Source organism: Megascapheus bottae, chromosome 9, assembly GCF_031878675.1.
Source record: "Megascapheus bottae isolate mThoBot1 chromosome 9, mThoBot2.hap1, whole genome shotgun sequence".
In the NCBI taxonomy this organism is placed as follows: Eukaryota; Metazoa; Chordata; class Mammalia; order Rodentia; family Geomyidae; genus Megascapheus; species Megascapheus bottae.
This window is the reverse complement of record NC_143517.1, coordinates 67,604,005-67,725,900: the sequence shown is the minus strand read 5'-3', so window position 1 is coordinate 67,725,900 and position 121,896 is coordinate 67,604,005. Positions and strand designations below refer to the sequence as shown.

At 60.6% G+C, this 121,896-nt stretch overlaps 1 protein-coding gene across 3 annotated transcripts; it reads right to left on the bottom strand.

The window, feature by feature from the left end:
- Positions 1 to 1,260: 1,260 nt before the first annotated feature.
- On the bottom strand, positions 1,261 to 68,003 carry Adgrb1 (adhesion G protein-coupled receptor B1). Of its 3 annotated transcripts, XM_090339483.1 has the most exons (31): positions 67,005 to 68,003; positions 58,609 to 58,770; positions 57,082 to 57,192; positions 56,530 to 56,694; positions 56,224 to 56,388; positions 55,788 to 55,952; positions 55,338 to 55,502; positions 55,086 to 55,187; positions 54,469 to 54,575; positions 54,159 to 54,353; positions 53,782 to 53,850; positions 53,110 to 53,218; positions 48,311 to 48,454; positions 47,800 to 47,875; positions 47,504 to 47,606; positions 46,208 to 46,251; positions 25,290 to 25,431; positions 20,171 to 20,274; positions 19,041 to 19,143; positions 18,223 to 18,373; positions 17,705 to 17,774; positions 16,776 to 16,842; positions 15,334 to 15,419; positions 12,470 to 12,556; positions 9,296 to 9,467; positions 7,306 to 7,401; positions 5,556 to 5,610; positions 3,250 to 3,950; positions 2,541 to 2,576; positions 2,281 to 2,388; positions 1,261 to 2,034 (listed from the first exon to the last, which is right to left on the bottom strand). In XM_090339483.1, the coding sequence occupies exons 1-31, from the start codon at positions 67,792 to 67,794 to the stop codon at positions 1,837 to 1,839; spliced, it is 4,848 nt and encodes a 1,615-aa protein (XP_090195609.1). In that variant the 5' UTR covers positions 67,795 to 68,003; the 3' UTR covers positions 1,261 to 1,836. The 3 variants fall into 3 exon arrangements, with proteins under 3 accessions (XP_090195609.1, XP_090195610.1, XP_090195607.1); XM_090339484.1 differs by lacking the exon at positions 12,470 to 12,556 and having other exon boundaries at positions 5,571 to 5,610; XM_090339481.1 differs by lacking the exons at positions 12,470 to 12,556; positions 55,086 to 55,187; positions 55,338 to 55,502; ... (4 more) ...; positions 58,609 to 58,770; positions 67,005 to 68,003 and having other exon boundaries at positions 54,469 to 54,549.
- Between the last annotated feature and the right edge of the window lie 53,893 nt (positions 68,004 to 121,896).

Genomic DNA, 121,896 nt, shown 5'->3' with positions numbered 1-121,896 from the left:
TACTTCCCGACAGCAGGGCGTGTGTGCCAGACTACGGCTAGGCAGTGAGCCAAAGACGGTCCTTCTGGAGAGCGTGGCCAGGACGGCAAGGCCTTCTGCGGGATGGTCCAGGAGGGCCTGCAGCTGGCCCACATCCCGAGCACAGTGACGCTGGGGCCCAGGGCGGGGTGGGGTGGGGTGACCTTTCCCCGCCAGGCTGGGCAGCTCCCAGCCTCCTCCTCCTACGAGGGGATGACCAGGAAGGAGCCACAGCCACAGCCACCAGGGTGTGGCAGGCACTCAGGGCCTCTGGACAGAACTTGACACGGGCCAGGCACACGTAGGTTTGGGTCCCGTGGTGTTGCACTGTATCCCTCCCACTGACTAGGGTGTGGGGGGGTGCTGGGCTTTCACTGGCCATCTCCGGGACTGTTGTGGACAGGCTGCCCCTGGGGGTGGTCGTGGCTATGTGGATTGTGGGTCTGGTGCCCCTTCTCCCTCAGGCTCAGTCCAGGGCTGGGGGTGAGAACCAGCCGACCCACAGTGAACTCACAGGATGGGAGCCCCTGGCAGAGGGTGTGAACCAGTTAGCACCCCCAGGGCACCCTCTTTCTGCTCACCCTGGCGTTTGTTTTGGATGACACGCTTGGGTGTTGGGGACTCTGCACAACTCTCTCCTCAGGGCTTCGGGAATTAGGACCCAACCCACGGGGTGTGGTGTGGGATCCGCTGTCCCAGGGGTCTCAGGGTGACAGCCCGGCATGCACACACAAATACATGCACACACATACTAACCCATGCACACACATGTGCGCATACAAACGCACATGCTCACAGCATGCACACACACGTAGAAACATGCACAAACACACATGTTCACACACATGTTCACACACACACACACACACACACACACACACACACACACACACACACCTTGTGAACACCTCAGCCGCCCAGCCTCTAATCGCACAGCTCACCCAGCCAGGCTCTTTGAGAAGCTCAGGCTGCCCCCTGCTGGAGGCATGGAGAGAAGCACCAAAAAGCCCTGCCTCCTCCTCCATTTCCTTTCACCATGTCAGATTGGTCTTGGTTTTGTTTTCCAAATAAGTCTGATGGTTGGCACATCCACTGCAGCCTGCTGAGGACGGAGGGAGGTCAGGCTCCAGCACTGAGGACTCCGGGAAAGGACCAGGAGACTTGGGGCCCAGGGCAGAGGGTCTGTCCCTGTGCCTTGGGGAAGGGGCACGACGCCGCAGAGGAAGGCCACACACAGACATCTGGGTTTTTAGTTCTTTTTATTGAAGAAAAGAAAAGGAGAGAAAAAATAGATTCCCCACCCTGCTTCTACCCAGAGCAGGCTTCGTCCTGCCGGGGCCCGGGGCGGATTCTGCCCCTGGGATGGGAGGAGCCCAGGGCCCTGGAAGGGAGGGGGGGGTCTGGCTGCTTCCCGAGGGTAGGGGTGGCTAAAAAACGGAGCCAGGCTGGCAGGCCACAGGCAGTCCTCTGCAGCGGTGGCCGAGGCAGGCACCTACGAAGGCTGGCCCCACGGGGCTGCCTGTGTCCACAGCTGCCCGCCCGCCCGCCCGCCCGCCCGTCTGCCCGTCCGTCCGCTGGGGCTTGCCCAAGGAGGGCAGAGTCCGAGGCACCTTCCAGCCTCTGGACCCCGGTGCCGGCCGGGCCAGGCTGCTCCTGTCCTGCTTCTGGCTCTGGTCCCCGCGCCGTGGCCCTCTGCCTGGCCACCTCCTGCTGCTGGGCGCAGGCCTGGCTGTGGCTGTAGGTGAGTCTGGCCCACCTGGTGGCTGGCGCGGGCAGAGCAGCATCCCTTCTGGCCCGGCTCGGGCCGCCGCCTCCGGCTCAGACCTCGGTCTGGAGGTCAATGATGTCCTGGCCCACCAGTGGGATGGTGGCCCCGGCCTTCTCCCACTCCACACTCCGCAGTTCCAGCGGTGACGGGGGCAGGGGCTCCAGCTCCTTCTTCACCCAGGCGGGCGTCCCGTGTGGCTTCCGGAGGCTCTCCCAGGCCCGCTTGTTGGGGGTCTGCTGCTTTTCTGGCTGCGGTGGTGCAGGCGGGGTGGGGAGGCAGCGTGGACAGGAGAGGCCGAGGAGAGGAGAGGGGGCTCAGAGAGAGGGCTGTGGGGCCTGACTAGGCACTTGGGCTCTGGGTAAGGGCATCTGGGAGGCTGTCTGCTGGCAGCTGCCCCACCCTGGACAAGGAGTGGCAGGGTGACAGGAAGGAGCACTGGGGAAGGGTCACCCCTCATCGACTCCACCCACCTGACCACCCGCCCGCCTGCAGACCTTGCTGTCCTGGCCCAGGGCCTCCTTGTCCTTCTCGGCTGAGTGCTGCAGCTTGCGGTTCAGGTCCTGGAACAGGTCCTGGTGCCGTTTACGTGTGTGCATGATTTTCTGTGGGCAGGGACATGGCCTGAGAAGAGGGGCTGACCCGCCCCTGCCCCCCCCTGCAGCTGCCCCTGGGCCTCAAGCCCCCCCACCTCCGCGCCTGCCCGAGGAGGTTGGGGGCGGACCTCGTGTTCTGGGGAGGTAACCATGGCACCCACCTCGAAGTCCAGCTCTGCATACCGCGACTTTCGCCTCTGTGGGGAGAAGGGTTTGTGTCACAGGTTGAGGCTCCCCCAAACTCCTCCCCTGATAAAGGGAAACCTGGACATGGGCTTGAGAGGCACCAGAGGGCCCCGGCTGCTGTTCCCGGGCACCACCGGGCCTGCTGAGCCTGCCCATGGCATCTCCCCAGGCAGGCCAGTGCCCGTGCCAGGGGTCTATCTGTCTCTCATGTGGGGCCTGCATACCACGCTCCACGGCCAGCCAGAGCATGCCACCCACAGGCAAGGGCCTGCACCTGGGCCATGTGGCAGAGCCCAGCCAGCAAAGAATGTGGGGCATGGCTGTACTGCCAGAAGCCCAGAGCTGGGCCGTGGAGCCATCCTGAGCCAGGGCCTGAGGATTTGGTCCCCGCAGCCTGGTCCCATGTCTTGTGGGCTAAGCAGAGACAGCTTAGCCCACAGCTCTGCTGGCTGTCTAAGTGCACAGCTGCCAGGCTAAGCAACAAAGGCTGAGGCCAGACCCTGGCCAGGACCCCGGCCACAGGCCGAGGCCAGACCCAAGGGCCGCCCGATGCTGGCTGCCTCTCTCCTTGTCACTCTGACCCTCACATCTGCCATGCGCAGGGGTGGCCTGGCTTCCGTCTGCACCCAGTCCCGGCTCCCTTACCTCCCGACCCCTGTCTGTGCCCTGTTCCAGACCCCTCACCTCCAGGGAGCTCACAGACAAGGTGGCGACATTCTCATTCTTGGTTCCAGCCCCAGAGCTGGGTCCTGGGTGGGCGGCTGGCTCTCCTGTGTCCCCCAGGCTGGAGGGCGCTGGCTCCAGGGTGGGTGGTGGGGGCAGGGGCTGCTGGGGGGGTGGGGGTGGTGGGGGTGGGGGTGGCGGGGGCTGGACAGGCGGCACCTCGGGGGGCCCGCTGCCCGGTGGCTCTCTGGAGGGGGGGCTGTGGGTGGGGAAGCCGGCGTCGGGCGCCATGCTTAGGTGGATGAGCCGTGTCTGGGGCATCTGGTCAATGTTGATGCTGTACTTGGGCTCCTCCTTGGGCTTGGGCCGCAGCGTGGCCGTGGCCGTGGGCAGGATCACGTAGCTCGTGTCCAGAGCCTTCTCCTGGGCCCGGCTGAGCTCCGAGTCCAGTTTCTTGAAGATATCCCCGTCGCCGACGAAGGAGGACTTGGGCGCCTTGTCCTTCTTGAGGGTCAGCGAGTGGTGGGGGAAGTCAGGCAGCGGCTGTCCGGGGTAGTGGGGCGAGCCGTGCAGGTGCAGCTTGGAGACGTTGGCTGGCAGGCTGTTGAAGGTGGGCGGCGGCCCCTTGGCCAGCTTCATCTTCTCCTCCTCGGGCAGCGACGGCCGCTTGAGCGTGCCTGTGATGGTGGCCGTGCGGCAGGCTGCTATGTCCTTGTTCAGCACTGAGGGCGGCACACACCGGTGGAGGGGTCAAGGCCGGGCTGCCACGCTGGGTCCCTGCCGAGCTCCCACCCTGACACCCGTCCTGCACCAGGTGCTGGGTCCTCCCTCCAGGAGCTTCTCGGCCTGCCTCCCCTGGGGGCAGGCGGCTGTCCCGCCCTCCCTCCCTCTCCCCCCCCTCCCGCTGGCCTGCGGGTGACACCTACCAGCCCTGCAGGCTGGGCTCTCACAGCCAGCGGAGGGGCCGTCTAGGGGAGGCCCTGCCTGCTCTGAGTGTGGGTTGGAGGGGTGCACAGCTGTCAGGGACACTCAGGTCCTACACCTGGCAAGTTACTCTGCCGGCCAAGAGCCTGTGCCCGGCTCATGCGTGGCTCTGAGGTCCCCCAGTCCCAGACGGTGCTGTCCTCCCCCCAGGTGACCTGGATTCCTGCTACCCCCCCCACACGTGCTTCCTGTGGCCGGCAGAGAGCTGACGCCGCCCAGCCCGGCCGGGTACCAGGCAGGAACTCTGTGTGCTTCCTTCACTCCGTGGCTCCACGTTCTAGAGAGCCGTTCTCGAGCAGCTCCTCTGCCTGGCCCTGAGGCCCACCAGTGACCTTCTTCATCTGGTCAGCAGCTGCCCGCATGGCCTTCCTGCCACCCTGCAGCTCCTCAGCCCACCGCAGGCCCCTGCTCTCCCCCACCCTCGGGATGGCAACACCGGCCTCTGCCTGCCCCTTCCCACGGCCCTCTCCCATTACCCCTGCACCCCGACCCTGAGGGGCACTGGGCCTCAGGTGGTGCACACCCGCAGGCCTGGGCTCCATCTCCTGTCGTGCTCCCCCCCCCCACAGGGGCCCCCGGCACAGCCGCCACACCACCTGCCCGCTCCACACCACTGCCCACTCCACGCAGCACACAGGCTCCAGGCCACTATAAGGAGGGCCCCACGAGGCCCAACGGGACACAGTGGCGGGAAGAGTCCACCCACCCTGAGGTGACCCCCCCAGGCGGCCTCCCCGGACCACCTGAGCACCGCGGAGCTCTGCCTGGGGCCACCCCAGCCCCTTCCTGTGGATGAGATGACCCTTCAGCTCCCCACCCAGCAGACAGGCCAGGGCCTCCTCCCAACGTGGGAGGGAGCAGACACTCCCGGGGCTGACACCTGGGCTTCCCCTAACCCTGCAGCTGAATCCTTTTATTGCTCTTGCTTCCAGGAAGCTCAGTCCTAGCCTAGGACATGGGTAGCCAGTCCTGTCCTCTGCTTTCCTGCAGCTCCCACTGCTGGACTGGCTCTTCCCGTGCTCAGACCAACCATGCAGAAATGAGGTGACAAAGGACATGGGTGTGCGACAGAGAACAGTCTGGAAGTGGGTGCTGGTGGGGTGAGGATCTCTTACACCACTGGCCTGGCCTCCACCCCCACAGGTGAGGAAGGGGAGGGGGAGGGGGAGGGGAGGAGGGGGAAGGGCAGCAGTACCGCAGACCTCCTGCAGCCTCAGGGAGGGGCTTGGGGCCAGGCATGGCCTCGTGACAGATAGCCATGGAATGGGACAGACGACACACATGCAAATGCCCCAGTAAAGAGAAGAAGGGGGTGGGCCAGCCTGGCCACCCCTCGCTCTCACCTGTCAGGTGCTCACCTGATCTACAGGCCAGATCCACGTCCTTCTCAAAGTCAGTCTGCAAGACAGAGACGGTGGGGAGGGTGAGGCCAGGGGCCCTGGCTGAGAGGCTGCCACCTGCAGGGAGGCAGGGCCCCGAAAGTCATGGCCACAGCAGGGTGTGTGTCAGTGTCTGTGCTCACAAACGCGAAGCAGTCCACATGGCTGTGTCCGTGGTCCGCCAGGAAACCACGGTCCTGCCTGCGCATGAGTGCTTGTGAGCATGGACGTGTGTGTCCATGGCCCACCAGGCCACACCCCTGCAGCCACACACGTGCTCTCGAGCGTGCACATGCATGTCCACGGCACACCCAGGCCACTCCCCTGCATTCACATGAGAACTCGTGAGTGTGTATGTGAGTGTTCACGGCCCGCCAGGCCACAGTCTTGCATTCACACACGTGCTCTCAAGCGTGCACATGCGTGTCCACGGCACACCTGGGCCATGACCCTGCATTCCCGTGAGTGCTGTTGAGCAGGCAGGCAGGTGTCCATGGCACACCCAGGAGGCAACACCCCATGCAATCTTATGAGTTCTAGAAAGCCTGTGTGTGGAGGTGTGGGGAGGGGCTCCCGTCGCATTCAGTGTGTGTGTGTGTGTGTGTGTGTGTGTGTGTGTGTGTGTACCTGTGCCTTCGTGGGTCTCTGCACGAAGCGTGCAGGTGTTTCAGCACCTTCACAGGTGTGTCCACATGTGGTTTGCCTTCACAGGCAAGCGTGTGTGGGTTCACTCCATGTGTATGAATGCATGTCTACCTGTGTCTTCACCAGTGAGGGTGTGCAGTGGTCCCGGTGTGTGTAAGCACGCCTTTACAGGCCAGCATCTACGTGTGTGATGTGCATTACAAGATGTGTCCATGTGGCTTACATGTTCACAAGCTCTTGAATATGCCTTTGCATGTACGAGTGAGCTGCATGTATGTGTGCGTGTGTGTAAAACACACAATCCTCTAAGGCCTGTGGAGCAGCTGGTGTCTAGCCGTCCAACTGCAGCAGGGTCACACGGGGCAGCAGTGGGGGGGAAGTGCTCCCCACACTGTGAGCCCATCTAGAGGCCACCTAGAACCTGACCCGAGGGTCCTTCCCTGCAAATGCAGGTGTCAAGCTGTCTGGAAGATCAACAGAGCCTTCCCTGAGATCAGGGGTCAGAGAAGCTGTGTGTCCAAGTGCCAAAATTTCACTCACTGTCCAGTACCCCAATACCTGCTTCCTTCTACACAGAGATGCTGAGGTCCAGGAAAGGGCCTGCGGGGACTCCTCAGAGCAGAGGCCCCAGCCTGGCCTGGCACTGGCTGCCCGGGGGACAGCGGATCAGGGCCAGAACAAGGCCGGGGCGGAGGAGGGCCTGCACCTTCCGCCCTGTGAGCCAGGGCCGAGGCAGGCTGCCAGTGAAGGTGAGGGGAGATCTGGTGAGGAGACGGGACAAGGCTACCCTGGTTTCTGGCTGGACTGCTGGACCCAAGGCTACCAGGCTGTGCTGTGGCAAGTCAAGGCTTTGCCACACACAGGAGTCTGGTGCCAGGGTGACCCCAGGGTGACGAGATGGCACACAGCCAGATATGGACATGACCATACTAGGTCTCCATCTGGCCCAGGGCTTTCACCATAGCTGTAAACCAGGCCCTGGGGGAACACAGAGGCACTGGGAGAGCATGGAGGCCGGGGGTGGGGGGACAGAGGCCCCTGTGGGGGGTGGCAGGGCCCCCAGTCCTACCATGAGCTGGGCGTGGCCATTCTGGAAGGAGCCGCCCGAGTCCCCGTTGCCTTCCTCCTGGCGGTCCACCACTCGGCACTTCACAGCGTCCTGGACCTGGGAGGGTGGAGAGCGCCAGTGGGCCTCGTGGGGGGCAGCGCCCCACACCAGCCACCAGAGGGGCCACACATGGCACTGGGGGAGAAGAGCAGCGACACAGCCTCTTGGAACTCTAGGCCTTCCTTAGCACCCATCAGCCTTCACTGGGTCCCCAGCACGCCTATCCTTATCCCGCACGTCCCTGCGATGGACATGTCCAGCCAGGGGCGGTCACTTCCAGGGGGGCACGTGTGGGCGAGGCCAGCCATGCAGCCAGGATGAGGTGGGCTGGATATCCGGGGTGGTTACGCACACAGGATAAAGGGCACGGGAGCAGCTGCCACCCAGGCTCCAGGGCTGTGGGAGTTGACCGGGTGCTCGTCCCCCCGACAGCAGAATGCAGAGCCTGGGCCTCCAGCCGATTCCCAATTTCCTGGCCACGAGGCTGCACACGAGGTCCATTCATGCAGCCCTGGCTGGGCAGCTGCCCCACGCCTCTCCGTCAAGGTCACTGGACCTGCTGTTCCTGTACTCAAATGCTGAGCCATGCCGTCGAAAAAAGAGAACGGGAATGGCACTCTCTGACTCTCAGAAAAGCTGGGAGCGGCCAAGAAAAATTAACTGTTCCTAGCACAGCAGAGACCTGAGATTCTGCCCTAAATGTGAGCTCACCAGAATCCAAAGTTCTTGGACCTTGGAGTCCAGTGAAGGCCTAAATAGACTGCTGTCCCCCTCCATGCTTCCTAAGATAAGGGAGTCTCTCATCCTGAGGTGGTATCACTGCTCCATCTGTAACTTCAAGGATGTCAACTTGTTTCCTGCCCGCACTTCCCCACTCCAGATTCTAGGTAGGCTCCGTGCTCCTTCTCTGCGCTGCTCACGGTGGTGGGGCTTCCCGGCTCTCTTTATTAGACTTCCCAGCTCAGCATTTACAGGCTCCCACTGCGTCTTTTCTAGGAATCCCTGTCCGGTCTCTACCCAGTGGTGGGAGGGGCCTCCTCTCCCTCAGAGCTCTGGAGTCTGAGTTTCTCAAGCTCCTTCAGTCATCAGGACATTCCTGGTCCTTTTCTGACGGCTTCCCAGTTTTGTTTCATGGAGGCCAGGCAGGGGGCAGGGGGAAGAGCGTGGCCTCAGGATGAAGTGGCAGCAGAAAGCTGTGGGGCCAGACGGCGGCACCGGCTGGTGGGCTCCGAGCCAGCTGCCAGAGGCGGGCCGAGGGCAGTGGTGGCGAGGTCTGGGGCCGGGGTTTCTTCCGGGATGGCAGGGAGTGGGCCCAGAGGTCTGTCTTCCCTGCTCCCCAGTGCCCGGCTGGCTCTATGGCTATCTCCTTCCTTCCAACCCCAGGGGCAGCCCTGTGAGCAGGGTGAGGGCTGTGGCATTGGCACAGTGTGTAGAAGGCCTTGGGAGCCTCGGTTGCTATTCTCGAGGGCAAGAGCCCTGGTCCTGCAGAGAGCCTGGCCACCTCCAGGCACCCAACATCCCTGCCTCCAACAGCTGAGGCCACCTCCTGCATTGTCCCATAGCATTGGGAAGTTCCAGGGAGAAAGGGAGCGAGGACTTCCCCCCCCCCCCCGCCCCTCCACCCCTGGCTGACCTCTAGGGCAGCCACAGCCTCCCGGGGTTCGCAGGTCTCAGGTCCAGACACAGCTCCCGCACCACTACCCTTTACTCCCTCATGACTACTGGCCTTTGGGACCATTTGGTGAGAACCTAATACGACAGCCTCTGAAAAGCTCTGGGAAACGGCAGCGCACCTGCCCTGGGCCTCCTGCTCCACAACCCTCCTCTGTGCGGTGTCCCCAGGCCGAGGCTGGAGGATGGTATTCGGCGAGCCTGACGCGGTCCCGTCTGCGGAGGCCAGCCCCAGCCCCCCGCCCCCGCCCTGGGGACGTGGTGTGGGGTGTCTGCCCACCTCTCGCCGCAAGATGCAATGCACCATCACAATGACGAAGCCCTCCAGAGAGTCAAAGACGGCGAAGAGGATCTGGAAGAGGGCGGAGCGGCGGTCGGTGACGGCCAGCACGGCAGACATCCAGGTGAGTGCCAGCAGGGGCAGCACCACGCAGGAGCTCCACAGGGAGGCCCTGGGGACGGAGGGCATCAGCTGCGGCCCCCGGCGGCTCCTCAGGGCCGGCCCTGCCCCCCACCCTTCCCGAGACCCTCCCTCCGCAGCACCCACGGGCCCCCGAACGCAGGGGCTCAGGGACTCAGGAGGAAGGCCCGAGCCCCAGCAAGGCCGAGGGCAGGCTCGGGTCCCTGACTCTCAGAAGACGGGGATGCAGACTGGAAGGGACGGGATCCTGCGGGCTAGGTGGGCGAGGAGACCTGTTGGCTCCAGTTTCCAGGGGCCCAGGTCCCAAACGGCAGGGCAGATGGCACACTGGCCAGCCCACGGCGAGAAAGCTAGGAACCGGAGGGCAGGAGGGACAGAAAATTGAGGGAAGACAGGACAGACAGTGGACGGGACAGCTGGACAAAGCCAGGGGGCAGAGGAGACTGACACAGACAGAAACATAGAGGACAGGTGTTTCCTCCTCTCTGGGGCCCCATCCCTCCTGAGCCCCAGCCACCTGAGGGTCCGCCCAGGGCTCTCCCACCCTCGCCACGGCTGCACACCCGCTGCCAGTTGGGGCCTTGTGGGACGCAGATGCCCAGGACATGTGCCCGGCCCCGACTCGGCACCATCTCACTCTCAGGGGCCACTTGTGCCGGGGACCATCACCGGCGTGCCCAGGGTTGTCTGTGCCCACTGCCCGGGACCCCATCAGCACCATGCACACACTCTCCTCCTTGCAGGGGTCACCCTGCTGCCTCCCCCAAAGAGGAGGAAGCACAGAGCGGTGCTGGACCAGTCTGTCAGACATCGCCACGCTGGCTTCCGCCTCTTGAGGAGCTGGTATGACAGCCATGGTGCCCGGCTTGTCCTCATCTCTTGACCTAAGCACAGCCAGCCTCCCTGTCCCCTCCCCTTGACCCCAGCTAGCCTGGCTCTGGTCCTTTCCCAATGACCCTGTCCCCATGAGCTGCCTGTCCTAGCTGCAGCATCACCACCTGACATGGCTGCCACTGTCTCCAGGAGAACACGCAGGATGGGTCCCTTGACTCTGCCCAGAAAACGCCTCTTGGGTCCCAGGGACAGCTGTTGGGGGGACACAGCTGGAAGTCTCCCTGGTGGGGCACAGTGGAGGCTTCCAGACAGACCTCACATGGCCCCCATCTAGATAGGGCTGCGTGAGTTCTCAAACACCTCCTCCATGGCTCTCCTCAAACGGAAACCCTTTGTGAGGCCGGAAGCCCAGGCTCCTGGTGGCCAGGCCACCCCTTCAGGCTCCCTGCTCTGAGCTTGGGTGGTGGGGCCTCCTTCACAGCTCTAGGCCCTCTGACACCCAGGGAGGCAGTGGCTGCCAGAGCTGTGACGTGACAGGCACAGGAACTCACGTGCCCAACGCATCACTGTCTTGACTAAAACCCTCTCAGCCTCCATTTCTCCACTGAGTCAGACCCCAGATCCTCCTTCTTTACTTTAAAAGCAGACATTCTGGGGCCAGGAGATTGGCCTAACGGTACAGTGCTTGCCTCGCATGTATGAAGCCCTTGGTTCGATTCCTCAGTACCACATACACAGAAAAAGCCAGAAGTGGTGCTGTGGCTCAAGTGGTAGAATGCTGGCCTTGAGAAACCCAAGGACAGTGCCCAGGCCCTGAGCTCAAGCCCAGAACTGGCAAAAAAAATGTAAATAAATAGAGCAGACCTTCTTTGCGCTATTACCCCGTCCCGGCCTGGGTCTGGTGAGGGAGAAGAGGCCCCTACGTCTTCTCAGCTGACATTTTGACTGTCCTTTTAGCTGCAGCTGGCAGCTAGCCTGTGGGACGGGGGTGCGGGTCTGTAATGACCCCTGAGTGTGTGGCTTCCACAGAGGGCTGTGGGGTGCAGGGCCTTCTGTGCAGGTTGCAGGCAGGCACAGAAAGATCTAGAAAGGCACATCACAGCCCCACATGAAGGGAGCCCAAAGCTACTGGCTCCCTCGGGAATCAGCTGCTGTAGGAGGGCTTAACTTGGGTCCTGGGTCACTGCCCAGAGGGTCCTTCCCCTCTACTTCTCGTTCCTGCAGTGAAACTGCCAGCCCCACACCCCTCCTTCCAGGGGCATAGGGCCTGGCTTCTGGGGAACGTGGGCCCCAGGGACAGCACAATGCTTGCTGGCTTCACACCTGAATCCAGCGGCTCCCACCAGAGACCCCAGAACCCTGCACTCAGGTCGGGGGGCCATGGAAGGGTGAGGAATGGGAGGAGGAATAGGGGGAAGGCATGGAGGGATAAGAATTGGGCACTCAGGCTGGGGGGCAGACCTGGAGGGGGGAGGCACGGAGGAGGAGGAGGAGATGTGGGGCTTGGCTGTCACTCTGACTGGAGGAGGTGGGCCTGAGATTCCCACTGTGTTCACAAAGCCGAGGCCCTCCAGGCAGAGCCCACAATGCCCTTCTGTCCTTCCCTGTTCCCCAGGGACGCCAGCCAGAGCAGTGAACGAGTCCTGGACCCCAAGCCCTTGGCCGTCACCTCTCACACATCTGCCTGCATGGATGTGTGCAAGTAACACTCCTTACATGTGCACACACCATGTCCATACATACACCCTCTGCATCTGCACACATGCTTAAATAAACCTATCCCCTGCTCACACCTGCTCACCCCAGTTCTCATAATACTCCACGCATGTCGTCTAAGAAGCCACTCTCCCGCATGTGCCACACATGCACACAGCAGTCACAAGCTCACACTGCATGCGTGCACACTCAGGCTCACACAGCCCCAGAACACTCTCACAGGCTGGTCCCCACCCACCTGCACACTTGTTGGGGGCGCTCTGGGTGCCGCACACGGCCCTGGGGGATCGCCCAGACGGCACCTCCCAGCCCCACTGTCTCAGCCTGGAGCTCATAAGACAGGGCCTGGGGGCTACCCGCAGACCCCGAGGAGAAGAGCAGAAATGAAAGAAAAGAAAGAAAAACATGACACAGAAACGTGGCTCAGGCGAGAGAGAGGCCGGCGGGGCCCACCCGGGGCCTCTGGGGGCAGTGGGCACTAACATGGCGTTACTGGTGGCATCGGAGGTGACCTCGGCTGCAGGGAGGGCTCCACACTCGGCACAGGAGAGGGGGGGCGCGGGCAGCTGACTGCAAGTGAGACCAAAAGGCTGAAACAAAAGCAAACACGGAAGCAACGGGGCCACAGAAAAGAGCAAACCCATCAGGGCGGCTGCAACTGGAGGCCGGCTGAGGGGACGGCTAGGACGGGAGGGAGTGTGGGCCCGGTGCCCCGGGCTGGAGGCCGGCTGAGGGGACGGCTAGGACGGGAGGGAGTGTGGGCACGGTGCCCCGGGCTGGAGGCCAGGCGGGCAGTCCTGGTTCCGGATGCCCATGCTGGCTGACTACGGCTCTCTCACATGTCCCTGAGCCACAACTCCGGGAGAAGGCCCTGCCACCCCTCCTGCTGAGCCAGGGAAACTGCGCAACCATCCCAGAAGGTGGGGCGCTGGCTGCCAGCCCGGTGCAGGACTCGTCAGAACAGCGGGCAGTGAGCTCCCGCCTGAGACTGACCTGGGCGGCGCCTCCCGCAGGCGTACTGCGCACGCGCATGTGTGATGCACACGTGTGCACGGCCAGCAGGCCAGCCTCTGCGAGGAGAGGGTCCTCAGGTGAGTGACAGCCCACCCTCCACCAGTGAGTCACACGCCCTGAACCTGACTCTGTGGTAAGACAGAAACAGAAAACAGGATGCGTCTCCACGGCCCCTCCAAGTGCAATGCACACACCCCGGCCTGTGGCGTGCTCGGTGGACGCAGACCTCACGGCTTATGCAGCTGCAGTCCGCACGGGATGTGCAGTAAGTGCCAGACACGGAGCACTGCGGCCTCTGGAGTATGTCCAAGATTGTGCAGGGGGTGTGGTGGGTGTGTCAGGGGGCCTGCAGGGTGTGTGTGTGTGGTGGGTGTGTCAGGGGTCCTGTAGTGCATGGTGGGTGTGTCAGGGGGCCTGCAGGGTGTGTGTGTGTGTGTGTGTGTGTGTCAGGAGTCCTGTGGTGTGTGGTGTGTGTGTCAGGGGTCCTGCAGTGTGTATGTGTGTGGTGGGTGTGTCAGGGGTCCTGTGGTGCATGGTGGGTGTGTCAGGGGGCCTGCAGGGTGTGTGTGTGTGTCAGGAGTCCTGTGGTGTGTGGTGGGTGTGTCAGGGGTCCTGCGGTGTGTGTGTAGGTGTGTCAGGGGTCCTGCGGTGTGTGTGTAGGTGTGTCAGGGGTCCTGCAGTGTGTGTAGGTGTGTCAGGGGTCCTGCAGTGTGTGTAGGTGTGTCAGGGGTCCTGCAGTGTGTGTGGGGGGTGTCAGGAGTCCTGTGGTGTGTGGTGGGTGTGTCAGGGGCCTACAGTGTATGTGGGAGGTGTCAGGAGTCCTGTGGTGTGTGTAGGTGTATCAGGGGTCCTGTGGTGTGTGTGGTGGGTGTGTCAGGGGTCCTGCAGTGTGTGTGGTGGGTGTGTCAGGGGTCCTGTGGTGTGTCAGGGCTCCTGCGGTGTGTGTGGTGGGTGTGTCAGGGGTCCTGTGGTGTGTGTAGGTGTGTCAGGGGTCCTGTGGTGTGTGTGTAGGTGTGTCAGGGACCTGCAGTGTGTGTGTGTGAGGGATCCTGTGGTGTGTGGTGAGTGTGTCAGGGGTTCTGTGGTGTGTGTATAGGTGTGTCAGGAGTCCTGTAGTGTGTGTGTGTGTCAGGGGTCCTGCAGTGTGTGTACAGGGGTCCTGTGGTGTGTGTGTAGGTGTGTCAGGGGTCCTGCAGTGTGTGTGTAGGTGTGTCAGGGGCCTGCAGTATGTGTGTGTGTGTGTGAGGGGTCCTGTGGTGTGTGGTGGGTGTGTGAGGGGTCCTGCAGTGTGTGTGGTGGGTGTGTCAGGGGTCCTGTGGTGTGTGGTGGGTGTGTCAGGGGTCCTGCAGTGTGTGTGGTGGGTGTGTCAGGGGTCCTGTGGTGTGTGGTGGGTGTGTCAGGGGTCCTGCAGTGTGTGTGGTGGGTGTGTCAGGGGTCCTGTGGTGTGTGTAGGTGTGTCAGGGGTCCTGCAGTGTGTGGTGGGTGTGTCAGGGGTCCTGCAGTGTGTGTGGTGGGTGTGTCAGGGGCCTACAGTGTGGGGGAGGCCTGCAGAACCTGCTCCATTTTCTGCATCTCAGCCCAGGAGTTATGGGCAGGGAAGCAGTGCCAGGCCCTTAGCCACAGAAACCTCCGCTCAGAGCCCAGAGCCTCCCTGCAGCCCGCCCCCCAGGCTCCCAGGTCAGAACCACGCGACACCAAGGGACAAGTTCTGCTGCCTGTGCTCACTGGGGAGACCAGGAGGAGCCAGGAAGAGACAGAGACGGAGAGACACCAAGGAAGACTGGCACAGAGGGGAAGGCAGGGCTAGGACCCCACGCAGAAACCAGCGGCAGGGCACACAGAGGTGGGCAGGGGAGGGAGAAGACCTGAAGGGCAGGTGGGGCTTCTGCCCAGCCTCCTGCAACCCTCCTGGCCCCCAGGGCCATTCTGTCCTGACACCGTGAGCCCTGCTTCCCCACATGGCTCCCGACTGTCCTCCCTGAGACAAAGGCCCCCACTCGGGACCTGGCTGAGGTGCAAGGTTCTACCTCGGGGCCACACAGAAGCCGTGCGGGGCAGCAGATCCCGGGGAATGGGGGCCCCTGGCCTGAGACTGGAGGGGAGACTGCAAGCAACCCGTGCCACTCGTCCTAGGGACCCCAAGGTTCCCACCCTGCAATGATACAGAGTAACCGAGGCACCGAGGGAGGACGGGGCCTCGGTGGACTCTGCTGAGCCCACAGCCTTGCGGGGCCAGAGGGGGCGCCGGGGCCTGTGCACCTGCAGGGCTCAGTGGGGTGGGTGCTGGGGTTTTCCAGCTTATGGTGTCAAGGCGCCAGGGCAGCCAGGCCTACCCTGCCCGCTCCTTCAGCTTCTTGTCCGTGATGCCATCTTTGGACACGAGCTTGTTGAAGACCAGGATCCCGAGCACCATGTTTACCTGCCGGCAGAGGCGGGGTGAGGGCCCCCTGCACACAGGCCAGCCCAGCCACACCCAGGGCCCGGGAGGTCCCCAAGGCCAAGACCCTCAGTGAGCAAGGGAGTATCCACTCAGCCCTATCCTTCAGGGTCCCCACACGGCCTCACAACCCCCCTCCATCCCCCTCCCCCCTCAGCCTCGCCCCACCGAGACAGGAGCAGGCCCAGTTCCAAACTCTGGGGACCCCATGTCTCTCTCTGGTCATCTGCTGACGCCTCACCTCCAGGCTAGGAGCCCCGGGCTCTCACTACAGAAAGGCTACCTCAAGTACAGTCCCCAGCCTGGCCCCTGGGGCCTGGCTCCCGAGGCCAGGTGGGGAGCCTGGGGCCCCAGAGTCCACACACAGGTCCAGGGGCCTGCGAGCTCAGGTGCAGCCTGGCTGACTAACATAGCTGAGGAGGAGGGGGTGGGCAGTCCTGGCCCCAGCGACGGGCCGGCAGCAGGCTCTGTACCGCCCAGTCAGCTACCCACCCCTTCCAGTCTCTATCCCTTAAACGGCTTCACGCCCTTGGCCAAATACAAGCACTGACAGGTTCTGGTGCCCGGGCCGCTTCCACCGGGCAACTCTGATGACTTAGAGGGGTTCCAGTCCTGGGGTGCCCCACAAATGCTGCCAATTGCCTCCATCCACCACCCCAGGCTGCACCCCCATTCTGTAGGGCCCACCACTCAGGTGCCCAGTGTCCACCACGCCCAGCCTGTGCTGAGCTCCCACTAGAAGGTGTGAGTGTGGGGGGGGGGCGTGGGTAAGAACCAGAGCAGAACCCATTCTTGGCTGGGTCCCCAGCCCTGGGCTGTCTTGTCCTCCGGAGGCGGGGATGGGAGCTGGGCTTGGGCCAGGCAGTGCAGAAGGGGTGATCGGGCAGGCTCCCATCCCTGCCCCTCGCCCGTGGCTGTGTGCTTCTTACCAAACAGACTAGAGAACTCAAGGCCCACGGATGGGCAGGTCTTCCTCCTGCTGCAGACCCCCAGGACAAGCAGCCCCAGCCCCTGCACCCTATACTGGCGGCTGGTAGTGGACGCCTGTGGCTGGACCTAAGCCGAATTGTCCCTTGGCTTCCGTGGTCCATCCGGCCCCGCCCACACCGTGACTCCATCACCAACCAGACCCGCAACGCTCAGTAACTAGGCAGGCTGTGCTCATGAAAAGCCAGTTCCCTGCCCGACCCCAGCTCCCTGCCGTGCAGTCCGAGTGGGGAGCCATACCCCTCCGTGACCACACGCCCCAGGAGGCCAAGCCCCCACCGCGGTCCCCACCACAGTGGCCCAGAGGAGGGTGCATTAGGGGCAAGGGTGGGAAGCAGGCCAGGCCAGTACCAGCACAACAGCGGCAGCGGGTCCCACGAAGGCGTAGAGCAGCCCCCCCTCCAGTGAGAGCCAGCAGCTGTGAAGGAGACTGGAGGTCGGTGCCCGCGGCTCCCGGCAGGGCAGGGGCGCAGAGGGCCAGCACCTGCTGTGTGCGGGACGCACAGGCGCTGCTGACTTCGGGGGGCCCCTGCTCACGGATGAGAAAGGGGCCCAATGCTAGGACAGCCCTGCTCACAACCCTCAGCAGCTCCCCAGGCCTGGACGCTCACCTGGCCTGTCACTAGAGGTCCCCTGGCCTCAGCATCCAGCTGTGGACTCACATGCTGGCCTGGCCTGTCACCAGAGGTCCCCTGGCCTCAGCGTCCAGCTGTGGACTCACATGCTGGCCTGGCCTGTCGCTAGAGGTCCCCTGGCCTCAGCGTCCAGCTGTGGACTCACACGCTGGCCTGGCCTGTCACCAGAGGTCCCCTGGCCTCAGCGTCCAGCTGTGGACTCACACGCTGGCCTGGCCTGTCACTAGAGGTCCCTAGGGTCTTCCCTCTCTATAACAAGACCCCACACTCCTTCGGGGTAGGCCACATCTCCTGCACTCAGGTCCCAGGACCCAGCCTAGAAATGAGCTGTCATGTGTGGAATGGACATGCCCCTGCCCTGCAGTGAGGGCACTGGTGCCTGGCGGGGGGGGGGACAGGGGGAGGGTCTGCTTTGTCTGACTGTTCTGGGGCCTCCTCTTTACCGAACTTGCATACAGGGCAGTTGACACCCCGTGATCATTGGACTGGGTGGGTCTACAGCATTTTACCCCATCTGTAGACCAGACGGAGGCTGGCTGGCTGCTGGGTGCCAGGGAGGTCACCCAGGGGCACCGCCAGCCAGCCTGGGCTGCAGAAGCCGCGAAGATGTCTTGTGGCTGTCCTGTACCCCACCTGCCAACTCACTAGTTCATGGTGCTATAGCCTTTGGCCTTGGTGAATCCCACGGAGATGGCCACCACCAACGCAGGGAGGCCTGGAGAAGGACCAGAAAGAGGACATCAACCCCCCAGGCCCAGGCCCAGCTTCACCTCTGCCTGTGGGGGTAAGGCTGGGAGGAGGCTGAGGTCTCTGTGGATGGGGGGACAGGCTGCGCAAACAGGGGCAGTGAGTGAGAGCGGTGGGCAGGGGGCGAAGATGCGGAGGAGAGCGAGACTGGCAGATGATGAGAAATGAAAAGCCCCAGTCAGATCCCAATTCCAAAGAAAACAGGAATCGCTTGCAGTGTGAGCAAGTGCGGGAGGAGCGACGTGGCATCTCAAAGTGAAGGTGGAGTGGCTGCCACCCGTGCCCGGCAGTCCTGGGGGGTCCAGGCCCAGGACAGAGGGGCCCCAGGGAGCCCCAGCAGGGGGGGACGAGGACCAGCCAGCAGCCGCTCCCTGGGCTCACCCCCCCTCCACCCTCTCCCTGGCCACCCAGCTCACCCCAGCCCAGGCAGAGGAAGCGCTTGCGGACGAGCCGGCTCCGGAGGCGGCCGGTGACGGCCATGTAGGACTGCCAGGCCTCGGTGAGCACCCAGCAGAAGGAGGACAGGAAGAAGAAGTGCAGGAAGGCCGCCACCAGCGTGCACACCACCTGGACAGTGGGCGGCCGGGAGGGCTGGGTGCGAGCCCTCTGACTGCCCGACACCTCCCGCCCATAAGCCAGGCCAGGAGAGGCCCAGGGCCAGTTCCTCAGCTGTAACCCACAAGTCAATAGGCAGGGAACAACCTCTGCCCAAGGCGGTGGTGAGACCCAAGCTTCCAGAGTGGGGGTATGTGACGGGTGTCGAAGCTCAAGCCCCCCGACGAGGGGGTGAGATCCACGTTCTGCCAGGAACATTCCCCTCCTCCTCCAGCTCCTGCCAAATGGCAGTGCAGGGGCCCCTCAGAAGCCCCAGCTCAAGCACCCTGTCCAGAAGGGGGAGAAGGAGAAGCCCAGGGAGGGCGGGCCCACACCAAGGCCTCAAAGCTGGTCACAGACGAGCCGACCGAGGCTGTGCGAGCGGCAGCCATGGCACACAGGGCTCCTGGAACAGGCCTCCTCCTCTCCACTGACTGCGGGCCAAGGGAGCCCCCGGAGGAAGCAGAGGCCCCTTCCCCGGGCTGGGCCAGAGAGGGGGGGTCTGCAGACCACAGGACGGGGGAGGGGCGCAAGCTGAGGCCCACCGTGAAGGGCCTGGCACCAGGCCAGCCAAAGCGGGAGCGGAGGGGGCCACTTTTGCCACTGAACCACAGGGTGTGGCAGTGAGCAGGCTGCCTACCTTGTTGCGGGTCTGAGTCTGCCCGATGAGGATGAGGGCGTTGGAGGAGATGATGGACAGGCAGAAGTTGATGAGGATGACAGAGCGCTCTGAGCGGATGTACCTGCAGGGCGGGACGGGACCGGAGCGTGGCACCCCACAGGCCGCGTCTACGCAGGCACCAGCGTCGAGCACCATTCTCTAGGTCCAGAGCAGCCCCTTCTCCCCACACTCACGCCACCACTGTCCTCAACGCGGCCACCACCTCCCCACCCCAGTCACCACCATCGCACCATCCCCTCACCACGATCACCTGCGTCACCACTACCACCACCTCCGTAACCTCCGTCACCACCACTGCCACCACCACGGTCACCCCAACACCACCACCACTGGCACACTGCACCTGACCCCCGCCACCCCCACTGCAGTGCTTGGGATCAGAGAAGCAGGAGCCTGGAGGCCTGACATGGCTCTGATATGCTGCAGGACCTTAGAAAGGCCGACTGTGCCCCCGAGGCCCCACTTTCCAGCACAAGCTGTCCCAGAGCTCAGAATGTCAGGATGGCCACCGGGGGAGGTGCTTTGAAGACCCTCAAATCTCAGCTGAACAGAGCCTCTGGGCCCCAGTCCCGAGGGGAAAGGCGGCCTGTGGGTGGCTGTGGTGCCCGTGGGAGGAGCTCTGGATAATCTGCCCTTGGACAGGAAGTGACCACTGGGTCACCAGGGGACTCATTATGCACCCCTGTCCAGCAGCCCATCGACCTCCGGATGGCCTCAGGCAGCGGCTGGTTAGGAGCAGCGACAGTCCAGTCGCAGGCGAGCTCAGACTCTTGGGCAGCTGCTCTCCGGCAACCTTAAACTGGGCTTCCTTGCTACCCAGTGGGGCTGGACCCATGTGGGTAAGGAGGCAGCGGGTAGGGCCGCAGTCTACACAAAGATGAGGGCACAGGCCCCACACAGTGACCCCGTGGCTGGCAGCCTGCCATGAGCACCTGCCCCTCCCCAGGACAGAGGCCTGCAGAGGCGGCGGTCCCCGCTGCACCCCGAAGCACGAGGGTGGGGATGAGGCCTGGCCTTGCCAGGGAGCTCGAGCGTGAGGACACACAGGGAAGGTGGTGGGTGTGTCCAGCTGGGGCATGGGCACTCACCTCCACACGGACACGTAGATGATGACCAGCATGAGCAAGGTGAGGGAGGACACGCCACAGCCCACGATCAGCGTCACCGACGGCACCGCTGCCTTCTCCATGGTCTAAACCCAGGGACGCAGGGAATGAGACGCCGCCCTACACGCCATGGCCACACGAACGCCGAGGCCCAGGGGAGCCGGCCAAGGCTGCCCATGCATCCCTGGGTCCTGGCTCCCCTGCCCAGCTGGGCCATTTTTGGGGGGAGTGTGGCCCCACTCTGCTGTGACAGCCACAGCATCCATCCCCTGCGAGGCTTCCATCACCTCACAGACTCCAGTTCCAGGGAGACTCGGCCACCCGTCCCAGCTGGGCCGCCCAGCTGCCGAGCTGCCAGATCCTGGCAGGCCCCTCTCCAGCCTGTGGCTCAGTAAACTGGGGAGAGTGGATGCATGGAGCTCGGACCCAAGGCTGCCGTCTGCTCTCCTTACTCCTCCAGCGTGGGCCAGGCTGACAGAAACCTCCCCCCCCACCTCCCACCTCCCAGCTCAGCCTGGAGACGCCAAGCCAAGCTTCCTCCTGCTTATGCAAGGGTGTGCTCACGTGGGGAGCACTGTGCACGGAGCGCAGCGCGCAAGGCCCAGCTCACAGCCCACATCCTGGGCCTTGGGTGGCTCAGTGATCCCTGGGATGCCCCAGTGAGCCCGGGTGTCGCAGGCCACAGGAAGCTGGGAAAGCTGGGCACCCGTCAGGAGGGCAGCGTGGGAAGGGCTCCTGGCAGCACTCTCCACCGGTGCGGGTGCCCTGCTGCCCCTACGCCTGACTCACCAGCCACTGGGAAGCTCCAAGAACCTCTCTATAGCATACCACACAGGGGAGGGTCCCCACCGCCACACCGCCGATCCTTGGGGCCCTCTGTGCCAGGCTGCAAGCCCCGTGCCCCTCCCCACAGCCTGTCCCCACCTCTGTCCTCCCCTCCGCTCAGCCCAAACCATTGCACTCGCCTCCCAGGAAGAGTGTTCTTGGGGCCTGGGCTGTCCTCCCTACATCCTGAGCCACCCAAGATGCAGGCCCCACCTTGCTGGCACTGCCTGTCCCTGTGGCCGAACCCACCTGGCACCACTGTCCCTGGGGATGAAGGACGGGGCCAGGGAACATTTTAGAACACAGAGGAGGACAATGGTCCCAGAGGCCCCCACCCCTGATGGCCCAGCTTCCATGTGCAGAGCAGAGAAGGCCTTCGGGGGGGGGGGCCCAGTGGGGTGGGGGAAGCTGGCCGCTGAACCTCTGAAAACCTCAGTGCCTCCTGCTCTGGAGGACATCCAGCGGTGACACTGGGTGCCCCTGACGAGGCAGCACCCCTGGCTCTCTCCACCCCTCCTCCCTGGGATGCCAGCACCTTGGGCTTGGGACCCGAGGGGCCCCGCTTTGTGCTGACCCTCATCCACAGAGGCCCCAGCCTGGAGCGTGACGTGAGATCTGCTGGTGGAGAGACACTGCCTGTTCCCAGGCTGCCCTGCCTGCCTCCCTGGCCCTGGCCTCTCACCCCTCTAGGCCATGGCGTGGCCTGATGAGGCCTACTTGCTTGATGCAGCACCAGCCATGCACGTGACATGCCCACACATGCATCTATCTGAGCTGTATGCACATGGCACAAATAACGCTGGGCACCTGCCCAGGGCCCTTGCGCCCAGCCGCTCCTCATACAATCTGCCCTTCTGGAGGAGGATGATGCTGGGAGGCTGGCCAGACCCCTCTCACTGCCCCCGGCCTTTGAACTCTGCAGGAGAGTCCAGCGGCCAGCCAGAGGGGCTTGTCCACCTCAACCCATGCCAAACCACCCTCTGTGAGGCTGCAGGGGTGGCAGGCAGCTGCTCAGTGCCGGTTCTCACCCCAGTGGCCGCTGGGGTCAGACCTTCACCCTGTGCCTTCACCAAGGAGAACCTGGGGCCCAGGCTGGGAGGAGGCCAGGGACAAGTCGGGGACAGAGTGGTCAGCAAATATGGGCAGGTCACAGGTGGCCAAGCAAGTGGCTTGTGCCTGTGCCATGGCTGGCTGCAGTCCTGAATTCTGTGGCCATCTGCCTTGTCTGCCCTCGACAGGTCTGGACGCCACTGCAACTCACACCCCTGTTCACCTGCTGTCAAGAATCACTCCCCACAGTCGTTACCAGGCCCAGGACCACAGGGAGGGGACTGGGGACAGAGCAAGGGTATCAGAACTCCAAGCCTTATAAGAAGGGCAAAGACTATAAACATCAAGAGCGAGAGACAGACAGTCCCAGCTTTCACCTGGCCAGCTCCCACTGGGAGAGCAGCTTGCATGCCAAGCTCAGTGCAGCCCCAGGGCCTTTGCACAGGCTGCTCCTGCTGCTCAGTACCCTTCTCCTGACCTTCCCATGACCCTCCCCTTATCAGAGTTCACTGTCTCATAGAGGCCCTCAAAACTCCAGGAGGGCCAGATTCCAGGCTCTGGGCCGTAGCGCTGGCCCTGGCCTTTCTGGGTCCTGGTCACCTCCACCCTCAGAGCCTTCCCTGTTTGCTGTTGACAGTATTCACTGGTTTCTGCCACCTGAACTCCCTACTCTAGTCTCTCTTCAACCCTGCCCTGCACATGCTTGGTCCCCGAGGAATGGCTCCCATCCTGCGGTCCTGCCACCTGTGTCCTGACACAGTTCCAACACCATCGATGGGTCCAGAATGCTTCCACAAAACCAACCCTACCTCCACGCATGCCTCAGAACCCCGAGTCCTGGAGGCAGCGGCAGAGAAGCCCTGCCCTGGCCACCCTCGGGGCCCCCACACTGCAGTGGGGCCCGATGGCATCCGAGGCTCGGCTTGTAGCCACCTGCTGCCGACAGCGCCGGTGCCAGCTGTCCATGCAGACCCTCGACTACGGCCAGGCTGTGTCGGGCCCCCGGCGCTCAGGTGTGACTCACCTTCCGCAGTCCTGGCCCGCAGCATCCAGCCCACGCCCTGGCTCCGGGCCAGCGCTGGGCGCCTGGGTCTGCCTCCCTCCCTGCCTGCTCAGCTGGCATCTGATGTCCAGGCTCCAGGCACAGGGCGCCTGGCCTCCACTGCATTTCAGGCCCTCACCCAGAGAGCAGTCCCAGGCCCCGCCGCCTGCACGCTCACACCTCCCCCTTACCTGCTGAGAGAGGACCATGGCCCTGGGGTTCGGCCATTTGGCTCTCACCACCTCCCTCCTGACTGCTGCCCTTGCCCTGCCAGTGTCCCCAGGGCCCCCGGGATGGATGGGAGCCCCGCCCCTGCGCAGCCTGCTCTGCCTCCCCTGGCCCCAGCCCCATACCTGTCTCCATGCTCTGTCCTCTGCCAGCCCCTGGGTGGTTGGTGAACTCCCGCGCATCCCTCAGAACCCTGCTCCCAGCCTCTTCATGAGGGCACCTCCCGCAGATGCCGCCCAGGGGGAGGAACTGCCTGAGGCTCCCCGCCCTCCCCTCTCCAGCCTGGGTTGCCCCCTGGCTTGAGCGTGGAGGAATCCAGCCCCGGAGGCAGAACTGGGTCTCCCTGGAGCCTCTGTCTGGTATTCTGGTGTTCACACAAGTCAGGAGCCGGCTGCACCCCAGTGGGGTCCCATCCCCCCTCCACGTCCCCCTTACGGCCAGCACTGGTGGGAGGGGAGGCGTGCGAGAGGAGAGGAAGGCCACTGCTGGCAGGGGAGCTCCAGGTGGAGACCAAGCCGGCTCCCCTCCTAGCCCCATCGGCATTCGGGCCCAGGCTGGACCACTCCGGGTACCTGGAGTCACACACGTGAGGGAACCGAGGCCCAGGAGGGCTGTAGTTTGGGTTATCCTGTGGGGTTTGGGGGCTGGGTCCCAACACCCAGCACACAGCTTTTGTGACTGCTGGCCTGATACCAGAAGCCCCAAGAAAGCCCCTGACCACGGCCACACATCGCTGGACTTGGAGAGCTGTCCGCCCCTCTCCTGCAGAGTGGCCTCCTCTCGTGCTGGCACCCAGCACCCTTGGCTTTGCCTAGAGGGCCTGGGACTGAGCCCATCACTCTTTCCCCAGCGGCAGGAGCCTTACCCAGCCACCTCCAGCGGCTTGGCCCCCACCCCCAGCGCTCCTCCTGAGGACTTGAAGACACCGGGTCTCCAGGGGGAGACACAGGCGCCAGAGCGGAATGCCAGCCCAGGCTCACAGTGTGCAAGGGGCAAGCCTGCTCCTGCAGTCCAGCGCTGACCTCCTCCGGCTGGACCTCATCTGGGGGACGGGGGAGGGGGAGAATCTTACTTCTCCCTGCCCGCTCCTGCACTTTGGCCGGCAGTGGGCCCACGAGGGCTGCCTGGTGCCAAGACCCTAGAACACTGTCCTGTCCAGACTCATCCCAAGTCCTTGAAGCCCTTCCTGAGCCTCGGTTTCCCTGCTTGCCATCCGAGCTCCACGACTATGACCATAAGGTCCCCCTGGCTTTGACCCCATGAGGACCCCTAATGGGGCACGACCTGCTCCCCCCCTTTCCACAGAGGAGAGAGACGGGGTAGTCTGAGGCCGGCGCCTCTGCCCTGTGAAGCTGAGCACTGTGTGGGCTCGGTGAGGTCTCTGGACAGCCAAGGACCACATCCTGTGCAGAGGGCCTCGGAGCTGGCGGTCCCTCCCTGCACCCCAGACCCGGGCAGGGGCGGGCGAGACGGCTGCCTGCCCCACTGCCAGGCTGACCTTGCTGCCTGGCCGCGGGCCGGCCCAGCACCCAGGCCCCAGCCAGCGGGCTGCCCTGGATGCGTCACCATAGAAACCGGCAGCCCCCACAGGAACCACAGGAACAAAAAGGAGGCCCCGGGGCCTGCCTGGGGCTCGGCCAGGCCCAGCAGGCGCAGCCACCCCCGAGCCCTGCCTGGGAGCGCGGGACGGCGCCACCTCCGCACCCAGGGCTCCGCTTCAGGGGGTGCGGCACCCAGGGCCGGGGGAGCCGCCCGGTCCCGGCAGGGGGGAGCAGGTGCCGGGGGGCGGCCCGGAGCCTCGGGGCCTGGCCCTGGGCGCTGCCCCTCGGGGTCTCTGTGCCTCCGAAGTCCCAGCACTCACTTCCCGGGGTCCCCAACTCCGCGCCCCCCCCCCCCCGCCGCCCCGCGCTCCGCCCCGGCCCCGCGCCCCCCTCCGCCGGCCCGTCGGGGTCTCACCGCGTCGGCGCTGAGCTGGGCTAAGATGGCGAAGGTGGAGAGCCGGTCACAGAGGCAGCGCGTCCGGAGGGCGTCGAGGGGCACCGTGCGGCAGCCGCGCCACGACCAGGGCCCGAGCTGCGGGGGGGCGGGGGAGGAGGGTCTGGGCGCGGACACGGAGACGGCGGCGTCAGCGGCGGCGGCCCGGCCCCCCGAGCGCCGCCGCCCCGGCCCGGCCCGCCGCCCGCCGCCGCCGCGCGCCCGCCCCGCCGCCAGGCCCCGCCGCCCCGGCGCCCATGGCCGCGCTCTGCGCCGCCCGCCTCGCCGCCGCGCGCGGAGACGCGGAGCGCAGCCCGCGGGAGCGCGGGGCGCGGGAGCGGCGGGAGGCGGGAGCTGGCCCCGAGCCCGGCCCGCCGGCCCCTCCGGCGGTCCCCGGGCCGCCGCGGTGCCCGCTTCCTGTCGGCCCCGCTCTGGCCAGGCTCGGGGCGCGCAGGACCGCAGGGCGCTGCCGGCTCCCCTCCCAGGCAGGCCGGCCACGCTCGCTCGCCGGGGGCGCGCGGGAGAGGGGCGCCCGGAGACCCGGGCCCCACCGCCCGGGGAGCAGGAGCCACATCTGGGCGCAGAGCCACAGGCCGGGCCTCCTGCCCCGCCCCGCCCCCGCCGGGCCCGGGTCTCCTGGTCACCCCCACAGAGCGCCAAGCCGCTCCTCCAGCAGCCCACCCCGCGGCGCCGAGCCTCAGCCCAGACGGCCCTGTGCTGCGGGCAGGCGCTGTCCAGCTGCTGATTCCAAAGGCCGCCAGCCTGACCGGATGAAGTGCTCACCAAAGGCGCCACGGCCCGCTGCCTCCAACCCTTCTCCTCCCACACCTCCCTTTCTTGGCCCCCTCGTCGGTCAGCAGGAAGGCATCGCGCTGGGCACAGGGGCAGCGCTGACTTCCCCACTGCAGGGTGTGCTCAGGGCCGGGACCCGGGATAAGGGACCCCCGGAACGCCTTAGCACCTGTGACCCTCCATAGTCCTGCTCCAGAGAAGAGCCCGAGCTGCAGGGGGCAGGGGGAGGGGGCAGGCCAGCCTTGGGCTCCAGGTTAGTGACCCCAGGAGCTCCTGCTCACCCTGAAATACAGTACACGGCTCTAGCCTCCAGCTCAAGGCCAGGGCTCCCCCAGGTGAGGGTCCTCTCGATCTACAGAAACAGCACCAAGGAGAGCTCGTGGGAGGCCTCAGGTCACCTGTAAGCACTTGGCTCCAAGCTTGCCTCTGAGCCTCGGGCTTGTCCATTCTGCCCTCACAGGCCTGGGGGCCTGCCACCTCCACAGCCCAGGGCAGCCACCTTCAAGACATCCTTAAAGGAGACTGCATCTTCTGACTACAGGCGGACAGGAGCTGGTGAGTCAGGGGGCAGAAGAAGGAGTGTGGGATCCCTGGAAAGTCCCCAAGCCCCAAGCGATCCCCTGGACCCTCACAGCCAGAAGTCTGCCGAGAGGCCATGCCCGCTCTCCATGTCCCTGTGCCCTGTACCTGTGGTCGGAGCTACTGAGCCCTGCGGATGGCAGCTCCCCTCCAGCATGGGGTAGCCCACTGGCACTACAGTCACACAAGGCCAGCAAGGCACTACCAGGTTTCGGTCACATGCCTGCCAGCCAGGAAAACCCCTGGTGCTGCACTGCCCACGGGGTGGGCCAAGTGGCACTGCGTCTGCTCGCCCTCCTGCTCTGCGCTCACAACCGTCCTAGCTGCCTAGGGGATGCGGGAAGCCCGGGCTGGGACAGCGCCTTGAGCCAGGATGAGGGGAGCCAGGCCGGCAGAGCCAGCAGCCTGGCAGGTTCCCAGCCACACGGACGGGTCCACAGGGTGCCTGGTGCTTGGCCCCCAGGGATGCTGCTGGGCCATCCGTTAGAAGGCTGAGGAGGCCCTGCTGTGCACCTGCTGCAGGGGACATGTCACTGCTCCAAGAACGGCAGGCCCGGCTGGCAGGGGCAGGCGGGCAGGACTGACCGCGGCAAGCTGTCTACAAGGGACAGCATGGGGCCCAGCCGCAGCCTCCTCTTCTCCCTCGCACCCTGAGCAGGGACCATCGCCATCACCCGCCCACACACCCCAATAATAACAGCTTCCTTCCTCCACCCGTTCTCTGCAGCACTCAGATCGGCTTTGTAGATGAAGGGCTCAGCTCCAGCGAGCCGCTGGTGTCCAAGGCCACACAGCAAGACAGCAGCGGGGCCTAGATTCCAGCTCTGCTCCACTTAGCTGGCCCACCTCCGACACACCCACACCTGACCCCAACTGAACAAGATCCGAAGGGATCATCAAGACAGCCTGCCAGCGGGACCCGGAGGTGGGCACAGAGCTGCCTGGCCCATCCAAGCCCCAAACAGAACCGGCCCATGATGGCTGCCCACAAGGCCCCAGACCTCGGCTGAGGAAGTCTGCATACAAGATGTGCGGCTGGCCCAACGGGAGGCTGTCTGGTGCACCCAGGAGCCGGCCAGGAGCCCTAAGGGTCCTCTTATACCGGGGTAGTGAGGAATGCATGAAAGTTCTCCCTCAAGTCTGACTGAAATCCTTCCTGCGGCCGAGGGCACCTGTTCCCAGCTTTGCAACGTGGGCAGGTCACCAGCTCCTGCACGTGGGAGGCCAGTGGCTGCCTCTTGTTGGGTTATAGAAAACTTGCACCATCTGGGTCAGAGCCAGGTCCCCTCCTGCGCCCGGAGCTGAGGAAATCTGGGTCAGTGGCTTCAGGAAAAGTCAGGGAGGCTGTGACACTCAGAGCCAGAGGAGCAGAGAATTGGGCCCCAGTCTCAGTCTAGTCCTCTGCAGGCCAGGAGGGCCCCGCTGTGGAGAATGACTCCCCTGACCGCTCCAAGGCCACCGGTGACCTCCCACAAACCCCCTCACTCCACCCCAGCCTCCCGCTGGCCTGAGTGGATGCCCGCCACAGGTCACTGGGCCCGGGTACGAATTCTGTGGGGGGACACTGCTGTGGGTGCAGGCACAGCCATGGGGGTGGTGCAGCTCAGACGCCGGCTCAGGCCTGCACTGGCCGCCCAGAGGCCTTGAGCCAGAGACTGCACTCAGCAGCCCTGCCTTTCTCAGGACAACAGGGCTGCCCTCCTGCCCCTTTGTCCAGTTCTCATAGCCTCCCTACTCTGCCCTTGAAATCAGCCTCAAACTCTGGACCAGCCTGAGTCTCCTCCCCACCCCCCCCCACGCCTCTGTCCACCCTGCCTGCCTCTGTCCCCTCCACCTGGCTCTATCCCCTCGCTGCCTCTGTCCTCCTGCCTGCCTCAGCCCCTTGGTGACAAGGTGACAAGGGCCAACATAAGCCCCACACGTATGGGACATGAGGGGACAGTCACAGAGGGTGCCCAGAGCCCAGCTCCTGCCCGCCGAGCCAGGGCCTTCTCTGCATCGTGATGCTGCCTGCCAGCCCACGGAGTGGGTGCTATTATGGGACTGTGCGCGGTTGGGGTCCCCTTGGATTTGATGGGCTAATTCACACTCCAGTGTGAATGACTCACAGGGCATCCTCCCACACAGCAGAGAGCAGCTGGGAGTGGGCACAGCGCGCCCCAGCGGGGCATCTCTGGCGCTGGGCAGGGGTGGGAACCGTGTCTCTGCAGGCGAGGCCTCTCAGCCTGCTCTTCAAGGCCCTTCAGGCGCTGGCTTCCACCTGTGCCCCTAAAATCGTCCCCTGTTCTGTTCCCCCTTGGACAGCCTCATCTTAGTCACGTGTCACCCATCAGCGGTGCCTTCCTCCTCCCTAGATGTGGCATGGCCCGTTCTCTGGGAAGCTGGCCCGCGTGCCCAAGCTTCCTGCCTGCACCTCTCACATGCTCTGCAGCACTGCGGCAGCCCGGCCACCAGTCCTGTCTGGAGCCTGCTGGGCGCCTCTCCCGTCCTCACCCACGGTGGGCTCTGGTCAGGTGTGCACAGGCCAGCTGTGCCATGCACCATACACGCCCCTCCCGGCCCCCTGCTGCTGGAGCCTCAGCCTTCAGGCTCTGTGGGCCTCGGTCTCCTCCAGGAAGTTTCTCGGGCTCCCTCTACCCCCGGCCTTCTGCTGTAAGAACCCAGGGCTCAGGTCCGCTGCAGCCTCTTGGGCTCAGCTCTGGGCAACACTGGTGGCAGAAGGGGGCCTTTGTTCAGGGCGCCCAGCCCGCGGGCTTGGCTCTAAGTCTCAGCTGCTGATGAGGCCCACCGCCTCTTCCCAACGTTGGGTGGCACTGTCTGAGCCTCTCAGCACACGGCCTATGACCAGGGCGTCTCCTGTTCCACCACGCGAGATGCCAATCTCACTGTGTCTGGCGCCCGCGGCTCTGAGTCAGGACTTCAGGCCCAGGTAGTCCACCCCAGCAGCTGGCGGCTCCTCTCCTGAATCCGCCCCACACTCCTGCCCCAGGCAGGGCCCAGGGGCCCAGCGCTGGCTGTCAGGCCAAGTGGGGGTTCCGGGGTGATACGGGCTCCACAGCCCAGAAGGAGAAGCTGGCCGGGAGTGCTGGGGCTCTGCCGACCTCTCATCTGGTGGTGCCCTGCTCAGGGTCCAGCACTGACAACACCTGCTCTGGGCCTCGTCCACCCTCGGCTGCTTGACAGCAGAGCGGCAGCCCTGTCCACCCGTCCTGCCGCCTGCCCAGCCTTCCACCGCGCTCAAACCAGAGTGTCACCACCAGTGGATCTCAGGCCAGGTGCACGCCAGCCCCCGCAGCCTCCTTCCTGCCTCACCTCCCCAAGGCTTCCAGTCCCCCAGGCCTGCCCAGCCTGGAGGGGGCATGGGACACCGATTACCCCCAGAGCTTCCCAAGACCACGACAGTCGTACAAATAACAGACAATACCACCATCATACAAACCACCTTCACGTCAACACCATCTCCACCACCTCCACATCCACACCACCACCTCTACCACCATCACCTCCACACCACCATCCCTACCACCATCACCTCCACACCACCATCCCTACCACCATCACCTCCACACCACCATCTCTACCACATCCACCTCCACACCACCATCCCTACCACCATCACCTCCACACCACCACCTCTACCACCATCACCTCCACACCACCACCCCTACCACCATCAACTCCACACCACCATCCCTACCACCATCACCTCCACACCACCACCTCTACCACCATCACCTCCACACCACCATCCCTACCACCATCACCTCCACACCACAAAGTCTACCACCATCACCTCCACACCACCATCTCTACCAACATCACCTCCACAACATCATCTCTACCACCATCACCTCCACACCACAATCACTACAACCATCACCTCCACACCACCATCTCTACCACCATCACCTCCACACCACCATCTCTACCACCATCACCTCCACACCACCATCCCTACCACCATCACCTCCACACCACCACCTCTACCACCATCACCTCCACACCACCATCCCTACAACCATCACCTCCACACCACCATCCCTACCACCATCAACTCCACACCACCACCCCTACCACCATCACCTCCACACCACCACCTCTACCACCATCACCTCCACACCACCATCCCTAACACCATCACCTCCACACCACCATCCCTACCACCATCACCTCCACACCACCACCTCTACCACCATCACCTCCACACCACCATCCCTACCACCATCACCTCCACACCACCACCTCTACCACCATCACCTCCACACCACCACCCCTACCACCATCACCTCCACACCACCATCCCTAACACCATCAACTCCACACCACCACCCCTACCACCATCACCTCCACACCACCACCTCTACCACCATCACCTCCACACCACCATCCCTAACACCATCACCTCCACACCACCATCCCTACCACCATCACCTCCACACCACCACCTCTACCACCATCACCTCCACACCACCATCCCTACCACCATCACCTCCACACCACCACCTCTACCACCATCACCTCCACACCACCATCCCTACCACCATCACCTCCACACCACCATCCCTAACACCATCACCTCCACACCACCATCCCTACCACCATCACCTCCACACTACCGTCCCTACCACCATCACCTCCACACCACCATCCCTACCACCATCACCTCCACACCACCATCTCTACCACCATCACCTCCACACCACCATCCCTACCACCATCACCTCCACACCACCACCTCTACCACCATCACCTCCACACCACCATCCCTACAACCATCACCTCCACACCACCATCCCTACCACCATCAACTCCACACCACCACCCCTACCACCATCACCTCCACACCACCACCTCTACCACCATCACCTCCACACCACCATCCCTAACACCATCACCTCCACACCACCATCCCTACCACCATCACCTCCACACCACCACCTCTACCACCATCACCTCCACACCACCATCCCTACAACCATCACCTCCACACCACCATCCCTACCACCATCAACTCCACACCACCACCCCTACCACCATCACCTCCACACCACCACCTCTACCACCATCACCTCCACACCACCATCCCTAACACCATCACCTCCACACCACCATCCCTACCACCATCACCTCCACACCACCACCTCTACCACCATCACCTACACACCACCATCCCTACCACCATCAACTCCACACCACCACCCCTACCACCATCACCTCCACACCACCACCTCTACCACCATCACCTCCACACCACCATCCCTAACACCATCACCTCCACACCACCATCCCTACCACCATCACCTCCACACCACCACCTCTACCACCATCACCTACACACCACCATCCCTACCACCATCAACTCCACACCACCGCCCCTACCACCATCACCTCCACACCACCATCCCTACAACCATCACCTCCACACCACCATCCCTACCACCATCACCTCCACACCACCATCCCTACCACCATCACCTCCACACCTCCACCTCTACCACCATCACCTCCACACCACCACCTCTACCACCATCACCTCCACACCACCATCCCTACAACCATCACCTCCACACCACCATCCCTACCACCATCACCTCCACACCACCACCTCTACCACCATCACCTACACACCATCATCTCTACCACCATCACCTCCACAACATCATCTCTACCACCATCACCTCCACAACATCATCTTACCACCTTCACCTCCACACCACCATCCCTACAACCATCACCTCCACACCACCATCTCTACCACCATCACCTCCACACCACCATCTCTACCACCTTCACCTCCACACCACCATCTCCACCACCTTCACCTCCACACCACCATATCCACCACCTTCACCTCCACACCACCATCCCTACAACCATCACCTCCACACCACCATCTCTACCACCATCACCTCCACACCACCATCTCTACCACCTTCACCTCCACACCACCATCCCTACAACCATCACCTCCACACCACCATCTCTACCACCTTCACCTCCACACCACCATCCCAACCACCATCACCTCACCACCACCATCACTACCACCATCACCTCCACACCACCACCTCTACCACCATCACCTCCACACCACCACCTCTACCACCATCACCTCCACACCACATCTCCACCATCTTCACCTCCACACCACCATCTCCACCACCATCACCTCCACACCACCATCTCCACCACCTTCACCTCCACACCATCTCCACCACCTTCACCTCCACACCACCATCTCCACCACGTTCACCTCCACACCATCTCCACCACCATCACCTCCACACCACCATCTCCACTACCTTCACCTCCACACCATCTCCACCACCTTCACCTCCACACCATCTTCAGCATCATCACCTCCACACCACCATCTCCTCCACCTTCACCTCCACACCACCATCTCCACCACCTTCACCTCCACACCACCATCTCCACTCCTTCACCTCCACACCATCTCCACCACCTTCACCTCCACACCACCATCTCCACCACCTTCACCTCCACACCATCTCCACCACCTTCACCTCCACACCACCATCTCCACCACCTTCACCTCCACACCATCTCCACCACCTTCACCTCCACACCACATCTCCACCACCTTCACCTCCACACCACCATCTCCACCACCTTCACCTCCACACCACCATCTCCACCACCTTCACCTCCACACCACCATCTCCACCACCTTCACCTCCACACCACCATCTCCACCACCTTCACCTCCACACCATCTCCACCACCTTCACCTCCACGCCACCATCTCCACCACCTTCACCTCCACTCCATCTCCACCACCTCCACCTCCACACCACCATCTCCACCACCTCCACCTCCACACCATCTCCACCACCTTCACCTCCACGCCACCATCTCCACCACCTTCACCTCCACACCACCATCTCCACCACCTTCACCTCCACACCACCATCTCCACCACCTTCACCTCCACGCCACCATCTCCACCACCTTCACCTCCACGCCACCATCTCCACCACCTTCACCTCCACGCCACCATCTCCACCACCTTCACCTCCACGCCACCATCTCCACCACCTTCACCTCCACGCCACCATCTCCACCACCTTCACCTCCACACCATCTCCACCACCTTCACCTCCACACCACCATCTCCACCACCTTCACCTCCACACCATCTTCACCACCTTCACCTCCACGCCACCATCTCCACCACCTTCACCTCCACACCATCTCCACCACCTCCACCTCCACACCACTATCTCCACCACCTTCACCTCCACACCACTATCTCCACCACCTTCACCTCCACACCACCATCTCCACCACCTTCACCTCCACACCACCATCTCCACCACCTTCACCTCCACACCACCATCTCCACCACTTTCACCTCCACACCATCTCCACCACCTTCACCTCCACACCACCATCTCTACCACCTTCACCTCCACACCACCATCTCCACCACCTTCACCTCCACACCACCATCTCCACCACCTTCACCTCCACACCATCTCCACCACCTTCACCTCCACACCATCTCCACCACCATCACCTCCACACCATCTCCACCACCTTCACCTCCACACCACCATCTCCACCACCTTCACCTCCACACCACCATCTCCACCACCTTCACCTCCACACCACCATCTCCACCACTTTCACCTCCACACCATCTCCACCACCTTCACCTCCACACCACCATGTCCACCACCTTCACCTCCACACCATCTCCACCACCTTCACCTCCACACCATCTCCACCACCATCACCTCCACGCCACCATCTCCACCACTTTCACCTCCACACCATCTCCACCACCTTCACCTCCACACCACCATCTCCACCACTTTCACCTCCACACCATCTCCACCACCTTCACCTCCACACCACCATCGCCACCACCTTCACCTCCACACCACCATCGCCACCACCTTCACCTCCACACCACCATCGCCACCACCTTCACCTCCACACCACCATCTCCACCACCTTCACCTCCACACCATCTCCACCACCTTCACCTCCACACCACCATCTCCACCACCTTCACCTCCACACCATATTCTCCACCACCTTCACCTCCACACCATCTCCACCACCTTCACCTCCACACCACCATCTGCACCACCATCACCTCCACACCATCTCCACCACCAGCACCTCCACACCACCATCGCCACCACCTTCACCTCCACACCACCATCGCCACCACCTTCACCTCCACACCACCATCTCCACCACCTTCACCTCCACACCACCATCTCCACCACCTTCACCTCCACACCATCTCCACCACCTTCACCTCCACACCACCATCTCCACCACCATCACCTCCACACCATCTCCACCACCATCACCTCCACACCATCTCCACTACCTTCACCTCCACACCACCATCTCCACCAGCTTCACCTCCACACCACCATCGCCACCACCATCACCTCCACACCACCATCGCCACCACCTTCACCTCCACACCACCATCTTCACCACCTTCACCTCCACACCACCATCTCCACCACCATCACCTCCACACCATCTCCACCACCTTCACCTCCACACCACCATCTCCACCACCTTCACCTCCACACCACCATCTCCACCACCTTCACCTCCACACCACCATCTCCACCACCTTCACCTCCACACCACCATCTCCACCACCTTCACCTCCACACCACCATCTCCACCACTTTCACCTCCACACCACCATCTCCACCACCTTCACCTCCACACCACCATCTCCACCACCTTCACCTCCACACCACCATCTCCACCACCATCACCTCCACACCATCTCCACCACCATCACCTCCACACCACCATCGCCACCACCTTCACCTCCACACCACCATCTCCACCACCTTCACCTCCACACCACCATCTCCACCACCTTCACCTCCACACCACCATCTCCACCACCATCACCTCCACACCACCATCTCCACCATCTTCACCTCCACACCACCATCTCCACCACCATCACCTCCACACCACCATCTCCACCACCTTCACCTCCACGCCACCATCTCCACCACCTTCACCTCCACACCATCTCCACCACCTTCACCTCCACGCCACCATCTCCACCACCTTCACCTCCACACCACCATCTCCACCACCATCACCTTTACACCACCATCTCCACCACCTTCACCTCCACACCACCATCTCCACCACCTTCACCTCCACACCATATCTACCACCTTCACCTCCACACCACCATGTCCACCACCTTCACCTCCACGCCATCTCCACCACCTTCACCTCCACACCACCATCTCTACCACCTTCACCTCCACACCACCATCTCCACCACCTTCACCTCCACACCACCATCTCCACCACCTTCACCTCCACACCACCACCTCCACCACCATCCCCTCCACACCACCATCTCCACCACGTTCACCTCCACACCATCTCCAGCACCTTCACCTCCACACCACCATCTCCACCACCTTCACCTCCACACCACCATCTCCACCACCTTCACCTCCACACCATCTCCACCACCTTCACCTCCACACCATCTCCACCACCTTCACCTCCACACCACCATCTCCACCACCATCACCTCCACACCATCTCCACCACCATCACCTCCACACCACCATCGCCACCACCTTCACCTCCACACCACCATCTCCACCACCTTCACCTCCACACCACCATCTCCACCACCATCACCTCCACACCACCATCGCCACCACCTTCACCTCCACACCACCATCTCCACCACCTTCACCTCCACACCACCATCTCCACCACCTTCACCTCCACACCACCATCTCCACCACCATCACCTCCACACCACCATCTCCACCATCTTCACCTCCACACCACCATCTCCACCACCATCACCTCCACACCACCATCTCCACCACCTTCACCTCCACACCACCATCTCTACCACCTTCACCTCCACACCACCATCTCCACCACCTTCACCTCCAGACCATCTACACCACCATCACCTCCACACCACCATCTCCACCACCTTCACCTCTACACCATGTCCACCACCTTCACCTCCACACCATCTCCACCACCTTCACCTCCACACCACCACCTCCACCACCTTCACCTCCACACCACCATCTCCACCACCTTCACCTCCACGCCATCTCCACCACATTCACCTCCACACCATGTCCACCACCTCCACCTCCACACCACCATCTCCACCACCTCCACCTCCACACCATATCCACCACCTTCACCTCCACACCATCTCCACCACCTTCACCTCCACACCACCATCTCCACCACCTTCACCTCCACACCACCATCTCCACCACCTTCACCTCCACACCATCTCCACCACCTTCACCTCCACACCACCATCTCCACCACCTTCACCTCCACACCACCATGTCCACCACCTTCACCTCCACACCACCATCTCCACCACCTTCACCGCCACACCATCTCCACCACCATCACCTCCACACCACCTTCTCCACCATCTTCACCTCCACACCACCATCTCCACCACCTTCACCTCCACACCACCATGTCCACCACCTTCACCTCCACACCACCATCTCCACCACCTTCACCTCCACACCATCTCCACCACCATCACCTCCACGCCACCATCTCCACCACCTTCACCTCCACGCCACCATCTCCACCACTTCACCTCCACGCCACCATCTCCACCACCTTCACTTCCACGCCACCATCTCCACCACCTTCACCTCCACGCCACCATCTCCACCACCTTCACCTCCACACCATCTCCACCACCTTCACCTCCACACCATCATCTCCCCACCCTCACCTCCACACAATCTCCACCACCTTCACCTCCACACCACCATCTCCACCACCTTCACCTCCACACCATCTCCACCACCTTCACCTCCACACCACCATCTCCACCACCTTCACCTCCACATCACCATCTCCACCACCTTCACCTCCACACCACCATCTCCACCACCTTCACCTCCACACCATCTCCACCACCTTCACCTCCACACCACCATCTCCACCACCTTCACCTCCACACCATCTCCACCACCTTCACCTCCACACCACCATCTCCACCACCATCACCTCCACACCATCTCCACCACCTTCACCTCCACACCACCATCTCTACCACCTTCACCTCCACACCACCATCTCCACCACCTTCACCTCCACACCACCATCTCCACCACCTTCACCTCCACACCACCATCTCCACCACCTTCACCTCCACACCACCATCTCCACCACCTTCACCTCCACACCATCTCCAGCACCTTCACCTCCACACCATCATCTCCACCACCTTCACCTCCACACCACCATCTCCACCACCTTCACCTCCACACCATCTCCACCACCTTCACCTCCACACCACCATCTCCACCACCTTCACCTCCACACCATATCTACCACCTTCACCTCCACACCACCATGTCCACCACCTTCACCTCCACACCACCATCTCCACCACCTTCACCTCCACACCATCTCCACCACCTTCACCTCCACACCACCATCTCTACCACCTTCACCTCCACACCACCATCTCCACCACCTTCACCTCCACACCACCATCTCCACCACCTTCACCTCCACGCCATCTCCACCACCTTCACCTCCACACCACCATCTCCACCACCTTTACCTCCACGCCATCTCCACCACCTTCACCTCCACGCCATCTCCACCACCTTCACCTCCACGCCACCATCTCCACCACCTCCACCTCCACGCCACTATCTCCACCACCTTCACCTCCACGCCACCATCTCCACCACCTTCACCTCCACGCCACCTTCTCCACCACCTTCACCTCCACGCCACCATATCTACCACCTTCACCTCCACGCCACCATCTCCACCACCTTCACCTCCACGCCACCATCTCCACCACCTTCACCTCCACACCACCATATCTACCACCTTCACCTCCACACCACCATGTCCACCACCTTCACCTCCACACCATCTCCACCATCTTCACCTCCACACCATCTCCACCACCTTCACCTCCACACCACCATCTCCACCACCTTCACCTCCACACCACCATCTCCACCACCTTCACCTCCACACCACCATCTCCACCATCTTCACCTCCACACCATCTCCACCACCTTCACCTGCACACCATCTTCCCCACCATCACCTCCACACCACCATCTCCACCACCATCACCTCCACACCACCATCTCCACCACCTTCACCTCCACACCATCATCTCCACCACCTTCACCTCCACACCGTCTCCACCACCTTCACCTCCACACCACCATCTCCACCACCTTCACCTCCACACCATCTCCACCACCTTCACCTCCACACCATCTTCCCCACCATCACCTCCACACCACCATCTCCACCACCATCACCTCCACACCACCATCTCCACCACCTTCACCTCCACACCATCATCTCCACCACCTTCACCTCCACACCATCTCCACCACCTTCACCTCCACACCACCACCTCCACCACCTTCACCTCCACAACACCACCTCTACCACCTTCATGTCACCACAACTGCTACCATGTCCTGCTTTCATCCCCATCACCAAGGATGCCACACCCTCACCATTCACTGTTCCATAGCCATCGTCAGGACAACCGCATTCTATACCATTAGCATCATTAGCACCTCATCACCTCCACCACATCACCTCCACCACATCAACTCCACCTCCACATCACCTCCACTACTGCATCGCCTCCACACCATCTCCTCCACCACATCACCTCCACCACATCAACTCCACCTCCACATCACCTCCACTACTGCATCGCCTCCACACCATCTCCTCCACCACCACATCACCTCCACCACATCAGCTCCACCTCCACATCACCTCCACTACTGCATCGCCTCCACACCATCACCTCCACCTCCACATCACCTCCACCACATCAACTCCACGTCCACATCACCTCCACTACTTCATCGCCTCCACACCATCTCCTCCACCTCCACATCACCTCCACCACCACATCACTTCCACTACTGCATCGCCTCCACACCATCTCTTCCACCTCCACATCAGCTCCATACCATCTCCTCCACCACCACATCACCTCCACCTCCATATCACCTCCACCACATCACCTCCACCTCCACATCACCTCCACTACTGCATCGCCTCCACACCATCACCTCCACCTCCACATCACCTCCACCACATCAACTCCACCTCCACATCACCTCCACTACTGCATCGCCTCCACACATCACCTCCACCTCCACATCACCTCCACCACCACTCTCTTCCCATTGCGGCCCCCGCAGAAAATGAATCCCCATCCCCACAGGCCCGGCCACAGGCACCAGGACCAGGTACAGCCACGTGGCCACCACGGTCACTCAGGACCTGTGCCTGGGTGTCTCGGGACAGGCCCAGCAGTGGCATCACCGCTGCTTCCCGTCCTCTCCCCCCTGAGGCACGGCCCACCTGCATGGACAGTGTGTGGCGGGCAGCCTCACCTGCCACCCCCCCTCCAGCGCACACCCCAGGCCAGCTCACCTGGCCCCCCAGGATTGGGTCATCTTGGGCCTGACACCCTGGCTCCTCCACGCCACAGCCGAGAGAGGGAAATGAACACGCATGTCACTTGGGCCTCCCTGCTCACTTGGAAGTTCTGGTGTCTACCCCAAATGCTATCTCATATCCCACGTTAGCCCCGCAGATAGAATAGTTTACCCACCACCTCTGTCACTGGGCTGCCTGGAAGGGGAGGGGCTTAGTTGAATTGGTTCTTTTTTCCTCTTTTCTTTCTTGGGGTGCTGGGAGTGGAACCCAAGGCCTGGAAAGTACTCTACTACTGCTCCATCTCCACCAGAGGTAGAGATTTTGGTCCTTTGTCTCTTTTTCTGGGGCTGAGGCATGGACTCAGAACCTTGCTCTTGCTAAGCGGAGTCTTCTACTGAGCTAAATCCCCAGCACACACTTTCTGAGAAGGAAAAGTGGGAGGAGGTTCTGCTCTGCTGGCACATCTCACCCTGCATCAGTGTCTCAGACGCCCTCCCCTGTCTCCTCCCCCCTTCGGCTGTGTCCCTTCAAGGCTGTCTGGTGACCTGGGAGCGTGCGTGAGGGCACCACGGGGTCCCTTTGTGGGACCAAAGTCAAGAGCATGCCGTGAAGACCAGAAAAAGATGGCTGCTACTCCAGCACCAGAGTCCTGTCTGGCTCAATGGGCATGGCAGGAGGACAAAAGGAAGGGCAGCAGGGGTTGGGCAGAGGGGATGGGGCTGCAGAACTGAGGGAGACAAGGTCCCTTTTCCCACAGAGGCCCTGGAGGAGAGTCATTCTTTCATCCATCCACAGGGGCAGGTGACCCTGTTAAAGATGAGCACAGGCCAACCAGGACAAAGCCCGCCGAGGGCTGTGCGTCTGCACACAGACAGGACCACATGGGCGCCGCCGGGCCTGACCCACGAGAGAATAGGGAAAGTCAGGTGTCTCCACACTGGAGAAGCCAAGACCTGCCAGGAAGCAGCAGGGGAGCTGGGGCGCAGCGGGGAGAGGCTCCAGAAAGAGCTGGGTCTTTGCCTGGATGTGGATGTGCAGAGAGCTAGGAGACTAGGAGAATTGGGGTGCTGGTCCTGGGCAGTGGGGGAACAACCAGGGCAGAGGCACGGCTGCTTGTGGCTGGGGCTTGTCCCTGGCTGTGACCACTAGCGGTCCCTGAGGGGCACAGCAGCCCTGCCAGTCCCTGTGACCAACCCAGAATAGGAAGGGGCACTGCTCTACTGGCCCAGGCCGGCCACAGGTCCTGCTTCTAAGAGGACACACCTATGGCCCTGGCCCCTGAGCCAGGGAGCCCAGTGCAGCCCTTCCTCTCCCCCTGCTCCCCCTGGGCCTCGCAGACCCTTCCTTCCCAGGCTGCCAGGGGCCTGTGCCGTGGTGCCTTCACTCTCTCCCCCTGTGCCTCCTCTACTCCATCAGGTTCCAGCCAGCTTGAGGGAAGCAGGGCTGGGAACTGGCCAAGTCTTCCTTCCACTGGATCCCCAGCTCCCAGCCTGCTCTCTTGCTTCCCTCTCCTAGGAGACCAGAAAGTGGGAAGGGCTAGGCTCTTAAAGGGACCAGGATGCAGCACCTCGCCTGGGCCCTGTGCCAGCAAGGCTTAGGGTGGCTAGAGGAGTAGGGTGAGTGCAGACCACACTGGAAAGTCCTGCAGATTGCCCTGGGCCTGAGAGCGGACCCAGACTTCAAGCTCCTAAGCTGCAAAATTGGCCAAAGCTGGCTGGAAGCTGCCTGAGGAAATGGCAGATCTGGCAGTGCCAGGCTCCGGAAAGGACTGGGAAAGGAGGGACATCTTCCTCACACACTCACATCAGCTCTGTCTGCTGACCAGGTCCAGGGAGGACCTGTCAGGCAGAGCCCCTGCTGGGCACTGTGAGCTGTGGAGCTCCTGACCCATTTGGGCAAGAGCCTGCAATGGCCTTTCCAAATCTGGATGGCTACCGGTGGACCCCAAAGCACAGTGGGAGGGGGACCCTCTGCAAAGCCCCCACCAGCCTCCTGATGGCAGAACAGCCTGGCAGGGTCTCAGGCCTGTGCCCTGGTGGGTAAATGCCCCCTCACTGGGCCTCCTGGAATCACTTGTTTTTTTTTTTTTGCCAGTCCTGGGCTTGAGCTCAGAGCCTGAGCACTGTCCTTGGACTTTCTCAAGGCTAGAGCTCTATCACTTGAGTCTCAGCACCACTTCCGGCTTTTTTCTATATGTGGTACCGAGGAATCGAACCTGGGTCTTCATGCATGCTAGGCAAGCACTTTAACCAGTAGGCCAAACTCCCGGCCCCATCCTGGAATCACTTGTAAGGGAAGAATTCTGCCAGCAATAAGTTCTGTGTAACTCTGGGTTTTCTTTAATGGGGTTCAGAAGATGGCACATTTGGGTCTGCATGGCAGGCAGAGAGCTGTCTGCTCAGGGTAAGGAGCTTGACTCCTCCATCAGCTCCCTGACCCAGCCAATTCTGCTGTCTTTCCATTCTTCATCAGCCAGAAAACATGTGTTCAAAATATGCATGTGCTGTCCTCCCAGAGCCAGGGGCCATGGCTAGCTCGCTGGGGAAGAGGGCGTTTGCAGGTGTAACTGAGCTCAAGGATCTGGAGACCCATCGTACCAGACTTAGGGTGGGGTCCCTGTGAGCAGAGGAGAGGACCCAGAGGCCCAGGAGGGAGAGTCTAGGCAGGGCTGCCACGAGCCAGGGAGCAGCAGGACCAGATACGAGAGGTCTGCAGCCTTGCCAGTGGCCCGCGTTCCGCGTTCTAGCCCCGAACTGGGAGAGGATAGTGTCACCATCAGTGGGGATGTGCGTGATGCAGCAGGGAGCCTCATGACCTCTCCCCTTCTCTGTCCACGCCCCACTCAGCCTGTCCTTCCCTCTGCTCAGCCCCCAGATGTCCCCGCTGTGCTCCTGGGTCTGTCCACCTGGATCTGTCCTGCCTGGCTTCTGGTCTTCCACCCACCCCTCAGTCACTTCCCTCCTCACTGAGTGGCGGCTGTGACGGTGACATGGCCGCCCTGTCCCTCAGTTCACATGTGGCTGGGACAGCGTGAGGGCGTCACACCACAGTGATGTTATTAGATTGGACTCTGAGCTTTGCAAGCTCCCCTGCTCCCCACTTTCCACCCTCACCCTTGCCCCCTGGCCCTTGCTCCACTCGCCAGGCAGGTGGAAGGTCAGGGATGGGGGAGAAAGAGCCAGGGGTTCAGAAGGGTCCATGAGTCCTGGCCTGGGTGGGTGGGACAAGGTCATCAAACGCTGCCTGAAGGGCGCGTGCTGGGACGCATCTGTGTGGGGTCACAGGAGGAAGGGTGGGCGCCTCCACTCATTCACTGCATGATGAATGCCACACAAACAGCTGCCACCGTGGCCAAAGGAGCATGTGACACACACAGAACCTGTATGACCACGTGCAGTGTTTCCACGGAGACACAGATCAGGCTCTGTTGGTGACCTGTCAGGATGCAGGGTGCAAAACAGGCCTGACACTGGTAGGGACACAGCGTGGGAGCAGGGACAGGCTTGGTATGGGACTGGGGTCTAGCCTTAGTGTTTGATCAGGATCAAGCTCGGCCAGGGTCAGAATGTGACCAGGGTGACACTAGTAGGGACACAGTGTGGGAGCAGGGACAGGCTTGGTATGGGACCGGGGTCTAGCCTTAGCGTCTGACCAGGATCAAGCTCAGCCAGGGTCAGAATGTGACCAGGGTGACGCTCAGGGTGTGAACAAGGTCTGGCTTGTGAGCGGGCGCAGGCCCAGCCTGTGACCACAGTCGGGGCTCAAAGCATGTCCAGGCTTCTACACCGTGTGCATGACTGTGGTCGAGAGCTCAGCCTGGGCAGCCGGGGTACAGAGTCAGGAAAGGGGGCCCCTCCCACACTAGGCTCTGGGTTCCATTGCAGACGACAACGTAGACCAGCTGAAGGTCTCAGGTGCCGGCCCTGCCCTCCCTGCAAGCCACAGCACTCTCCCAGGCTCTCGGTCCCTTCCTCCCCTGGGCACAGACACAGGCCCAAACAGCAGCTGCAGGCCAAGCCTTCCTCTCGCCTCCTCGGTCAGTGAGGAAAGGCCTGGCTTCGGGGGTCATAGGAGGAAAGTGACCTCTTGGACTCAGGGTGCCCACAGTAGCTGCCCCCATCACCACGGGGCTTTCAGCTGGCAGGGGGCTCCTGAGGCCCCAGCTGAGGCCAGCATGCTAGCAGGCATCTGTGTGAAGGGTGCCACCCGGGCTCCACTCAGACCCTGACTGCTCAACCACACCCATGCCTCGCTCCTGCCCCTGAGGCGCCACCTTTCAGTGGCCCCATTCTCTGATGCTGGGGGATGGCGCACGCCTAGGAGATGGGTGGGTCACGGGAAGATGGTAGGAGGCCCAGCAACCCAGAGACTTGACTACGGTCTGTTAGCCACCTCTGCTGCCACCTGAACATAGACAGGCTCACATTCCAGTAACTAGAAGCAGAGGCTCTGGGGCAGAATCTGTCTAAAGTTCACAGCCTGGCCCCTGGGCCACAGCCTGGCAGGGTGGCGTCCTTGGTACCCCTGGTAGTAGTGAAAAGGTGGGCAGGCTGACTCCCTGCAGGGCACGGGCTACGCTAGTCCTGGTGTTGGCAGAAAGGGGGGGTGGCTCTGCAGGATGCCAGCAGGAGCTGGTTGGGTGATCCCGCCCATAGGGCTACACCCAAGTCGAGGGGGACACCTGTCAGCTCCAGTCCCACCCCTAAAAGGCAAAGGTCCAGGATGCCCCAGGCAGGTTGCCCCTGCCCAACCGGCAGCCAGGAGCCAAGGACTCAGTCTCCTCTGTTCTCCATCCTTTTCCAAACAATGAGCCTATGACACCGCCAAAGCTGGAAGGAAGTCATGGACAGCAACTGAGACCAACAGCTGGCTTCATCTCAGCCTGGCCCCAGATGCGCAGCAGGAAAGGCCAGCAGAGGCCAGTGTCTGAGCCAGCAAGGCGGTGAGGCCTGGCCCTGCACCCCCGGTCCTGTGCACTGCCTCCTCTCACTGCTCACTGGCATGGAGGAGGCCGAGGGGCCAGGCTTCATAGGACCAGGTCTCCCGACAGCTTCTACAGCCAGGACACTAGGTCTGATAACCAGCTTTCCCCTCCACAGTCTCCCGCTGCCAGGCCTCTCTCCTCCATGCCAACCACCCGGGAAGCTGCCAGCTGCTGAGGGCACGCGGCTCTGGAGTGACCTGGCATGCTCACACCCTGTCCAGCTTGGGGAAGGAGGAGGGGCACAGCTCACAGCTATAGTACTAGCTACTCTGGAGTTGGAGATCCAGAGGATCGAGATTCAAAGGCAGTCAGGAGACTCCATCATCCATCAATCCAGCAAAAATCCAGGCTGTAGACATGGCTCGAATGTAAGAACGGTAGCTGAGCAAGCAAATGGAGCAAGTGCTAGGTCCTCAGTTCCAAACCAGGTAGGCAGATTGCCCCATCCCACCCCCACCGCAACAGCCCTACTCAACAAGGCCTGTGTGCCCAGCCCCTGCAAGCTCGGGCGGACCCCAAACTTCCAGGCCCGCCCTGGCCTCTTTGGAGCTCTTCCAGCTCTGTCCACCCTTCCACAAAGGCCCACCCCTCTCCCCTTTCCTTCCCTGTGACTCACTATCCCAACTCCCAGCTCTGCACAGGGCTCAGCCTCCATCCCAGGTAGGCAGGCTTGTGCTTACTGACTGCTGCACAAGGGCCGAGTGCCAGGCCACAGGGCTCCCAACAAAGGCGCCCATCTGATTACTCTCCTTAGTCTCAGCTCCTTCCCCTGGACCACCCTGTCCCAGCAGCCACCTCCCAGGTCCTCTGCATCCAGCACTCACCACCTAACCCCAGCCTGGCCTGCTCTGGGCAGGCTAGGCCAGGCGGGTACAAACCAACCACTCTGCAGAGCGGGCCTGGCAGGAAGTAGTGAGAACCACCAGAGCACATGGAGAGTTGAGGGAGGGGTCAGGGCCCCAAACTTAAACCATGCCCAGCCCTGAGCACCCCTCGGGCTCCTCACAGTGCCACCCCCAGTCCCCGAGGCACACAGGCCTCCTGAACTTACACGTCTGTCTCGTCCCACAGGATACAGGTCTGGTTGGTGGTGCCCTGGGAAAGAAGGGCAAGTCAGGACCGATAAAGCAAGTCCCCGCCAGCTCTCTCCCTGGGCTGGGAGACCCGCAGGGTGTCCACGAGCATACCAGGCACCCTGCCCATGCTAGTCCTCCTAAGACTGTCACCTGTGAACCAGGACTAGACCAAGGTTAGGCAGGCCTGGCCACCCACTGCCACGGTGAGGCCTTAAGCCTCCTGTCCACATGGGCCCCTCGTCAGGGTGAGGAGGGCTGAGGTGGGCACACAGCAGGAGCTGAGCAGGTACCCAGGACTACTCTCACTGCTCGTTCAGCAGGTACACCAGAGAGCATTCCTGGGTGGTGCCCCTGGCAGGCCTGCAGCTGGCCAGAAAAACCAGCAACAGCAGCTCTGCATACACTGGCTGGACAGGAAGTTACCTGGCCCACACACTTTTGATAATCAAGGCAACACAGTCCAGAGAGGCTGAGCAATTCCCCCAGGTCACTGAAGGGACAGAGCTGGGTTCCCACAGCTTCCCACAGCTAGGACTTGTGGTTTAGCACTGCCCTGCACTGGCCGGGGGACCTGGCATGGGCATCTTGTCTCTTGTGGTTCTGGCTGGGATTATCTGGAGGCAGGGCCAGTGGGCTGCAGGCCTTGATGTCACCCTGCTGAGGCTCTGGGTGAGGCTGAGGGGCCCAAGACCTTTCTGGAATCACAGCCATCTCCTTATATCTGGTTGGGCCACCCAGCAGTATCTTAGAACCCACACCTGCCACCAGGTGCTCTGGAGGTGCTCTTGGCAGTGCCCGAGGTCTTGTGTGGTGAAGCCTGGTGGTCAGTCAGCTTAGGGCTCACGTTGAGGGCACCCTGGGCATGGAAGAATGAGCACCAGGGCAGTGAGAGTCTCGTGTGGGGAGGCTGACCTAGCCCATAGCTCTTGGGTCATAGCCTAAGAGCCCGGCAGAGGGGCTGTGAACCAGTCAGAACACAGGTTGTCTAGTGGGCAATGGGCCACTCTTTCCCAGGAGGAAAGACAGCAGGGTGGGCAAAGCTTGGATACTGGGACAGACACGATGCATTTCAGCACTCACATGGGCCACTGTATGGCCCTGTAAGGTCACCACTCTACTCCAGGCCTCAGTTTCCCTCCCACATTCCAGAGACCAAAGTTGTCCCCCCCAGGCTAAGATGACACAGGTTGATGACCTGAGAACTGGGTACAGACCCCTCACAGGGAAAATCAGAGGTACTACCATGTGGGGTTGGGGAGGAGGGCACTCACGTTGTACATGTGGGCAAACTCAATTTCCAAGGGCGTAAGCAGGGAGCGAGGAGGAGGCTTCACTGTCACAGAGATGACCTTGGAATTCAGGACAGTGGTGTTCCTGGTGCAGACCAGAGCAGCAGTCAGGCGCTGGCCTGCATGGCCCTGCGGCCCTCCCCTCAGCTGGCCCCCCGGTCCCCGCTGCACCAGCCCCAGCCACGCCCGGACCACCTTCCCATCTTCCCAGTGCCACACCCGGCCAACCATTCTCTTCTCCACTTCCCCTTGCTCTCCCAGCCCACCCTATCGCCCACCTCTGCAGGGCCAGGAAGCTGCCCAGGTTTCGGTAGAGCACAGTGCCAACCACGAACACAGATGAGTCATCGGCCTCTGGAAAGGAGCACTGGTCACCTGATCCTGCCTTGCCAGCCTCTATGGCGTCCTGGCTATCTTTGGGGTCATGGGATGGCCCTGTCCAGGGAGGCCCACCCCCACCTCGAGATGGAGCACGGTAGCCAGAGCTTGCCAAGAGTGTAGGGCCAGATGGGGAGGGGACCCTTGAACACTGTGGCAGACAGACATGCTTGGGGACAGGCATACTGGTCACCATGTAGTCCACCCAGCCCTTCCCCTCCCTGCAACAGGATACTTATCTGTCCACTCTGTCTAGATAATGACCTGTCCTAGCCTCTGACCCAGGGAGGGCTTCCTGGAGAAAGACTCCAGAAGGAAGCAGGGCTGCCTCCTGCCACTCCCTGGCAGCAGAAGGCCCCTCCCACCGGGGCCCATGACCCCCAAGAGGCCCCTCCCACTCCTGGGCCTCACCTGCCAGCCCTGTGGAGAAGACACTCTTGGACACAGTGACCCTGTCCTCTGGTACCTTGGCCCAGTCGCCCGTGGCCCGCCAGCCCTTCATGGGAAAACTGATGTCGGTGGCCCCGCTGGCGGGGAGCTTGTGGATGCTAAGCACTGGGGCAGGGTGGAGGACAGACAGACAGGGAGAGTCAGAGTCAGGGAGCAGGTGGCCCGGGGGAGGGGAATGGGGTCACTGGGGAAGGGCAGGGGTCACCAGGCCTGGCTGGTCCCAGACATGACGATCTAGATTCTACTGCAGCAGAAGGGCCCCGGCCCTCAACTCCCATGCTCATGGACCCCTGAACTCCCCCATGCAGCCCCGAGTGCTTAGCGCCAGGGAGTCCTGACAGCAGACTCGACTCTGGAGGAGTCGGGGGTCCTGACAGCAGACTGACTCTGGGGGAGTCGGGGTCCTGACAGCAGACTCGACTCTGGAGGAGTCAGGGGGGTCCTGACAGCAGACTCGACTCTGGAGGAGTCGGGGGTCCTCATAGCAGACTCGACTCTGGAGGAGTCGGGGTCCTGACAGCAGACTCGACTCTGGAGGAGTGGGGGGTCCTGACAGCAGACTCGACTCTGGAGGGGAGTGGGGGGTCCTGACAGCAGACTCGACTCTGGAGGAGTGGGGGGTCCTGACAGCAGACTCGACTCTGGAGGGGTCGGGGGTCCTGACAGCAGACGACTCTGGAGGGGTCGGGGGTCCTGACAGCAGACTCGACTCTGGAGGGGTCGGGGGTCCTGACAGCAGACTCGACTCTGGAGGGGTCGGGGGTCCTGACAGCAGACTCGACTCTGGAGGGGTCGGGGGTCCTGACAGCAGACTCGACTCTGGAGGGGTCGGGGGTCCTGACAGCAGACTCGACTCTGGAGGGGTCGGGGGTCCTGACAGCAGACTCGACTCTGGAGGGGTCGGGGGTCCTGACAGCAGACTCGACTCTGGAGGGGTCGGGGGTCCTGACAGCAGACTCGACTCTGGAGGGGTCGGGGGTCCTGACAGCAGACTCGACTCTGGAGGGGTCGGGGGTCCTGACAGCAGACTCGACTCTGGAGGGGTCGGGGGTCCTGACAGCAGACTCGACTCTGGAGGGGTCGGGGGTCCTGACAGCAGACTCGACTCTGGAGGAGTGGGGGGTCCTGACAGCAGACTCGACTCTGGAGGAGTGGGGGGTCCTGACAGCAGACTCGACTCTGGAGGAGTCGGGGGTCCTCATAGCAGACTCGACTCTGGAGGAGTCGGGGGTCCTGACAGCAGACTCGACTCTGGAGGAGTCGGGGGTCCTGACAGCAGACTCGACTCTGGAGGAGTCAAAGAGCCAGGCATGCCCAGCCCTATGAGGTCCCAGGACAGACTCAGCCCCCTGTGTTGAGGAAGGGGTCAAGGGTGGGTTCCAGGGTCAGCGCTGGGCTGGATGGAGGAGACACTGCCTCCTAGGGCAAGGCCAATAATAATAATATTTTTTAAATGCCATTGGAGGGATGGGAATCGCTGAGCTTGGTCCTCTTGGAAAAGGGACATGGGGGGGATCTCTGCTCAGGGTGGAAGGGGGCAACAGGGGGGAGAGCGTGGGGAAGCCTGAAATCAGCCAGCCACTGTGGGGAGGGGGGTCCATCCTTGGGCCCCTGTGGGGAGAAAGATCCATCCCTGGACCCCTATGGGGAGAGAGATCCATCCCTGGGCCCCTGTGGGGAGGGGATCCATCCCTGGGCCCCTGTGGGGAGAGAGATCCATCCCTGGACCCATGTGGGGAGAGGGATCCATCTCTGGGCCCCTGTGGGGAGAGAGAGCCATCCCTGGGCCCCTGTGGGGAGAGGGATCCATCCCTGGACCCGTGTGGGGAGAGGGATCCATCTCTGGGCCCCTGTGGGGAGAGAGATCCATCCCTGGGCCCCTGTGGGGAGAGAGAGCCATCCCTGGGCCCCTGTGGGGAGAGAGAGCCATCCCTGGGCCCCTGTGGGGAGGGATCCATCCCTGGGCCCCTGTGGGGAGAGAGAGCCATCCCTGGGCCCCTGTGGGGAGAGAGAGCCATCCCTGGGCCCCTGTGGGGAGAGAGAGCCATCCCTGGGCCCCTGTGGGGAGGGATCCATCCCTGGACCTCTGGCTTCAGCCCACTCAGCCCCAGACCTGCTCCTCCCAGGCATGGCAGTCCCTGTGTACTGTCCTGACCCCATTCCCTGTACTCACCTGACCTGCACTCTTCCCCACTGGCTCTGGTCCTGTCCTGCAGCCTCTCCCTTCCTCCTCTCCTCTCCCTGCATGTTTCCCTCCTGACTCTCACCCTTTGTACCTATCCTGGGGCCTGTATCTTGTCATGGCCCACAGGCAGGACTCCCTGAGTACACAATTTGGAGATGCCACCCCTTCCCTGTGGCCACCAGCACCTGACAGGCCACATCCACCTCCCCAAGCACGTGGGCCCCAGAGCAGCTCAGAGGGAGGGTGGGGACTTCCCGAGTCTGTCCACCAGGGGGCGCAGCTCCTGAGTTCTGACTGCACAGCCCACAGGGAGGACGTAGACCCCTAGAGCACAGGAGCGTCCAAGTCCAGAGCCAGGGAGGTCCATACATAGATACTGGGAGCCTCTGGCCAGGTGACAGGGCTTAAGGCCTTGAGAGTGAGGCCCTGGCACAGAGCTCCAGAGGGAGCTCTGGGAGCTCTCCTGGGCTCCAGCAGAGGGCTCAGTGAACAAAAGAATCACCTAGGACAAAGAGGACAGTCCAGCCTGTGGGTGGAAGGGTCTGTCTGCCCCCATGCAGAGGGTGGGGAGGGAAGGAGAGAAGAGCAGCCAGAACTCAGATGCCAAACGCTGCTCTGGGTGGAGCAGAGGGTTTTGCAGGCTGTCCACTGTGACCCCACGGGGAGTGGAGGACGTGTGCTGAGTGGGTGGACCCCAGTGAGGGGGACAGGGCAGGTGAAAGGGGACTCGCAGTGCAGGAGCCGTGTGCTCGAGTGGACACCCTGAAACCCGGTTTGCGGGTTCAAGTGCCAGCTGGGGCCATGGCCCTCCTGGGCCAGTAACTTCTGTTTCTGGATGAGGTGGGCCTCGGCAGTGGAGTGGGGACTTACGGAGAGGGTAGAGTGCTGAGAACAGCCCTGGGAAAGAGGCTGCAGGCAGCGCAGCCATGCAAGGTAGCCCGTGGTGGGCCGAGGTTTGGGATGATCGACAGACAGGACCTGTGAGTCCCCGGGAGACCTGAGGCCATGGACATTGCAAGAGGCGGGGGTGGGGGATGCAGGCCTGGCTAGAGAGCACTGCTGTGTTCTTGGAGTCATGGTGTACCTAGGGGCTGTGAACACTGACCCACTGGGGCCAGTGTGATGGACGACGAGCTTACACCTCCTGGGACCAGGGCAGAGCCCAGGTAAGGTGTGTGCTGGGGGACTCATCTGAACCAGGTAAGAAAGGTGTGTTCTGGGGGACTCGTCTGAACCAGGTAAGGTGTGTGCTGGGGGACTCGTCTGAACCAGGTAAGGTGTGTGCAGCAGCACCTGAGCTCCTGAATTCAGAGTTCAGGGAGGCCCTAGAAGAGCTCTGAGAAGAACTCCGGGTCCAGGGCTAAGGGAGAACAGGCATCACTGCCCCGGGGGTTGGGGGTGCCAGGGTCCCAGAAGAACAGGAGGAAGGGGCCAGGCAGAGTGCTCTGCTGATGAATGGGGTCCTGGCAGCTCGGAGGATGTGTGGAGGGAGAGTGGCGGGTGGTGGGGATCCTGGGGTCCATTAGGAGAGTGAGACCGGGGGAGAAGAGCTTGCATGGGTGATGGAATGCAGGGTGCACATGACTAAGAGGTGACAGAGAGGCGCCCTGGCACCCTGTAGTGACCAAGGTGGCCCCGAGGGTCCATCCATTCAGGGAAGGCTCTGGAAGGCAGACGGGCCATGAGCATGGCCCATGCCAGGTGAAGGGAAGGGCCCTGGCAGAACAGTGGCTCTAGGCTGTAGTTCTGCTGGCTCATGTGCCAGGTGACCCCCATAGTGTCTGGTAAGGGTTCCCCAGGACTGAGGCTGCTCTCCACGGTCCCCAAGGCTCCTTCAGGGTCTGAACCCCGAGCTCCTAAGGCACACAGAGGATAGCCACGAGGAACTGTGGGTTTGCCTGGCCGGGGGCAGCTGTGCCTTAGCACAGGGCTTGGCTGGGGAGAGGCCTAGGGTGCCCGAGCAAGGCTCAGACAATCTCTGTCTCCCTATGAAGGAGGCAAAACTCCTCCTGAGGCTGTCTGGTTCAGAGATGGGGCCAGGGCCCACTCCCAGATGCCCAGTGTGGGGTGGGGCGGGCGGGGCAGGTGGGAAGGTTCCTGACCAAGGCAGGAGGTGTAGGAAGTCGAGCGCAGGAGGGGGAGCTGTGTCTAGAAGGCCTACTCAGCCCCAGCCCCAGGAATCGTTAACCTAGCTGATCACTCTGAACCCAGGAAGTGCACCCGATCACATCCACTAAAAAGCAAACTGAGACTCAGCCATGGCCATAGGTCCAGGGAAGTCCAGACCACCCCCCTCCAGCAAGGCTTTAATGGCTGCAGGCTGCTCCTTGGAGGGGTGGGGGGAGGCCCCGACCCTAGTCCCCGACCCCTGTGTGAAGTCCTCAGGCCTGGGGCCTGAGCTCTATCTCCAGCTCCTACCTTCAGCCCTCCAGAGACAAAAGGAATAGACAAGGAGTGTGAGATGGAAGACGTGGCTCCAGAAGCCTGGAGAATTGTACACATGAGGAAACGGACACAAGCCCTGCCCAGGGTGACCGAGCTGGGGCATGGGGAGCAGAGGGCAAGGGTGGCTTACCCAGGTTGTCTGTCACCTGGTACGCGTCCCTCAAGTCCTTCATGCGGAAGCCAATGACATCCACGAAGTCTTCCACCAGGCGGAAGAGCTCCTTGGCATTGGGGCCCATCTAGGGGAACAGAGAGGGGCTGAGGGGGACACCCGCACCCAGCTGGGGTCCCTGGGCCTCGTTCTTCCTCATTCCCTTCTGTGGACCCTCCTGGTGGTTACCCAGTGCTGGGGTCAGGGACAGGGATCTCTGAGGTCTGCTGTGTTTTGTGGACACTGTCACTGAAGCTTAGGGAGGCTGTGAGCTCCCATGGGTTCCCTAGCTGGGAGAGGGCAGCATCTCCAGGGCTCAACATCTGGCACTGCTCTGGATGCGAAAGCTGGCTTGTGTCAGCCTGGGAGAGAGGGAGGCTGACCTCCCCTCACCGGTGACCATGACCTGGTTCTCTGGACATGTACTTCAAGCATACTCAGCCCAGAGACGGGCCATTGTCCTCCAAGCAGGAGGAACTGAAACCCGGGAGGTAAACTGACTCAATGCATGCAGAAGGCCGCCATGCAGGGATCCAGACCCAGAGCCACTGCAGTGCTCAGTAAGGCCCACCCGGCGGGCCAGGACCTAGGGAGGCACCAGGATGCCCCAACCATCCAGGCTGACCACAGGACCCCAGACCCCGTCCATACCAGCTGCGCCTCCTCCCACTTGTCCCGGTTTTCCTCCGCCAGCAGATTGCTGAGGATCTGCACAAAGTTCTGGAAATGAGAAAAAGGGCCAGTGAAAGGCAGCAGGAGAGGGTGTGTGTGTGTGTGTGTGTGTGTGTGTGTGTGTGTGTCTGTGTAGAGGTTTGTGGTCAGGGGCACAGGGTCAGGGCCTGGTGTGAGATGAGGACCAGGATTCAGCATGTGTCCAGGTGTGACCAGGGCAAAGAGGCCATGTGAGCAGGCCCAACCTGGTGTAGGTCAGGGGCTTGCCGCTGCAGCCTGGCTGAGGCGGGGGTGCGATCGCTGTCTGGGAGCCACTTCCCGGCCCTCCCCTCTGTGGACCGCCTCAGGGAACCCACCTGCACGTCCCCGGGGGTGGGGCTGTAGTAGGCCCTGCGGAAGATCTCGGTCATGTTCCTCAGGACGTCGATGGTGGACAGCAGATCCCCGCTGTAGCTGGTCCCGTCCTGGGAGATCTCCACCAGCGTCTGGATGACCTCGGACACCCCTTCCCCCGGCAGCCCACGCTGGGCCTTGGCCAGGTGCTCGCGGGTCTGTGGGGGATGGGGAGAACCGGCTGCTGTCACCTCCGCATACCCCTTCCCGGTCGGACCCTCTGCAGCCCCAACCTCGCGTCCTGGTGTTGGTGGGGTCCGGGCTGGGGCTCACCATCATCTGGATGTTGCGGTAGTCGATGGAGACACAGCGGATGTAGGTGGGAGGCTCCCAGAAGGCGATGCCTTCCTCGTCCAGCTCACAGCGGCGCAGGATGAGGCCTGGGGAGAGCTCACTTTTCAGGAGGATGCTCACCACCAAAGAGGCCCCTGGGCGGCTCCCCGGCAGGCAGGCCACTCTGCTGGGGATCCCCCAGCCCCCAGAAGCAGGGCCAGACCGGCCTCGTCCCTTCATGCCACACATTTCTGAGCTGTCCCAGATGCCGGGGACCCAGACACAATAACGCCTTCCCAGACCACACCGCATGGAGGTGGAGTTCTCGGCTGAGCCCCTGGGGTCTAGGGCCCAGCCAGGAGAGGCCGACACTCAGAGCACATAACAAGCAAGGGCAGGGCCAACCTCCTTGTCTGTGGCCTCTCAGGCCACAGACTGTCCTGGGCCATGCCCTGTCCTGGATAAACACTCAAGACTGTGGCTGCCACCATGTCCCCATTCTGTGACCCCAGACTATAGGCCCATGGCCCCTGGTACCCCCACTGAGCTGGGCTGCCTGGGCTTCAGGCCTCACACAGGAGCGGTGGTGCCGCCCCAAGGTGGGACAGGAACCCCACCTGTTGCGTTGCGAGGACATCGGACTGTAGCCACCTCTCCAGCTGGCGTCTCCTTCCAGACCACTGCCCCGAAGCTGTCCTCGTCACAGATCTCATGGGGCTCTGCAGAGGAGGCAAAGACAGTGAGTGAGGTTGGGACCAGGAGTTGTCACTGGGCTCAGGAAGGCCGAGACATCTGTGTCACTAAGCGGAACGCTGCCCTGTGGCTCCCGGCCCCTCCCAGAGCCCTGTGTGATTTGGGACAGGTCTCACCAGGACACCTATGCGTGCCACACTGTCGGAACTCATCTTGCGGGCCCTGGCAAGCTGCTCCGCCGAAGAAGGGCCCAGAGCAGAGGCGTTCTCGTCGCTGACTGCCTCCCCCACACGTGGCACTGCAGCCTCCCCATGGCGCCCAGGCCTGCCACTTGCCATCCACTGCAGACAGCCAGACACCCCGGGACAGGAGAGAGCCACGCAGCAACACAGGACCATGGGGGAACCAGGGATACAGGGCCCCAGACAACACAGACATGAGAACAGAGACACAGGGGGCCGGGGGAGAAAGAAAATTGTGACAAGGAAAGAATCCTCAAGTTAGCTTGACCCAGAGCAATTGTAACCTTCAACCCCACCCCGCACCCTGAAGCCCACCCCTGCCACTCCAAACCCACGGCCACAGCCCCCAGGGTGGGGAGTCCACTCCCAGGCAGGCGCTCTGACCTGGGCACTGCTGCAGGAAGCAGTCTCGAGTCTCCACCCAGTGGCCCTGGCACTCGGCGCCCCCGTAGGAGGGTCCATTGCACTCCCGGGTGCGCTGCTGCCGGCCCTGCGAGCAGCTGGCGGAGCAGGTGCTCCAGCTCGACCATTCATTCCAGTTTCCATCCACTGCCCGGCCCGGGGGGAGGAAGGTGCAGAAGCCTTGTGAACACCCAGCAATCCAGCAGTCCAGCCCTGACTCGGGTCTACACCCCCGGGGGGACCACCACCCAACACACAGCCTAGACACAAGGGCCAACACGGCCAGGGTCAAGCTCCCACCTCCAGCCGGGCACAGCAGGCCCTGCGGCCGGCAGGTCTGGGGTGAGCCGAGGGGAGGGGCGGGGACAGGGCCCGGTGCTGGCTCGCCCTTCCCGCGCAGCCCCTCCCTCTCACCTACCAGGGCACAGGGCAATGTTACAGAACTTGGTCTGTTTCTCGGGCCCCTCACAGGGGTTGCCTCCAAACTGTGGGGGCCGGCAGGTGCGCGTTCGGTCCCGGAAGCCACGGCCACAGGTGCTGGAGCAGAGACTCCAGGGTGACCACTCGTCCCAGGCGCCGTGCACTGCAAACGGACCAGACGGCTCTGCTGCCCGGCACTTCCGGGCTTAGGCCCCGCCTTCCCCGCCCACTCCGCCAGCGGGAGCTCCGCCCACGGCGCCGACCACGCCCACCGCCCCAGGCCCCGCCTCCCGGCCCCGCCCACCTGGACACACGGCGGAGTTGTTGCACAGCCGCTGCTCCCGCAAGGGCCCGCTGCACTGCGTGCTGTAGGAGGACGACACGCAGAAGCGCGTGCGGGTCTGCCAGCCCTCGCCGCAAGTGCTGGAGCACACGCTCCACGGGGACCACTCCTCGGCCGCGGGGTCACCTGTGGGCCCAGGCCTGCGGCATCACCAGCCTGCCATCCCACGGCCCACCGGGCGGCGCCAGACCTGCCGGGCGCCCAGGGCTGCGCGAGGGCTGGCCTCGAGGACCGCCCACTTCTCCAATGGGCTGGGGTCCTGCGGCCAGACTGGGCCACCTCCCGGCAACCAGGCCCGTTCACGTTCACACCGGCTCCCCCAATGCCAGTCTGCCTGGAGACAAGCACCGGGCAGGCTGGGAAGGCAGCCTAATTATGGCAAGTTATTAACGTTATTACTGATAATTAGCAGCAATTACTAACTTAGCATGTTTACCCCCAAGCCTGGTCCCGGAACCAGCCCTCCCTGATTTCGTGTGGCCGGCGATGTGCACCGCTACCCCTCCCACTCACCGGTCTGCGGGGAGGGGAATCCGAACTGCTGCAGCTCGTCTCCCAGCTCCTCGCGCCGCCGGGCGTCCGTGGACCGCAGGGACTGGCTCCGGGAGCTCGTGCGCCCAGCGGCTGCGGGATGGGCCCAGGTCAGTGACGCTGCGAGCTCGCCTCCGTCCTCAGCCGCAGCGCCGCGGCTACACCGCTCTACCCGGCCAGAGCACCCAGCCTGACACCAACCCTGGTCTGGTCACCAGTCCCCCTTCCTGTGAGCCTCCGGTGCCCACAGGCCGTGGCCGCCCGTAGGACAGCTCCGCGGAGCGGCCGCCACCTGCTCTGCCCCCGACCCACGGGCCTCCCCAGGCTGGGCAGATGAGCTGTGTCCCGGGAAAGTTCATCAAGGAAACACAACCCAAAGAATAACAGTCTCATTAGGGGCTTGATTTAACTTTATGGAAGCAGCTAAAAAATGCATGAGGTCATTAGAAAGCCTTATTAGAGATATACATTCTGGAGGCCCCGTCCGGCTGGAGCGGGCTGGCCTGGACAGTGCTCCGGGGTGGGGAAGGAGGGGCGCGCCCCAAAAATTCCAGCCAGCGGTGGGGAGGGAATCTCCATCTCTTCTCAACTTGGCTCACTCCTCAACCTGCACTCACTCCCCTGGAGCCGAACTGGACAACCTAGACGGGCTCGGGGCCGGGCTCCGCCCCCACAGCCTGGAACCACGCCCACTTCCTTCCGAGCGCCCCGCCCCCTCACGGCCGCAGGCCCCACCCCTGCCCGCCCCGCCCCAGCCCGCCCGCCGGCCCCGCCCCGCACACTCCCGGCCGCAGGCTCCTCCCTCGCCCCGCAGGCCCCGCCCCCGCCCGCAGGCCCCGTCCCGAGCAGTCACGGCCGCAGGCCTTGCGGTTGCACAGGCGTCCTTCCTCCAGCACCCCCCCCGCAGGCCCCGCCCCCGCTCCCGGCCCCGCCCCCCGCAGGCCCCGCCCCGCGCACTCACGGCCGCAGGCCTTGCGGTTGCACAGGCGTCCTTCCTCCAGCACCCCCCCCTGCTCCCGGCCCCGCCCTCACAGGCCCCGCCCCCCGCCCGCAGGCCCCGCCCCGCGCACTCACGGCCGCAGGCCTTGCGGTTGCACAGACGTCCTTCCTCCAGCACCCCCCCGCCCCGCTCCCGGCCCCGCCCCCGCAGGCCCCGCCCCCGCCCGCAGGCCCCGCCCCGCGCACGCAAGGCCGCAGGCCTTTTGGTTGCACAGGCGTCCTTCCTCCAGCACCCCCCCTGCTCCCGGCCCCGCCCTCGCAGGCCCCGCCCCCGCCCGCAGGCCCCGCCCCCCGCAGGCCCCGTCCTGCGCACTCACGGCCGCAGGCCTTGCGGTTGCACAGACGTCCTTCCTCCAGCACCCCCCGCCCCGCCCCCGCCCGCAGGCCCCGCCCCGCGCACTCACGGCCGCAGGCCTTGCGGTTGCACAGACGTCCTTCCTCCAGCACCCCCCGCCCCGCCCCCGCCCGCAGGCCACGCCCCCGCCCGCAGGCCCCGCCCCGCGCACTCACGGCCGCAGGCCTTGCGGTTGCACAGACGTCCTTCCTCCAGCACCCCCTCGCAGCCGCCGCCCTCCACGCCCGCGGAGGGCAGGCAGGTGCGCGTGCGCGTCTGCAGGCCTCCCCCGCAGTCCCGCGTGCACTCGCCCCACAGCGACCACAGCTTCCAGCCGCCTGGGGAGAAGGGTGGGGCTCAGGGCCAGGGGCGGTGTGGGGGGCGGCCCGGGGCGGGGCACGCGGCCCCAGGTAGGTCTGTGCGTGGTTCCCCCCGCAGCCCGCACCCCTCCATCGCACCCTTGGCCCCGCCGGCCTGGCTCGCCCTCCCGCGTCTGTGGCTGTGAGCCACCCCCAGCTCCACCCATCCCATCAAGGCCCCTGCAGAACCTCCCTGCACGGCGTGGAGAGATGGCGTTCAGGAGCAAGGCCTCCCCCTGCCAGCCCTCCCTACCCTCCCGTCCCCACTGCCTTCCCTGGCCCCAGGCTCAACCCTGCACCTCCAAGAACGCTGAGCCCCCCCAGGGCCACACCGCCCGAGGGACAGAGGCCTCCAGGCCTGCGCTCAGGTCCCTGCGCGTGCAGTGCCCGTCACCCCTGCCACTGTCCCCACACACACAGCAGACTGGAAAACAGCAGATATCCTCCCAGGTGCCTGCTCCAGGCCCAGGCACGTTGCCCCTGCTTTGGAAGAGACATGACTGCCTGCTGGGGCATCAAGAACAGACAGCTCTGCCACCCCAGGAGAGGGCCCCTGAGGCCCTCTGGCCAGAGGCAGGTCACTCCCGGCAGACAGAGGACCCCGGTGCCTGTCTCATGTCGGGTGTGGGAAAGGGGTAATAATGGGGAGTTGGAGGTTCCAGAGAGTGGAGGGCCCCCTCGCTGCCTCACGCCCACCTGCCTGAAGACAGCAGCAGATACCCCTCATCTGACCAGCAGGCGGCTGTGTGGCAGGCAAGGTCGTGGAAAGGACGGGCATGGGTGTGGGGTTTAGGTCTGAGCTGATCCGCCTGGAGTCTCCTGCAGTAGGAGACGCCCATCCCTCCGTGCCAGGGCTATGCCAGCAGGGGGCGCTGAGGCAAGCAGCTGGAAGCAGGGGAGGGAATCACCATAACAAACGGGGGACTCCCGCAGGGTGGGCAGGCAGGGGCTGGCGTCTTTGATGCCCCACACCTGTGGCAGAAGCTTCCCCTCTCCCTTTCCGGGAGGAGCCATGACCCCTTGGACTCCAGAGATGCAGAATCTGTGGTTGGGGCTGCAAGGCCAAACCTATCAATTCTGCACCACGCCCAGTGTGCCCGTGGGATGCAGCCAGTGGGTGGCCTGGGGCAGAGCCCCTCCTCATCTGGGATTGGACACCCCTCCTCTTACAGGGAGACCCCCCACTCCCATTTTCCAGAGGAAGACAGAGCCTGCTAAGCGGGGCAGAGAGAGACCTATGCTCTCAGTTAGGAAGAGGCTAAGCAGGAATTGTGCCAAGGTGTGGGACCTCAGCCCACCCTTCAAGGAAAGCTCCCTGGACAGCATCCCTGGGGCCCTGCCTGACCCGCAGCCCTGAGCTCTGTCCTACGCCGAGGACCTCAGCTCTGGACTCCCAGCTCCCAGACCATCACTGCACATGTTTACTCATTTATAACAAAGGAAACGGGGGGAGCGAGGTATCCCCGTGGCAAGCACCAGGTAAAGGGACCTGAAGACGTGTGCTCAAGTGCTGACTCCAGCAAGGTGCAGAGCTGAAGCGCAAGGGTCTCCAGTATTGAATAAAAGACATATATGTGGAGAACACTCCATTAACACCATTCCATCTTCCACTGTAGACACCAGCAGCGTCAGGGAGGTGAGCAGAGGACGTGAGGTGAGCCCACTGGCACTGACGCCCCAGGACAGAGCTGGGGCGAAGGGCCGGCAGTCCTTAGCAAAGCAAGGCCTGGGCAGCAGCTGCTCATAGAGCAGGCCCAGGTGGCTGGCTCTGAGGCTGTGTGGTCGCGTGTCTCAACTCAGGACAGTTAGGAGCCACATCTGAGCCAGGTCAGTTTCCAGGCCCCCCACCCCCAGCCCTTGGGAAGGCCACCTGCCAGGACTAACCGCGGTCCAGGCACTCCCAGCCTCAGGCGTCTCACCTGCCACAGCATCCCATCTGTGATCGCAGAGGGAAGGAAGTCCTGGGAGCACTTCCTGCCAGTGACCTCCTTACCGCCCTGGCCCAGCCCCCACGAGGAAGCCTGAATGATGTGGAGACTGGTGGCAGTGGGTGGGAGAAAGAAAGGGTGTCCAAGCCAGGCTAATCGGAAGATGCCACTCAGTTCCCATGGCAACCACTGCAGAGCGCAGCCTTTCAGGATAGACCCAGGTTAGGCCTCAGCTGCCAAAACACCCACTATTTCGGGGCTGGTTACCTTGGTGACCCAGGTGGTGAGGAGGGGGGAGGGGGATTGGAGAAGAGAGGCGGGGCATATGAGAAGAAGATGGGGAGGGGGGCCCTGGCCCTCCTTAGGGCCAGGTCACACACTGATTTCTGACTGGTCACATACGAGCCCTGACCCTGATTCCATACTGAATCCTGCTCACACACGGAGCCATGCTCCTCATCAAGGCTGACCCTTGACCCTGGGCAGCGGGTCTGTGATCCTCCTGCTCACACACAGAGCCCTGACTCCAGGCACAGACTGGCTCCTAACCTTGGCCACACTCCCTCCAGTAATGAATGCTCAGAAAATGGTTGCTGCTATCATGATCATTTTTGATTCTAATGTGTGTCCTCACACACAGCTGACACTCAATAAATGTTTGCAGAGTGAGTGCTCCCGTGCCAGGGCGGGGTGGGGGATAGCAGGAAGAAGTCCTGGGGCCCACAGTGCAGGGCACCGGGGACACAGAGGTGCATCGGGCCTCGGTGGGCGGCAAGGGGGCAGGGCTGGGGGTAGGCTGCCCCTCCAGACCCGGAAAGAAGCCGCCATTCTTCCCCCACTCAATGCCCCCTCTGTCTGGAAGCCTCATTTCCATCTCATTATGGGGATGAATAGAGCCAATTATTGCCGCCAGGCAGGCCGGCTGGCCACCCAGGAGTGAGGGTGCCCCGTGAGGGTGTGCTTCCCACCCTGGAGCTCGGGTGTGGAGACGGGGCTCCCCGGATCCTGTGGCCCCTGTGGGCGAAATGGGGGCAAAGAAGGAAGGAGTCCCCAGCTGAGAGGCCTCCTGGGTTTCCTGGATCCCCTTTGGAGGAGGGGAGCTGTGCACTGCCACGCTCATCCAGCAGAGGGCGCCCGAGCCCACCAGGTTGGGCAGCCCCTGGACAGCGGGGCAGCTCCCAGCCTGTTCCTGCTGGTCTCCAAGTACTCTGGGGTCCTGGAGGACCGGGACTCTGGTTCTGCACAGAGGACCCGAGAGCTGGCTGCAGAGCCCTGCATGAAGAGCAAGGACGACCACCAAGGACAGAGCAGGGGTGGTGGGAGCCTCCTTCTGCCCGCCCCTGCAGGTCTTAGAACCTAGCTCCTCGCGGAAGCCAGGGGCCCTGGGCGGGTCGCCCAGACCCCCTGAGCAGGGTCTGTGCCACCCTCACTTCCGAGAAGGGCACGTGAGGCTGACTGAGCCAAGCCATGGCTGGGACTCTGGACACAGGATTGCGCCTCCCCCCTCTCTCTACCCCCTCCTCGCCCGTTATCAGATGGGGTGTCAGAGACTACCCATGATTTTAGGAAGCAGGACCAAGTTCAGGCCATAACAGCCTCTGACCAGAGCCCAGCCCTTGGGTAAGGCAGGGGTACTGGCGGAGGACTGAGCGCACGGGGGGAGTTCTCTGTAAGAGCTCAACACTCCCACCATCCCCACCCTGCTTGTAACACCTGGGAAGAGAGAGCTGCCTGCCACATGCCAGGACTGAAGCCTTGTCTGCTAGGTTCTTCTGGACTCCTGGGCAAACCACGTCCCCCACCGAGATGACGGATGCCAAGTTCTCACCACAGAATGCACCTGCTCCCTGTCACCCGCCAACCCAACACGCTTCAGACTGCACTCCTGTTCTGCTGACCCCAGCAAGCCCCGACACACGTCCCAGGCGCGAGCCTTCCTGGAAGAAGAGGCCATCCCCAGACAAGGGCTGAGTGGTGTCCCACCAAGGGGGGGGTCAGCCTGCAGGCCAGTCATGGCCTCCATGCCCTCGCTGACTACACACCAGCAGAGTGCGTGTGTTCACACCCTGACTTGTGTGCACACACACGCAACCACACACAGGGACACACATGAAGACACAGGGAGATAGTCAAGGACACAAAGAGACACATACAGTAGACGCACACACAGAGGGACACACTCAGACACATACACTAGCACCCACACCCAGGACCCCCCTTTTTTTTTCTTTTTACTATGGTACATGTCGCTTCTGCAATAAAGTTCTCTAATTAAAACATGAATATTTAAAACAGCCTTTGAGAGAAGCGCTCCATCTCTCCAGAGGCAGGGATGGAGAGATGCAGAGGGGAAGACCGGACCTGGACCCAGGGAGGGCACCAGGCCTGGCAGCACGGAGGGGATCAGGCAGCCAGGAGGGGAGGGGAGGCGGAGGAGGGGAGGGGAGGCGCTGGGGAAGGGAGGACAGTTGCTCTGGCCTGAGGAATACTTGCAGAATTGGACGCGTGACGTGGCCATGTGGCATTTTTCAAAGGCCTGGTGGGGGCAGGGCTGAAAATGGGCCACAGGCTGGCCAGGCCACCTTCTGGCCACCAGCTCGGCCAGGCTGCTCTGCACACAGGACTGGGATGGGTGTGCAGTCCCACCTCCTCCCTGCTGACAACGAGGCCAAGGCCCCCTGGGCACAGGGCAGTGGGCAAGACATGAAGTGTCACAGCCTGCCTGGCTTTGCCTCCTGTCTTCTGAAGCCTCACTGGCCTCTCAGCTCTAACCCCCATACCACTCTCTGAGGGGTGCTCACTGCCCGAGAAGCCCAGGTGGCAGCACGAGCTAGCTCTGCCATGTGACCCGGCTGCCTGTGTCTTTGCATCTCTGTGGAAGCATTTCCTAGTGCCAGCTGCAGCTCGGGTCCTGTCCTACATCCCAGAGAAATGTCCGAGCATGGCCACCTCCCCCGCCCACCCGCAGCCCTCCCACTTTCGCACAGATAGACACAAGCGGGGGTGTTATGGTGTTCGGAAGGGACAGCGGGGCAGAGAGCCGAGACCTAGACCCCTGCTTCCAACAGCTCATCAGAGCAGAAGTCATCTGAGGGAGAGGTCTGGTGAGGGGCTGCAGGCAGGGGGGCCTCGTGGGCAGCCTGTATTGCGGCTGGGGGGTAGATCGGCCCACTGATGGCCGCATGGCTGCTTCCTGGGAAAAGCTGACTCCCTGTCATAGCTCAGCTTGTTCCTCTTGCCCAGGTCCAGGCAGACTTCTAGGAGCATAGCCTGGACTGCAGGTGTGAAGACCTGCTTCCTGCTTCCTGCTTCCTGCGCTGGAGCCAGGTCCCGATGCTCTCTCCAAACCAGACCAGCAGCCCCTGTACAACCTCCTCTAATCAGGACTCATGCACAGAGTGCACTCCCAACCCCCCCACCATGTGCACACATATTTCCCTCCGGGATGCATAGAGAGGTACATGCACAATGCCTCCATGCATGCACACACATGCCACATACACATGTACAACCTGAGTGTACATGAATGCATCACGAATGCACTGAGCTACACTGTACATGTGTGCACCTGTAACACGCACACACACACGCATGCACACAGCACTGTGTGTATGAACACACCGGGGCACACCCACCCACCGACATTCACGAACATACAATCCACGGCGGTGGTACACGTGCACACGTGTGCAGCCATGTACCTGTACCAGGGGATGTGTGGCACACATGTGCATACACACGTACATATGGATCTCCTGCCTGTTTTCCGAGCACTTCCCAAGATTCTTTCCCCGAGTCTGCGCACACAACCCAAACCGCCCCGGTTTCACCTCGGACACTCTCCCTCCCCGAGCGCTTTCATCTGTGTCCCAGGGGCCCCCAAGGAGTCTGCTGCTGAAGAACAGGGGCGTGCTATCTCAGCAGCAGCAGCGCTCCGCTTACAAACCCTCTCGTTCCTCATGGCAATCTAGGAAAACAGGTATTTTACTTTTCTTGCTCTAAAGATAAGCAGCCTGCGGGTGGTATGACCCCAGCACCAGGCCCAGCCAGGAGCAGCTGGGCTTGACCTCAGGCCCTGGGGCTCCAAGGCATGGCTCAAGGGATGGTTCAGCCTGGCACTGTCCTGGGCCCCTCCTGGTGCTCCAGATGCTAGCACTTTGTCCACTACCCTCCCACTCTGACAATGCACGAGCACTTCACCTTTATGTCCTCCAAACCCTGGCTCTTCCTCTGCCCTGTCTTGTAGCTCTGGCCTCATGCCTGACTGCCCTGGGGCAGGTCAGCTCTCTCCAGCTCAGACCCCTGGAGTGTTCGGCTCCTCCTCTTCCAGCTGCTCCCTGAATGTCTGCCATGCAGCCTCCCTTGCTCTGGCTGCCCCCACAAGCCCCCTTCTCATTCTGCTTACACCACTCATGCTCCCAGACTCTGGAGGCTCCCCAGTTCTCAAGGTCACATGCACATCCCATAGGGAAGCCTGTTCCACCCACAGCACACAGTAGGTCTCATTGAAGGAATGCAATCCCAGTACCCCTTCAGTACCAGGACCCCCTGGCCCACAGCGCCTCCACTCAGCACCCGGCTTCTATCCACTCACTATGCCAGTTTCTGCCAGCCTGCTCCACACTGCACCGCTCCCGGCAGCACTCGGCAGCTCCCTGGCAGCGGTTACCGGATCATGATGCTACTAAAGATTGGCTCCTGCCTGCGGGGTGTGACCGTGGGCCGGGCCCTGAGATCCATCGCACCCAAGCTGGTGGAGCCAGCCTGGGAAGTGGCTGCAGTGTGCAGATGAAGGAACCACGCCTCGGAGCAGTGAAGTGACCAGGAGGGGCTGAGCAGGCTGCATAGCCAGGTCTGCCCATGACAGCTGGACTGGTCCTCCAGTGTCCTCCACCCAAACCAGCCACCGGCCGCTCCTCTGCTCCCCCAGCAAGCACACCACTCCTCTGCTCCATCTTCCCAGGGGCCTCTCTGGCCCACACTCCTCTCTTATGCACCATGGACATTGTCCCTGCCAAGGTCACAGTGACCTCCAGCCTGCCCAGCCAGAAGGCTAATGCTCAGCCCTTCCCTGCTGCTTCTGGACCCTAACATGGTGACGGGCCCAGGATTTCCACTCAGTTTCCTGGTCCTTCCCTGCTTTGGCACACTGCCTCCACCCTGCACAAGCCCTTGGGGAATAAGAGGGCAGTTCAGTTTAACCAAAGCCTCCCTCAAGTCAGTGCCTCTTGCCTGGCAGAATTTGGCCTCTTAGAGGTTTCTGACCTGGGACCCAGGACCTCTGGCTGCCTGTGTATCCCACATAGGCCTATTTTATGCCTGTAGAGAGTCCCCGGAGAGTCCCCACGCCTTACCAGCCATGGAAAGGCTCAGATGCCCTGATGCTCTTAAAGGCAATGCCCTCTCAGCATCAAGAACAGCATCCAACCATGAGCTGACCTCCAGGCCCCTCTCACCCGTAAGCCCCCTGCCACACCACCAGCCCAGCTCCCAGCGCGCCTCCTGAGGCTCACAGGGGCTCCACGTCCAGGCACGTGCAGGACTGGCCTGCTACACCTTGATGACCATCTGGCCTACGGGAGCCTCACAGCACGCTCAACCCTGCAAGGGAACCCCAGTGCTGTGCACGCAGCCACTCCAGTGGGCTGCATCCATCTCGGTTACAAGACAGGCCCTGGCCTTTGCCATCCCCTCGGCCAGGAACACAGTCCCCTGACATCTCTCAGGACCTGGGCCCTCTACATCCAGGAGCCCCCGAGGTGCCTGCGTGCTTTCCGGCTCTTGGTTCCTTCCTTCCTTCAGGACACATGCACAAGAGCAGGGCTTCCATCCCTCTCCTCACCGGCGGGCCCTGGCACCCAGCACCACCACAGAAGCCCTGTGGGCAGCTGCTGCATACGGATGTCCCAAACCTCTCCTCTGGGCAGGATCTTTGGAGAGGCCACCCTCTCCACACAGCCCACGGCCCATCCCTGGTGGCTGCCCACTCCCCAAAGCCCCTCCGAGCCCAGCCCGCAGTCACGGCAGCTTTAGGCCTGTCAGAAGGCAGAGTGCTCTCATAGCTGGGAAATTAAAATTCCTCCCTGGAGGAAACTGGGCTGTGTTGTGTGTCCCTTCTCTCACCAGATCACTCAACACTCGACAAGCACCTACTGTGTGCCAGGTTCCCCATGGGCCCAGCTGCCTGGGGAAGCCGAAGGCCCACACAGGACACTTGAACTTGAGCCGCCTCTCCCCATCCTGTGCCCCAGAGTCACCGGGGCCCTGGCAGTGCAGAACACTCACCCGCTGCGCTGGGCCCGCCGCGGTCCTGCGTCAGGCTGGTAAGGCAGTTCTCAGGGCCACCGGCCACGCCATCCCTCAAACAGACGTCCCCACGGGGGATCAAGGGGCTGGCGGCGGGGTCTCCAACGTCGCCCCCCAGACAGGCGCAGGGGGTCTGCATGATGCCGCAGGGGTGAGAGCTGCGGCTGCCGGCCAGACAGGCGTCCAGCCAGCGGCACAGCATCTGGCAGGCCGCCCGGCTGGGGTTGCGATTTCCCACCACCAGGTACTCCACGGAGAAGTCGTCTCCCGGCCCCCGGGGCGCGCTCAGCACCCCCGGCTGGCTGTCCTGGGGCAGCCGCTGATGCTGCATCTGCAGGAACTGCTTGCTGGCCTGCAGGAAGGCCAGGGGCGCGGAGGCGTCGCAGAGCCGCAGCACCTCGTCGAAGCTCTCCACACCCAGGTAGGTGCGCGTGGACTCGAGGAAAGAGTCGAACTGGTAGGTGCGCACGCGGGCGGGGCCGGTGCAGGGCGTGGCCGCCTTGGCCACTTTCATGTAGAGCGTGTAACGCCGGGGGTCTGGGTTCCGCAGGGTCCAGGAGCAGCGCGAGGCGTTGGCTGGGAACACAGCTGCCGCAGAGAAGTAGCCGAAGAACTTGCCCTGCACCAGTGTGGCACAGGTCTCCGCCCCAGGCCCCGCGTCTGCGCCTGCAGCCACGCACACCCCGTGCCCCAACAGCAGCAGCAGCAGCAGCAGCAGCAGCAATGGAAGGATCCAGACAGGGCCCGGGGCGGCGGCCTGGCCCCTCATCCTAGCTCGCGGGGCCGCCAGGGTTCCGCGGGCTGGGCAGGAAGGCACGGGTCAGACCTTGACATGCCAGGGTCTGGCGGCAGGCAGGGCCCGGCTGGGGCTGGGGCTGAGGGGCAGGGGCCTGGTGAGGGCAAGGTGGGGACTGGCACCGTGTCAGGCCACACACAGAGCAGCGTGGCTCCTAAAGTCCAGGACGGAGACCACCCGGAGCAGCTGGAAGAGAAAGAGCAGAGGGGCACAGCTTAGGCCTCTGGGGACATGGGCTCCAGGCTGCTGTGGACAGGAGAAGGGTGAGTGAGCAGGTCTAGTCTGTCAGGGGAGGCCATAGCCTTCTGCTTGGTTCACCTGCCTGACTGTCCTACCGTGTGCCCTGCAGGGTAGGGGCGAGCCGGGGCCCGAGGGCACAGTGGCTAGTCGTGCCATCACACAGGGCTCTCGCTGTATCTGTAGTGTCAGCATCCTGGCCCGGTTCCCGAGAGCCCGGGGTCTGCCATCCTTGCTTGGACCCCTGAGCTTCGAGTTCTGTCTCTCCTCTCCCTTCACCCTTCCTCGACTGCTTTCCTCCTTCCTGGGAGAATCAGCCAGACAGGTAAGGAAGCAGGCGCAGAGGCTCACAGAAATTCATTCTGGCCTTATCCCCAGGCCGGGAGTAGGACTGGGTACAAAACCATGTGCACGCGTGCACGTGTACACACACACACACACACACACACACACACACACACACACACACACACACGCATGCACGCAGTGAGAGGGCTGGCCCTGGGAGTGAGTGGTTCAGACAGGACGCCTCTTGCCTGCTCTCTCCTGCACGCTTGCCCACTGCAGTCCCTTGCCCTCCCACTGTCCTGTCCGCTTGTTCTTGCCTTACACCAATCTCACTGTTACCCCACTTTGGGGTGAGGAAATGGGGCACAGAGAATTAAGTTGCTTCCTCTAGGTCACAAGACGTGGATGGGAAACCCAGACTGGAACCGGCTGACTTCAGTCCCAGGAGAAAGGCCTGGCTGCCCGGCTACACACAGCATGTGAGCAGGGGCACAGATGCCTTGGGCTCAACAAGAGGGGCACTGCCCAGCTGGACCCACCCTAGCAAATTGCTTCTGCTCCAGACCTCTTTTCCTGCCATCCTCCAGGTCGCTGGTTGATGGTCTAATTCCCTCAGGAACTGAGCCAACAAGGAGAGATTTGTAGGCAGGCCCTGCCCTCTGGTGTGGACACCCTGCTCTGCTGACCCCGCACACAGCTGCCTGTCCACAGGACTCGCTGTGCTCTGCTGCCTGGGCCCAGCCACTCAGCGGCACGTCAGTCGTGGTATGGAATCTCGTCCGTGTATCTTTTCTGCAGTAGCCTCTCGGGCACTGCAGGTCCGCCAAGCTCGGCCCCGTCCTGTGCTGGGATTCTCAGCTCACCAGAGAGCCAAGATGCTAGAAGCTAGGCAGTGCCACATGGACTCTGTGTGTCCATGGAAGAAGGAGAGCCTCGCTGTTCTCATCAAGAGTCAGAGTTGGGGCTGGGCAAAGTACAGAAAGTGGCTCTTCAGGGAGAGGCAGTGGAGCAGCTCTGCTCTTGGGGTGCAAAGTGATCATACCCGACCTGGCAACCTTTATAAAGGGCCAACTATAGCGCCAGCTCCCTACCCGGACCTCTGGGTCCACACCTCCTTCCTCCTGACGCCCTGGCCAGCGTTGGCCCTGACGTGACCAGGAAGTGGCATGACAGCCCGCGTGCCCTGGTCACCCTCTCTGCGTGGCCACAGCGCACAGCAGGGCTTTCTCCTTGCTGGTCCTGACTTCAGCCCTCCTCTGGGCCCCACCCCAGGGCCAGACTTGGCCCCCAAAATGGCCCTTGGAGTCCGGCTCAGCCTCAATTCCAGGGGACAGTGGCATGGTCTGAAGGAAGCACAGAGCCTAATTGGAGCGGCCTGCCTCCACCCCCTGCCAGCCACCAGCCTTCCTGTGCTCCACCCTCATCACAGAGCCCAGGAGTCCAGGGAAGCCTAGGAGCCTCAAGTCTCAATGGTAATCACCCCAAAGCCCCACACCTTCTCCAGATGCCCTCCCTCCACAGCCCTCCCAGAGGCTGCTGGTTTGGGGGGCTGAGAGCAAGCAAGGAGCTGGGGGTGAATTCACCACCTCCCCAGGCCTGCAGCCGGCCAGGAAACTCTAGGAACCCCTCATCCCATCCAGAAAGCAGATCTCACCTGGAACACATGCTCAGCCTTGTGAGCCTGGCCCCTCAGTACCAGGCACACAGACTCCAGGCCGAGGGCTGGCCTCTGACCGCGGAGCCCGGGGCCCAAGGTCACAGGAGGAACAGATGTGAGTGCCTGCCTGTGGGTGTCCACACCTCCATGTCTACGTGCAAGCGTGTGCACAAACCACCACAGAGTCTTGGGGAGGTGGAAAGAGGGCAGGCTGTGGGCTGTGGACACCACAGCCACTGGGGCCCCAGGATGAGAGGTCAGCTCACATGGGTAGTGGTTCCCGGCCAGTGCCGCTTCCCCTCTGCCAATCCAGCATTCAGGGCCCTGGGTTGGAAGGGGACGTGGGCCCTAGGGCTGATGAGGTGGTCCCCGAGACTCCACACCTCCAGCCAGGTGTGACACAGACAGGTCCCCACGGCCCAGCATTATCCAGCCTCTCCCCAGCACAGAGGGACAGGAAACAGAACTGAAGGATGCAGCAGTTTCTCCTGTTCAACAGCCTGGCCGGTTTTCCTCGTCCACTTTCCCCAAGCCCGTGTCTCAGGCTCCAGCCGTGGGGACAGGCAGGGGCGGCTGGGTGGCGGCTGAGGGCCCTCTGGTCCACGACTTTATCTCGGGACCGTCCCAGCTCCCACCCGGGTGGAAGACGGGTCCCCGCGGAAGCTGAGGCCCCTTTGTTTCATGACCTCATCACAGGACTGTCCTTGGTCCTCTCACCAGATCAGAGGGTGACTGAGGGATCCCCAGACAACAAGCCTCCTCTGTGGTCTCCAGTTCCCACACCCAGGCCTGGGTGGCTCTGAGCTATTCCTGCTGTCCCTTCAGGATCCCAGCATCAATGACCAACTACTGGCGAAGCCCCACAGGTGCCTGCCTCTCCCACACCTTCCACGGAGGCTAACTGCCCTGGGGCCTGCAAGTCCTTCCTAGTGTCTAGCTGCCATGACTGGCACAGAGGACACTGCTCCTTGTTCCCAGAGCCTGCAGCAGGGCAGCTGAGGGCAGGGGAGGGGGTGTCCTTACCCTCCCCACAGTGGACGTCCCTAGGACTGGACATGGAGACCCAGAAAGGCCTCAGAGGCAAGGCTAGAGAGCTGCGATGTGCCCATTCCTTCTCCTGAAGGCCAGCAACCCTTCCCTCCCCGCCCCCCAGCCGACCCCCGAGCCCTGGGCAAGTGAGTCCACAGCCACAGACCCGACCCAGGGCTCAGGTTCCCTCACCCCCCCCCCACTCACCCAGGGCTCAGGTTCCCTCTTCCCTCCCCACTCACCATGCCAATGGCATCCCCAGACACCAGCCACAAAGACACTCTGTAGTCCCAGGACCTCCAAACAGTGCCTGCCTGTGTCCTGAGGAGAGGCTGTGCTGGGGGAGGGGCAGGCGCCCTGGACACGGAGGACTGCCCGGGGGGGGGGGCAGGAGGAGTGGACATTCTCCACCCAGGGCCCCACACAGCCCCCCGCAGGCCTTCCAGGCCTCAGGTCACCACAGACCTAGATGGCCCACCCACCTGCGGGACCCAGACGGGGCCTGTGCCACTGGCCAGGACGGCTTGCGTGTGCAACTCAGGGTTCAGAGCCGGGCTTAGGGCAAGGCCTCCCTCCAAAGGCGTGGAGCCCAGTAGGGAGTGGGCGAGCCTCTGTCCAGGGCAGGGCCTCTACCTGCTGCCTTGCCTCAGCCTCGGCCTGTGCCAGCCCCTCAGGGTGGCCTGCAGACACACTCTGCCTCCTCCTGGGGTCACCCGAGACAATGGCTCTGGAGCTGTGTGGGAGCCACCATGCTAGCCGTACCTGCCAGGCCTGCGACTCAGGGCACCCTCCCCTGCCCAGCCCTGCAGGGGCCCCGGGGAAGCCAGCTGGAAGCCATGCTGAGAATCTGGGACCACTCAGGGTGTGTGGGGCAGGGGCTCTTCTTGGCTCAGGCTCTGCTCTGGGCACCCCACACTCCGCCCTCATCTGATTCCCTCATCCAGAGCAAGGGCACAGTGCCACCTTCCCCATGGGGGTAGAGCTGGCATCTAGTTAAGCCCCCGTGCTTCTGAGGGGGCAGAGAGATGCTCACCCTCACCCCACTGCCATGCACCCAAGGAGCGATCACCCCCTTCCTCTGTGGGCCCTAAAGACATTTCCATGTCCTCCAGCTGTGGGCGTTGCCCTCTCCATAAGCCCTGCCCTGCCACTATCAGGCCCTGGGTGTTTCAGGGAAGCTCTGAGGCCCTCCTGAGAAGGAGCAAGTGAGCCATGCAAGAGCAGCCTCCAGAGGCCAAAGGTTAGCTGGGAGACGTGGGTCAGGACTGATGGTCGATCCCAAAAGGTGGCAGGGCTGCCATCACAAATGAGTGTGGTCAGAAAGCTGTGGGAGCTGAGCCAGAGTCTCCACCAACAGCCCTAGGGAGCTGGGAGGGTAACGCGGTAGGGAGGCAGCGTCCCGCAGGAGGCCCCGCTGGCCAGGATGTGTGTGCGTGGCCGTGTGTTGTTGGTACTCGTGAGTCACACAGAAGCGAGTGTGAACGAGGTGAATGTGCATGTGAACACCCTGTGTGCATGGCTGTGTGTGTGTGTGTTGTTGGGACGTCCGCGTCATACAGAAGTGAGAATGGGTGTAGAGTTGTGTACAGGCTATGCAGACACCCAGTGTGCCTTTCAGGGAATCAGAAGCACGTGAGCATGTACACCCTGAGCCTGTGCAGTGTACTTGTGGTGCTGTGTGAGCGTTACACGTGCAGTGAGGAGTGTGTGTACAGGAGTGAGGTGTGACGTTACACGTGCAGTGAGGAGTGTGTGTACAGGAGTGAGGTGTGACGTTACACGTGCAGTGAGGAGTGTGTGTACACGAGTGAGGTGTGACGTTACACGTGCAGTGAGGAGTGTGTGTACAGGAGTGAGGTGTGACGTTACACGTGCAGTGAGGAGTGTGTGTACAGGAGTGAGGTGTGACGTTACACGTGCAGTGAGGAGTGTGTGTACAGGAGTGAGGTGTGACGTTACACGTGCAGTGAGGAGTGTGTGTACACGAGTGAGGTGTGACGTTACACGTGCAGTGAGGAGTGTGTGTACAGGAGTGAGGTGTGACGTTACTCGTGCAGTGAGGAGTGTGTGTACACGAGTGAGGTGTGACGTTACACGTGCAGTGAGGAGTGTGTGTACAGGAGTGAGGTGTGACGTTACACGTGCAGTGAGGAGTGTGTGTACAGGAGTGAGGTGTGACGTTACACGTGCAGTGAGGAGTGTGTGTACACGAGTGAGGTGTGACGTTACACGTGCAGTGAGGAGTGTGTGTACAGGAGTGAGGTGTGACGTTACACGTGCAGTGAGGAGTGTGTGTACAGGAGTGAGGTGTGCACCCTGACTCCTTGCAGTAAGGTGTGGCCACGTGTGTGTGTGTCAGCGTGCTGTGTGTAAGGGTGAGGGCATGGCTGTGTGTGTGAGTGTGCTGTGACTGTCAGGAAGAGGCTGTTAGATCGCCCCTAAAAGGCCTGGGCCCTCTGAGGGGGGCAGGGGTTGGGCGCAGGCCAGGGTTGTGGGGGGCAGAGGCCATCGCCCTGTCCCAGAATCCACCCATGGCTCCTTTCTGTCCCAGTTCTGAAATCCTGCTCACGTACGTTCCCGACGGCAGACCTGGCCCCTTCGGGCCTCCACGGCCCACCGTGGGGCATCCGTCAGGCCTCTGCTCCACACTCAAGCCAGCTTACTCTCATCAGGTGGCTGGTCTGGCGCGGGCGCCCAGATCCACAGAGGAGGCCGAGCCTGTGCTGTGGAGCGCACGTAGCAGCATACGGTATGGGTGTCAGGGACTGAGACCACCGGGGCTTCTTACAGCGTCCTCTGAACCTCCACAGCATGCAGGGTTGTCAAAGACCAGTCTCGAGGGCCTAGGCTACGTTGGCATGGCCCTGCAGAGCCACAGAAGCCCCTGCCTCTGGCCCTTGCTCTTGAAAGACCCCTCAACACAATGAGCAGCCTAGAGTCAGTGACACACAGCTGGGTGAGGTGGGCCAGGTCCCAGGCACAAGGGCCTGCCACTCTCAACTTGGCCTTGTCACTCGGTCCAGTTCTGACCCTAGGCTTCTCAGACTCTGCCTGACCGGGCCAGCACATCCCAGTGACAGAAGTCATAGGCATGGAGGAGGCTGTGGGGAGGGTAGGGGTGAGGGTGGTTGTGCATAGGTGCAGGGAGTGGAGTGAGAGCTGCTGGTGATGACTGAGGATGAGGACAGAGGGAAGAGTTGCGGGCACATGCGTGCGCATGCGCGCCCGTGTGTGCTGTGCAAATAGCCATGCAGAGGAGAGGGAGGCAGGAGGCAAAAGGAGGGGCAGGGTCCATCCTGTGGAGGGACAGGCCATGGTCAGTGGCTCTCCAGGGCTGTGGCCTGGGGACAGGCCCCCTATGGGGATGCATGGTCACAGGCTGGAGACCCACGATCCTGCTTGTGGAATGTTCTACAAAGACAGCAGCAAACAGCCAGCAAGGGGGACACACGGAGGCCTTTGCCTGGAGAGAGGACACTCCCCTTTTCAAGCCAATCCCTGTCACTCTGTCACGTACTAAAAGCAAGGTGACATGGCAGGAAGAGGGAAGGTAGTGGGGCTCTCTTCCTCTGTGACAGCGCCTCGCTCTAATCCTGACGTAGGAGAAGGTGAGGAAACTGAGGGTCAAGGACAGCAGAAGGTCCCCCAGAACTGAGGTCTGCTGTGCACCCCACTGTGTCCTGCTGCCCGCCCGCTCTGGTCCTGTGGGGTGGGTGAGGGCTCTTTCCTGCCCTTTTAGCCCACAGATTCTTGGAGCAAGTGGCAATGTCACATCCGAGGGTGTGACTAGTCCCGCAGCGGGTCTGGGCCACACCTCCCTCCTTCCCTCCCTCCCTCCTGCATGCCTGTGTATGGCCCGCTGAGCCCTCCAGGGGAGTTTAGGGAGGTGGCACACAGCCCCTGTGCCATGTTCGTGTGCATGCTGGGGTGTGTGGAGGCAGCCCCATCCCAAAGGGTGTGCACTTGGCCTTCTAACTGGTTCCCTGCGGCCAGCTATCCACCACACATCTCCAAAGCCTGCCACATGCTGTGCCCCCTCAGAGCCGAGGCCTGCCTCCACCCCTCCCCAACCTCAAGTCTGGTCCTCAAGCCTGCACACCATGCCCCAGGGCCTTTGCACCCTTCTGAGCCATTGCCCACTACCCCTTCTGTGGGTGCCAATTTAGCTTCCCTTCCCCTCTGAGAGCCTCCTGGGGGAGCTGCGGCCCTGGGAGCTCTCCAGACCCTTCTCCTCCCCTGCTCCCAGGAGAGCTCACACGGGAGGGACAGGCCTTCCTCAACATTGCGTGTGCATTGTGTTTGTTGTGGGCATGTGTCCTGGCACCAGGGTACCAGATCCTGTGTTTATCAGAGGTCACAGCTCTGCGCCGTGGCATAGCTGCCGCAGGGGATGCTGGAGGGGAATGAGGGAGCTGCAGCAGGCACGCAGGGGTTCACAGAACCCTCTGGATCGGGGGGTCTAGGGCAACCTCCCCTGCAGTACACGAAGGGGTTCACAGAACCCTCTGGATAGGGGGGGCAACCTCCCCTGCAGTACACGAAGGGGTTCACAGAACCCTCTGGATGGGGGGGTCTAGGGCAACCTCCCCTGCAGTACACGAAGGGGTTCACAGAACCCTCTGGATGGGGAGGTCTTGGGCAACCTCCCCTGCAGTACAGGAAGGGGTTCACAGAACCCTCTGGATGGGGGGTCTAGGGCAACCTCCCCTGCAGTACACGAAGGGGTTCACAGAGCCCTCTGGATGGGGGGGTCTATGGCAACCTCCCCTGCAGTACACGAAGGGGTTCACAGAACCCTCTGGATGGGGGGCCTATGGCAACCTCCCCTGCAGTACACGAAGGGGTTCACAGAGCCCTCTGGATGGGGGGTCTATGGCAACCTCCCCTGCAGTACACGAAGGGGTTCACAGAGCCCTCTGGATGGGGGGTCTATGGCAACCTCCCCTGCAGTACACGAAGGGGTTCACAGAGCCCTCTGGATGGGGGGTGGTCTAGGGCAACCTCCCCTGCAGTACACAGGCTCTGCCCTGGGCACCAGTGGAACATGGTCCAGCTGGGTCCTGCCAGCGCAGGGCGCCTCCCCAGCATCCTGGGCGGGGTCTGCACGCATGCAGGCACGCCTGGGGCCTGCAGGAGCGACAGGCATGTGCGTGCAGTGTGCACAGGCAGTGCTCACAAGCCGGCCTGCTCACGCGGTGCACAATGCCCAGGAGAGGGGGAGAGGCCCGTGACACGGCTCGGGCGGAGGGACCCGATGCGTCCCCGCCCTGGCAGTGGGAGTCAAGGGAGGAGAGGGGCGGCCAGGGGGCTGCCCAAGATGGGGCCTGAGCTCGGCCGGCCGAGCCGGCGACGGAAGGGGCGGGCAGGGCTGGCGCGGCGCGGCGCGGCGCGGGCGCCCTCTCTCGGTGATCCGGGGCAGCGCGCCCGGCCCTCCGCCCTCCGCCACCGCAGCCCGGCGCCAGTTGCCCAAGGCCTGGAGACCGCGACGTCCCCCGGGCCCGCTCCGAGCCCCAGGACCCGCTCCGGGGAACGAGGCGGGGCAGACGGGACGACTAGGAGGCGCGAGTGGCTCGGGAAGCCGTCGCGGTCCCAGCCGCCGGGCCGGCGACGCTCGGGGCCGCCCTCGCCCGGCCTCGCGGCTGTGTCCGCAGGCGCCGAGCTGCCCGGAGACCCAGCCGGCCCGGACGCCGCAGACCCAGCACAATGCGGACCCGCAACCCTGGATCTCGGGCCCGGACGGGCCCTGGGAGCTGGATCCGCGTTCCCATTGCACCGGCGCGGCTGCCGAGGCCCAGCCGGGACTGCAGCCTGCGGGAGCAGGAGGGGACTTGGAGGGCTCTCCAACTTGGCGGCGCCCCTCCCGGCCAGGATCGCTCCGAGCGCGGCGAGGCCGAGCGAGCCGCGTCTCCGCCCCCGCGGCGCCCGCCGTGCCCGGATTGCCGCGGCGAACCCCCCGTTCACGCTCCCCGCGCAGCGCCGTCCGCGGAGCCGCGCGCCGGCCTGACACCTCCCCAGGCCCGGGGGGCTCGGCGCAGGGCCGCCCGGGCCCCGGGGCCCCAGCCGCCCGTCCATCCCCACACAGGTGCAACAAGTATGAAAACAGGCCGAGCCTCTGCGAGCGAGCGGGAGGGCGCAGGGCCGCGCGCCGGGCGCTCCGGGATCCCCGAGCGCGCGCGACGGCCGCCTCCGGGGACCGGGCGCGGGTGGCGGGCACGCGGGACTGGCTCGGCGGGATGCCCACACCCCCTTCCCGGGGCCCCGGGCCCCGCGCCGGCGGGGGCGCGCCCGGAGCCCCCTCCCCCTCGGTCGCCGGTTGACCTTGCTCGGGTACTGTCGGCCGGGGACCCGGCGGCGGGTCCGGGCGCGGAGTTTACGGCCGCCCGCGGTTCGGGGGGCCAGCTGGCCCCCTCACCCGCCCTGGCTGCTCCCCAGGCCGCAGGGTTCCCAGAGGAAAGGACGCTTGAAGGTTCCCGAAGACCCCACATCCCGGATTCCACTTCCCAGATACGGAAAGGACCCCAGTCTCCCTGTCCGCCGCCTCCGCCCGCCCGCGCGGGCGCCTTTCGCTGGCGCGGAGGGGGCGTGGGTTCGCGTGTTTGGGTCGGGACGCCGAGGGGCTCCTCGGACCCCGGGCCCCCGCTGCTCCCCAGCGGCGCCTCGGGCGGCGGTTCGCGCCCCCGCCCGCCCACACGTCTCCGTGCCTTTCCACTCCCGGGAGTCGCAGTTAAGGAATCTGCACCGCAGGCGGGGATGGTGGAGCGAGAGGGGGTCCCCGCGGGGAAAGGGGCCGCGGGAAGAAGGGCGGAAGGCGGCTCCGGCCCTCGTCTTGGTCCGTGCGCTCCGAGAAACTTGGGAATCCCAAATAAAAGTAGAAAGGCTGAGCTGGGCACCAGCAGGCCCTGGACTGGGGTGCCAGGCCGGGAGCTTCCTCCGACCGCCTGGCAGTGACCAAGCAGGAGCCACCGCGGCCAGGCGGAGGGACCCGAGCTCCGCCGCAGCCTGCCACAGCCCTCCGGCCGCCGGCCTCGCCGCGGCTCTCGGCTCCGCCATCCCCGCCCCAGGCCCGAGGCGCGCTCTCCCGGCCTGGGAGCTGCCGTGGCCAGGGCACAGGGGTCCCCGGCCTCCCGGGAGGGGGCGGGGGCCGCGCTCGTTCCTCCCGGCAGCTCGGGGAGGAGAGCGGGCGAGGCGGCGGCGGCGGCGGCGGCGGGGGCCGCGGACCCGGGAGAGCTCGGCGCCCGGCCCCGCGGCTTCGCGCAGAGAGCTCGGGGCCGACCTAAAGTTCAGGTCTGCGCCCACCGTCCGACCGCGCAGAAGGCACCCCGGGAGGGAGCGAGCGAGCGCCCGCGCGTGTGCGTGGCGGCCTCCCCGGCTCGGAGGGGAGCCTCTAGGGGTCTCCTCTGCGAATGCGGGGTCTGGGAGGCTGCGAGGGGGCGTCGGGGGCTTCCGCGCCCGCCTCCGGCTCTGCGCGCGGGGGAGGATGTCGCGGGCCGCCGTCTCGCGTGGAGGGTCCGTGGGGTCAGGGGCGCGCTCCGGGGTCCTCGTGGGGCTCCCGCAGACCCCTGCCCGCGCCGGGTGTGGGCCACCGCGGGAACGCCTTCCCCAGCCCGGCCTGCCGGCCCGGCCCGGCTCGGGTGCCGGGGCGGGGGCGGCGAGCGGCGCGGGGGCGCCGTTCCCACGTCCGGGTCGCCCCCTCCCCGGGCCGGGCGGGCGGGGACCTGCCGGATTCCGCCGCCGCCGCCGCCCGAGGCGGCCGGGGGGTGCTGCGGCCCTGGAGGGGATCTGAACTCCCGGGCGCCGCGCGGGCGCAGACCTGGGAGCCGAGAAGCCCCACACGGCGAAGTTGGGAAGTCCGGGCGCCCCCCCAGCCCCGACCCCCGCCCGCCGCGCCCCGGCCCCCGCCGGAGCCTCCCCTACCTTCCCCGGCGGCGGCGACTCCTCGGCGACGACTTGATCCGGCGAGTTGCGAATCCCCGGAGCGCCCCGCGCCCCCCGCGGCAGAGCCGGGCTCCCGGCCCGGGGGAGGGGGGAGCTCCCGCCGCCGCCGCCGCCGCCGCCCCCGGCCGCTCCCGGCCGCGCCGAGCGTCCCCAGGGGCGCGCCCGCGGGTGCCCGCCGCCCCTCCCCGCCCCCTCCCGCCTGTCGGAGCCCCCCGGGCGCCCGGAGGGTCCGGAGAGCCGCGCTGCGGGCGCTGCGGGGCGCGCGGGCCCGGGCCGGGCCAGGACGCGGCGCGGCCGGCGGTGCCACCGGCTCGCCCGCTCCGCTCGCTCCGCCGGGGCCGCCGCCAACGCCGCGCCCGCCGCCGCCACCACCGCCGCCGCCGCCGCCGCCGCCGCCTGCGCCCGCCGCTCCCTCTCCGGCCGCGCCGCCGCTCCGCGCCTCGCGCCTGCCCCGCTCTTCTCGCCTTTTTTCCCCTTCCTGAGGGGGGGGCGCCGCGCGGAGCCGGGGGCGGGGCGGCGGGGGGAGGAGGGGGAGGAGGCGAGGACGAGGGGAGGAGGAGGAGGAGGGAGGCGAGCCGCTCCCCCGCCCGCCCGCTGCCGGCGCTCCCCAATCCCTCGCTCTCTGAAACTGGATCCCGAATCGGGAGCCAGAGACCGCATTACGGATTACATCAGGCTTTATAGAGCCTCCAGATCACACATGCGAGGGGGAGCGCGAGCGGGGCGCGGGGGAGGGGAGCGCGCGGCGGGGACCCGGGCCACGCGCGGCCCGGCTCCGGCCCCACGCGGCAGGGGCGCCAAGTTAGGTCTCTGCTCCGGCCAGCCTCTTCCAGGAGCAGGGGAGTGGCTGCCGTCCGGGTGACAGAGATGGATGGATGGGTGGGAGAACTGAGGGGCTTGCACGGACCCATAGGTGCTTGGTGGGGTCGGTGAACGTAGGCGGAGGTGGCCCACGGGCAGGAGGAGGGATGGATGGACGGGAGGCTGTGCCTGCCTGTGTGAGAAGGGGCTGGGGTGGGCGGGCAGGACGCAGGGTTAACCTGACGGAAGGCACAGGAGGGGAGGGCTGACAGGGAAGGGTGGGCCGCGCAGATGGAGGAATGATGCACAGATAGGTGGGTGAGTGGGGGGGTGGGTTGGATGAGTGATGGGCAAGGAGATGGAGCCAGAGGCAGGGGCTGGGACCCATCCAAGAGGAGCAGCTGGTGGGGGGAGGCCGGGGGAGGCCACTCAGGTTGGGGTGGTCCAGTCTTTGAACAGGGGAGTGGCCGGGGGACAGGACCCAAAGGTGCCAGCCTTCCCCTGGCCCTGTGCAGCTGCCCCTCCCACCCTCCCCTGCCATTCTGGGACTGGGTAACAATGGGACACCTGCGTCCCGTGTTAGGATCTCTCGTTGTATGTGGTCTCCTGTCCGTCCCCAGTTCTGGGACCCGTAGCCAGGCACCTAATGGGGTCCTCCTCGATTAGACTTGGAGTTAGAGGCGTCCCCTCTGAGACCCGGAACCAAAGGTCCCCGCCAGGACACTGCTGCCTCAGCCCCTGGCTTCCACTTCCCACTTGCGGTCCACTCTGAACGCAGCGTCCTTTGCCGAGGGTCCAGTCCTCCCCGCCCCACACCACCGTCGATGACCTCTGATGGTGCCGCTGGCCCTGCCGTGTGCTCCTCTGCACGGGCTCAGCGTCCCTCCGGTCCCACCACTGCTGCCACCAATGTGAATGCACAGTCGCTGTCGGGGCACTAAGCCTGAGTGTCAGCAGCCACTCAACCAGCACCTCACCGACAACACTGGCCTCACCCCAGCCTGGGAGGGGGAATGGCTCAGGTCAGCCAGGCAAGGTCGCACCCGACAGCCCTGCCCACATCTGCCTGTGGCCTGCTCCTGCTGAGTGTCTTGAAGGACTCCCTCTCACAGGCAAGGCCCAGAGGGCCTCCTTCCGCTCTAACTGCTTGAGCAGTACTGGGCCTCCCTCACGGCCAGGGAAAATGCCTCTTCCTGAAGTATTCACATCCCCCCAAAAAGGAGGTGGCCTGGGGAGCCTCTGGGACGCCCCCCCCCCCCCCAAGTGCTGCCCTTGATTTGGTCTCCTTGCTGCAATAGCTGTCTGTGGCCACCAGGGGGCCTCTGATATCAGGCCAAGAGGCCTCCCAGCAGCTAGGATCTTGCTTGCCTCTCAGCCCGCTCTGTCCCAGCCCCCAGTGGATGGGGGAGGGGGGCTGAGGTGCCTGGCTGCGAGCCTGGGATCTGGCCTGGGACTCCCTCAGAATGGACCTTCTGAAGCCAAGTGTTTTCCCCACCAGGGTAGGGGAGGGGGGGAGCGCATGCATTCCCTCTCCCTGATGTGGGAAGTCCCTGTTAGCTTTTCCCAGCTCTGATCTAGAGCAGGCTGCAACCCAACCACCCCATCTGCCTGGTGCTTGAGGGTCAGAGGCAGGCAATGTCTGGCCCTCCTGGCATGTGACTGGCTAACTTCCTGGTTTTGAAGGTTTCCTATAGCCCAGATGCTATGGGATCTCAATACTCTAAGCCAGGAGATAGTCTCCAACTTACAAACAGGAAGGGCTTTTACCCCAGGACCTGCCCCACCAGGGATCATCCTACACCCAAACCGGTGTTCTTCTAGAGCAGGGTCACCAGGAGAAGTCCTGAGACTGACAGTCCCATCCAGGTGGGCCCCAAGTCCTGAAGTACCGGAGGGAACAAGACCCTTTGTACCTGGTAAGTGCTACCCATGGCCACAGACTTGGCCATGACCTCCGATTGACATTGAGGGCCTTGATTACAGGCTGAGCCCGATCGTGCCCCTCTGAGCCCCGATACCAGTCACAGGCTGATCCCAATTCTGGTAATGCAGTAAGTACCTATGCTGGCACAGAGCCATGGCCCAGGGTGCCATGAATTGGTCAGGGTGTTGATTTCTGCTTATATACCGTGCTCTGATTTGAGCCCGTTCCTGAACCCTAACCTGGTCACACATTGACTCAGATCCTGTGGCAGTTGTACATTCCCAGGACCTGGCCAGATGCTGAGTATGGACTCACAGGCATCGCTGGGGCACGGGAATCAGCGAAGTGGGGAGGGATAGGAAGCCCCACAGGGTGACGGCGGGAAGTGTATTTCAGAGTCCCACACACCTCTGGTCACTGCTACCTGGGGCTGCCCCTTTCTGAGGGAGCAGTCAGTGGCAGATCCCTGACTCCCTGCTTTCACAGGCCTGCCCCTGCCCTGTCGAGCTCTTGTGGCAGACAAGGCCTCTTTGTATCAGCCAGCTTCATCCAGCTTTCTCGGTGGCTGGGCAGAAGGAGGGTAGCCTGGGTTCTGGCCACACAGTGGGCATGGCAAGTCTGAGGTGGAAGGGCCTCAGCACGTGTGTGGGGACTGCACACAGGATTAGCCAGCTGATCTCTACTGCTCAGGAGATGGCCACATCAAACCTCCCACCACGTCACCATACAACAGGCTCAAGTCACCCACCTCCCCCACTGCCATCCTCAAGACCCCAACCTTTCTTGGATCCCAAAGACCCCATGCTGTGAGACTGTTTGGGGGGATTGTCAAAGGAAGTATGGAACTGGTAGGGCTCCCTACTTTCTCAGCAGCAGGAATCCAGGGCGCAAACCTCCTCTAGGAATTCCCCAGGTCCACTTGAGCCCCAGGCTCAGGGAAGACACCTCAGCTCAATCAGCCATCTGCCAAGGAAACATCCAGGTCACTTCCTGCTCCCGGCCCGATAGGCCCTGCCTAGTCTAGTGACCAGTCCCTCTGGGGAAGCCTCTGTGCCCAAGGCCAGCTAGGGACAAGGTGGCCAAGACAAGCACCAGGTGGTCCTGGCCCTCATCCAGCTGGGCTCCTGGGCCTGCGAATCCTTCTTTGACTGTGGCCTCCATGCCCGGTCACACTGGAGCACGCCTGGGCCCGCTCTGAGAGGGCCTGTACCCCCCACCAGCCCAGGGTTGTGGACAGAAGAGGACACATGGGGAGATGGCCTCTGCCAGGTGCATCTTGTGGCCCTCCTCTGCCGTTCCCCGCCCTCTCCTCACCTCTCTTCTGGAAACCCACCCATTCCCAGAAGCTCACCTCTAACCAGTACAGCTGAAGCTTTAGGCCGCTGGCCAGCAAGGCAGCCGGAGTCTTTCTCTTGCCCATCAGGACTGCTGGGTGAGGACGGGCACCTAGGCTGCAGTGTAGTCACGGCCACAGCCCAGTGCTGTCCTGTGTTCTAGCTCTCTGAGCCCAGGCCAGTGACCCACTGTTCCCATCATCTCCATCTCATCTGTAGGCAAGGAAAGCCACAGCACCTCCCTGAGTGAGTGGTCTGCGTCAAGACCCAACAAGCGGAAGGGCTGTTCCGCCCTGCTGGGGTGCTCTGGGGAGCTGCAGGTCTGCTCCACCCTGCCTGCCTCCAGAACTCTGGCTGTCCCTTTATCTATCTGCCATCCCCCAAGGGGCCCAACCTTGTGAGAGTAGCACTTCATCTTGCAGGGAGACTTGAAGACCCACCCACCGCCAGACTGCACTACAACCTTCTAGACAAGACCCAGGCTGCCTGCCTGGCTTTATTAGAGTTGTGAAGCCACATGAGTGACCTCAGGCTGGACACGCGCCTCCTATGGGGTCCACAGGCGTGAGCCCGCTCAGGAGCTGGCCCTGCAGGCTAGCAGGGAGCAGAGCTCACAGGAGTGCAGTCAGGTCCCTTGGGGGTCTGCCCAGCCCATGTCCGTTCTGTGGTGTGCTGCCCCTGTCAGCTGGAATGGCAGAATTCCCCAGTGTTTACTGGCTGGCCTAGGCCAGTACTTGCCCTGCAGGCTCAGGAGGAGTGGGGGAAAGGCGTCTCCCTGGGCTATTCTGCGGGACTGAGGACTCAGTAGATTGGATGGTTTCTCCCACTCGGTAGCTGGCAAAGTGCCAGGTGGACTAACTGCTTTCTCCAGACTGAAGCCAGGCCCCACCCTGTCTAGGTAGCCTCAGGAGAAGGTCACCAGGGCCCAGGCCTGATCCAGGGGTCAGGGAGGCCAGGGTTTTCTCCTGGTTGGTTTTTTTTTTTTTTTCCCGCCAGTCTTGGGTTTGAGCTCAGGGCCTGAGCACTGTCCTTGGGCTTTCTCAAGGTTAGACTTGAGCCTCAGCACCACTTCCGGCTTTTTTCTATATATGTGGTACCAAGGAATCGAACCCGGGCCTTCGTGCATGCTAGGCAAGCACTTTTAACCACGAGGCCAAACTCCCGGCCCTGGTTGTGTTTTTGACTTCCTGTCCACAGCCTTCCCCGAGGGGCCTTCCCCCAGCGGCTCTAGAGGTCCCGTGTTTATGTAACCAGTGTGGCTCTGCCTGCCTCTACCGGGCGCCCTGCTCTCCTACCCTGGACCCGGGCTGTTCTCAGCCACTCCTCACAATTCACTCAGTGTAAACCAGGTGTGATCTGCGGGTTTTCCTAACACCCCTCAGAGGAAATGCAGGTCGGGCAGAGATGAGGCTGCACAGGGAGCCATGGGTGCCCCAGGCTTCCAGGGTGAGGGCACCCTGAGGCGTTGGGGCCCCTTCTGGATGACGGCCCAGCGGTGCATTCTGAAATTGGAGGGCAGGGCTCTTCCTGGCTGTGAGATCATACAGCCCACATCACCAGGGACGTCAGATCTGTATCCCAGCAGGTCCTCATCCTGATCCTGTTCTCAGAGGAGACTTCAGATACCTGGTGACCATCTGAATCTGGGCCTTCTCACATACTCATCTCTGTTCCTGTGCATAACGGAGTCACTGTCATGGGCTGAGTGCTGACAAAGTGCTTACTGATCCCTCATCATAGTGAGCCCCAATCATGAACTGAGTGCCGACTCTGCGTGTACCACTGCTCCCGATCATGAACTGAGTGCCGACTCTGCGTGTACCACTGTTACTGATCATGACCTGAGTGCTGACTCTGCGTGTACCACTGATCCTGATCATGAACTCAGCGCTGACTCTGCGTGTACCACTGCTCCCGATCATGACCTGAGTGCTGACTCTGTGTGTATCACTGTTACTGATCATGACCTGAGTGCTGACTCTGTGTGTACCACTGTTACTGATCATGACCCGAGTCCTGACTCTGCGTGTACCACTGCTCCTGATCATGACCTGAGTGCTGACTCTGTGTGTACCACTGTTACTGATCATGACCCGAGTCCTGACTCTGCGTGTACCACTGCTCCTGATCATGACCTGAGCGCTGACTCTGCGTGTACCACTGCTCCCGATCATGAACTGAGCGCTGACTCTGCGTGTACCACTGCTCCCGATCATGACCTGAGCGCTGACTCTGCGTGTACCACTGCTCCCGATCATGACCTGAGCGCTGACTCTGCGTGTACCACTGCTCCCGATCATGACCTGAGCGCTGACTCTGCGTGTACCACTGATTCCCGATCATGACCTGAGCGCTGACTCTGCGTGTACCACTGATCCTGATCATGACCTGAGCGCTGACTCTGCGTGTACCACTGCTCCTGATCATGACCTGAGCGCTGACTCTGCGTGTACCACTGCTCCTGATCATGACCTGAGCGCTGACTCTGCGTGTACCACTGCTCCTGATCATGACCTGAGCGCTGACTCTGCGTGTACCACTGTTACTGATCATGACCTGAGCGCTGACTCTGCGTGTACCACTGCTCCCGATCATGACCTGAGCGCTGACTCTGCGTGTACCACTGTTACTGATCATGACCTGAGCGCTGACTCTGCGTGTACCACTGCTCCCGATCATGACCTGAGCGCTGACTCTGCGTGTACCACTGCTCCCGATCATGACCTGAGTGCTGACTCTGCGTGTACCACTGCTCCCGATCATGACCTGAGTGCTGACTCTGCGTGTACCACTGTTACTGATCATGACCTGAGCGCTGACTCTGTGTACCACTGCTCCTGATCATGACCTGAGTGCTGACTCTGCGTGTACCACTGCTCCTGATCATGACCTGAGTGCTGACTCTGTGTACCACTGCTCCTGATCATGACCTGAGTGCTGACTCTGCGTGTACCACTGATCCCGATCATGACCTGAGTGCTGACTCTACGTGTACCACTGCTCCTGATCATGACCTGAGTGCTGACTCTGCGTGTACCAGTGCTCCTGATCATGACCTGAGCGCTGACTCAGCGTGTACCACTGTTACTGATCATGAACTGAGTGCTGACGCTGCGTGTACCACTGCTCCTGATCATGACCTGAGTGCTGACTCTGCGTGTACCACTGTTACTGATCATGACCTGAGTGCTGACTCTGCGTGTACCACTGCTCCTGATCATGAACTGAGTGCTGACTCTGCGTGTAACACTGATCCCTAATCATGAAGGGATCCTGAATGTGGGCAGAGACAATCCCTGGGGCATGGTCAGACTGAGCTCGAGCCCTTGTCATATGCTACCTCACACCTTGCTTGATAAATCAGGGCTTATCATGCCTGTCTTTGGGCCATGAAGCCTGCCACACTCACTGATCTTCTAACCCAGGTTCTAAGGTTGAATCTCTGGGCTTTGGGGCCTGTGCAAACATCTGCTTCACCTTCCCCTGGCAGGCCCCTCATCTGGGCTTAGTGAGCCCCTAGGAATACAGGATGGCATGCTGGTCTTCAGTGAGGGAGATTAAGCATTTAATAAACAGCACAGTGGAAATCAATACAGGCAATCGGAGAGATGGGGAGCTGAAGGAGAGGAGGCCCGGCCAGCTCCGTGCATCACCTGCTCACACTTGGCACTTATGGGCTCCAAGCACTAGCCAGCCCTTCCTGGGCACAAGCCATGTCACCACCCGTGGTCACGCTCGTCTCTGCAGGCCCACACAGAGGCCTGGGCATCTGTAGGAAGCTGTAGATACCCTCAGAATCCACATGAGAGCTGAAAGGACATCGCCCTAGAAGGTGGGCCTGGTGTCCTCAAACCACAGCAAACAAACTCTGGCGCAAACTGTGTTTGTTAATAACAGTGTATTAGCAACTCATCCATTGTAACAAATGAAGGGCACTAATGAGATGTAAATAATCAGGGGAGGGGGAGGGACGAGCTCTGTACTTCCAGATCAATTTTTCTGTAAAGTCTAAAACTGCTCTAAAAATGGTCTGTGTCAACAAATGCAACATTACGTGCCTCCCCGAGCCAGCCTCATGAGAAGGCCACGGGCATTGTCTCTGGGTACTGGTTCTGGGCATGGGCTCTCCGTACTGGCTCCAGTCATCGGTTCTGGGAATTGGCTCTGGGCACCAACTCTGGGTGTCAGCACTGGGTCCTGACTCTGGGCACCGGCTCTGGGCACTGGTTGAGGGTATCCCACTAGCTACATGACTGAGGACTGCTCCCCAAGTGCAGGTCATGCTCAGCCATCATCACCCACCTCAGACCCAGTCCTGGCCCACAGCCCCAGGAAATGGTAGCAGTTATCCCTGGCTGAGTACTGGGGTGGCTTGCCAGTGGCAGCAGGGCACCAGAGGTCAAGGGAGGGAGGGGAAGGAGGCAGGGTTGGCCTCTGGGAAGGCCGTGGGGACCGTGGGGAGTTTGGGCTTTACCACTATGGCCAGGAGCTGCAGCACCAGCCGAGGCAGTTGCAGGGAGGCAATGGATAAGGAGGTTTCTGACCTTTGGGCCATGCGGGAGGAGTAGAGAAGTGATGGCTTTGGGAGGCAGTGTCTGGGCAGCTAGACCAGAGGTGACGCCTTGGCACGCCTGTGTGCTCTCATTTCCCAGCACCCCCTGCAGTCAGATATGGCCATGGGCCAGCCCGGCCCAGCAGGTGTGAAGCACTCTGCAGACTCCAAACATGCTTCACTCTGCTGCCCGGGGGGGGGGGGGGGCAGGATCTCCTCTGGTGGAACAGGGGCCATCTTGCTGTGCTGGAGCCCAGCATTGAGTCAAAGCAGGACACACTGCAGGGCACGTGCATGACACTGTGTGGTTCCCTGGTCACAGCCAAGGCCTGAAGTGGGGATGCAGCAGCAGCAGAGGTGTGTGTGTGTGTGTGTGTGTGTGTCTGTGTGTCTGTGTCTGTGTGTGTCTGTGTGTGTCTGTGTGTGTCTGTGTGTGTCCATGTGTCAGCCTGTGTGCACACGTGCAGGCAAGAGTTTGCACAGGCACATGGGCGTCATACACATGCACTCCATCTCACAGCTCACAGGACATGGAGCAGCCTGAGGTGGGGTCTGAACCCTCCTATCTGCTCCACCTCACCTGCCTGCTTCCCCCCGCCCAGTACCCAGCCTGTACCAACACTGGGTTACCATGAGACCATAGGTTCCTGCTGGCTAGCTGGAGCAGGAACTTCAGTCTCCTTGTCCTCCTCCGCTTCCTCCTCCACCACTTTCTCCACCTCTTCCTCATCTTTCTTCCTCCTCTTCTTCCTCTTCCTCTTCCTTCTTTTCCTCCTCTTCTTCCTCCTCTCCTTCCTCCTCTTCTTCCTGCTGAAGAGTGTGTCCCTCCTTGATCTGGGACACCCTCTCCCCTTGGAAAGGACACTGTCTCCTCCCTGAACCATGCTGCCCTCCAGAGAAAGCCTCCGTTCCCCTGGGGTGGTGGCAATCTCCTCTTCTGTGTCTCCAATGCAGTACCACAGTGGGGTAGAGGAGGGACTGGAAGTGGGACGGGTCACATGGTATAGCATCATCTCTCAGTCCCCTCCTGAGCCAGTGTTCCCCACAGGTAGACAGTCCAGAGTCTACAAGGGCTCTGGGAAGAGAGGGAAAAGGGAAGGAGGGTAGCTTGGGCCTCTCTGTAAAGTCAGTTTGATGCTTTACCAAACAGACATGGCAGGAGTTACCATCTGAGTTGCAATCAAATGCCGATGTTTCAGAGTCTCTTCCCTCAGCCTGACTTCCCCAACTCTCATCCTCAGGGGCCAGTTCTGTCACAGCCCTGAGGAGCACAGATGGACGCTCCCACAGGGCCACCAACCTGTTCCTGTTCATTTGCATAGAGTTTGTATTCCAGTCAAAGGCAGAATCAGTCTTCCAGCTTCTGAGGTTGCTTCCTGGAACCGCCGCCTCCCAAGGCCTGGCAAATATGTGATTGGTGGGAGGGGGCGAGCGGGGCATGACTGGGACTCTGATGTGACACCAACACACAGCACTTGCCCGGCCTTGAAACCTGCACCGTACTTTTAACTATTTCAAATCATTCCACTCTCAAAACAGCACTGAAGGGACGTCACTGAAGCTTCGTTTTACTTAAGGTGGGGAAACTGAGGCTTAGAAATAAGAAGTCAGAGTACAAAGTCACACAGAAAGCAACTAGCCTGGCAAATCCTTCCCTGTCCTCTGACCACACAGCTCCGCAGCTGAGTCACTGGCCACCTCTCCTTACCAGGTTCCTACAGCTGTCTGCTCGGAACCTGACGTGGAGACAAGGCTGTGATGATGGTGGTGATGGTGACGGCGGTGGTGGTGGTGAGGAGGGGGAGGAGGAAGGGGAGGAGGAGGAGGAGGAGGAAGGGGGAGGAGGAGGATAGTAATGGAATCGACGATGATGGTGGTGGTGGTGTGTTTTAAGCGATGACGAGGATGGCAATTTAAACGGTGTTAAAAGGAATAGATGTACCTGGTTTGAGTGACTCAGTGAGCAGGGAACAGTCACTTCTTTGGCACTCTTGCTCATGTCTCACGCAATGGCCAGCCTGTGTCACTGCCACAGGATTAGTTCGCTATCTTCTCCTGCAGTCTGGGACTCCGGAGGGTGGGACTGTCACCCCTCCTCTGTGCCCTCCCTGCACCCCAGGCCGCCCCCTGGCTGGCAGGCCTGGGCCCCCTCACTGCTGTACTGGCCTTGCGGGACTTGTCCATGGTTTCAAGATTAGGTACATGAATGGGCGCAGATTTGGAGGGGGTCAGCAGGCAGAGGATGGCCTCTACCCCTCCTCCATTTCCCTGCATTCCCCACCCACGCTCCGGCTGTGATCCAGGGCCTGTGCCTCCTCCCTCCTCTTGTCTTAGGGGGCGCCCAGGAAGCTGGGCTGGGGTCCACAGGGCCGTCCTCAAAACTCTGTCAGACTGACTCACCCTGGACTGCAGCTCCCCAGGGGCTTGGCCTTGTGTGCATGGGTGTACACACACACACACACGCACACACACACACACACACACGCACACGCACACACCCCCACACACATGCACACATGAAAACATTCATGTTAAACACCCCTGCAATCTGGCACCCAGGGTACGAGGATAGGCCTTGATCTCCTGGCCAGGTAGGGGGGAGACAGGCTCGGAGGCTTTGCCCTGGACCCCAGAAGCCTCTCACTCTCTACAGGTCCCCGCTGGATGCCACCCAGGGTCGTGGAGGGAGAGTCCACCGCTGCCGAGGGCTGCCCTTCAATCAGCCAACTGAGCTCTCCTGGGAGCTGTGAGAGCCTTGGGCACTGCCAATGGTGCCATTTTCCAGAGGTCCAAACTCGACCACTGCACAGCTGAGTCCTGTGTGGCACGCCCAGGATGTCTTCCCCACTTCAGAGTGCTGGGTCAATGGGTGCAGTTTTCTTTTGAAAATCGTGTCACCCCACCCCCCTCCCCCAGCTCCCACATAGCCCAGCGCTTCCACACCTTGCTCAGACCTTGGAGCCCCCCGCTGCCTGCTGCTGAGAGAGAGGCCTCTTTCTCCACCTCTCCCTGGGCTCGCCTCTCTCTGCAGAGCCTGGAGAGAAGTAGCCTGCTGGCTGCCGGCTCGCCTCATGGTAGCCCAAGTTGCACTCCTTCAGTACTTTGCTTTTTGTACCCTGAGCTGTCTGCAAGATGACTTCAGATGACGCCGTGTCTCTGCTCTTGCTCATTCTCGAGGCTATCTAGTGCTCCACTGTGGGCCCGCGCTGCCATTCTTCTGTCTCTGAACACCATTCCTACAATTTCAGTTTTCCCAGTTGTTCCATAGAGTCGATGAATTTTGTTTATAAAACACTGCAGACCCGATGGGGCTTTGTGGCTGCTTCACGTTCGCTCTCCTAGAACAAGGACATTGTACCCGTCCTCCCTCGGTCTCGGGGACACTCATCTGGGAGCAGAAGTGCTGGGTGCTTGGGCCTGTATGGGCCTTGGCAGCCTTGCCAGCATACCTGCCCACACCGAAGCCCAGGAGAAGCACGCACGCTCGGGGCTGCCCACCCTCAAGTCCCGGCCAGTGGTGTGAGAAGGGTCAAGGTGGCCATCCCCGCCCTTTCCACCGGGCTTTACCTGCGTGCAGACTTTCCTTGGCCTTGGGAGTTGAGAGGGGGAACAAGGGTCAGATAAGGCAGGCCCTGGGGCCCACAGGAGGCACCTCCCTTCAGGGTGAGCCATTTCCCATGCCAGGGCTCCTGCGTACTCGACCCTGATAGACAAGGCAGGCCGAGCCAAGCGTTTGGCGAGTCAGGGGTCTGCTGCACCTCTTTGTAATCCCCCCCAGTACCTTGAAGCCCAGTTTGCCCAGGAGACTCCGTGTGGGGCTCAGGCTTCCCTGGGCCCTCAAGAACTTTTGTCAGGCAGTAGGCCAGGTGCCATTCCTGGTCCTTCGTGCCCTAGCCCTGGGCCACGAGCGGGCTCAGACCCGAGGACCATGGCGTGGTGGACTGGGAAGTAAGGCCCTGTTTGTGGGCAGGAGGCCCGTGGTCTCCAGGGTGGAGACAGCGGGTGGGGGGGGTCTCTGTGGCAGAGTTAGGATGGGGGTCCACCATGCCAATTGGGGAGCTATGGCCCTGTTGGGAATATGCCAGAGTCAAATGGGAGGACAAGGCTGCTACTTCCTGCACAGACGTCGTCCTCCTGCCTGGTGGCAGGTGAGGTCTGTGCCCTGGGAGAGGGAGGAAGGTGAGCCGACACGCGAGCCCCAGCAGGCTGTGCTGGGCCTCCCCTTCTGGGGTGCACCCATCGCTCTCTCTCAGGGCTTGCTGATGGGACTCTGGGGGCAGGTGAGCCCGGCGCCCCTCCACGCGGGGCACCTGCTGGCACGTGGGGAGCACTGCCTACCATATGGAATTAGACTTCTTAAATTAAAAAAAATATATACATATTTATTTTAGCTGATTGGGCTGTTCAGAGGGAGATGAAAGGGAGGGGAGATGAAATATTACAAATTAGATAATTTAGGCAGCAGAGGAGAGTGTGCTGAAATGGGAGCAAGGAGGGTGAATTGTGAATTACCCTCGCCGCCGTGCCAGTTTAGAGGGAGGAAGAAAGGAAAAATAAATAAATAAACAAGCAACAAAACCCAGCCTGGACCCCCAGCAGCCTCCATTAGTATTTATTTAGGGAATTAGCAGAGCAGCAACAGCGGCATAGCTATGTGGGGCTGGGGCCTGGGCAGGGTCTGCAGACCCACATCAGTCCTGGGGAAGACCCCACGTGGCCCACAGCTGCGAGGCCTGCCATGGGCGGAGACTGCCATGGAGGTGGCCTCCTGTGACGATGCAGTGGTGAATGAGAGGTCTGGAGAGGAGGTGGTGCCATGGCCGGGCCCTGTCTGGATGTTCAGTGGCAATAGAAATAAAGGCCTGGCTGACACCAGGCGGGGCTGGACCCAGGTCCAGGACAGTGACAGAGGCTGTGCTGGTGGGCAAGGACGGTGTGGCCCTGAAGCGGCCAGCATGAGGGAGGGACACAGGGCCAGCAACGCCAGGGAGTTGCTCTGCGGACCAGGGTCGCCTCCATCTGGTGTGAGGGGCAGCCCGCTCTGAGATCCTTCAGGACAGCGTGCCAGGGTGTGGTGTCCGTGTGTGTGTGCCGGTCTTAGCACCCCCGTGCCCCCATCACACCGTGTGAACTGCCTGCAGAGCTCAGAGTGGCACAGGCAGGATGTGGGTCACCAGTGGGCAGCAGCTTGTGTAACACCCCCTCCCCGCCTGACCTCCTTAGTGCCTCTGACCGCGGCCGCCCGCGACCTGCAGGCCCCAGATTTGGAGGGCGTGAAGAACAGCTCCCCAAACCCCGAGAAGGTGGGGAAACTGCTGCCCCCAATGAAAAGGAGAACAGGACCCAGGGCTGTCTGTCCCTGCCCCATTTCCATCCTGGCCTCAGAGAAAGGGGCAGCAGGCCTGTGCCCTCCAGACTGCTTCTCCTGTGGTAACTCTGTCTTCAGGGGTCACCGTTAGCTTCACAGTCCCTGGCCCCCAGTCCCTGTGTCCTGCGTCACGTACCTCATGACCCTGCATGTCTGCTGGAGCTCCAGCTCTCACATCCACATTCTGGCTATGAGGAAAGGCCTGTGCTGCTCTTAAAGAGTTCTTCCTAGAGACACTTGCATCGTTTCCCACAATTCTTATTGGTCAGAAATGAACTACCCGGCTGCAAGGAATGCTGGGAGGTGAAGTCGTCTGCACCCGGGATCCCTGAGGACAAGGTGGCTGTTTCTGCTGCAGATGCTAAAAGGCAAATCAGCTCTGCAGAGCCAGCCCTTAGTGTCTGGCTAAGGTCTGATGCCCACCCCGGCTGCCTGTGGGGAGAGGAGGACTCTGAGTGACCCCTGGTCAGTCCACAGTCTGGTGGGGGAGAGGACCAGCTTGGACTCAGGGCAGTGATGGCGAGGGTCACATGGGACAGCGGAGAGAATGGTGACAGAACCAGGGACACAGAGGATGCCTGGGGAGGGAAGCTGGGATGGGCCCAGCAGGGAAAGGTCCCTGACTGGGCACAGACCATGGCTCTCTCGTGAGGGTGACCGCCCTTCAGGAGAAGTCCAGAGTGGGCCGTGCAGCGAGGCATGGCGGCCGGGGGTTGAAGTGACCGCAGAGGGGTGGCGCCTCTCCAGCTCCTGCAGCCCTGGAGCCTGCCTGCCTCCTGTCTTGGCCCTGCCCGGATCTCTGGACACAGGTCCAGAGCTCACTGGTCATGTAGGTCACTGACCAAGGGTCACTGAGCGCATTTGCATGTCCACCCCAGTACCAGGGGGGATTCAGCCCCACGCAGCAGACTGTCCCACAGTCACCGACAAGCAGGAGCTGGGAGGGGAAGGCTGCCCCAGGCGCTGCGGCGCCAAGGAGCCCCTGCCTCCGTTTCTACTTCATTCCCCGTCCTCACCCCGCTCGCTCTGTGGATGCAGTCAGAGGGGAAGACCAATATAAAGGCAGAGGGGAGGCCCTGCAGAGTGGTTTCAAGCATCTCCAGGTTCAAATCCCAGCCCCTGCTGCACACCCTGCCTTGGCCCTGACTCCACCTGCATCTGGGGGCATCTCATTTCTAGGGCCTTGGTGGGGCCTTGGTGGGGCCAGCAAGCACACAAAGGCTGCTGGGTGGATGCCAGATTCCACCCCGCCACCCCAGAGCTTTGTCCCGCAATCGTGAGGTTCTGGAACAGGCAGCAGATGTGGAGCCTGGGAGGACGTGGTGGGCTCCAGCCTTCCAGGCCTGTCTTGTCTGGGGGCCTCAGTGGAGACAAACCGGAATCATTTCTTTCCCCACTCACTCTCCGCTAGTCACGCTCATGGCAGTGAAGAGACCTGAAGACGAGAGCAGACGGGAGGATGGGTTCATTGTGGCTGGCAGATTCAGAGGAGTCAGGGCCACTTGGATGGCATCAGAGTGGGGTGCAAACTGTGTCCCCTCCTGGTGGACAGACACAGAGACAGATGGGAAGGGGCAGGCCAAGATGAGTCCTTCCAGTGCACAGCCAGGTCCCGCTTCTTCCCCCACCCCACTCAGGACGAGCTCCCGGCGGTCCAGGCGCCTCTTGGTGCCCCCTGCTGCAGCCCAAGTCTTCCACACGCAAAACTTGAATGCACATTGTAGTATGGGGTTTTCTGGGTTTCCCCCTTGCTTTTACATGGGACAGCCCAGTGAGGAGACAGAAGACCTCTGCCCTCTACCCTGTCGTCCCCTACACCCCAGCTTCCCCAGCTCCCCCAGAACTCCAGAGTCTGTGGACTGTGGGGGGAAGGGACTGCTCAGGTGCCTCTATCTGAGGCTGGCACCCGTTTCCCTGCGTCCCATGGGGGCACCTTGTCCCCCTTGCTGTCTGCCTGGTGCAAATGACCAGCTGTTGCCAGCGTGGGGCCATTACAGAGGACTCCTGGAGGACCTGAGTGCAGACCTGGGAAAGAAGGCTTCGTCTCCCATGCGTCAGTGCCGCAGGTGGCATGTCTGGGTCCCGGGGCCTCATTTTATAAGAAATCACCCAGCTGCCTTCCAGAGTAGCTGGGCCATGCAATAGTAGCTGGGGTAGAGCTGTTGTTCCCTTCTGGACCAGGCTCCTGCTGTGCTTTTGGTCTTGCCTTTCTGATCTGAGTGAGATGGTGCCTTGTCCATTGTGGCTTCAGTCTTTCATGCCTTTCACGTCTCACGACACTGAGTATCTTTCTATTAGTATATTTGCCACTCAGATGCCTTCTTTGGACAAGTGTTTGAATCTTTTTTTGCCCATCATTTCCCCTTAATTATTCTGTTTTTGTTTTTTTTTTGCAAGGGGTGGGGTGGGGGTAAAAAGTGGTACTGATGTTTGAACTCAGGCCAGGCAAGTGCTCTACCACCAGAATCAGGCTCCCAGCTCTTTTTGCATTTCTAATATTTCTAAGAGGGTGTTGTCTGGGGGGAGACCCAGAAATCATCTCAGAAATGGCGCTCCTATTTTTGCTGTCACATAGCAAAGATTACAGACACATGCCAGCATTCCCAGCTTATTGATTTCAATGAAAGTCTCAATTACATTCTGCCTGGTCTGGTCTGGAACTACACTTCTCACAATCTTAGGTTCTGGAAAAGCTGGGATTACAGGCGTGAGTCACCACTCCTGGCCCTTTTCCTTAACTTTTTATTTCAGAATCATGGTAGATTCCCAGGAAATTGCCAAAACAGTAAAAGTGTCTAAGTTTAATTTAGCTAAGTCCCCGTTCTTACAGGCTGTGGCCTCTGGGTATAAGATTCCAGCCCATAACTCTGTCCACTCAGCTCTGCCTTGTTCACTTTCTCTCCCACCTCTTAAGTGTGTGTGTGTGTGTGTGTGTGTGTGTGTGTATGTGTGTGTGCGCACGCGCGCATGTGTGTAAGCAGGCGCACATACTGCCCCCGTGCTCAGAGGCTTGAATTCAGGGCCAACAGCTGTGCGCGACCTTCTTTGCTCAAGGCTATACCATTCGAACACATAAGCCACAGCTTTTTCATTTTAGTAGTGTATTGGGATGAGTCTTGGGGCCTTTCCTGCCTGGGCTGGCTTTGAACTGTGGTACCCAGACTTCAGCTTCTGGAGATCTAGGATAACAGGGATGGACCACCAGCATCTGGCTCTTGTGTATTTTAAAAGGATTTTATTAGCACATATTAGTTATGCAAGGGGGTTCTTTGTGACATTTCCAGCTTCACCCCTCATCTTTCTCCCTTCTGTTTTCCCCGGTAAACCGAAAACACTTCAGCAGTTCATTGTTCTAGCTTCATTCACACGTATAAAGTAGTTCCTGCATTGTCACCTTCTCCACTTACCCTTTCCAGCTTCCCTCTTTAAAGTAAGACATTGGTTTTCTCTGCGTGCTTTCAAGAATTTTTTCTTCTGACTTTGGTTGCTAGCAGTTTGATTTCAACGTGTCTAAGAATGCCTTTCTTTGGATTTGGACAGCCTGGCATTGTTGAAGCCATACATTTACGCAGTAGATCAAATTTAAAGTTCCCAACCACAATTTCTTCCACTTTGTTTTGTGAAGTCAGTACCTCACTTTTTACTTACCCAATCAGGGTCCTGGACTGTGAATGTGAGACTTTTGGATCTTCTCCCACGGGGAGGAGCAGCCGCGCTCCTTCTCTGAGTTCTCCCCGTGCCATTCATTGGGCGCCAGCCTAGTCAGTTCATACGCAGCTCTCCATGGTTTTGGTAATGTTCTGTTCTCTGGGTCTCCTCTTCCCTCCCCACTCTTTCTGGCCTTTCTCTATGTCTAGCATGCTTTACCTTTTCTTACGGGCACATTCACATAGCAGCCGCTTTCACACTTCTTTCTAAGCCCTTGCTTCGGTGTCGTTTCAAGTTGGTTTCTCTTTGCTGCTGTTCAAAGTACAGACTGTCCTTTTCCTGCTGGCCAGGGCCAAATCACTGGGAGCCGTGTCGGGAGAGTTTCGAGCAGGACTGGAACTCGATCCGAGTGCTAACGATACAGGGACACTTGTTTTAGCAGCCGTTCAGCCCAGCCGGGACTCAGCTGCCAGTCTGACCAGGCTTTTGCGGGTCTTGTTCCTGCCAGGCCGGTGTTCAAAGCCACTGAGCACCACGCAGCTCAGCCTGTCTGTGACCATTCTGGAACCTGAGCAATGTCCTCCTGAGGCAGCTCTCAGAGGGTAGCAGGGTCAGCTCCACAGAGCTGAGCTTTAGGTGACCTCCCAGGCTTCCTTCCCTGCTTCCCATGAATCCTTTACTTGAACTTATGGGTCTCAGGGCGCCTGTCACTCAGGCACACTGCCAAGCACTTCCCACGACTCACGTGGACCGAGAAGCAAACTAACCCCAAGTAGAGTAGAGAAAGCTCTAGGCCTGCCCCCTTCCACCACCCCCCTCGCCAGCCCATAGAGTGCCCCTGGCCCTGGGTGGTCCCCACACTGGCCTTCGAAGTTGGACAGGTGAGGAATGGGTGAATGAGAAAGGCCCACCCTTCAGTGTTGAGACCCTGCTTCCTCCTCCCTGAGGCGGGACTGGAAAGGGGGTTCTCCCATCTCCCCGACATGCTGATGTCATATCCCAGTCACAGGCTGTCTGAGCACAGCAGAGGACCCCAGAGGGAAAAGGGAGGCTCATTGCTGGCTTAGGGAACCCAGAGGAAAAGGGGGGCTCTGCTAGCTTGGGGGTGCACATGGTCTTCTAACTGCACATGCATGGACTGCTTCCTGCCTTCTCAATGGGTTCGGCTTCTTCTCTACAGTTTCTGGACTTCAGCAGCTCTGACAACTTGACCTTCCTAGGGGAAGGTCACCAGGGCAGGTCCCACTGGGGTCCTGGTGACACTGAGCCCTTCCTGGGGCCTGGTGTAGGAGCCCACATGGCTTCCTGGGGTCTCCCGGCAGGAAAAGCTGTCCCTGCCTGAGCACTGGGCCCTGTACCCTCCCCATCCCATTGCGTGCAGCCCCCCGCCAGCTTTGAGTCCAAGCCTTGGCTACACCCACCCCCGCCCCTGCCCCTGCCCTCCCTGCTTTCTGGCTCCCAGGTCTGCTTGGCCCATTTCAATATGGCCCCCTCTTTTCTGCCTCACAGCCCCATTCTCACCTCCCAGGTGTGGCCCACACTGCCTGGAGCTGTGGCCTCACGTCCACAAAGCCAAGCAGTTTGTGCCATCCACACCAGTCCTCCTGCCAGGTCCTCTCCACCCCCCAGCAGAGGCCTGGCCCAGCAGACCTGACCTCTGGGTTTCTAGAAGCTGTAGAAACAAGCAGTCTGCACCGTCCATGACCAGCTCATAGCCAAGCCTCTGTGATAAGGATCTGGGGCCCTTATTCTAGAGAGGAGGGACAAAGTCCAATTTCTTGGTCTGCCTATTTCTGAATACCTCCTGTCCTAGCCCCAATTTCCCTCTAAGCCTGGGGGCTTGGCAAGGACACGTGGGGACCAAGGCTGAAGAGGAGCTGCCTAGTGGGATGGGCTGAGGGTGAGGAAGGTGAACTGACCTGGCTTTGAGGATTGAGGGGGAACCCGCCCTGGGATGGAGCCACGGAGCCTATGATTTCTGCTGGCAGAGCAGTGTCCTGTGTGGGCAGAGGCCTTAGAGGCTGAGGAGCTGCTTTCGGTGCCTGAGGTGAGGGCAGGAGGGGGCCCAAGCTTGGACTGCTTTGCTTTTCATCCTGGGCTAAGTATTTTCTTTTATTCAGAGTGTGATGGTGTCAGGGCCCCATGGATGCTGAACTCTTGTGGACCCGCATACTTCCAATGGAGCCAGCCTGGCTTTGCTCCCTGCACCCCTGCACATGCCCTCAGTCCTGCCTGTGTGATATGGCCCCTGCTCCACTCAGGGCCAGCCCTGCATGGTCACTCCCCTCCATCATAGAGGTGACATCCCAGCCTTCCGCCAATGACAGAGCCCCCAGAACTGCTTACCCACCCGGAGGTGGCCTGATGGCAGACAGAGCTGCTTCCTGGACACAGTAGCTCATGCTCCAGACTTTGTGGCTGACCGTACAGCCGAGCAGTGCAGGAGCTCGCTGAATGCTGGGAAGCATCCCATCCTCCAGGCCGCCTGCATTACAGCGCTTGTCCCATCTGGGCCGGGGAGACCCATTCAGAGGGGAGCGGGACCAGCACAAGCCCATTCAAGTAGAAGGAGCTCGGGGCCTGACAAACTCCTGGCACAACCAGCTTCAGGTTGGAGGCTCCTGTCCTACCACACTTCCCAGCACTCAGGCAAGTCCCTTGCTGGCAGCGGGTGAGCTGGTGTCCCCAGCAATTCAACATCTGTGCCCATGGACACAGCAGAAGAAGCATAGGAGGCTGGGAGCCCACCACCAGTTGGGGAGCATCAGGGAACCCTGGCCTCCAGGAGGCCAGATCCAGAGTGGACATTGCCTGTGGCTTTCTGTGAAAGCCCACTGAGCAGCTCCAGGCAGAGGGAGACAACTGATCACCTCTGCCAATGCAAAGGCCTCAGGCAGAAGTGGGGGAGCCGCTAGGGCAAAGTTAAGGCACTAATCAGTCCTGGGTGAGTGTGTCTGCGGGAGGAGGGGCCTCACATCCAACACAAGACCCCCCTCCCCTCCCGAGGCTCAATACCTGGGGAATGCCTGGAGGGGGCTCTTCAAAGCCAGGCAGGTTCCCTGGAGGCCATTCTACATAGAATTCCAGGACAGTGGAGCCCTCCTGTCCTTGTCCCTGGACCAGGTTGAGACTCAGCTGGCCACACACTGAGTCCTTTCCCTGGCTCCCGGTCCTGGTCACACACAGAGTCCTACCTCGCTGGGCACTTACTAACCCAGGCCTTGGCCGTGGGAGCCTGAGACTGCAAAGCTGAGGGGCTGCAGTCCTGGGGACTCTACCCCAGGCTTGGCATGTCCCGACACTCTCCTAGACCCAGTTCCATCCCGGGCCTCTTTCCCTGCCCAAGTCTCTGGATCCAGGCGAGAGAGGCAGAGACCACACTGTGAAAATGCAGTGACTCAGCGGGCTCCTCCTCACTTTATTTTTATCTCCATCAAGCCCTATAAATACAGCGATGATCACCAAATACTGTCAATATTCCCAGCGCCTCCCGCCCCCGGTGCTGGCCCACTGGTGTGGGGGTGGCGCGAGGGAGGCCAGTGAAGATGCCAGATGAAGGACAGGTGCGTGGCGCCATGGTGGAGAGGCAGGGCCTTGGCTGGGGCTGTGGGTGGACCCCTCTTGCTCCCTACTGGGCGTCCACACCCCAGCTTTCCTCTTAGTGATGGAACAGAGCGGTGTATTTTCTCACATCGTAGGCCTCAGCTCAGTTTCCTGCCTGGGAAATGGGGCAGGCATCAAGGAGGGGGGAGAGGCAGGGCTTTGGGTGAGACCCTGTACAAGGCTTGCGAGTGAATGACTGAGTGGATGTGCAGGTGGACACATGACAGAAATGACAGAAAGGCGGTAAGGGACTCAGGGGAGACACCGTGAGATGACACCTCCTTAGAGGGCTCCCGCCCACTGTCGCAGGCAGCCCCAGCCCAGGGTGGGAGGCTCAGCCGCTTCTCACACTCATGCAGGCACAGATGGAGGGAAGGCACCCCTGGTGGGAAGCCTTGAATGGCTGAAGGGCGGGCCAGGGGTCTGTGGGGATCATACAACCCCCAAATCAATCCATGTGGCCACCTGTGCCAGGTCCTGTGGATGGTATGGGTCATAGGTGCCCATTTCTCCTGCAAGGTGCTAGAGCCCAGAAATACCAGGAACTGGCTCAAGGTGCATAGCTGGTAAGAGGAAGGGCTGGGTGCTGCCGCTTTCCTGAGACCTCTGCCCTGAGGACAAAGCTCCTGGTGCCGTGGAAGCCATACTGCACCTGGGACCAGCTGGAAGCAGGCAGGGACCAACCCGCACAGAGCAGTTAAGAAGAGCCCGAGCCACTTAGCTGCCATGACAATGCTATTCTGCTGTTGGGGTCCTTCCTGAGGCCCTGCCCACAAGGCCCCTCTCCCAGCTGACCGGGTGTGTGGGCAGGATTGGCAGACACAGAATTCCATGCCAGGGGACCGCAAGGCCAGGAGCACTTCCAAAGCTGTCCTGTTCTGAAGGCACTTGTTACCACAGCCCCACCAGCCACTGGTCGCTGCACATGGCACCACTTCCTGGGCCTCTCCAAGCCTCTGCTGGTGGTCTCTATAGGTGGCAGTGCCCCCACTGAGAAGCAGGACAGCTGTCGAGGCCCCCTTTCTCCAGGCAGGGTTGTGGATGGGGCTCGGACTAAGCTGGCCTCGTCACTGCCATGGTCCTGGGATGGCTGCCTTGCAGAGGCCCCGATGCGGGGTCCTATGGCCCCACAAGGACCTGACCCAGGGCAGCCGCTCCTGACAGGGCCAAGCAAGAGCAAAAGCCCAGGTGGGATCCACAGGGGGATGTGGCCCTATGGCAGGGCTGGGACCTAGAGGAGGGTGGGGATGAGTCTGCAGGACAAGTGGCTTAGGACTAGCCTCAGGTGGGCAGATTGCAGCCCTCAAAGCGGCGCCAGGCATAAGCCCTGTACAGGAGCCTCATGGGGGCAGCCAGGGTGCAAGTCGGGGGCTGCTAAGTCTCTCCCCTCTGCACCCCTGGCCCCCATTTCCATCAACAGCCCTAGGAGATGTGGCCTGGAGTGGCTTTCTACCCACACACGGCACGTCGTGTGTTCCCAGACCCATCCGGGAGGAGCCCCTGGAAGTACAAACTGTTGTGATTTTGCAGAGTGCTGTTCTTTCAGATTTTTACCTTCGCTCATTAGCATCTCATTACCATGTGTGCCTGTGTGAAGCTGCGGCGGTAGCGGGGTGATGAGGCCTCCAGGGTGGAGGTGGGGGTGGGCGTTGACAGCAGCACGGTCGAGTCCCCTCTAGACTGTGAGTGTGAGTGAGTGTGGGCACGTGTGCCTACGTGGTGGGGAGGGAGGCGCTGGAAGGGGTGTGGGAAGAGGCCTGGGTACACCTCCATGCCATGTTTAGGAGTTCCGGCAGATATGGCGACATGTTAGACACTGTTCTTGCCTGGCAAGCTTCTACTTGACCTTCAGCACCCAGCCCACATGCCCTCCTCTAGGAACTGTCTCCTGCACTGGGGATGAATATCGTGGGTCCCCTTACACCACTTCCTAATGGACCAGCAGGTGATTCCTTTGGGACTGTCTCTGGCGAGGATTTATTTGTGCCAGTATAATAGTTTGCTTGAACTCAGGACCTTATGCTGCCCTCACCTGGGCTCTGGGGACTGACTCCAACATGCGTTCCTAAAATGCTGGGGGGCTACACGACCTATTTTGAGCTCTGGCACTGGTGGCTGGTGACACATGTGTGTGCGAGTGTGTGTGCCACTCAGCCTTACAAGTTCCCAGGACTCCCCCTGGTCCCAGTCCTGAGCCGAGGGCTGCCAGGTGGATGGGAGGCGATACAGCTTGTGTCCTTAACTAAGTCCTTGGTACTTAACTAGTAACATGCAGGTTTGCAGAGGCTCTGGGGTGCTCAGCCATGGGGCACCACGCGATTCCCTCCATTCCTTCCCCTGTGGGAATAGGACAGGACATTTCCCTGGAGCCTCTTGTGAGGTCGCAGGTAGGTCCCAGTGCGCACGCGTGCGCTCTCAGGTGAGTCCCAGTGCGCACGCGTGCGCTCTCAGGTGGGTCCCAGTGCGCACGCGTGCGCTCTCAGGTGGGTCCCAGTGCGCACGCGTGTGCTCTCAGGTGGGTCCCAGTGCGCACGCGTGTGCTCTCAGGTGGGTCCCAGTGCGCACGCGTGTGCTCTCAGGTGGGTCCCAGTGCGCACGCGTGTGCTCTCAGGTGGGTCCCAGTGCACATGTGTGTGTTCTCAGGTAGGTCCCAGTGTTCACGTGTGTGATTGCGCTTGTCCACACTGGCGGCCTGGAGACAAGGGACTGATGACGGTTGGGGTTCTAGGAGACCTGTCCTCTTCTTCCTGGGGGGTGCCAGAGCCCAGATGTTGGCTGGGGACGCAGCCCCAAGCCCGGGGTGGAGGCTCTAGCTACCTTGTACTTAGAGGTACCCAAGTGACCAGTTCTGGCCAAGGGCAGTCTAAGCAGATGAGGTTCCGACAATATCTAGGGAGCATCCTTCAAAGGTGGGGTTGGGCTGTAGGCCACTCAGCCCCATTCTACTAGCTAGAAGGTAGACTTGACTACTGAGTTTCAAAGGCCATCACCATGAGACAGAGTCCTGTAAAAAACCTAGAGAAAGACAAAAGCAGGTGGTCCTGGTGGTTGCAAGGCTGTCTTTTTTGGACTTGATAAAATATATCATTAAACATAAAGGCTGATAGTGTTTAAGCTGTTTGGAGGGTTTGTGTTATTAGCCACCAAATTAAATTGGGTGATATCCTGAGGGCCTAGCATGTTACCTGGCACAGAGTACAATGTATTGGATAAATCTGTGATGGGAGATGGGCTTTCAAGGTGAGGTCTGCCTGCCTGCACTCCTGCTGTCTGCCAAGGATGCAGGACGAGCCCAGGATCTATGGATCCAAGTGGGAAGCAAACTCATCTTATTGGAGGAGCAATCAGCAGAGGACACGGATGCTCTTCAGGTGCTTCTTCTTACTTTACTCCATCCCAGCCCCTGCGTGGCACCAGTCCTCCTAAGAAGTCTGCTAGGTCTCATACTGAAGCCAATTTTCAGTCTGGTGTAGGGACTAGATCACATGTTTGTGGGCAAGAGTTCTGCTGTTAGGGACCTTACAGGGGACCGTGGCTACCTACCCCTCCCATACCCTTGCTCCTGGTTTTGCCTGGCCTTTACCAATCCTGTCCTCGATCAGGCTTTAGAAGTGTTGGGTGAGCTCCCCTGTCCCAGCCTTGGTGAGGAGTCCCAGAGGTGGGTCACCAGCTCATCAGCACTCAGCATGGCTCAGAGACAGACCGAGCAGGACCATCTGTGAGACTCTTACCTCTGAACCACTAAACAGCAGGAAGTGGTACTGTGTATCAGTTGGTAGAGCATTTGCCTTGAGCAAAAGAGCTCGGGTCAGCACCTAGGTGCTTAGGTCAAGACCCAGGACTGGCCACAGAGAAAGGGGGGTAGGTGCTGGGCTTGGTCTGAAAGCTGACGTTCTTCTCCCTATACTTTTTTCTTAATGAAAGCCACTTGGGGATCCTGTGATGTTCATACTGTGAACATGCCATGAACTCACACATGACATGTTCCTGGAGGCTGTGCCTGTGCCCCAGAGTGGGGAACAGCAGCTCTAGCTGTGGGGCCTGACCCATGGCCCCTGTCATCTCACCCAGTGGGCACTGCACACCCCATGAGGTGATGCTCTTGTCCCAGGTCCACAGCAGTGTTGGCTTCATCTACAGAGAACCCAACAGCACCCAACCAGACAGATGGACAGTGGAAGCCAGGCCTTGCATCCATGTGAGGTGGCTGGGGTGTGCAGTGGCACACAGTAGGCAGCTGCTCCTGTCCCCAGCTGGTGCCTGATCTGACAGCAGGGTGGCTGCTGTCTTTGGGGCACGGTGGCTGGATTCCTGGGTGCAGTGAGGAGAGAGGGGAGGCTGTGCCATGTGCTAGCCAGACATATCCATCCATTTCACAGGGCCTGGAGATTGACTTCCATACGCTGGGTCCCAGCTGCCAGGAAGGAACTGTGTGGCTGCTCTTTCTGTTTGGACAGGTTGGGGGACTGGAGGAGTGCAGCAGAACCTCCTGTGGGTTCACAGCCAACACTGTAGAGCAGTCCATGCCTTTCACGGCCAGAGAAGCCCCTTGGCCAGTGCCACTGGGGCTCTGAAGGCCTCAGAATCCTCCCAGTAAAACCTTTACCCCACAAAGGCCTGAACTAGAAGCCAGCCTGAGGGGTGGCCAGGAGAGGACAAGCCAGACCTGCCTCTCAGCTGACAGAGCCCGTGGGGACCAATCCCAGTCATTCGCCCTGGGGTCTCCTTGATTGTTCAGGGAAGGACCCTGACTTCTTCCCTCGGAGGAAGAGCCCAGAATATATGACCTTGCCTAGGGAAGGGGAGCTCCACCTCCGACCTTGAGGAGGAGGTTGAGGGCAGCCCTCCCCAGCGCCCCAGTCTTCTTTACCCCTTCAGTTCGTCTCAGCAGAGTGGTTTGCTTACCTCCCTCTCCTGTCTTGGGATGTGTGAGGAAGTCTTGCCCCAGACTTGGGAGGAACCCGCAGATACTGAGTCTCTTCTGTGGAGGTCCTTGCCCGTGCAGAGCCTCCTCTGCAGTCCCCAGGAACCATATATATTCCCCCCCCCCTCCCCGGTATGTAGGGAAGCTATTCTCCACCCCATTTTCCCAGGGGAGTGAACTCTGATTTCCTCTCCTTTCTTGCACTGCTGGACATGGGGCACAGGTGCCACACAGTGTCACCCAGAAGCCGATGCTCCAGCGGGCTCACACACAGCATGCCCCCTCTGACATGCACAGGAACTCAGGCCCACAGGCAGCTCTGGCACTCGCAGGCCCCCCTTCTGATGTCGGTATCAGGAGTCACAGGTTCCTCCGGGAGCCCAGGGTTGATCCCGGCCCCAGATGGGGGCTGAGGCCGGCCAGGACGCGGAGCCCGGGGTTGATCCCGGCCCCAGATGGGGGCTGAGGCCGGCCAGGACGCGGAGCCCGGGGTTGATCCCGGCCCCAGATGGGGTCTGAGGACGGCCAGGACGCGGGGCCGCGGAGCCCAGGGTTGATCCCGGCCCCAGATGGGGGCTGGGGCCGGCCAGGACGCGGAGCCGCCTCTCCCCGGGGGCTCTGGCGGGCGCGGGTGGGAGCAGACCCGGGGGTCTGGGGCTGGCCGCGCGCGGCCCACCGAGGGCCTCCTAGCCTGGCCGGGGGAGCCGGGCTGAGGGCGGACCGGGGCTGCGGCAGGTCTCGGGGGGACCCCGATGCCGGTGGAGGGCTCCCGTCCAGGCTTGTGTGGGACCGGGGCCCGGAGCGGCGCTCCGGGTCCCCCACCTTCACCCTTGCGAGCGCTCGCACGCCGAGGGGGGGGTGGGGGGGGGCTTCCGCGCCCGCGGCGTTTGGGCCGAGCCGGCCTCCGTCGCGGCGCTTCCGGGCGCGCGGGGCACGCCGGGACTCGCAGTCCGCGGCCGGCGGCGGGCGCGCGCCATTGGCTGGCGGGGCCGTCACGTGGCGTGTGGGCGCCCCGCTCAGCCCGCCCCTGGCCGTGCTCCCGCGCCCGTCGTCCCCGGGGCGAGCCGGGGCTCCGGCAGGTGAGGCGGCCGGGGGCGGGGCCGAGTCCCGGAGGGCGTGCGGGGGTGAGGAGGGCCGGCGTCGGGCCGGGGAGGCCGGGCGGAGGGGTCCGAGGGCCCGGAGCGGGTCAGGAGCCCGGTGAAAGGCCGGGGCGGCGGAGCCCCGCCGAGGCCTCCCGCCCCGCCTGCCCTCCCGCCTCGGGTAGGGCGCTCGGGGACCCTGCCCCCCGCGCTCCAGGCTCTGCGGCGTAGCTGGCGGGCACTGGCGAGCCGGGCAGAGTCCCCCGGCCACCTGTTGTGGGCAGCCCCGGGGCCCGGTAGCAGCCACCGCCACCCGTGCTGCTCCAATGCGCCCGGAGCTGAAGAAGCCAGTGTGACTGGTGGTGACCCTTGTGAGCCACCACGGAGTGTTCTGTGCGCCAGGGTGCGGCCCCTTTGCTTACCTCACCAGACCCCAAGCCAGCGGAGCTTGGCACCCTCGCTTCCCCTGCTGACCTGCCTGTCCTTCCCTTAGGTCCTGGTCTGGAGGTCACTTGTCTGAACCTAGATGCCACACGTCTGGGCTGCTGGCATTTCTTGTCTCATTCCTTTTCCTTTTTTTTCTCCCCCAGCACCTTTTGTTTGCCCTGGCCATTTCTCTGTTTCCTTTTGTATCTTTAGGTAAGGGCTGGGATTACGCCTCACTTATCCCAGGTGTGGACTAGTAGTAGAAGATACCATTAGGACTAGTTAGAAAATACACTTGAAGCTTGTTATGGCGTGCCTCTGGTGGGTAAGCCTGCATTACCCTATTACAAATACAGTATATTAACTTTCTACACTGTGGGTGGTCCACAGGGTTATCGATCTTGTGCAGAAAATGCCTGGACATAGGGGACTTGCGATGGGAGGCCAACAGATCCTTGAAAACATCCTACTGGAGGTTGAGCTTTAACTGGTAATCTCTATCCTCCCCTCTTCTGGTCTGGCCCTGTGCAGCTCTGTCTACCTGTGGCTTCACTATGTGCTCCCTGTGTTTGGTTCTCTGCAGGTGCTGGGGTGACAGCCTAAACGTAGGCACTGGATCTTTGGGATCATGGGCAGACAGATGTCCTTAAATCCCTCCTGTATCTTTCCACTGGCTGCAGGGTGAAGGGCTGAATCTGCCCAGGGCTTGTGTAGTATCTTCTATGTCTTGCTTCACGTGTTCTAGTACTGTTGAGCTCTTTGTTCCAAGGCTTTGCCCATCAAGAGTGTGTGTATGTGTATGTGTGTGCATATGCATAAACACTTTTTTTTTTTTTTTTTTGCCAGTCCTGGGCTTGAGCTCAGGGCCTGAGCACTGTCCTTGGGCTTCTCAAGGCTAGAGCTCTACCACTTGAGCCTCAGCACCACTTCTGGCTTTTTTCTATGTACGTGGTACCAAGCAATTGAACCCAGGTCTTTGTGCATGCTAGGCAAGCACTCTACCACTAGGCCAAACCTCTGGCCTACACTTTTTGCTTAGAATGCTATTGCACTTTCATTTTTGTTTCCTACTCACATTGGAGACACCTCTGCTCTGGCTGTCCTTGTCCCTTGAGCATCCACCCCTAGTGTCTCAAGCAGGTGAACATCCCGCAGGTGTTGATGGCTGAGTAAACTGCATAAGAAGTGGAAATGTGGAAGTTCAGACTTGGTATGCTACCTTCTAGGTAGTGAGGAAAGATAAAGCTTTACTGTGACCACAGGCAGTCTGCATTCCCAGCAAAGATGTGTGAGATAGGGCCTGGAAGAGCACCTCTTCAGGATGTAGAGCCAAGTCTGGTTGGCAGAGAGGATGAACATGTTCTGTAGGGTAGCTAATATTAGCCACACCCACTTAGCCATCCTGGAGGCCATGTTCTGTGCTAAGTGATGTTCTCTCGGTAAACTGGGGCAGAGGGCCTGCTGTGATCCTGTGTCTTTAAAAAGGATACTGAGGACAGAAAGGGAGACTGGCCCGAGTTCCTCAGTGTTGACCCTCTGTATGTCCATTAGACACACCGCTTTTAGGAAGTTGCTAGGTGTCCTTCTTAGATGATTAAATAGTTTGATGTTGTTTTGGCCTGTGTGGCTTGGTTCAGCTGTCTAGAATTCATTATGTCTTCAAAATAAGATTTTGTGCATTAGCAGCAGCAGGCTTGTTAGCAGTGTGATATCAGACCTCCTCTCTGATTCATCTGTTTGCTGCCATGCCTGGAACTTGCTTGGCTCCAAAATATTTGCTGGGACTGTGAATGTGGGCTGAGGGAGAAAGAATGAGCGTGAAGGAAGGACCCATGATGAGAGCTGCCTCTCCTGGGAGTGGGATGGGGGGGTCTTTGGTTGTGTTCTGTGAATTCTGAGGTCTAGGTTTGTACTCTATTCTTACAGTGTTCATATCCTCTTCCATTGGCCGCCTGGAGACATGCAAGAGAGGGTTATTCCTTGAGATCCAGCCCCCCAGCCATCCTCTGCCCCCCCACATGCTGCTCTCCTCATATTTAGCTGTGCCCAGGGTCTGGGAATCCATGCTTTCCTGCTGAAGATTTATTGAAGAAATGGGGACTTGTGACAGCTCATCCTGAACTTGGCTGTTCTTCCTCTATCACACTTTCAGTTAGTTCTGCACTGGAACCATTTAGGACAAGGTGTCTTTGAGCCTGAGTCCCCTGGTGTAGAAGATGGGAACCTACCAACAAGTATAAATCAAGTTCCTTGGAGAAATTGCCGAAGGCGCTCTGTGGTAGGGTGCCCTCATCTGAGATCGGAGTTGGGGTAGGGTCTTTTGAGCAGGCTTTGCTTTAGAGGGCTCTAGCTGTCATCCAGAGCTGTCCTTTGGGGCCTGTAGCCACCTTGATGTGCCTGGTTTTTCCCCAGCTGTCAGGTTCTTCCTTCAGCTTGAGGCTTGCTGAGTTTAGGAGGAGCTGAAGATGACTCCTGTTTGGTTTCAGACTCATAGCACATTGGATGGAATTCTTCCTGGTTTGGGTGGGCTCTGTTGGGACTTGAGGGAGCTTGGTGGCCAGCGCAGGCCAGCAGGGTGGTCTGCTGAGGGGGACTTCTCACCTAGCAGGCTCCCGCAGTGTGGACTCTGCAGTCAGGGCCTTTGTGTAGTGTTCTGTGAGGATTCTCTAAGGCCTCTTGTAACTCGGATTGTGGTGGCCCACAGGAAAGGAGCTGGCCTCCAGCTCTCTTGGTCTTGCTGAAATGCCGCTGTGCACCTCACAGAGCAGGACCTAGAGAATGGCCCATGAGGAATTACAGAGGGCCATGGCCTCACAGTGTGTGGGGTCTGGGTGATCCTGAGAATGAGCTTCTGGGTGCATGGGGACCTCCACAGAGGCTTGAAAACTGCATGTAGGGGAGCCAGCAAGGACAGAGTAATGGCTGCTGCAGGCAGAGCAGGGCCCAGGGGGGTTTGCTGTTGGGAGGCCTAGTAGGCTGTGCTGGCCTGTGAGTGTCTGTGCAGGTGAAGAAGGCTGGGTTTGGGCCCTAGTTGTGGGTGCTGAACAGGAAGGACCAAATGAACCATGCTGAAGATTAGAGACAGCTTCATGGGGGTATGGACTCCACTGAGGCTGTTGACTGGAACCTGAGGCGTGCAGGCCTGTGTGTGCTCTAGACTGCTGTGTGTTTGGGTCCCTCATGGGGAGCACGTGGCACTGTACGCCCTCTGGTGGATCCATGGGCTGGCAGGGGCAGCTGGGTCTTGCCTGGACTGGTGCTGCTCGTTATTCTGGCAGCCGTAGGCTCTGGGCTCTAAAGGAGAGTGGCCCTCCCTGACTGGAAACAAGCAAGCAGGCCCAAGTGGTCACCCTGGCCCTGTGAGACTCTGACCAAATGCTCTGGTCCAGTAAACCATTATTATTTTCTTTTACTGAATCGATGGAAGGTTGTCTTGTTTTCTGTTTATGATTTCCCCTGAGAGAAGGCCTGAGCCCCAATCCTGATTTGTGCTATATCCTGGTGTGCGCACAGTGTTGGAAGCACATGAACTGTGAACTCCTGGCCACATTATTCCTCACCTATTCCCGAGCTGTGTGTTTTGTCTGATTGTAGCCTGTGTGGATGATGTCCTGTCCATCTCAGATATAGAGGCTCAGGGCCTTTGGGGACATCATTTAGGTGCAGGAGAAATTCCCAAGGCTCACGAAAAGGCTGTGATAGTGGAGTCCCTGGCTAGGAAGAGCTGTGAGATGGAGGCCTGCTCATACAGCCTCTCTCAGCTGCCCTGCCATTCTTCAAGCTCCTGAGAGCCTGTTTTGCCTGGATGGCCAGGGCATGGCCTCCTTTTCAGTAGATTGCAGTAGAACTGACCATCCTGCAGCTTTTGCTGTCACTGTAATAGTTACCACTCTCTGTGGACTCCCATGGGTCTGGTAGGTCCTTTATGTACTATAGATCAGCCAACTTTCTGGGGTGAGTAACTTATTCCAAGTCACAGGGCTGGTGAGGAACTGGCCACGCCTGGAACCCTGGCATTCTGTTCTGGAGTCCATGTTGCTAAGCACTCTGCCACCCTGCTGCTTTTCATTTTGCCCTTTGCTTCCAGGGAAGACCAGATGGGCAGAAGATTTACAAAGAGGATGGTGCCTGTGAGTTAGATGATGTTAGTAATGACAGTGATTATACTAATGAAGTCTTATTCCTGGTTTCCTCTTCCTGGTCCATGTGGTGTTCCCAAGGTGAGCTTGGCAAAGGTTTGGAGCTTTGAAGAGCACAGCTATTCAGGTTGGTTTTGCTGACAGGGGAGAAGCTGTGGTAGAGTCAGGATGCTTGTTGCTGGTAGGGCTTGGTGGCAGATGGATGTGGAATGGGCTCACCAGTCTGTGGCTGTGGTGACCCCTAGTCCTGTGGAAGGTGTCCAGTTATGAGTCAAGCATACCCAGGGGACAGGTACCACACATGGGGCATCTAGGTCTGTCTAGCCATGTAGGACCTGAGCCTGACCCCAGTCAGTTTGGGTGCCGTAGGCAAGCCTGTTCTGATGAAAGAATGGACACTAATGATGGAAGCATGAGGGACGGGCATCGCAAGGGGCCAGAGCTATCAAGGTATGGGAGGCATGAGCACTGAGACCACGAGGTCCTATTCTGGACAGAGTTAGCTGGGAGGAGAATGAGTGCAGCCCTCACCTCTTTGTGCCCTAGCAACTTTTGATGGCCCTATACACAGGTCCATCATTCACTCGAGCCAAGGTTTTGAAAAAGGACATTTTTTTTTTTAACTAGAAGCTCAATTGCTCAACATTAAAAAACACACACAGCTTTATAGCACTCTTCCTGGCTTGGCCGTCCTCTCAGCACAGGCTTTTAGTGGCAGTGCTAATGAGGAGCCAGGGTCATTTCTTGGAGTTGGGCCTCCTTCCCCTGTGGTACAGCCAAGGCTAATGAGCACGGAGGGGGAGTGGGACAGACAAGGAATGAGCTGGAGGTTGGGGGCAGGATCCTGCTATCGTTGCTTCCTTGTACTGTGTCCAGGAAGACTTCAATTGCAGGGCTGCTTCAGCTGGCCTGCAGCCCCAGCCTGTACCATGGTTCAGGCATTGTGTTTCACCTCTTCTGGCTAAGGTGTTGGTCGGACTGGAGTCCTTGAAGACACCTTGTCCTTGTAACATAAAGCCAGGCTCTTGGGCAGTGCAGCTTTGCCTGGTGTCGCGGTCTTGGGTGCGTTCTTCTCCGTGGCTGTGCTGGGGCTGTTCCTTGGTGTGGCTGGCACCTTCCCTGCCTTGCAGGTGCAGCTTGATGCTGCCATGAGGAAACCTGGTCATTTACTTCTTCCTTGGGGGTGGCAAGGTAGGGCAAAGGGTCTGGATACTGGTGACAAGTCTCAGTGTGATTCTCCCCTCTTGCTGCAACAGTTTGTTTCTGTGTCCTCCAGTGCTAGGTGGAGTCTTTGCTGACTGTGGCCCAGCACAAGAAAACACCTTCATGGCCATTGCGGACAGCTGAGAAGAGCATCATCTGTTCAGCCTCTGTAGATGGCAGGACGGGGGGAACAGCGGCAGTGACACTCCACAGAAGCAGGCCCTGACTTTGTAGGGCAGTCCAAAGCAGCACCCCTACCCCAGTCTTCCAGTGTGCCGTCTTGTCTTCAGGGGTCCCCTCTGCGGTGAGTTCACATCCTGGATGCCATGCACATAGGATGTTCGTTCGGTAGTTGACAAGGCCCTGCTGGTGGGTGGGACCCGAGCCTGCCCCAGCAACTTCAGAAAACTTCCGGTGGCTTAGCAGAGGGACCTAGCAGCCAGTAGAGTGTTTTATTTATTTTTTTCCCCTGACCCAGCAGGCAATGTGTTCTTCCAGGACGTTAGGCTGCTGCAGGGTACAACCGGGAGCAGAAATCACTTGGTTTCAGCCTGTTCCCACACTGCCTTCTCAGAGTTGTAGCCCTGATGGAAGAAATGCTTTCAGTTGAGGGTTTGAGTAGCCCTCCCTGCCCTCCCGGAACTACTGAGGCTTGTCATGCCTGCTGGTGTCACCAGGGCTATCAGGGTGATTTGTGGTTTCATGGCAGCCACCTGGGCAGGAGGTGCCTGGCTGAGCAGGGAATACTATCACGCTTTTAGGAAACAAGCTCACATTTGGGGTCTCTGGGGGTTTCTGTAGTCTCAGAGTCTGGGTGCAGAGCTAGCAGTGCGCTGGTATGAGCAGGAGAGGGACTGGCCCAGCCAGGATCTAGGTGCTCTTTCACCCAAAGGCTCTGTCTGGGTGTCGTCTCAGTGCTGTCCTCTAGCCATACCTCTTTCCTTCCATCCCGTTCTGACTCCTGGGGGCCAGGGTGCCAGTGTCTGCTGTTTCTTACTGTCATCTCAGGTGCCATGGAAATGGAGTGGTGACATGGTGTGGCCTCTAGGGACTGGCTTTTCCATTAGCTGCCGTTTGTGGAGGCTGCTAGGTATGTCTTACTAGGGCTGGCCTTAGATTGTTACCCTTTTGTTTATGGCTTGCTTTGTAGCTGGCACCACAGATACAAGCTATAGTGTAATCGGATGGGTTCGCGACGGTTTTGCTCACGGTTTTGCTCAGGAGTAGCCTCTAACCATCATCCTCCTGGTCTCTGAATAGCTGGGATTACAGAAATGAGCCACCCCGTTGAACCCAGGAGAGATCCCTTGAGTAAACCTGTCTTGACTGTCCTCTTGAAGCTCCCTCATCCATGGCAGTGGCCGCTCCACTCTGCTTCTGTGACCTCAGCCTTTGAAAATCCCTTACACCGCAGATCATGTGACGTTTGCCTTTTCTGCCTTGCTTATTTTACTTGACACACTATCTTCCAAGCTCATCTATGTTGTCATGAGTGGCAGGATTTGTTTTTTAAAGGTGGGGTAGTGTAGTGTTCTGGACCATGTTTTCATTATCTACTTATGTACTTAGGTGACACCTTTTTTAAAACGTATTTCTTGGCTATTGTAGATAGTGATGCAGTGAACATGAGTGGGCAGATACCCCTGACATACTGATTTCATTTCCTTTGGATATAGACTCAGGAACTGAATAGTTGGATCATGTGGGGGGACCCTTCATACTAATTTTTTTTTTCAAAATGACTACTAATTTACAGTATACCACAGTGAACAAGTGCTCCTTTTCTCCACATCCTTGCCAACATTGCTTTCCTCTTTGTAATAATGACCAATCTAACAAGTATGAGACTTTTTTTTTCAGGAGTGGCTTTTTTTTTTAACTTAGTATATTTCCTTTAAAAAAATTATTAAGTAGGTGGACAAAGAGGTGGTTACAATCCCATTAGTCAGGTTGTGAGTATAGTGCATCTTGATTAAGGTCATCCCTTCTCTCATCCCCCCATTTCCCTCCTACCCCCACCCGCACGTCGCTCAATTCTTACGTAATGTACAATGAATGTAATGACTGAAATTGCTCACTCTTCCTCCCTCCATTTGTGTGTCTCTCCCTTTATCCACCCAAAAAAACATTTTCCACCTCCTGGTATTGATTTTGATAGTTTATTGTATAGAGCAATTATACCTTTGGACTCCTCTCTAAGTACACCACTCTTTAGTTTGTATGTATATGCACATAGCCATGTATATATAAAGGAGATATGAGTGTCACAGACTTTTCTTTCTTGGTTGGCATTGAACTGTGATCCTCACATCCCAGTCTCCTGAGTAGCTAAGGTTGGAGGTGTGAGCCACTGGGGCCTAGCTTGCTCTTTTGCTTTCCTTTCCTCCCATCCTCCTTGTCTTTCAAATTAGCTTAATTGTACTGTTTGCTTTTTAACTGATGATTGCTTGCCAACAACTACCCCCCCCCTTTATTCCCCTCAGTGCATTTTATCACCCTTTTCCCAAAGGCTCCTTAGAAAAAGGTACCCTTTTGATCTGGATGCTAGACTCCTTTTCACATTCAGTTCACAGAAGCACTTAATATTTGCTTGCTGCTGTCCAGAGGTTCTGCAGTTGAGATTGCATTTCCCTTTCTGTCCCTGGGTTGTTGAGGAACATGCTTTAGTTTCCAGGTGGAGGAGGAATTTGATTTGCTCTGTGGTTGTTTTCAGTGGAGTCTCAAATGCTAGCCACTCTCCATGGTTGGAGGCTTCCTGAGGGCTCAGTGTGCGGCCTGTTTTCCTCTAATTCACTAGGCTAGAGAAGACAGCTTCCTTTCTGGCTTTAACAGAGGCCATGTGTACCAGTCATGCAGTATCTCACCTCAGCTGTAATTCTGCTGTGCCCTCACTTAAGTTATGGCTTCTGGCTCTGCTGTGGGCCAGAAGAGGGACAGTATCCACCACTGTCTTTCTCCGTGGGCCCTGTGAATGTGGCCTGCTGTGCTCACTGGCACACAGCTGCTGCAGTGATTGGGCTTTTGACCTGAAGGGCACCCTTTGTACTGCTGCAAGGTCACCTCTGTTGTCCCCTGGACTTGTCCTTGCTTGGCTCACCTGTCTGCTCTCGCATTTTAGCGAAGTATGTCTCTTTAAGTGTCACGTAAGTTATGTTCTGTGATTTTCTTTTTCTTTCTATTGTCAAACTAATTTGTTTATTGATAGTTCAGACATAGTTGACATTAGTTCTGTTTTGTGTGTTGTATATTTTTAAGTCTTTAAGTCTCTGTGGCTTATTTATTTGCATTCTTTTGCATTCTTTTTCCTTTTTCTGTTGATACAATTCTGGTATTTAGGAGGGTGTGTGCTTTTGTCCATAAGAGATGAAGTATCTCCTTTAGGGTCTTTTATGGCCTGTACTATTCTGTGTTCACAGAGACTGTCTGTTCGGAATGTTCTTTGGTGGCACAGCATCCTTCCCTTCTGCTGGCATCTGGGAGGATGTCATGTGATGTGGCACAGAGGGTCATCTCAGGTGAAGACTGGACTGAAGGTGGAAGGATCATTGGGTGGGCTCAATACCATTCAATGAGCTCTGTGCTCGAAACGTTCTCCAGTGGGACATGTGGGGCCCCAGCAGGGAGTTCCAGGAATGAGGTACAGGATCGGGTGGGTCTGGCACCCTCCCCCAGAGTCTCCAGAAGTGCTACCTGGGGACTCTGCCCAGGCTCCCTGCCCAGCGTGTCTGCTGCTTCAGGCTGCCAGGTTTTTGTAATTTGATATGATGGCAGTAGGAAACTAGCACACCTTCTGTGAGCAATTATCCAATTAGCATGCTTCTGTTCTTCCTCCCATTACCCAGTTTTAGTCAACAATGGTGCCTTTGTCAGTGTTTGCCTTCATACTGGTAAGCCTACTTGTTGCTGAAAATGTCAGCTCTCTGTTCCACTCCAGTTCTCCCTTCAAGGCTGTGAGCCCCTCATTCTTCCTCCTGGGTCCTTCCTGTCTCTCCTAGTTGTAGAGTTGGCGTGACTGCCTGGTCAGGGCACTGCAGGAGGTGTCTAGCCCTTGACAGCCCTGGGGAATGTCTTTCACACAAAGGCTGATGGGAGGGAACGGGTGTCTCTAAGCACTGGGGATTCCGAAGGGCAGCTGGATGTGGGACAGCTGTCCAGCTGGTGTCCCCCTCCTGGCTCATGATGGTCACTTTGTGTGGTCTTTTGACTTGTTAAGGCTATTAGTAGAGCATCACCCCTGGGCTCTAGGTGCTGGCTGGCTCTTTCCTTCCTGTCTCTACTGTGTTCGCTTTGCTTTGAGCCTCCCCCAGGTTGCCAGATGGGTCACTGCCTGTCCTAGCATCCCCCATTGTCTCCCTCCAGGAGCTGGCTGAGTCTGCTGGTAAAGTTCTGGCTTTGAGCTGATATTGCTGTGAGCTATAGGCCTTGGTTGGGTCTGGCCCAGCTATTACTAGCTTGGCACCTAGCTAGTGTCTCCTCAAAGTCTTATGAAAATAGCTGTCTCTTTGGGAGTTTTCTGGATATCTGAGAGTTGCCTGGGGTGTGGCTGGTGTCTGGCAGCCCGCCCTCCCTCTGGGCTACCATCTCACCCACTTGAGCTCCTGTCCATTGCTGCTGACCACCTAGGGTACCAGCTGTGAACACTCAGGCACTTGTTCTGACCTTCTCCCCCTCCCCCAGTCTTCATTTCCACAGCTGCTCTGAGCCAAGGCCAAAGTTCTGGTGGGCAGGACTGGCACAGCTATGGTGGTAGGGGAACCTGGGTTTAGATTCCTTTGACTAGCTGGGTGGCCCCAGGAAGGCCCTGACCTCTGTGGGCCTCAGTTTCCTGGTTGGGAAATGATGAGCGTAGACACTCCTTTTTCAAGGGTCCTAGAGTTTCAGGACTTGTTGGCCACAGGCCTGCGGTGCCTCTTCTCTTCCTGAAAGCTGGGCTATCTGATGATAGCTGGGCTGTCCTAAGTGGAATGTGCCCTGGTGAAGGAGGGCCACATTTTGCGCTTCTCCACAACCTTGCTGTCTTCTACTCCCATCCTATCCCTACACCCTCTCCCTTTCCCTCCTTGTCTGCCTGGGTATCTCAGCCTGAGAGCCCAGAAAAACTTTGGGTTACTGTGTATGCAGCGGTAAACATGGGGCTCCCTAGCCTCTGCCCCCATGACTGGCACTGTCCTGTCACTCCTTTACTGCTGTCCCCGTGGGGAGGAAGGCTTGCTCATAGTGCTGGCAGCTAGGGTGTGGGCAGAGCTGGGGCCAGATGCCTGGCCTCTGTGGTCCTCCTCAGGGAGAGAAAGGGCCTGGGTGGAGGCAGCCTTGGCAGGTGGAGGGGAGAGGCGTAGACTGTTGGTATTCCAACTGTCCTTTTGTGCTTCTGTGCTGCTGATTCCTGCGTCATTTTGCAAGGTGCCTGGGGGCGCCCAGTTTCATTCTGTTTGACGTAGAGTTGAAGTTGCTATAACAACACTGATTCATGTAATTGCAGCTCCCCCAGCAAGGTCCTTTTTCTCTGGCACTCTGACTCTTGCATAGGCATCCGTGCTTGTACATGAACATATATGTACACGTACACACACAAAAGCCACAGAGGACTGGGGGCTGGGCAGGGGTGTGTGGGCATTGTTCCGTGCCTCTCAGCAGGTGGCCTGTTTGTGGGGTGTTGGATACAAGTCAGAGGAGTGGGTAGCAGTACCCTCCTTGAGAGGGGACTACATGTGAGAGGGGGTGTGGACGTGAGCTGTGTTCTGTGACTCAGCATCTCCCACATGCAGGATAAGCAGTGGGCACTGAAGTGCCAGCTGCTCCTGACTCTGGGTGAGCCAGCCTTGTCTGCTCACCATTGGGGCCGTGATCCAGGGCAACAGTGGGAGAGGGGAGGCAGGCCTGGGGCTGGCTGCTTCACTAGATACAGGGAACTCTACCATCTTCCTCCTCCTCCTCCTCTTCTTTTTCTTCTTCCTCTTCTTCCCTCCTCCTCCTCCTCCTCCTCCTCTCCTCCTCCTCCTCCTCCTCCTCTCCTCCTCTCCTCCTCCTCCTCCTCTTCCTCCTCTTCTTCCTCCTCTTCCTCCTCCTTCTTCTTCTCTCCTCCTTCTCCTCCTCCTCTTCCTCCTCTTCCTCCTCCTTCTCCTCCTTCTCCTCCTCCACTACTACTTCTTCTTCTTCCTCTTCCTCTTCTCCTTCTCCTTCTCCTCCTTCTCCTTCCCCTCCTCCTCCTCCTCCTCCTCCTCCTCCTCCTCCTCCTCCTCCTCCTGCTTCTCCTTCTCCTTCTTCTTCTTGTGGGTCATGGGGCTTGAACTCAGCCTGGATACTGTCCCTAAGCTCTTCAGCTCAAGGCTACCGCCCTACCCTTGAGCCAAGCCCCATCCCTGTTTTCTGGAGGTTAATTGGAGATAAGAGTCTCAGGTCTTTTTGTGCCCGGACTGGCTTTGAACCTTGATCCTGAGATCTCAGCCTCCTGAGTAGCTAGGATTATAGACGTGAGCCATCATGCCCGGCTTTCTACCATCTTCTTTCTCACATTTTATATGCCAAACCCTGTGAGTGCTCTCCTTCTTTTGCTCACCCTCCTTTTCCTCCCTCCTTCCTCTCAGACAGGCTGGTGGTCCCTTGGTAAGGGGTGGATAGACCCCAGAACCCCAAGGCCTCTGCTGCCAGCCCTGTGCCCTCCCAGCACCCTGGATCCCTGGTCCTCCAAGGCACCAGGGGGCTGACTGGTTCTTCAAAGAAGCCACACAGGGCCCCAGAAGGGGATGATGATCTGGCCCCAGTGGCCTCAGTCCCCTGGACAGGTACTCAGGTGCTCAGTCTTTCTGCTGGGGACATGCATTGGCGTGGCAGGGGCTGGTGAATTGGGGGTATCTGTGGTGTGGTCTTGGGCTATCCCCTGCCTACAGAGGCTATGTGGGGAGGTGCCTACAGAGTGGATATTTCCCTAGAGCCCAGTATTGGGGGACAGGCTGGGCAATGCTGCTTCCCAAGTGGCTTTTGGTGAGAATCTTGAAGATGATATGAGCTGAGCACCTGGGCTGGGAAAGCTCTTGAAGCTCTGCTTGGGGGTCTGCAGTGCTAGGGAAGAAGCGGAACTGAGCTGGTGGCAGATGTGTGTGTGTGCGCGTGTGCGTGTGTGTGCGTGCATGCGCGTGCACGTGTACGTGGGCACTTGAGTGTGCATATGTACATGTGGGGGCTGCAGATGGGGAAGGAAGCGCTAGAGAGTTTGAGGCATTTTCATTCTTCATTAAACAAAGGCTTCATCCATCTCACTCTTAAAAACTAGAAGCCATTCCTTGTGGTAGATATAAATCCCATGCCCAGTGGTAATCACTCAGACTCCTCTTCAAACGTACTTTCTAGTCTCTTCTACTGCACAGAATTGCAGCTTTACCATGCAGTCCTCTTCTTCTGTGGCTCCTGGTGCAGTGCTAGCCAGCAGAGGCTCTGTGGGGCTTTGTGACTGTCCCAGGCCCGTGGCTCCTCAGCGACCCAGCCATGGTCCCTGGGTCTCTAGCTTGTCTGCCTCCTGAGAGTCCAGGCTGTCCTCACTGGTATCAAAATGTGGCTTTGGGCTCATCACTGATCTCTCTTCCCCAGTTTCTTACTGTGACCTTCTTGGGGTTGACAGGAAGTACTTAGGACTACACCTGGAACCAGGTAATTGCACAACAAAGATGGAAAGGTGGCAACCCTCCATTGTGTTCTGGTGGTCTTCTTTGCCACTGTTGTCCTTATCGTCTAGAAGCTCCCGTGTAGGGCAGGCAGGAGCAAGGCCTAAGGGCCCTCAGTTTCTTCCTTGTTGGGTGGTGGAGATGGGGGCTTTTCAGATGTCTGCTTCCCTCCCAGAGACCTCAGGGACCTGCTTGGATGGAAGCACCTGCAGGGGCTTCCTCTCCTGGAAGCTCTGGTGGGGCTGGAGCCCTGGAGCCTGACTCACAGGCTCTAGCAGCTTCTAGCGCTGGGGCTGTGAGACTTGGGGACTGTGGCTTCAGGAGGTGTTGACTCTGCCTGGCTGAGGCCTTCCTTTTCTCTGGTGGTCCTGTTGGCACCTCCCTTAGCAGGAGATGGAAGGCTTTCAAAGGCTTAGAAGGATATAACTCCTTGGGCCTGAGCCACAAGGACAAGTGGGTTCCCTTGCCACCTTCCCCAGTGTCCCTGGTGGGAGCTGTGTTGGCTGGGTTTGCTTTAGAAGTTGTGAAGCCATTTTTCCTTTCCTTAGAGAGGAGCCTCTGAACTCTGTGTACATACTAGCCAGTTAACCCTTGTATTGCTTGTCAGTGGCTTCAGGCTGAGCACATGTGGGATACTGCCCTTGGCACCCAGGTGGGGTGCTGGCTCTGCATCTCTGGTGACACATCCACCCAGGTGGGGTGCTAGCTGGGACGTGTGCTTTGCCCTGCTGCAGTGGTTCTCTGAGGCAGCAGTGCTGTGCTAGCTGCAGAGGAGACGAGCTTGCCTGGCCACGGTACCATGGTGGGCAAGAGAATGTCCCCATGCTTGGAGACTACCCCTGCCAAGGACACCACTGGTCAGTTTCAAGAGGCTGATGTCAGAGCCACATCCAGGGAGTTGTCAGTATTTGTCTTTCCTGGTTGTAGACTGTCATGCTTGTGACTAGCAGAAGTTTGAATCACCTGGTGGCAATGTCTTCATGCCTCCTGGATGCCCAGGTCTGAATGTGGGGCAGTTATCCACAGGTGCGTCCTCCTGTAGCCCTTGGTGATGGAGCCAAGAGCTGAGACCACTCCCAACCTGCTCCCTACAGCTTGGGTGATGGGGGCAGCGGGCTGAGTCCTCTTCCACTCTGTCCTCTACAACCTGGGGTAATGCACTGAGTCCTCTCCTAGCCTACCTTCACAGCCTGAGGTGATGGAGGCAGGGGGTACTGAGTCCTCTCCCAGCCTACTCCCCCATAGCCTGGGATGATGGGAAGCAGGGGGCTGAGCTTTCTCTGTCTTCTCCTCAGCCACAGCCATGCTGGCTGGGTGTCACAGCTTTGAGATCTCATCTAAACCCCAGGCATCCCCCTTAGGGTGTAGTGTACAGTTCACTGGTTTTTATTACACTAAGATGGGAAGCCATCTAACCTTCTAACTCCAGAGTATTGCATCATCCAGAGGAACCCTGTGCCCATTGGCATTCCCTCCAGCTTCTCTCCTCTGGTCTACGTGGCAGCCAGTCTGGTCTCTGGCCTGTTGATTTGCCAATTCTGAGCGCTTACTGTGAAGGGAGTCTGATGGTATGGGGCCTGATGCATACCTGCTTCCACTGAACTCTGTGTATTAAGGTTCATCTTGTTGCAGTGTGTCAGAAGCGAGATTGGCACTGGAGCTAGCCTTCCGTTCTCCTGTTCAGTTTGGATGGTGATAGGATGAGTGTACAATGAGACACAAAGATCTCGTGTTCAGTGAGATGAGTTTTGATGACTGTTCTCACCTTGTGATGACCCCCACAAATGCCACCTGGAGCACTGCACCCCAAGAAAGATGCCACATGGGAATTCAGGATTCTTGTCCCTGAATTTCCTATAGCTTAAAGTTAGTACATGCTATTTACATACACGATTCTGTCATAAAAATCCTGTCTATAGAATGCATGCACTCCACCTGACCTGTGGCTGCAGTGTGCCTGTATGTCTGCGTGTGGCTGTGACAGCTTGCTCCCAGGGTAGGCTATTCCTTCTATGGTCAATTCAGGTGGGTGGTTGTAGCAAGAGGCTCTTGCTGCTTTTCTGTTCTTCTAGTAAGGGTCTGAGGGTGGATGGCTGGGCTGGGTAGGTGTATCATTTCAGAGTTTTCCAAATAGTTCTCTGGTATGGCAGCTCCCTTTTATATCCCAAGGCTGGACACAGGCTCTTTTTGTTGCTCATGGAGGAACTATGATATGCATTCTGTGGCTTTAGTGTAGCTTCAGTGTGGGGCAGTTGTCCTTTATGCAGCTG

What these genes read in the sequence shown, in the direction of transcription:
- Adgrb1 (XM_090339483.1), bottom strand. Translation starts at nt 67,794, where the DNA reads ATGAGGGGCCAGGCCGCCGCCCCGGGCCCTGTCTGGATCCTTCCATTG. An exon ending in TAACATTGCCCTGTGCCCTG is followed by an intron (nt 55,953 to 56,223) that starts GTAGGTGAGAGG and finishes CGGGCCGGGCAG; the next exon opens with TGGATGGAAACTGGAATGAA. An exon ending in AGCTTCCTGGCCCTGCAGAG is followed by an intron (nt 47,607 to 47,799) that starts GTGGGCGATAGG and finishes GGTCTGCACCAG; the next exon opens with GAACACCACTGTCCTGAATT.